This window comes from Cucurbita pepo, chromosome 2, assembly GCF_057944985.1.
Source record: "Cucurbita pepo subsp. pepo isolate OVF chromosome 2, ASM5794498v1, whole genome shotgun sequence".
Lineage (NCBI taxonomy): Eukaryota > Viridiplantae > Streptophyta > Magnoliopsida > Cucurbitales > Cucurbitaceae > Cucurbita > Cucurbita pepo.
Genome location: NC_141799.1, coordinates 9859482 through 9972749, shown reverse-complemented (window position 1 = coordinate 9972749; position 113268 = coordinate 9859482). Strand labels below are relative to the sequence as shown.

The following is a 113268-nucleotide window of genomic DNA, read 5'->3' as shown; positions in this document are numbered from 1 at the left end:
TTTAATTCAACTTTTCAACAAAATTATTTTCATCTCATTTCATTAACGGTTAGAAAGAAATAAATGCATGCATATTCGGTCCAAAGTTAAGAGCTCATCGTTCTTAACTTCCACAGAAACTCCATCTTTCGGTCCAATTCGACTAAGAGTTCCTTAAATAAAGATGTCTGAAATCCTCCTTAGAGCAACATACTTAAATTTTAGAACTTAATTTTCTCATGAATCTCCCGATCTAGAGCTCTCGTTCTTCCTTGATTCTTGACTTTTTTTTTTTTTTTTTTTTTTTTTTTTTTTTTTTTTTGTGGAGAATTCATGAGTTTAGACTTAAGAGCAAGTTTCATGAAGAGACCATGGTCGGAAGACGCCTCCTTATAGCTAGATCGAAGCACCTTCAATAAAATTTTGAAGTTTTAAAATTTCTCTTTTACTTCATCTAAGCTCCTCAATAAAAATTTTAAGTATGTAATTCTCGTTAAAGTTCGAGTCTTACAAACGATTTGAATTAAGTGAGTCATATCAATAGTGTCAAGACGATAATGCATTTGATCTTATATGTCAATCCACACGGATCAAGATTATACTAATGACCTTGAATTTTTTATACATTAAATAACGTTAAATTGCAACTAAAATAATTAAAATTAATGACATAAATTTCACCATAATGTAAAATAGTAATGACATCATAATGTGAAATGAACACAATATAATAACATATTATTCCATATTAATGGATATTTTTGTACATTACCATACTAATTTCAATCTTCGTTACATCAATATGATAACATATTATTCCGTTCTCTATAGGAACGGAATTATTTGCATCAATAATATAAGTTTTTTATTTAAGCTTCGTTGTAACAGAAAATAAAACAGCTTGTCCTTTCCCAAACAAATTTGCTTAAGGTTTGATGTTGATGTGGTCATCGTAAACCGCAAAAGCTTTAAAATGAGGTGGTTCGGGCGGATACAGTGGGCTCCAACCACGGACATGACTTGGATCATCATAGTCCCTCATCACCTCCTTGGTTGTTTGTTTTCCTAAAACGTCAATAATTAGAAACATATGTTTGATTCACTTTTTTTTTTTTTTATTTAGTTTATACAAAACTGATAACTTCAATTTTTTTTTTATATGTATTCAAAGTGCATGAACTAGATGAATCTAGGACTATTTGAATGGGTAGCGTACCTGAATGAGATATGGTTCGAGCAGAGCTGACGAGTGCAAACGAGATCAAGAGGAAGAGGCAAAGACGAGCTTTAAACTCCATGTTGTTGCTTTGTGTTACTTTGAAAATTAAGATTGATAATCGAGATCGACACATTTATATACACCGAGAATTCAAGACACGACACTTTTATTAATGAAAGATTTAGGAAAAAATAGATGAAAAGGAATAAAGATTTGAGGGGAAAAAAAAGGCCAAGCCTCGTTGTGAAAAATAGATAATTTATTGATTTATTCCCTTTTTAAAATGACTATGATTACCTTTTGCCAATTATAGGAGGTACCAAAAAAAATCTTAGATGTATGTACATATGTACGTATATATATTTAAATTTAGAGAGAGTTATAAATTAAATAATTTTAATAAAATTATATAAACATTTAATCTTAAATATTTAGTCCAATTTATATTCAAAAAATTAAATGTTGTATATGGTGGAGTAAATTATATTAAATGCGATATACTTATAAATCTTATACTATTATTCTAATGAACTTAGATTTCTTCTAACCTAAAGTCGTTACCATCTTCATAACATCATCTCTTATGCGGGAAATAAACGTTTAAAACATCATCGTAAAACAATGCCAAGGACTTACAGGTTTCAAAAAGTCTTAAAAACAACCTAACGGCATATTAAATAAAACAAAGTAAATATTCAAATTGAAAAACGTCCTATACTACCCTATGGTCTAAGAATTTAAATACAATTATCTTATGCATGTGTCATGGTTTTTACTTGTGATGTTGTCGTCAGCCGTACAATGGTGACTTACCTTTACCTGAAAATAGAAATAGCACACGACTTGAGTATTTTAAAAAATACTTAGGAAGTGACTCCACTATTGAGACTAGGGAATGCAGACACATGTAACTCATGATTAGGGTCCTATCATTTAAAACCATCATAGAGTTAGTCTCTAGTCCATACGAAATTGGATGTGTAGCACTTCCCTACACACGATCCACACGTGCGAGAGTGAGTTCACCAGGTGATTCACACCCCTGGGCCCATCAAAGTCGAGTTAGTTGTTCGTAATCGGACATTGGAAGAACAGTAAACCCTCGAATATAATGCAAGACATGATGATGATCATCATCATTATTATAGTGTACAAGTCCGTACTCATTATCATAAATGAAGAAGTTATCTGATGTAAATGAACACACAATATGCATGAGGTTCCTATAGTTTTCATCTTAAATCATTCTTATGACACAACTTTATACCTCATTCACATATTACTCTAGGTAACATGCATGTATTGGTCTTCATACATTCATCATCATTAAAGTCATTTAGGGTTGTATCTTAGAGAACACGTCATCATAATGCATCATGAAATTTAGTTCATGCATATTATCTTAATTATGGAATATCACCATATTAAGCCATATCATCATCATGCATCTTATATCATCATGTTATGATGCATCATTATCCTCATATCATCATATCTTCATCATCATTACGTCATCATATCATCATATCATTATTGATAAGTACTGCTAAATTTTTGCAAAGCTAGAGGTCCTTCTAGTATACTTGCAAACTTTTACAAAAAAAAAAAAAATAAAAAAAATAAAATAAAATAAAATAACTTAACGAATTGATTCCAACCAAGGGCGGGTTAGAAGATGAATAACTTTTAGATCGAACTTGGAATCTATGATGGCCACTCTTAGATTCCAAGACAACTTATTCCAGAATTAGATTGATCAAAACTAATCCAATAAATCGATTTAAACATCAAACCTAAAGCAAGGTTCAATAACACCAAAAAGGTTTGAAGAAAACACAAATGTTTTTTTTTTTTTTTTTCAACAATGATTTCAAACTTGAATATTTAGTGCCTTTTAAGTAGGCCAAAAAGATAATTCAAACACAATGACTATAAACTACATATAAAAGCTATTAAATACAAAAATTCAAACATAACGTGGTTCAACTGTCAACTACATACTACAAATAAAAGTTATTAAATACAAATTGAGGAAAGTAAAACATAAATAGTCTTAATTGGTAGTTCAACTACAAAAAAAAAAAACAAAAAGTATTCTAATCACTTTCCAATGTAAGTGATATTTATTGTCCTTCCATTCTTTTACTTAAATATTATTTGTATTGCTTCTTGTAATTACTCTTCCAAGTACATGCAAATTATCATTTGTTGGATTCGTATCAATCATTGTCATCACATCATGTAACATCATCATGTTATCGTCGCATCATATCATCATATCATTATCATCATCATATCATCATCTTCATTACATCATATAACATCATCATATCATCATCATTATATCATCATATAACATCATCATTATATCATTATATAATATCATCATATAACATTATCATATCGTCATCATTATATCATTATATAACATCATCATAACATCATCATATAACATCATCATATCGTCATCATCATTATATCATTATATAAGATCATCATATTATATAAGCATAAATTGTTAGGTTATGGAGCATGCTGCTTATTTATACCTTAGTCAACCCTTATACGTGATAAAGCTATATTTGATAAATTACATATGAGTAAATTGTCATAAATAGTAAATAGCTATGTATAGTAAAAAGCTATATCTGTTAAAGCTATATATATATATATATATGATAGAGTTATATATAGTAGATGATTATATTGGTAAAGCTATGTATAGTTAGCTAAACCATATATATATCCCCGCAGAGCTTTGAAGATGTACTTTCTGTATTCTCCGTATTCTCTCTTACTATACATGCCTGAAGTCATCAGTATAAACTTTTAGTCAATATTCTCCTTGCATTTTCTCTATCCTATTTTTTTGTTCATCTAGATCGGGTGTGTGCGTTGTTGTGCGATCCTAATAATTGGTATCAGAGCTAGGCGGAAGTCACCACAATTTGTGAAGATGGAAAGTTCAGAGATTGGAATTGAGAAGTTCGATGAATTTGATTTCGGTTTCTGAAAGATGTAGATTGAAGATTATTTTTACCAGAAAGATCTTTACGAACCCCCTGTTGGGGGTGAAGCCGGATACCATGACCATGGAACAGTGGAAGCTCAAGGATCGACAAGCCTTAGGGTTGATCCGGTTGACACTATCTAGAAACGTGGCGTTCAATATCATCAAGGAGAAGACAACTTCAGATCTGTTGAAGGTGTTGTCGAATATGTACGAAAAACCGTCGGCTATGAACAAGGTGTATTTGATGTGAAGATTGTTCAATCTACAAATGTTTGAAGGTGGATCTGTTGTTGATCATATAAATGAATACAATATGATCGTAATTCAACTGAGTTCGGTGGAAATTAATTTCGAGGATGAAATTAAATCATTGATTTTGATGTCATATTTACCCGAGTCGTGGGATACTGTTGTTGCTGCAATCAACAATTCTTGAGGATCTGATAAACTGAATGATAAGATAAGGAATCAACTACAAGGGGAATAAGATTCGGATTACCTTGTTGATCGAATATCTCAAGGCAAGAACACTTGATTGAGATTCGAATCACTCCACAAGCAAGATCGATCATGTCTAGCTTGAATGACTCTTGTTGATCAAATATCTCAAACACTTGTTTGAAATTCGAATCACTCCACAAGCAAGATTGATCATGTCGAGCTTCAATGATTCTACATGCAATCTAAACTACATAGAATTGCAAAGAAACTTAGCCATTGGCTAAAGAAAGCACAAATGCTTCTTTTACTATATTTTCATGTCTACCTTACAAATACAACATACATGGTTTTATATAGCCTCAAAATGAAACTATTAAAGGCATTCCAAAAGGTAACATTCATACTTAATGGCCATAATTAGCCATTATGTAAATGTAACCTAAAGTAAATAAAATGTCTTAAAATACAATAACTCTAAATTACTCTAAATTGTAACCCAACCAAAATTTATAACAATCAAACTTCATTCTTCTTCAATGTGGCATGAATTGAAACATCTTTTGATAATTTTGACAACCTTTTCTTCACATCTTCATTGAAGTATATTGTATGATTGATGTCTTTTGGTTCATATCACTGAAGTTTGATGAAATTCGGGATGTAACTCAGCGAAAGTATTCGCAAACGAGAAATTGGAAATTCATCTAGTAGCGCTCTCAATGTTGACCAACGGGGAAGAAGTAAACCAGAGAGCCTAAACAAAGGGCGATCAAAATCAAAGAACCGAGAAAAATCTTCAAATAGACCAGACGTAACGTGTTGGAATACTGGAGAAAAATGTCACGTTCGGATAGATTGTACAAGACCAAAGAGAAAGCAGAATCACAAATCTGGAGATGATGATTCTATAAATTCAGTGGAAGACATTGGGATGTTCTAATCCTTAGCGTGGAAAGTTCGATTGAATCCTGGATTTTGGATTCAGGTGCATCTTTTCATTCGTCTCCAAATAAAGAGTTGTTCTGAAATTTCAAGTCTGAAAATTTCGAGAAGGTGTATCTTGCCGACAACAAAGATTTGGAGAATAAAGAAAAATGGGATGTTTGCATAAAAACTCCAGCAGAAAATTAATGGACATTAAAGGATGTTAGATATATTTCTGGTCTCAAGAAGAACCCGATCACTATTGGTCAGTTGGACAGCACAAGTTATGCAACAGAGTTAGGGAAGAGTTCGTGGAAGATTATGAAGGGTGCTATGGTGGTAGAATGTGGCATAAAATCTGGAACTTTATTAGCTGCTACAGGGTGTATGAACATGGCTGTTGTTGCTAAGAATGCTTCAAATTCAAGACTACGGCACAATAGACTTAACATATGAGCGTGAAAGGAATGAAGATGTTGGCCGCGAAAGAAGTTTTAGAAGGTCTGAAATCTGTTGATGTGAGTCATTGTGAGAACTACGTTATGAGCAAGCATAAACGAGTTAGCTTCACAAGGACTGCCTGAGAATTGAAGAAAGTGTGGTTGGAAATGATCCATACAGACGTGGAGCAAGGTTCCAAGACCACGACGCAAGTGGGAGTTGAGCTTGAGTTGTAGAGAAATTTTCGTAGTCATGTTGTAGCAGATACTCATGAAACTCCTGAAACTACTGTTGAGGAACCAGATGTGGAGCAAGGTTCCAAGACCACGAAGCAAGTGGGAGTTGAGCTTGAGTTGTAGGGAAATTCCCCTAGTGATGTTATAGCAGATACTCATGAAACTCCTGAGACTACTGCTGAGGAACCAGATGTGGTGCAAGGTTCCAAGACCACGAAGCAAGTGGGAGTTGAGCTTGAGTTGCAGAGAAACTCACCCAGTAATGTTGTAGCAGATACTCATGAAACTCCTAAAACTACTGCTGGGGAACAAAATGTGGAGCAAAGTTCCAAGACCATGAAGCAAGTGGGAGTTGAGCTTGAGTTGCAGGGAAACTCACCTAGTGATGTAGCAAATACTCATGAAACTCCTAAGACTACTGTTGAGTTACCAGATGTGGAGCAAGGTTCCAAGACCACGAAGCAAGTGGGAGTTGAACTTGAGTTGCAGGGAAACTCACCTAGTAATGTTGTAGTAGATACTCATGAAACTCCTAAGACTACTCTGAGGAACCAGATGTCGAGCAAGGTTCCAAGACAACGAAGCAAGTGGGAGTTGAGGTTTAGTTGCGAAAAAAAATCACCTAGTGATGTTGTAGCAAATACTCAAGAAACTCCTGAGACTGTTGCAGAGGAACCAGCGGTAGAGCAAGTGACACCTGAACCGGTGTTGAGAAGATCATCCCGTACTATCAGAGTACCTGATATGTATGTACCTTCATTACACTATCTGTTGCTGATGAAAGGGAACCAGAGCCCTTTGATGAGGCCCTATAGTTGGAGGACGCAACCAAGTGGGAGTAAGCCATGGATGATGGGTGTCTAGGCTTCAAAAATGCATTGTATTGAGGCTAAGTACGTGACAATAAGTGAAGCTGAAAAGAAGACAATGTGGATGACTGACTATTTGGAAGAATTGGGTAAGAAGCAACACGAAAAGAATCTTTATAAAGATAGTCAAGGTGCCATACAGTTGGTGAAGAACCCGGTCTATCATTTAAAGACAAAACACAGAAGGCGATATCATTTCACTCGCAAGTTAGTGGAAGATGGTGATGTGTTTGGAGAAGATAGAGGGTGCAAAAAATCCAACAAACATGTTGACAAAATGTGTTGATGTTGGAATATTGAGGTTGTGCAAAGCCTCAATTGGTATAGTGCAGTGAAGATGCTCAGGATTGTTTGAGAATGTTCTTGGTTGACTGGATCAATCTAGTGGGAGAATTGTTAGGTTATGGAGCCTTATGCTTATTTATAGCTTAGTCAGTTATACATAACATATAAAGTAAATTGTAATAGTAAACAGGAATATATAGTAAAAAGCTATATCTGGTAAATGTAGATAGTTATATATAGTAGATGGTTATATCGGGTAAAGTTATATATAGTATGTTAAACCATATATATCTCTTACACAAAACTTTGAAGAGGTAGTTTCTGTATTCTCTTTTATTTGCCTAAAGTCATCAATATAAACCTTTAGCCAATATTCTCCTCCCATTTTCTCTATCCTATTCTTTTGTTCATCTAGATCGAGTGTGTTGTTGTGCGATCCTAACATAAATGCCACGTGCAAGTCGTATAATCTAGTTATATCGTTTCCTAAACTTGTCATAGCCTTATCGTCACATCTAGACATATCGTTTCCTAAACTTGTCATAGTCTTATCGTCCTTATACATCTCATAATCGTATCATTTCATAAACATACCTTAGCCATATCATTTCCAAACATATCCTAATCATATCGTTTCATGGACGTATCCTACTCATATCGATTCATGAACGTATCCTAGTCATACCGTTACAGGAACGTATCCTAGTCATACCATTACAGAAATGTATCCTAACCGTATCATTTTATCAATCTATCATAATTATATCGTTTTCTATACATATCCTAACGATATCGTTTCATGAACATATCTTAGTTATATTTTTACATTACGTTTATCGCATCCTGCTCATATCTTATTTCAAACATATTATTGAACACATCATACCGTAAGAGTTATCATACTTTTCACATATCATTACATATGCATATCATATCATAGTCATATCGATTCATAAATAATTCACACATATCAAATATACGACACGTGCAAAACCAGGGGGCACATGTCAACACACAACATCACATAGAACCATACCGATAGTAAGGTCACTTACTTGGCTGGACTTAGCTGGCGTTCTCTCTACACTTGAATGCGTTGGGATTCTGTTTCCTCGAAATTGCTCTAAGCATTGTCAGGAGTTGTTTTCTATTCGAACATCCAACTTATTTTCGTTAATAACTCGCATTTGTAGCTTAATCAACTTGAACTTTGGAATAGGACGCTATACTGACCTCAATTACCTCAATTAAGGTCAAATTCAGCGGTAAAAAAGTATAGAAAACAATATAACAATCTCTATACTGAGTCGAATAACCGAGTTTTGTGCCAAGAAGCCGCGCCGAGGTGAAGGAGTCGGCATCCGCATGTGCGACACGTGTCAGGTGGCGTTCCGGGTCGAGATGCAGACTCTGGGTCGCGTCTTCGGGTTGCAGGTTGCAGGCGTCTGTGGGTTGGGCCGTGTCCTCCGGTGGGTTTTGGATTGAACTTCTGTTGGGCCAACTCGTTGGTTGCTGCAATTTTTTATTTTATTTTTTTGAATTCTTACAATTAGAATAATTTACTAATAAAACAATAATATGTATTTAACTTTTATTTTTATTTTAATTCATTAGTAAATATACTATAAATAAACTATGTATTAAATTTTAGGTTTTTGCATTTGTTTAATCATAAATATTATTAATTTTTCTCAAATAAGTGATTTAATAAAAATATACAAAATTTAATTATAAAATAATTAGTACATGCCATCAAATTGAATAATAAGTTATATATACTATTATGAACTGTACTATTTAAATTTATGTGGGGTGATAATTATGAAAATAAAAGATTTGGAAGATAATTCTTAAATAATTTATCGTGGAAGATATCATATCATATGATTCATATCATACCTCGTATGTAATAAATAAATACAATCATTGGAGCATCGCTTAATTGATTTAAACATGTTTTTTCTGTAACGACCCTTGATTTCTACTAACTTAAAGTCGCTACCGTCATCATAACTTATGCTCTTATGTGGAATTAAACATTTGAAATTTGGTCATAAAACACTGTCATGAACTTACATATTCGAAAACATCTTTAAAACAAGATAACGAAATACGAAATAAAATAAATAAACAATAAAAGTAAAAACACAATATTCTAACCTAAAGTCTAATAAATAAAATATCACTATTATACGGATCTGTTATGGTCTTTAACTTACAATGTTGTTGTCAACCGTACAAGAATGTCTTGTCTTTACCTGAAATAGAAGTAACACATTGCATTTACCTTAATATTTAAAATATATAATATATTAAATACAAAAGGATAAAAACATATTTAATTTGAAAAGTTCAAATTAATATTGATATATTAATCGATATAAAAAAAAATTTATAATATATTTATTTAAAAATGTTTAAATTAATATTTAATATATTAAACATTCGCACCATATGGTATTTTATACATGAAATATTAACATAAGTATAAAGCATTATGATATATTATTATATTTAAACATAAATTAATAAGATATTATATCATAATAATTACATATTCAAGTTCAAAATTTATTATTTGACAAATATTTTATTAAAAGAATCGGATGTTGAGATAAATGAAGATTCACTCACCAAAGGAGGATTTACTCTATGATAGAGTAAAGAATTATTTTTTAGAACTCCTCTAAATGAAGATTCTTTAGTTTTGTATTTGTGTTGTAGCAATAAATTCTTAGATTGGTCGTAGTGAAAGAAGATTTTAAGGTGGAGCAAGTAGAATAAAGACTCCCTCAAAATCAAAATCAAAACCAAAGCCGATTTATTAAATAAAATATAAATCTTCAACAAATATTCATACATGGGTGTGGTCACAAAGAGGTGGCTTAATTTACATGGACATAAAATACGCAATTTACTCCAAGGTCCTAAAACATAATCTGAAGTAATTATCATAAAAACATGCGCATCCAAACAAATCTGATAAGCCAATCATCTTTAAGTTAACGTGTATACAAAATGTTCTACAACATTTTAAAAAAGTATGCATAACATCCATGTAATTCGGAGGTCAATACACACAACTCATATGCACACATCTTCCTGCTGAAAAACGTTTAAAATCAACAGTGAACTTCTGAAATTTTCTATAAAAATCAGTTGTCTAAAAACGCAATTCCTGTTAAAAATAGGAAGAATCAAGATAAACAGGCGTAAAAAATGACCCTTTGTCCGGTAAAACTCAGACCAAAAATAGCCACGAAACCTAGGAAAAGCACAACCACACTTAGTCCGGTAAAACAGTAAAGAAATACAAGACCTCTTAAGCCAAAAAAAAGTCCAATGTTACCCCACGTAGCTTCCATTAACTTGTTCTTTGAAATAAACACTCCGCACACTCCCTTTCCAAAGAAATGAAAAATCAATACACTACACTTTAACTTATTGGATTTGTCAGTAAAATATCAGTATCGGGATTAAAGCCAAAACTCCCGTTGGAAGGACAGTATCTTAAAAACTCAAATATTCTTGGTTGGCGTAATTTCTCATATATCCCAAAATTTAAAAAAAAAAAAAAATGTAAGGAGACATTCATAATGTATTGAAGTTGAAATTTCAATCTTAAAATCTAAAACTTCGACTACGAGAAAAAGAACTGAGTCGGTTTTCCAACCAAAAAGGGTGACATTTCTAATTAAACAGGCAAAAAGTCATAGTAATTAAAACATTTGGAGTACAATTGGTTCGGATCCATCTATTTCTCAATACCAACCACCGTTGGAGGGAGGTGCTGCACCGTCAACTGCAGGTGCTGATAGTGGGGGTGCTACTGCAGCATCCCATCCATCTGCTGCCAAAGCAGCTGCAACAAAGAAAAAAGAGTGAGATGGTGAATGTAATTGGGTGCAAGTAGGAAAAGAAGAGTATTTAAGCCGAAGCACATAATTTAGCAAACAATTAATTGCTCGGTTAAGTACTTTTAACAATCTACAAGCACTTCTGCTAGTTAGTTGCATCTAACACCTCCTGGTCAAATGATGTCTAAGATGTAAAAAAGTGTAGTACCAAAGATCAGGGTGATTGGCAGTATGAGGTAGGTACTACTAAACACCTTCGAACAGAAAACAAATAAAATGACTTGTCTAGTTTGAGAGGAAAAACTTCTTCAAAGCGAAGAAAGCTAGTTCACATGGGGATAACCACCCCAAAGAGCAGATAGATATTCAAATAAACAATTTAAAGTAAAAGCTAAGATTCAACCTGGCTCTGAAGTCCACTCGACACTGGAAGGAGGTGGAATGGCAGCAGCAGCAGCAGCAGCTGGAACAACCACATCTGCAGCACCCCACTGAGCATCAGGAATTTGTGCAGACCATTGATCTGAGGCAACAAGTGGAGCAGCACCATAGTCGGCAATGCCAAAATCTGGGGGCGGAAGAGCCTCTTCCTCTTCCTTCTCCTTAGCCTCCTCAGGCTCACGATAGAAAAACAAATCCACCTACACAAGGAAATGAGTTCCCATGGCAATAATTAATTTAAATTTCTTTAGTCAAATTGTGGTTTGTACAGTCCATTTAGAAATTTGAATTTAGAATTTACCATCACATCCCATTTATGTCCAGCACGAATTGTTCCACGCATTTGGAGAACCATCCTTGCCAAAAGCCAGAACAAACATCCTATGCTATGTTTCCCCTTGTTGTTAGCAGGGATTCCAATATCAACATAACGCATTGGGGAATCAGTGTCACAAAAGGCTATTGTAGGAATGTTCCCAAGGGCACCTTCCTTAATGGGCTGCAAGTCAAAATCAACAAGACAACATTAAAAAACAACAGCATCAAGTAAATCAAAGCACAAATAAATATAAGGGCGAAAAAGCATGAATTGAATCATAATTGACAATATATATCAATTCTTCTTGGACTTCATTTGAAACCATGGACTATTGTTGATTTCTAAGGTTAAATACCTGATGATCAGTTCTAGGGTCAGTAAGTATAAGAAGACGTGGCTCATTGAATGAGGTCTGAAGCTGGTTGGTGAATGTTCCGGGAGTGTGCCTTCCAGCAATTGCATGCGCACCAGTGTATTGAGCAAACTTCAAAACAGCCCTCTGACCATAAGGCCTAGCAGACTGAACAATGATATCTTGAGGATTCTCGATACCCACAATTACTCTAGCAGCCAGCTGAAGTTTCTCCCATGTTTTACCAAGGTTAATGATGTAGATTCCTGAAAGCAAACAAAGGGTTTTAAAAAAAAAATCACAAGCAACAATAGTATAAAAATTCATATAAACATATTCATATAGTAGAGATAATCCTCATCGAGCCTGCAATAAGATAAAATCAAATATGGCTTAAAGGCAACAGACTAAGAACTCCGATCTCTAAACCATGAATAACAGACTATGTTCTGCAGTTGAACACGCATGGCTTCAGTTCATTTCTGAAACCGTATTAATCAACATTCAGCTATAAATTTCGGAACAGCATAGAAGATGCGAGTCACACCTAACATACAAAATTAAATGGAGAATAGTTTGGAGAATATTCAATGCTAGATCCTCGGAAAACACAGTAAAATCTACAAAGATATAACAGAAAAATAGGGAGACCGAAACTTCAAATCTAAAAATAAACAAACGCAAGCTTAACCAGGGAACCACAGATAAGTGTAAGAAACTGTAATCACCATAAAGTTCGGAGAAATTATAGGGAAATAAATTTAAGAACAATACCTCGAGTAACACCGAAAAGAATGGAGAAAAAACAAAACCTCGAGTAACCTAACAAAATAAGATCTAAAGGCGAGTAGAGTGAAAAACATACCATCATTACGGCGCTTGAAAACGTAACGTTCCATTTGGAAATTGCAGTTTTTGGTTCCAAGATGAACCTCGGCGGCCAACATCATCTGAATGTCGGCCTCCTTCTGTGAGAGTTGACGCGGCGGTGCAGCTCCAGTCGCCATGGCTGAATCGTATAATCAGCGAACTGAAGGAAGAAAGGAAGGAGAGAGTTCAGGGCTCTTCGGCGCTACCAATACTTGACGAAGTGAAGAGGGATAGAGGTTTAGCAACGCCAATATTTATTCTATGGAGCAATGAAAACCCTAGATTCGTAAAGTTACAAAAATGCCCTCAATGATGAAGTTTAAAACAAAAAAGAAAAAGGCTAAAACCCTTCCTACTAATTTAATTTTATCCCAAATTTGAAATGGTGTAATAAATATTTTTGTCAATCAACAATTAGTAAAAAAAGAAAATGTTTTAAAAAATAAGGGCTCACAACTTCCTCTATGACGTACAACTTTCGAACACGCCTCTACCTTAACCAGCAACTGCGAAAACTTGAAAAAAGAAAAAGGAGAAATGGATAAGTATTAAAATATTCAGTAAGCAACCTGCTTCTACGATCTCATCGCATCCTTAACCTAGTATGTTACCACAGACTATTCTTTAGGCTCTAAGAGGTTTTGGCGTAGTTCAACAATCCCCTAGCCACACACGTTAGTGGTACTTATCACGAGCTAAACTGTTTACGTAGTCTAGAGTTGGTTTATTCTACATATAGTAGTAGCTTCTAATGTCATCTATTTGTGTAGTCCATCGTCGTCCCCTCTCAAGGCTGGTTTATTCTATGCACAAAAGTAGCTCCTCATATCATTAACTCCTCAATCAACTACTTATGTATTCCCTCGTCCCCTCTTGAGGCTGGTTTATTCTACATACAAATAGTAGTTCCTCATATCGCCTACATGTGTAGCCCCTCATCCCCTCTTAATGTTAGTTCATTCTACACAGTAATTTCTTATGTCATCTACACTCAGGGCTGGTTTATTCCACACACTGCAGTGACTCTTCAAATAGCTAATTGTGTAATCTTTTGTTCAGTTCGGTAGAAGGTGGGTCTCCAAAGCCCGATGTCGTAGGTTCTCTCCTGGACTTCTTTTACTCGGTCTGTTTTCACCTTCACCTATTCTTTATGGTCTCACAATTCCACTGTCTTCTCCTCGTAAACTCTCAGTCAAGTCAAGTTGCTTTGATTTACGAGGTTCTGAATATGGTTTCTACTTCTTAGATTAGTCTTCCCATTATCTTCTCTAACCTAGTCAAATCAAATATGATTGATTCCGAGGTTGTCGTGCTGACCGTACTAGTGTTGGGGGTGAGAATCGGTGGCAGTTCACCCTCCGAATCTTCTGACCGCGTCATTCGAGACTGAGATCGGGTATGGATAGGGCTTTGAGTTACCTCTAGTCTCTTCCGCACCTTATTCTCAAATTCAGGTTCCGTGATGTCGAATTAGGATTGAAATCGAGTTTTGACTCAACGAATCACATAGATAAGCCCCTACCTGCCAGCGCGCAGATAGATAGGGCTCCGAGTTTGAGATGGAATAAGACCCAGACGTAGAGTCCCATCGCCCGGGAAGGGATTTTTTCTATTTATTTTTTACTCCCTTCAGGGATGCTCGGTAGGTGTCCGGGCCTCCTAAAAAATCCTTCCGACAAGAATGCTGGCTGCTAGGATGGTATTTGCTACCCGATGAGTCTCCCTAATTAGGCACCTTTGGTCTAGGCTTTGACCCGGTTGAAAAGTCTACTGTTTGAAAGAGAGTAAAACGACCCAAAATCCCCACGTAACTAAGGAGAGGCCCCTCCCAATGCTGGTTTACTCTACACACAGTAGTGACTGCCTCAAATTGATATCATTTAGTAGTCTCATAACTTCTATTAAATTTTCTTGGGGTGTCGTGTAAGTTTAATAGATTCTTATGATGTTTAGGTAGTTAAGATCTTATTTCGTATTTTCAGGTCTCTCCAAGTTAGCTCATCTGGACTAAACCAATTCTTTAGGTGTACTTAGGTTTAGACCTTTAATTGCCACTCACAATCTTTGGGTGATCGGTCTACTAGAAACGTACTAACCTAGGTCAACATGAAAATTGCTCAAGCTCTAGCAGTATATTCTTAACTTGGTTCAGCTATTCCTATCGTTCACATAAAGCCCAAAATCATAATCTAAACATTCGTGCAATCTCAACAAGATGATAACATTCATCAACGCCTAGAACATAGATCACAATATCTCATCCTCCTTTCTTACACAGCAAAAAACATGAAAACAGACATACCTCATCCTAGGGGCATTTCCATAATTTTCCCGAACATACATAGCATCTCATCAAAATTGCACATTTTGAGTTCTAATCATGCCTATTCTAACCTCCTAAGGCAAGAAAGCCACACATGCTAGCACGTCGTAACGATTCCTACAAGTGTTACTTGGAGAAAGTCCGAATACCTACTTACATGGATGAAGCATGCCTTGCCAAACTTTTTTTTTTTTTTTTTTCAAAAATGAGCTCCCCACACATATCCATGCGTTTCCACATGCCTAGAGGACCAGCCACGCACGAGTACACACGCACATCTGGGAGGAGTACTCGCACCCTAGTTGTGCTTTGTGTAGCTCGCTCGTTGGTTGCTTAGATTATGAGGGTGCGTATTCAATTCTAGAGGCGCGTTGTCAGAAGTCCTTCAATTTTTCCTACACAAACATGTGACGCGCGCAGAGTCGGCGATATGGTAATCCTTGCCAGTTGAATCTAAGAACCCTCATAAATGCTCTAGATATACAACTCCTAGTTCACAAATACACCTTATTGAAGAATAAGACATTTAGGTCTAAATATATCAAAAAAAAAAAAAAAAAAAAAAAAAAAAAAAAAAAAAAAAAAAAAAAAAAACTTCAAAATGATAAAGAATCATCCCAATTTAACCAAATATGTGAAGGCCAGAACACTTTTTGAAATTCAAATCACTCCACAGACAACACAATCTACTATTTATGTTTGAAAGCCTGTAATTAATTATTAGTTTTTAATAATAATTTTGATTATTTTATTTGTAATTTAATATTAACCCGTGTATGAAAAAGTCAAGGTTACTAATATAATATTGAACGTTAACATATATGAGAATCATGTTTAAGTAAAATTTAAATGGTCTAAGGATAAGATTGGGTGTTTTATCTTGGTAATATTATTGATAAGAGTCATTTGTAATTGTTACAAATGGTTTAATTTAAATGGTTTACTTAGATACATGTAAGTGGGGTATCTTAACAATGAGTTTGTATAAGACTAAATCACGACATATTTAATCTCTCTTTATAAATATGTTAATTGAGAATATTAATATTTTAGAGTATGATCATATGCGACTTGATCTTAATTTTGGGTGAGTTATGAACTCTTTCTTTCGAAGACTTCTCCTTTGATTAGCATGGGTAAAAATGACTTTTATAGTTGATTCAATATGTCTATCATTTTGGGACCTAAGAACATAACTTTACCGTGGTCAACCTCACGGGTTTAAAACGTTGTGCGAGGGGGAGAGGTTTCCACAACCTTATAAAAAATGTTTTATTCCCCTCTCCAACGGATGTTCTCTCACAATCCACCCCTCGGGGCCCAACATTCTCATTGTTGGAATTTATGCCTTAAAGCCTCATAATTAATTATTTAGTTTTTAACAATAATTTTTATTATATTATTTGTAATTTAATTGTTATCCCGGTATGAAAATCAAAGGTTATGAATGTAATCTTGAAAAATATGTGGTTGACATACAAGAGGATCGTGTTCAAGTAATAACCTAAAGAGTCTATAGTATATGGATAAGGTTGGATGCCTTATCCGGGTAACACTATTGATACGACCCACTTTGTAATCGTTACAAATGATTTGATCCAAATCATTCATCTAGAGACATGTAAGTGGGAGTATCCTATACAATGAGTTTGTATAAGACTGGACCAAGAAATATTTAATCTCTCTCTATAAATCCGTTAATTAAGAAGATTAATATTTCACATGATGGTCATATGCGACTCGATCTTAATCCTAAGTGAGTTATGAACTCCTGCCTGTGAGGGCTTATTCTGTGATTTACATGAGTGAGAATGACTCTTTTAGCCGATTCAACATGCCTACCATTTTGGGAACTTGACCAACTAAGAAATTGAGAACGTAATATCATGAGATTGAATTCACTCATTTCCATATAAGGAAAGTAGATGAGTTGTTCTTTTAAATACTAATTTCGGGACTTGAACAATGGGGCCCCACCCTCTCATTGACCCGAGAGGGATTTGGTTTATGATTGGATCATAAACAAATTATTCATTAGAGAATCAGCGGTACTTAAGGTGAAAAATGTAATTATAGGGGTAAAAAGACTTTTGACCCAACTGTAATTATGAACAACTCGTGAATGGTCGACTTGCTTGTAATGGTTATATCAATGGCATAAGAGTGCAACTCTATGTCTATAATGGAGTGACCTATAGTTAATGAATGAAAATTGATTAATTAAAGAGTTTAATTAATTAATTTTGTATCTTAAAATTTGTAGGTCATAAAGTCTCTTGCTAGCTCATAGTAACGTTAAAAGGTTCAATTTATTTGAAAGAAAATTTAAAGGGTTTAAATTGATATTTAATATATTAGATATATTAAATATAAAGAGAAACTAAATTTAATTTGAAAGGTTAAATTAATATTAATATATTAGATATATTAAATAAATAAATAAAATATATTTAATTTAATTTAAAAAGTTCAAATTAATATTTAATATATTAGATAGGTTAAATATAAATAGTGAAAAATATATTAATTTAAGGATTTCAAATTAATATTTAATATATTAGATATATTAAAGGAAAAATATATTTATTTTATTTAATAAATTAAATATTAAATTAATTTTGATATATTAAATAAATATATATTTGAAATTTGAATGAGATTTAAATTAATTAAATAATATTAGGATATCTTATAATAACTAAATATGATTGGTATAAAATATTACATCATAATATATTAAATATGCAAATATATTATTTTGCAAATATTCTCTAAGAGTCCCTATAAATAGGACCCTCGGATTAAGCCAAAACACACGATCTCTTCCAAATTATCTGGAGAATGAACTTACATATAGAATTCTCGAAACTCTCCTTCTCCAATCCCTTTGGGATTTTCTTTCAAGAGTCTCCCACAAGCCTTGACCTTGTGTTCGAGTCACAGTAAGGAAGATTTTGTGGAATGTTGAAGAACTTTTGCATGGTTGGAATAAGGAATCTTGCAAGCTAGGGTTTCTACAAAAGTAGAGTTCTTACTCTCGAATTTATTCCTTTTCTTTTAATTCATAATAAAATCAAAACGGTTCCCAATGCTTCCGCTACGTGGATGAAGAGTTCATTCCCTTCAATTGGTATCAGAGTCTATTAATTTTTATTTTGAATTAAAAGTAGTATGGTGGATATTTGATTTCTCATATATGTGATATATGTAATATTGTTTTATAAAATTGATTGTTTTTGGCATATTGATGTGGCATTAGATTTACCGATTTGTCAGATAAATGTATACGGTTAGGTTCATTGTAAATTGAAAAGAGACAGCTGTGGCGATGACGACATTCATCCATTCGTTGTACAATTTAGGGTTTTTGAAACCCTAGTTTTACCATTTAGAATTGTTCCAAAAATAAAAAAATCTACCTTTGTAATTGTTCTAGAGAAATATGTATATTTGGATTTTAAGATGTTTCTTTATTGGAACCAATCTCAAATCTAATACAATTAGAGTTTGGAACTATTCCATATAAAATAAAATTAGAGTTTGAAATCTTTCTCGTAGGTAACTATTCCATATACAATAAAATTAGGATTATCTTTTACCTTGGACAATTCAAAATCGGTCCTATACATTTGTCTAGTAAAACGGTAAATCTAATGCCACACCGTATGCCAAAAACAATCAATTTTACAAAACAATATTACATATATCACATATATCAGAAATCAAATACGTAATACTTTTAATTCAAAATAAAAATTAATAGGCTCTGATACCAATTGAAGGGAATGAACTCTTCATCCACGTAGCGGAAGCATTGGGAACTGTTTTGATTTTATTATGAATTAAAAGAAAATGAATAAATACGAGAGTAAGAACTCTACCTTTGTAGAAACCCTAGCTTGCAAGACTCCTCGGAGTATTCCAACCATGCAAAAGTTCTTTAACATTCCACAAAATCTTCCTTATGACTCGAACACAAGGTCAAGGCTTGTTGGGAGACTCTTGAAAGAAAATCCCAAAGGGATTGGAGAAGGAGAGTTTCGAGAATTCTCTAGAGATGTAAGTTCATTCTCGAAAAAAAATGGGAGAGATCGTTTGTCTTTGGCTTAACTCGAGGGTCCTATTTATAGGGACTCTTGGAGAATATTTGTCAAATAATATATTTGCACATTTAATATATTAAGATATAATATTTTATACCAATCATATTTAGATATTATAAGATATTATAATATATATTTAATTAATTTAAATTTCATTCAAATTTCAAATATATATTTATTTAATATATTAAAATATATTAATTGATTTAATATTTAATTGTATCAAATACAACAAATATATATATTTTTAATATATATAATATATTAAATTAATTTGAACCCTCCAAATTAAATATATTTTATATATTTATTTAATATATCTAATATATTAATATTATTTTGACATTTCAAATTAAATTTATTTTTTCTTTTATATTTAATACTAATATATTAAATATCAATTTAAACTCCTCAAATTTTTCTTTAAATAAATTGAACATTTTAGTATTACTATGAGCTAGTAAAGGACCTTATAGACCTACCGATTATATACAAAATTAATTAATTAAACTCTTTAATTAATCAATTTTCATTCATTAACTATAGATTACTCCACTATAGACCTAGAGTTGCACTCTTATGCACTGTAGGATAAGTTATGTCTATTGATATAATCATTACATGCAAGTTGATTATTCACGAGTTGTTCATCATTACAGCTGGGTCAAAAGTCTGTTTTACTCCGTAATTACATCTTTCACCCTAAGTACCACTGATTCTCTAATGAACAATTTGTTTATGATTCAATCATAGACCAAGTCCCTCTCGGGTCTATGAGAGGGTGGGGCCCCATTGGTCAAGTCCAGAAATCAGTACTTAAGAGAATAACTCATCTACTTTCCTTATATGGAAATGAGTGAATTCCATCTCATTATATTATGTTCCCAACTTCCTATTTGGTCAAGTCTCCAAGATGGTAGGCATGTTGAATCGGCTAAAAGAGCCATTCTCACCCATGTAAATCAAAGGACAAGCCCACATAGGCAGGAGTTCATAACTCACTCAGGATTAAGATCGAGTTGAATATGATCATCATGTGAAATATTAATCTTCTCAATTAACGGATTTATAAAGAGTGATTAAATATTTCTTGGTCCAGTCTTATACAAAACTAATTGTATAGGATACGCTCACTTACATGTCTCCACATGAACGATTTGGATACAATCATTTGTAACGATTACAAAGTGGGTCGTATCAATTGTGTTACCTGGATAAGCTACCCAACCTTATCCATATACTATAGACTCTTTAGGTTATTACTTGAACACGATGCTCTTGTATGTCAACCACATACTGTTCAAGATTACATTAATAACCTTGTATTTTCATACCATGGATAACAATTAAATTACAAATAAAATAATAAAATTATGGTTAAAAACTAAATAATTAATTACGAGACTTTAGGGCAGAAATCTCACCGTATCAAATATAATGAAGAACAAATATTGATAGTGGATCTTGTATCAACTATTTAGATGGTGTCATTTATTCTCCATAAAAAAATTAAGTAAACCAAATTTACTTTCATTTAAATCACGGTCCTTAGGGTACCAGACTCTTTCTTTTCTTGTTCTAGTTCTTGTTATAAGTACTTAGACCCTTTAGTTCTATTCTTGACTTGTGGGTTCTTATCATGATCTATCTTGAGGACCTTGGTCCTTAGATTCTGAAACCTTGGTTTTGGTCTAAGGGCCTTAGTACTAAGGTTATTGTTCTCAGGACTTTGATCTTGATCCATGTTCTCGTCCTTGATCGTTGTCTTGTTCTTGGTTACTTTCTAGGTTCTTGCTCTATTCTTGGTTTGTTCTCCAAGACACTCCCTCTAGGATTTGCGGTATCAATCATGAACCTGACAACCTATGTCCAAGGCTTACTGTTCCAAGCGACACAGTCTTAACCTACGTTAAAGGCTTCATGTGTTTCAATCGACGTAGTCTGAACCCGCATCTTAGGGCTTGCCCTTCGATAAGGTCTGAAAACCTACATCTAAGGCTTCTTACGTTCCAAGCGATGTGTTCTAATTCTATATTCAGGGCTTGCCCTGTGATATGGTCTGAATATCTATGCCCAAGGCTTCATGCGTTCCAAGAGGCATAGTCTGAATACCTACATTCAAGGCTTTATGCATTCCAAGCAGCGTAACCTAAAATCTTTCATACAGGCCTTGCCCTGTGATACAACCTGAATACCTATGCCCAAGGCTTCATATGTTTCGAGCGACATGTCTGAGTCATAAATACCTTGTACTGTGGGAGACCATAGGAGTTTTCTTGAGTTTCTGAGTTTTAGGACCTTGGTCTCTTTCTCTCGAGTGGTACCTATCATGCTTCTTACCTTGGCAGTTGTACAGCTTGTGTACTATTGTTCTTGGTTCTCAATCTTGTAAGTTCTAAGGTTTCAATAATTCCTTGAGGTATAACTTGTAACATGCATTCATAAACATATAATTTCATCATAGTAACATGTATTAGTTATGCTAAACCGTCATTTTTTAGACAATTCTAGAAGAGTCTTTAGAAATCATAAGCGCCCTAGGGGCATTTTGGTCATTTTACCCATAATTCTTGGTTTAACTACTTAACGTGTTCCAATGGCTTTCAAACTTCACAAAATCATCAAATATCATAAAATAATATATATTATAGAGTTTCATAGCATTTGGAGGTCATCTAGGTCACGAACCGAAGGTAAATTACCTTAGGGGCATTATGATCATTTTACATCATTTCTTCCCAGAATTAAAATTTTATAGACAGTGGAGTTCATCGAGTGAGTTATTTTAACATTACTTAAATTCCAAGGTTTAAGGCCTTAACTCACGGTTCTTGGTGTTTTTCTTTCATATTTCCTTAATTCATAATGGTTTAATGTGACGCAATATCTACCCCTCAAAAGTGTGAATAGATATGAAATTATTATTACTCAACGAAAGAATACAGATTTAAGAAAGAGAAATATAATTGGGATCGAAGGTTCAATCTTCATTGATATTAAGAACGTTTAAATAGGATACAGATACAGGATACCAATTAATACCTACAAATTAAGAAAATATAAACTAACTAAATCTTGAGAATAAAATAAAATATACTACTATTCAAATTTAACTCATTACGAATATCTAATATATATTTCCTACCTAATATATTCTTCAAATATTAAATGATTACGAATATCATATATTCCATAGCTAATTCAAATTCGAAATAAGTTGCACTAAATTCTGACATAATGCTCATACAACAATCCAAGCGATTCCTACAAGTATTTCTCAAGGAAAGTCCAAGATGACTACTTACCTAGTTGTTAACGTTCGAGACCTTCGTTCTCGAGTTTCGGTATCATAATTACTTCAAATTTTCTTCCTCAAATTCCTTATTATGTCTAGTTTCTGGAACTATAATTTTTTTTTCTTTTTATGAGAACAGGTATGGAAGAGATTTAAAATTGAGAAAAATCGAGGGAAGGTTGGATTGTAGTTTGACATGACAAGTTAAACTAAACCGGCCACGTCATCGTCTTCTTCCTCTGGATAGGTAGAAGACACGTGTTTTGTATTGTGCCGCCATATGAAACTCGTCTTCTACAGCTCCATTTACAACGTTTCTTCCCTTGATTTCTTCATGAAACTTAAAGATGGTGTTATATAAGAAAGAGCTAAGGATTGATTTCATATCTTCTTGTGTATTGTAGCATAAGATATTCGCCTCCAAAATTCATTCATAATATGCTCTCGTTGGAGCTCAAAACAGGGAATTCTTTATTGGGCCACCGATTCTAGAGATTTTAAAGGCCCACTTTCTTCAAGTAACCTCTTCCTTATCCTTCCCTCAAGTTAAAGGAATTGGTTGAGAAACATCTTTGAGCGTGAGACCTTAATGTTGGCCTTTTGGCCCTTGATCTCATTTTAATTAATTTCAATCAATTAATTCGTTGATGCTTTGATGATAACAAACTACTTTTAATGATTAACTATTTTCAATATTTTGAACGGTTCACAGTATAAGGTTAGGAATAACGATTTCAACAACTTTTCATTCTCTCAAATCAGAGCTAAAACGAAAAAATTACAATCGAGACAACATACCCGACGTGATGATGTGGCAGCTCAATCAAAATGATGGACAAATCAAAATATGACACTTATAATTTTGGAAGAGTTACAAATGATGGAGTTTTTCTTATTATTATATTTCTAAATAAAATTATTTTTATAAAATATAAATTTGAATGTAACCGTTATTCACATTGATTTTTATTATTACTATATTATATTATTATATTTTAAAATTTTTTTTGTGTTACTCATCTAACTTTTTATTATTATTATATTATTATATTTATAATAAATGTTGAATTTGTCATTTGACTGTTAGTGACATTGGTTTTTATTATTGTTAAAAAAAATTAAATAAATGAATTTAGAAAATTTTCTTATTTATTCACTTTTAATCTCCACCTTCCATTATTCTTAACACGATCCAATGGTCAATATTAAATCCTACATTTGCCACTTTCTTCCCTGTATAATTATTGTACTGTGAGAAAATAGTTGTGAGTGCTTCAAATTGTAAATCTACTCTTTGAGAGTTGTGGTGTGTTACTACCAAATTCAAATACTTGTATCGATTTGACCCTGCGCCATGGAAAGGATTGATTTTGCTCTTGAACTCGTAAAGAGAGCGGTGTAGCGTTTTGGCTCTGATCCGTGGAAGGAGTTGAGAAAGTTGTTTATTCAAATTCCCAAGAGGCGCTTGGGGAGTGGAGTATGCGAGTTTGACCGAACCATATAAAACTATGGTGTCATATTTTCTAACTCTTTCCTATTTAATTTCAAAATTATTATTGTGATTTATTTTATGTTCTAATTGATTATTGTTTTGACTTGAATTATTTTGTTAGAGTAATTATCATCTTTTATTCATTTGTAAAGAGTTTCCTAATTAGAAAAATTAATCACGTCTAAATACTTTTATCGTTAAAACCCTATTCACCCCTAGGGTTGCCATATCGATCCAACACTTAATTTTGAAAAATTGTCCTCGGTCTGCAACTGGCCCAAAAAATTAAAATTTTCTTTTATTGGGTAGCCCATTCTACAACGTTTTAGCTCTCGATTCCTTCATCAAAGTTACTCGATTTGATCCTCTGACACTAAAGGAATTCTCAATTTGAATGAAAATGGACCATAGATAAGAATTCGACACTTACCCCCAAATTCTACCTAAAACGGATTTCCTTCCATTTGGCACATTCTTGAGGTTATTTATCTTCATTGTCTTCTATAGAAATGCTCCTTTGAGATGCAGAAACTGATAGGGATTGGCCTTGCTCGAAGAATTTGTGTATAAGCTCAGAGTGGATTTTAAAGCTTACTTTAAAGTTCTTCAATGGCCGATTAGATTGGGGGAATGGTTTGTTGGCACTCTTTGTAACGCCCCTAATTTTCTTAACCTAATTAGTGATGTCAACCTATGCATGCTTATGTCATATATGCGAAAATTCATAACAATACCTTTCAAATAAAGCCATGGACTTACCTATTCAATTCAAAATATGAAATTAAACATAATATAGTTTTAAATATAAATCAAACTAGCATAAAACACCTAACAACTACTAATTGAAATTCAATGTCACTATCAACTACTAATTTAAAATTCAAAGGGATCTACTATGATATCATGCTTTATTTTGACTTCCATAACCTTTCCAGCGTTCACCGTTATCCGTGCATAGGAGCTTCGGTAAGTAACCCCACTGTTGGGGTTAGATATGCAAATACACACAATACATGAGTGTGAACTATCTTTTATAAAAATAGTATAACCTTAGGCCCTTTCCAATGTTGGGCAGGATTGGATGCATGATACTTCTCCATACATGGCCCACGTACACGCACATAGGCCCACTAGGCGGGCTCGTATACGTACCCCTTGGGCCTGACTTGGTCGAGCACAACGCATTACACGTCAGCGGATGCCACAAAAAATAAAAGGCCCACATGATTTCATGGTGAACATAAATATCAAACGTACGCATCCGTAATATCATAACATAATGATAAAATATCCCTATGCACATGACATACATACATGCATGAGGTCCCGTGATTTACATTCACAACATAATATTTGTTTCATTTCCTTTCTCTTTTCATTCATGACATAATTCATGTATGCAACATGTACGCATGGCAAACATCTCATAGTCCATCACAAACTTTACATGTAAGATATTACATTTCATACGTGACATTTCAATTCGTTCGTAAAAATAGTGTAATGGATATAGATGCATGTGTGGCATACATCTCATGACAATACAAAAAACAAATAAGCATCACATAACATAAGCGTTACACATATAATATGGTTCATGCAGAAGCTACAGGGCATGCACCATCATACATCAATTGATGATCTAACTCCAACAGTAAGGCCGCTTACTTGGTTGGTCTTGGCTGAAGTCACTAATTATTTGATAGTCGCTTCAAAACTATATTCCAACATCTAATTCTCACCTATAACAATTCATATGACACATTTAGGGCCTAATAATGTCTTAACCTAGTTAAGCATAATTAATTCCAATATAAGCACTAAAGCTAATTAAACTTGGGTGAATAGGAGTCAAGGTAAAAACTGGCTTAAGAGGGTCGAAAATCTAGGAAACCGTATATTATTTGTATACCAAGCCACCTAAGTCAAGAAGCCGAGCTAAACGAAATGAGGAGCCGAGTCGAAGCAAGCTGAGCCACGGTTGAATTAGGGCACGCGTTGGTCACGTGCTGAGCAAAGAGAGCACGTGAGTTGACATTTGGGTTGGGGCGTGAGTGTTGGGTCGTTGCGTGGCCCACTGGATTCCTACGTATGTGTTGGGCTTGGGCCGCGATGAGTGGGCCATTGGAATTGGGCCACAACTAAGGCGACAACGAGAGCGACTCGAGAATGCAACCCAAAATCGAGACCCATCGGTTCGTCTTCCTCACCCGAAACGCAGACCGAAACCCTAGTTTTTTCCCTCTTCTCCTTTCGACGAAATGCCAATGACTCTGACACCGTTACCGGCATGATTCTATCGTCGTTTGTCCACCCCTCGTTCCTATAACGTAGTTACTCACTCCCCTGCCCTTAAATCACTAAATACCTCACCAAAACTCAGATCTTCGCTAACATAAACCCTCGGTTCCTTCTCCAAAAATCTCTGTTTCTCTCACAATTGAGGTTATATCTTATTGAAAGAAAATGTTTGTGTTGGTGCTCGAAGATTTTAGAATGGAGAAACTTAAAGGGGTTGGAGGACGTTTCAATTAAAATGCTTCGTCGATTTCCGGCAAGAAATGGTGGAGAATTGCTCTCGAATTTGGAAGAAATCCAAGAGTAGAGATCCAAAATCTAAATGCTTATTGCTTGTGATTGGGAGCTTGATTCAACTCGATTTTTGTTCCATAATTTTGCCCAAACTTCAGACTTTATAGAGGAAGCCTACACCGACGTTGAAACTTCCATAATCGTCGTGATTTGGAGATTGAATTTTTTGGATAATTGGTCAGAAATATCCTCACCAATCAGCGAGCTACCGACATTTAATTTTGAATTATGACAGTTGAATATGATGATCTATGGTGTCCAATTTTGGAGGAGATCCGACTAGTTTTTGGGAGCCAATATATTTTGTGTAGAAGGTCACCGTGGAAGTTTTGATTATGGACAAAGGGCATTTTCGTAATTATCCATATTTTTAGGGTATTTTGGTAATTTGTCATTTCCCGAATATTTTATTTTTTTCTTGACAAATCTAAAAAATATTCTAAAAATTCTTCATCCTTTGTGGGTCAATTTGCCCTTGGGTAATATCCTTTTTCGTCTTGCCTTTTCCTTTCCAATCCTTCCTTAAATCCTTAAATCCTTAAAATTACTTTTTTTTAAGTATAGAAATGTATTTCTCAAGACCCTTGGACTTGTTTAAATGTCTTAGTTCCTTTCTTTGGATCATTGAGGTCTTACGTGGGTGACTTATTCTTATTGGAGTTAATTTCTTTTCACTTTGGGGTGTTACATTAAACCTCATCTTCATTATCAGACATCGAAAAGAAGATTAAATGAACATTGACTCAAAAAAGTTAGCGACTTCGTCTTAGGCCAACAAGGTAAGTGAACTTATTATTGGAATGCCTTCGAGCTAGGTTGGATGAATTGAGTGTTGTATGAATGATACATACCCTGTGAACTATTTACACATTATTTTATAATGTTTGATATGTTATAACTATGTTGATGAATGCAATGTGATACATGTATTTTCAGTATGCTAGCCCATATGTGTTATGTAACCATGTTCACGATTATGATATGAGACATTGAAGTACACGTATGTATTTCAAAAAATAAAATATGACGGAAATCATAATCATGTAGTATAATTGGAAATTATGGGATCTAATGCATGCGGGATGGGGAATGTTATGAGCACGAGATACTTCCCAAAACGAGGCAAGACTGGATGACATGGATGGATAAAGGAGGACCCACTAAAAGAGAGAAAGGGAGGGGTGAGGGTGTACCATAAATCCAGTGGGGTTCGAAGCATAGGGCAACCGTAGCAGCAATATGGAGGCGCTCGATCTCTGCCGTTGCCTCTGAGTCCCCCTCATTCCCTTCTCTTCCATTTCGCCTCTCTCTCTCTCTCTCTCTCTCTCTCTCTCTCGCTCTCTCTCGCTCTCTCTCACAGGCAAGCTTGTTCTTCATTTCCTTCAATTTATCTGTTTGCTTGTTACTTTGAAGATACTTTGAGCACCAGAAAATCGAAGTGTTGTTTGTTTTAATCTACTCTTTTTTGGGGGGGTTTTTGCTGTGCTTGTTGAGTCGACGAAGTAGTCTAGGGTTTTTGAATTGTGAGCTCTTTTGTGGTGCTCTGATTCGGATTTTCTGTTTTTAATTTTTTTGTTTTTTGGGTGTTTTCGGCTTTTGGTTTTGAGTCGTCAATTTTTTGTTTTGGGTTTTAAGCATGCAATGTAGCAGAATATGCACTTTTGTTTTTGTTTTTTGTTTTCAATTACTTCAATCTCAGAGAACTGTTTTTCTTTGAACAACTGGGATTGCCGAACCTTTGGTAATACTAACTTGGGTTTCGTTTTTTTATTTTGCTGCAAGCAGTTTAGGATGACTGAACCATCAAAAGTTATTCACGTCCGAAATGTTGGCCATGAAATATCCGAGGTCCGTTCTCATTCTCTCTCTCTCGCAACTTCAAATTCAATTGATAATTTTTTAATTTTGAATCATCTCTGCAAATGTGTATTGGTAGATGAGCTATTGCCATGGCAAATGCCATGTTGGATGTCTTACGACTGTTTTTAACCAAGATGATGGCTGGTCTATGCTTCACTTGAGGCTAAGCTATCTTGAAATTATGATTACTCTTGATGTAATTTACATCCATTTTTTTTTTGTTAAAGAACCGTTCTTTCATTAAAAGAATGAAAGAATACAAGAGCATTCAAAAGACAAGTCTCTACAAAGAAAAGGGAGTCCAACCCGACCTACATAAATCGACTCCATTTCAAAAGAACAATGCCAAGATCATAATTACAAAGACAACTAGAGATTGAATCTCACAAGGATTCAGAAGTACCTTCTACATCGTTTGTATCCCATCTTCAATTCATGCCCCACAAACCTCGAATGAACTCCACCAAAGATCCCAAAGGTTGAACTGACACTCAAGGCAGTAGGTTATGAGACTTCCGAAAAACAATAAATTTGTAAAATCCATTTTTAGGCTCATGGTTTCTCGGAAAACCATAATATAAATTGAAAATCTCCATTTGCTTCTCTAATTTCTCTATTTTTCTTAAATTGACACAAAACCTGGGTTTTGATACCAAAAGTGATGCAATTAAGAATCAAAAGAAAGAAATCATCAAAAAATCTCAACCAAAACATTTACTAATGTTCAGAAGTATATAAATGTGAGAGATTAACTGAAACCAACTAAACTAACTATCATTATTAATAAATTCAGACAAAATTACCAAATAGCTCCTAATTATACTTAACGTACGCTACATCATGATAAATAGTTTGATATTTCTATTTGTATCCTTCAGCATTTTATTTCTTTCCATCAAACAATGAGAACTTATTTCTTCTTTCAAAAATAGTTGAACGTTGCTTTGTTGCTTAAAGTAGACCATAAATTGATATATGATTGTGTTAGGTTAGCATACTTGGTGCATTGGGTATTGGTTTGGCTAACATAGTATCGATGAACTTTTTCCTTAGCGAATGGTACAAAACCAATTATTCAGGAGTGAGTAAATGTTGGGAAGCTCATGGCAAACTTTTGTCTGTGTTTATCAGAAATAAATGCAATAATCCTGTTACAATCTGTGGATATCCAAGAATATATAATCATTTTCTAGCAAAGCAAATATTACCTCAAATATAAAAATATATATATAATTTTTTTTTTTGTTGATCAAAGGTAATATTTCAAAGAGATCTATTTTGAGGGTGGCTCTTTATTGTAGTGTCTGCAATTCAACTTTTATTTGTATTATTAACGAATTAATGTGTATCTTTGCACATTCTCCCATCTCTCCCGACTTTTTATATCTGTTGACTCCTTCTACATTCTCGCAGAATGATTTGCTTCAGTTATTCCAGCCATTTGGTGTCATAACTAAGCTTGTGATGCTTCGTGCTAAAAATCAGGTTTCATTTAACTCTGATACAGTGACGTCTGATGTCGTATATTTGAGCTAAAGTAGAATATTCATCGTTTTGTCATTTTATCATGAACTCAGGCTCTTATCCAGATGCAAGATGTTCCCTCAGCAGTTAGTGCTTTACAGTTCTTTGCGAATGTTCAACCGAGCATTAGGTATATACTGTTAAAATATATCCTTGAAAATTTGATTTATGTTTTTTATGGGTAGTATTATCATAAGTTGCAGTAGCATGTAATAGTATTATAATAGAGCTCCAATTGTGAAAGTAAATAGCAGGAAGGGTGGAGGGTGCATCTGTTAAATAGTTAGGACTCTGAAATATGAGAGGTCTATTTGTAATTTGCAACCGAGAGTGCTGAAGTAAGAGTGATCCTTTAGCTAGTTCTTAGGAGGGGGGGTAGGAGGTAAGTGGAGCAGTTGCTGTCAAATTTTTGCAATACCTAAAGTTAGATCATTATTTGAAAGTTCATCATAGTTTTTTTTTTTCCCACTAAATTCAGTGCTCACTCAAGTTTATTGGGTTCAGAATTAGTGTACTTTTTTCAGTTTTTCGTTATGTTATAATAAGTTGGTACTCTTTTAATAATTTTTTATTTCATCAATAAAATTCTATTTCCTTAAAAGAAAAAGAGATGGAAACAAGATTAAATGCACTTGAGGAAAAGATAGTGCGCAAGAATCTATTGGGAGCAGTTGAATTAGTTGTTTAAAGAAGGAAGAGGTGTTAGCTCATATTTGAGGAGCCTAAAGTAATAGGGTCAACGAACAAGAAGGAAATAAAAGGAAAGGCTGAATAGGAGCCCTTTTCTGTAATTGTGTTGTTTTGTTAGCTTTTTTCCCTTTGGCCTTTTTCATTTGCATTCCTTTTTTGATAAATTTCCCTTGTTTAGTCTTTGGTTCTTCTCATTATGAAGTTTTGTTCTTAAATAAAGTAGAGACATGGGAAAGGCATTCTCAAGAGCAGGGCATACTGAAATGATGGATGGAGGGGCTACTAGTAGAACTACTAAGTTCTTGCTGCCAAATGATGTATGATTGAGGAAACTCAAGGTGACTTATTCAATCGAGCTAGATGACAAATATAGGGGAACAGGAATAAAGCTATCTGAGATCATCATAGGATATTTTTTTTTTTTTTTTTTTTTTTTTTTTTCATATTTCTAAAATGGGACTCTTTCTAATGGCATCATTTGATCAACCCCTGCCATCAGCTCCATTGAACCAAAATTTCTTCCCGGAGAAACATTTCTTTTAGAACAAACCATTTGGATAGAGCAACCCACTAACAAGAAGGGCACTATGTGAATTATCTCACTCCATGGAAATGATAGTCTTAATAAATTTTTTATTCTAGTGGGTGAAGAATGAAAAGGATGGACAACTTTTCTCAACCTCATTGAAAATGGTCCCTCTTTGATCATTAAAAAACCCGATCAATTTCAGAATATATAGCAAGACAATAAATGTTTTCTCCAACCCTCACAACCCATCATTAACAAACCATCACAAAAGCCTGAAAATCTAGAGGCAAATATAGAAACGTACCATTGATCCTCAACAAAAAGGGAAAGACCGTCATTGCAAAGGTACCCCTCTCCACCATCCCTATCCTATGGGATACAGTGGTGACCATTACTCAGAAATGCTTCTACGACCAACGATTTCCGTGATCTAATTCCTTTCAGGGTGGATAAGGCAATCCTCCATTGCATGACAGAGGAGTAGGTTTCTTTACTTGTAACAAAAACGATTGGCAAAATGTGGGAAGCTTTCGGTTGAAAATAGAATCATGGTCAGATGAGGAATACTTGAACAACCTAGTGGTTCCTTCATATGGAGGTTGGATTAAAATAAAAAATCTCTCTTACAACTGTTGGATATTGAGATGCTGAAACACATAGTAGATACTTGTGAAGGTTTCAAAAAGACCTCATTGCGTGTGGACCTAATGGAAGCGACTATCTATATCAAGGAAAACTCATGGGGTTTCATACCAACGATAGTTTTTCTCCCATCATCATAAAAAACTCCTCTTTTGGTCAACATAGTCCATTGTTTCCATGGAGATTTTTTTTGTTGATTATATGACCGAATATCATGGCACCGAAGCGTCATTGAAGGGAGGCATACTTGGGATATCATTCAACCCTCTAAGGTTCATCATCTAAAGGGACTTTTCATGTTCAACATGACTGAACAACCTTCAGTTTTATACATCTTAGAGACAGAGGCCATACCCCAAAGCCCTATAAAGCCAAACACCGTCCCCTCATTCATAGGCCGCCCCCATCTTTCCAAGCGCATCCCTATTAAGAAAAAAAAAAAAAAGAAGCCAAACCCCCAAACCAAATCCAACTCCTGCACCTACCCATCGGCCTTTCTTCATGGGCCTATAGCTCTATCTTAATTGGCCTACCCATCTCTACATATAAAAGCCCACCTCCACACAATCCAAAGGCCACCAACCCCCACCCCACCTTTTGCCAACCCATCTATTTCACTTTATACCCCCGATCTACAAGTTGTGGCATCTTCACTTGAAAATCATGCGTTACCATTAAAAACCAAAAAATCTTCCTTGTCTTAGGAACAAAATTCTCTACCCTTGACTCCCACCAAGACTCTGGCGATGATTACACATCTAGCCCTCTCTCTCTCTCTCCACATCCCCCCATCCCCTATCGTGGGTGTGCCCAATCCCTCTCCCCCGCCGCTAGAAATTGTCCTTGCAAATACGAAACTTGACACCATTCTTCAAGAAAAGTAGGATGAAACAAAGGTAGAAGAAGTCTCCCCCATCTCGGCAAAATTCACACCTAGAACAACTATTTGAATCTTTACACCATGGCTATAAGAACATCACATGTGCATCATGGCCATTCCATGTGGAAAAAAAGCGCAGTACAACCAAGAAATAGAGTAAACTAACTTGGGAGATTGTTGGCCTCCTCCTGAATATCAATTATGATAATCCAACCTATCTCAATCGAGTGGCTTGAGAGACGGGCAGAAGAGAGCCCTCTATCCCACCGTGATCATTCTTGAAGAAACAAAATTGAATTTTGTTGATCGTTAGATTGTTAAATTCTTTTGGAGGGCTAGACATATTGGTTGCACATCTTTGGATGCCTCCAAAACACCGAGGGAATCTTAATGATGATGTTGAATGACCCAACTCAGATCATCTCTGAAGTCACTAAAGGTCTGTACACCCTAGTCACATATATTTCTTTGGCTGACGGTTACAATTTTTTGAAATCAGGGATCCATGGCTCTGAAAAATACCAAGAAAGACCGCTCTTCCGCTAGGAGTTAGAGGACTTCTCGTCTTAGCATAGAATATTTGCTTCTGGCTAGCAACTTCAATATCTCTCGGTGGGCACATGAAAAATCTAATAGAGAAGTTATCAGAGGCATGCGACATTTCAATACTTTCACAAGAGAAGTTGTACTCATTGATATTTTCCTTAGTCATGGTATTTATACTTGGTTGAACAACAAACCATCACCCACCATGATCATTAACAGATTTTTGGCTACCAAAGGTCTCCTAGGAAAATTTAGTAATGCTTGTGTTCTAAGACTGAGTAGACACACATCGAAACATTATCCTATTGTACTTTCCATGGGTTGCTTCAAATAAGGCACCTTGCCCTTTTTAATTTCATGCTCACAGTAGAATACTAATGGAAGAAGACATGCCTCCGTAGATGGGTGGGACACGAATTCATCAACTAACTCAAAGGGCTAAAAGAAGTCATCAAGAAATAGAACAGAGGAAGGAAATTGGACCTATCACATTGGTTCAACATACACATAAGAAGCTCATGAAAGTAGAACTCATCTTTTTGACAGCTGGAAGAGCAATATTGGAGAAAAAAGTATAAAAAACCATGGCTTGAGGAGGGTGACATCAATTCCATATTTTCCCATTACATTATGGCTTCAAAGAACTGAAAGAGTACCATCATGGAAATTCTTTCGACAAGGGGATCCATTATCCCCTTTTCTTTTCATAATAGTAATGGATTGCCTTACCCGCTTACTCACCAAGACCAAATATGAAGGCCAGATAAAGGGCTTCCATGTTGATAACAAAGGCTTAAGTATCAACCACCAGTAGTTTGCGGATGACACAGTTCTCTTCAAATATCTCCTCCACAAAATCATGTTTGATATAGTGAAAACCTTTGAAAGGTTCTAGAGATAAAACATCAACCTCCAAAAAAACAGAACCATGGGCATCAATATTTTAGGATAGAGGACATTGACAACATTGTCAACACATATGGTTGTAAGAAAGGTGAATGACCGAATATGTACATGGGATTGCCCTTAAATGGGAGACCTAAATTCTTCTCCTTTTGGAAGACCGTCATTGAAAAAATAGGAAGAAGGTAATCAACATGGTCATGTTACACACTTTTAAAGGCCGACAACTCAACCTAATACAAGCCACATTGTCTAACCTTCCTACTTACTACATGTCTTTATTCAAAATGCCTCACAAAGTGACTATGAGAATAGAAATATTATTAAGAAACTATCTTTGGAAAGAAGGTTCACATCTTGTCTGATGGGATACCATAAATCTCCCGTTAGACTAGGGAGGTATTGGCCTATATTCGATGAAGGAGAAGAATAGAGTCCTCCTTGTCAAATGGATATGAAGATATTATCAGGAAGGAACTGCCTTGTGTAGAAATCTTATAAAGGCTAAATACACTCCTACATCATGTACAAATCGGTCCTCCATCTTCTACAAAGGGGCCATGGAAGTACTTAAAAAGGCACTAAAATCTCATCACTAGCCACATTAGCCATAGAGTGGGTGATGGAGGAAATACATCTTTTTGGAATGATCCTTGGATTGACAACACTATGCTAGCTTCGTGATATTTTCTTTTGTATAGACTCTCTAATTGAATGATGGCCATGATCAAAGAAACATGAATAGATGTCAATAAGTTCTAGGACCTACAGCTTCGTAGGAACCTAAAGAATAAAGAAGAATGAGCCGAATTAAGTCTTGACCTCGCCCCAATTGTGCTGTCCCAAGAAGTAGACTCATTGAAATGGTTTCTTAGTGCAGATGGGGTCTTCTCCACTAATTTTTTTATGATGGATATGGAGGAAAAGGTAGAAGCCATAAAACCCACTAGCGAAGACAATATGGAAAGGAAAATCCCTCTAAGAAGGTGAAGTTTTTCCTTTGAGAAATGGTGCACTAAGTCATTAGTATAAGTGAAAACTTACAAAAAAAAAAAAAAAAAACCCTACATGACTCTTTATGCAAGAAAGACACGAATCACAAAACAACTGTTTATGCTTATAATATTTGGATAAAGATCTTCAATATCTGCAGATGGTACCTCATTTTTCCTAGAGAGATAAAAGAGTTATTGGATATGGTCTTAACGTACCATCCATTCAAGAATGTCAAAGCTCTGCTATGGACAAACTTCATTATGGCTTTCTTTTGAAATCTATGGAAAGAAAGAAATCAAAGAGTATTCACGGAGAAGACATGGACTTATTTTAGGCTCCTTTGAAATGTTGTTTACCACGCCATTTATTGGTGTAAATAGTCTAACACTTATGCTTTTTATAGTTATATCTCACTCATGGTATTGTGAAGGTCTTTTTTGAGCATCATGGATAACTCATCCTTTTTGTAAATTTCAAACATCAATGAAATTGTTTCTTATAAGAAAAAAGTTTTGATATGTTATGAAGATGCTTAATCTAAGATGGAACGTGGGGGCATGCCTCAACTAAGATGCGACTTGGGAACATGGTACTATCGTTCACTTTCATGGCGAGGCGGCCTTTGAGGGACTGGATAGTCACAGGCCCTGATTCTAAAAGTAAACATTAGGGAAAGGGAAGGGATGCATCTACTAAGTAGTTACTAGAATTAGGGATCTCTTCGGTAAAAGAGTAATCTCAACTAATATTTTAGGGACTGCAAGAGAGAGAAGGTACTCTTTCGGTAGTTGCTTAGGTTGTGAGTCAAGAGAACTTGGGATCTCTTCAATCATCATCCTTTGGCTATTTTTCTTTCTAGTAAATAAAGCGTGTTCTATCATTTCTTTCCTCCAAATCTAGTCTTAGATGAAGCATGTAATGTTTGAATTCTTTTCTATTCTTTCTACAGGGGGAGGAATGTTTATGTCCAGTTTTCATCGCATCAAGAGCTAACTACAGCAGATCAAAATGCTCAAGGACGAGGAGATGAGGTTTGCAACTATTTACCTTACTTTTAAGAAGGAAAGTGCTTAGTTATCTTAATGGGAACCTTGAAATGACTAAGGCAGAAATAGACCTCTATAAATATGTAAAATGAGTTCGAGCATAGTTTTTGTTTTGAACACCCAGTAGCCATAACACCATATTAAGTTTTGCAGATATGTGAAAGCATGAGCATGACCGATTTTCATTTTCAGCCTTATACCATCAGGAGAATCTCTCTTGCTTCTAATAGCATGGTATACTAAATCTATTTTAGGACAATGCTTTTCCCTTTTTTCCCTCCTTTGGATTTGTTAGATACGGAAAAGAATTATTTTGATGAATTGAGGTTTGACTTGTAGCAACAATTCTCAAATCTTGAACTGAAATATATGATATTTTAATGAACGTTCCTCCTAAGCTTGATGAAATCCTTTTTTGTACGGTTAGTCAAATAATTTATGTGCATATTTTGGAATAATTGTGATTTTTTTTTTTCAATACCCACTTTTTCCTTTGTTCAATACAATAATCTTTTTATTGTATGCTTCCTCTTTTTTTATTTGTTTTTTATTTTTTTTTGAATTCTGAATATCAATTGTTTATTATAAAATTTTTCTAACGATATAAATTGATCCTGGTTGAATCATACGGGCGTGGTTCTAATTTCACCCTCATGCACTATTATTTTTTCCTCTCCATGTCAAAAAGAATTGTTGATAACTTGACATGTTAGGCTGGTTAATGAGCCCGCACGTGAAATTAGTGGATTATAAGAATGAATTGTTTAAGTTTATTTTAATTAAACAGCAAAAGCTTTTGGTATTAGGGTTATTTGCTATTCTACTGATCAGTAACCATTACACCCAACACCTAGATCTTCGCTTAGCAAAATTGCTGGTACTCTAATTTTAGAAGAACAATTGTAATATTTTTGGAATTCTTTTCCTTCTCAATTTATTTCCTTCTCTCTCATCCTTCTCCATGTGAATACACTCTTGGTCACTCTCTGAAGCAGCCAAATCGAATACTCTTAGTCACAATCCATCACATGCTATATCCCATTACAGTGGAAGTGCTGCATCAAGTGTTTTTCCCACATGGATTTGTGGAGAAGATCGTGACATTTCAGAAGTCAGCTGGTTAGATTAAGTTCTCTCTTCTCCCCCCTTTCTCATATCATCACTTAATACATGGATTTATTGAAATTCTATTCTTTTGGTGTTGTTCTTTCTTTCCTTTCTCCCTTCTCGGGTTAATTGAGGGTGAGTTTCCCTTTTGCAATTATGATTGGGTCCTCAAATCAAAATTAAGCGGTTTCGTCTAGAACTTGTTGCCAAATATGTTGTTGCTTTCTACTGTAAGTATTTTTTTTTCTTTTTAAGTGAGTTTTCAGACTTATGCATGATTATCCTTTTTTCGTTTATGTAGGTTTTCAGGCCCTTATTCAGTATCAATCTCGCCAGTGTGCTGTTTCTGCTAGGACTGCATTACAGGTAATACTACATTTTGTTGTACCAGTCACTTCAAGCTTGATCCTTTCTTTAAGAAGTTTTCGTCCTGATTTATTTACCTAAAAGATGGACACTTCTGCTACTCCTGTAGGGGCGCAATATATATGATGGTTGCTGCCAGCTAGACATTCAGTTCTCCAAGTAGGTTCTATAACTAATCATGATATGCTTGTGATGTCTCTTTACTTGGTCAATTATAGATTATGGGTTTCTTGTGCAGTCTTGATGAGTTACAGGTGAACTACAATAACGAACGTTCAAGGTTTGTAGCATGACTAGTCCCCCTTATTTTTTTTTTTTCTTGTTTGCATCTTGGATTCTATTAGTATGGATATTTCTTCTTGATATTGTTCCAGGGATTTCACAAATCCTAATCTGCCTTCTGAACCAAAAGGCCGGTCATCGCAAGTATGTACCACCACATATTAATCTCCTACTATGTTGGCTCCATTCTTTCTGAAATCTTATTTTTCTTATCTTGATGTGCAACAGCCTGGATATGGCGATGCAGGTGGCATGTATGGAGTTCAAGCATCTGGAGCAAGACCAGGTGCCGACGTTTTCTATTATATAATGGATGCATATATATTGCTTCATATATCTTTGCTTTCATCGTCATAGATTGACTTCCTTTTCAGAAAACCTATGTACTTACATTTTTTTCTTCTTTTTTGTTTCAGTCGCACTTCCACAGGTGTGTTTTGCTCCTGTCAAACCTATGGTTGAGATCATTGAAGAATATAACCGACTATTAAGATGGTTCATTTATTATTAGGGTTTTTCTTTCCTTTTGGAATAATATATTAATCCTATGCAAGGATTGTACTTTCCACAAGATCCTTTAGCTTTGTGATCCGGAATGTTCTTGATGAATATGTTTGACTACATTGGGAAATTCTTGAATTAATTTAAGATCTAAAAACTTGTCGACATCATTGGCTATTATTGTTGATAATATGTCTTTTTTACTTGATTTTCAGATGGCCAATGCAGCTGCTGTTGCTGCTGCATTTGGAGGAGGTTTGCCACCTGGTATTAGTGGGACAAATGACAGGTGTACAGTCCTTGTGTCCAATCTGAATCCTGATGTGAGTAGTATTCTTTGTTCTTTGTTCTTTGTTCTTTGTTCTTTGTTAGACTCCTGTTCAAGTTTTTATTTTCATGGTTGACACCGCCGTTAATTTGTTACAGCAAATTGATGAAGACAAGCTTTTTAACCTTTTCTCCATCTACGGTAACATTGTAAGAATTAAGCTTCTCCGAAATAAACCTGATCATGCACTTGTTCAGATGGGAGATGGATTCCAGGCGGAATTAGCTGTGCACTTTTTGAAGGTTTGTTGTTTCTAAATTTCTTGTCTGAAAGGCCTAACTTCGTATGTTAACTTCGTATGTTCAAGGCTTTTGGTTTCTTGGGTGTCAATTGCCTCAGAATACTTTTGAATTTTTATATAGGGAGCGATGTTGTTTGGCAAGAGATTGGAGGTTAACTTCTCAAAGCATCCTAACATTACGCAAGGAGCTGACACTCATGAATATGCCAACTCAAATCTTAATCGTTTTAACCGAAATGCTGCGAAGAACTACCGTTACTGCTGCTCTCCGACAAAGATTATCCACATTTCATCTCTATCCCAGGAAGTAACTGAAGAAGAAATTGTGAATTTACTCGAGGAACACATGCCGATTGTCAACACCAAGCTCTTTGAGATGAATGGGAAAAGGCAGGCACTCATCATGTTCGACACTGAGGAGCAGGCCACCGAGGCTCTTGTTTGCAAGCACGCTACTTCGCTTGGTGGGTCAATCATTCGCATTTCATTTTCCCAGTTGCAGACTATATGAAGTTAGTAAGGGATTCGTAATGCGAATTTTAAAAATGAAGATGATGGCGCATATTGTTTTGATTCTTGTAACAATTAATTTGTGTTTGGATTTCTTGTGGGATTGTACTCTTTCTGCTTTGTTGTCTCAATTCTTCTCTTCTCATCTCATCTCATCTCTCTCTTCTCCCCTCGTGCTTGTTGAAATCATTCTTAGACGCCTTCCAACGGAGTTAGATTTTGGTTTTATGCTCAGTTTTGAAGAGAATAGGAAGAAGGAAAGCTAACCTGCCTTTTTTTTTTTGAGTTGAGGATATCTTTGTTAGGTGGTATGTACATGGCCCTTGTATTTTTTGGCAAGTCAGGCCATTGGCTGTTGTAATATCAGTTCATAGTACGCTTAAATCTCTTCTACCTAATTTATTGATGAACATGTCTTCACAAGCTTTTCTGCAACTCTTTCTTCTTAGCTCTTGACAGGTGAAGAAATAGCTGTTAAATGTATGTATTCTCCCTCTACAGGACAATGTTGACTGTTTTGACGGCATATATTTGCTGAAAGAATGTAGCCAATGGAGTAAGATGTAGGATACAAATACCTTTATGTGCAGGCGTTAGCAGCGGAAGGGCAACATGCAATGGTCCTCATGCGTTGGTTCATTCGGATGCCTTAAGTACACCAAAAAAGTTATGATATAAAATGAACCTTACTACAAGTACCTCCTAAACATACAATAACATCTTATCGTCGTTAGGGCCTTGGTGAAAATATTTGCACGTTGCTCTCCAATACACCCACACTGATTTTTTGGCTTCTCGATACACTCATAGATGAAGTCCAAACAATTATCGATGTGTGTGTTGCATTCGTGAAATATTGAATTCTTCATCAATGCAATCACAAATTTGTTGTTGATGTAGAGAGTTATGGACTTTAGCTCACTTTCGGTCACTTCACTCAACAAATTTCTCAACCACAATATTTGACATGATATCACAGTTGTTGTCATAAATTCAGTCCCATATTTCGCTGCTTCTGAGATTGTCAAGTGATCAAATTTTTGTTGAGATAAAACGTCATTCGTGCAGTGTCTGTTCTAGCATTGATCTCTCTAGCTAAACAACTATTAGTAAAATCAACTAGTTCATAAGGTCTTTGTCCTCTTTGAAACTTTAGTCCGCAGTTTGTGGTTTTCTTCGCATAGTAGAGAATGTGCTTGACGGCTTGATGATGCATCAGAGTAGGCTTTTACGTGTATCTACTCACCATTCCAACAACATATGAAAGATCTTGACAAGTATGAGTTGCGTACCTTAGACTTCCAATGACGCGCCTATATTCGGTGGGATTTCAAAGCCTTCTTTAGAGAGCTATAACCTTGCTTCCATGGGGTATTTGACTGGGTTTCACTCTGCCATCTTAAATTGCTTCTGCATTTTTCTTAGCATAGATTGATTGCTTTAGCATTATATAATATTACTTTTGATCCACCTTAACGACGAGGTAGTACATGAGTAACTCAAGGCCAGTCATCTTAAGTTCTTTCATCATTTACTACTTGAACTTTGGATGCCATCTACACTTGTATCGGTAATGATCAATTTGTCAACGTACACACCAACTATGAGTGCTTTAGCTCCATGACTTCTTGTATACACTACATGCTCTTGCGAGCACTTCATGTAATTGAGACTCTTCAAATGCTTGTCTAGGTGTATGTTCCATGCCCTTTGTGCTTGCCGTAAATTGTAGAAGATCTTTGACAAGTTATACACATTGTTCTTTTTGGTTTTGATGATGAAACCTTCCGGTTGAGTAACGTACACTTCTTCTTGGAGATCATCATTTCGGAATGCTGATTTGACATTCAAGTGATGAACCTCACACATTTGTTAAGTTGTGAGGGCAAGAACCAATCTCACAATGGCAAGTCTAGCCATCGGCCCAAAGACCTCATCAAAATCAACTCCTTGCCATGAGTCTTGCTTTGTGGTTGGTGACATTCTCTTCACTATTCTTTTTGTAACTTATACCAACTTCAAATCGATGGACTTGTGACTAGGCGGTAAATTAGTGAGTGCCCATGTCTTGTGATTGTGTAGCTTTTTTGGTGTCGATTTCAATGCCCTGGCGAGGTTTACCATGTCTCCCTCATCTTCTAGAGATGTGAACTCTGCAATTGTCTATATTTTTTTTTTTTTTTTTTTTTTTTTTTTTTTTTGCTATACTAATCTCACTTCTCTTCTTCGAATACGAAATCTCTACTAACATGAATTTTTGCATGTTGAGGATCATATAGTCTGTGGACTTTTGTCTTGTCTTACACGTCAAAGTACACTATCTTTTGGCTTTTTCCATCCAGCTTCTTGAACTTTACTCAATCCTTGGCGTAGTTGCTCGCTCCATTGTCTAAGTACCACATGCTGGCCTCCACTTAGTCTTCTTCGTTTGTGAGGAAGTTTGCTATAATATTCTCTTCATTGAGCATCAACAAGTTGGATATTTTCTCAGGCTACATCAGTGCGGACCTTCTTCATGCATAAGTGTGAGGTTTGCCTCTTCATCGTGCTTCTTATTGCAACATTGATATGAACCAAAGCATCTCAACCATACAATATGAACTTGAAGGAAGTTGGGAAGAATATTGTTCAAATTACACTAAGATAAAGTCATGTTATATTAAGTGAAGTCAAGTTTTATTAAAGTTGAAATCAAGTTGCAATTAACTTCACATTAAGAAGAATAAGCTTCATTTATGCAACAAGGGTTTCAAGATACTTCAAGTAGGGTTTCATTTATTCTTAGATAGTTACAAATTCATGATGAATGATTAACATATAGATTAAAAAAAAAAAAAAAAGAGAGTAAGAATAGAAGGCAAAGTGATATGAACCACGATCAACGAATTTCCATACCTCAAGGTCCAATTACAAGGACGAGAACCAAGAAGCTATAACAAACCTTGTACACTTACATTCAAGCTATGGTGAGCTCGTCAAAGAAAATTCTAGAAGACGTTGGAGACCTCCCTTATATGTTGTGCAAAGTTGATCTTCGAAAGAGATGCATTAAACGCACTTTAATTTGTATTTAATGAACTCAGTTGAATTTATGAAACTAGTTCAAAGATAGTTAATAAGCACATTCCATTTATTGCATTATTTATTTATAATTTAAATATTTGTTTGTCATATTTAAGCTAGTTTTTTAATACAGGAGTTAAAAGAGTATATTGTTACCCACCTAGGTTATCATATTCCTCATTAAATAACCATTTTAATATAGAGATTATGAGTATTTATCATTAACGAATATGGAAGTTATGTGTCACATAGGTTAAAGTTGTAAAAAGGTTGTAAAGGCTATATATAAAGCTTCTTCATTCATGAGCCATCACATTTTCCAATTCAAAAGAATAGAATTCCTATTTTTAGCTTTGTTGAGAGCTAAGTTTTTCTTTCCAAATTTTTGGGGTTATAACTTATGTTAGAGTCATTCAAGTGGTATTAATCAAATCTCCTGCGGAATAATTTGAATCACGAGTTTAGAAACGAGTTTTTTTTACTCTTGATCTTGTTCGTCAAGGTAATTCATTTCTAACTTTCCCTTGAGTTGATTCCATATCACAAAAGAAGTTGTGAAAGTTTGTAGAAGTAATGGGTAGCAAATTTGACAAGTAAATGACTATCGAAAACGGTGTCATAATAATCTCGACTTGTTCAAAATCAAATATTAATCAACACGTTGGAGCATGAAATGTGACAATCAGACACTAAACAAATTAGTAATAGTAAAACATTTTGAAAAGAAGTGTTAAGGATTTCTACCGAAGAATTATTAGTGTTTTTGATCTTTTTAAATAGGCATCAATGGTATCTCTTATTTTATAAAAAAAGTCAAAATCAACATGTGTTCTATGAATGTATGATATTTGGATTATTTATCTTTTACAATGAATTAATAATAATAATAATAATAATAATAATAAATTGGGAGAATATATTTTTTTTAATAAGGAAAAAAGAATTAGGGTTTAATGGAGACGTAGAGTGGTTGTCCAAGTAATTTGTATTATTTAGTATTAATAAAGGAATCGAATATTGCAATTTGTGTGTTTAAATATAAAGAATCCATTGGGAGATGCGATCAATTTGAAAATATGGATTACCAAACCCATTGAAATTATGTTTTAAAAGTATTCCAAATCCACCACCTTTTTAATATTACATTTTCTACCATCATCGTCTTATCTTAATCTCAGACATAGATCATTATAAACTACAAAAACACAAACAAGAAACGAGAAACGAGAAACGAGAAACAAGATTCAATTTTAATTAGGTTGATTTTAAATAAAAAATTTTAAAATTGAATTGAACTAACTTTTTAATTTTAAGATATACAATTTTGGTTACGATAAAATTATATATATATATATTTATTATTATTTATTCCACGACCCTTCAACTTAAAAATAATTTTTGACTATTTGGAAGATTATTTTCGAAATATATATTAAAATTGAATTGTGAATCTTCATTAAAACTTATCTATTAATATTTTACTTTTATTAAAAAAAATTGAATAAATGATCTAAACAATGTGAACTAGTCCAAACTAAAATATTTGTTCACAATACAACAAGTGTGATTTGGGTTAAACAAATTTACGATAGAACAATTAGATTGAATCTAACGAAAATATCGTGAACCGACACCAACTCTTACGCTTCCATCTACCCCTCAAAATGTCAACCAATAATGGAATATTATAAGAATTTACATATAATTCTTAAAAAAGACCAAGAAAGGAATAAACAATTCAGACCAACTTTCATGTAAAAATTTAAAATTTATAAATTAAGAAAGAAAAAAAAAAAAAAAAAAAAAACATAATGATGATGTGTGTTTGTGGTTGGATGTAAACAAATGGGAACGCAAAAGCTTGAAGTTGTCGTTTTGAGACAAACATCATGAATGAAAGGGACATAAGGTTTAGGAAATTCAAAAAAAAAAAAAAAAAAAAAAAAAAAAAAAAAAAAAATCAAAATTGTTAGATGAATCCTACTCTCCACATTAGTATGATATTGTCTACTTTGAACATAAACTCTCGTAGCTTTGCTTTGGGCTCTTCCAAAAGGCCTCGTATCTGCTAGGTTCTGTTCTATCTGCCCACCCGAGTCATCTTGTACTGGATTGGTAGTCGACGCCGTCAGATTCATGATGTCACAGTCATCGGGCGTCATCTCAGAGAGTTTACCTGAGACTCGAGACTCGGTAAATAAAAATATGCAGATGTAGATTATTAACTTGAAACCCGAATGGATTGGATATTCCTTCATTATTCTCTAAATTAACGGATGTGAGATTTTTCTCCAATAAAAATTAGGTTTGAAAAATGTGCGGAAATTAATTAGATGTCTTTTTTATTAGTGTGAAGTTGTAGGAAGAATGGTTCAAAGTATTGTTTAACATCAAATCTACATGAAAAAATGAGAACAACCTTAATTTCTCCTATTACATTGGGACGGACACCTCTAATTTTATGTTTTTTTTTTTAATGGTCAAACACAAAAATAATCAAATTATCCATCGCCCGCCGGTGGATGATACCCAAATGAAGATGCCCCGCCGCTCCCACTCCCGCCATTCATCTCATTTTCCGGTGCCCGGAACAATCTACGCTGCTGTTCAGAAAATGGGAAAGCAAAATTCGATGCACCAGAAGGTGGATTCACAAATGGCGAATTACAGAGCACCCGTTCCTGGAACTCGCCGGAGTTTTGAGGAAAATACGAATACTGCAGATAGTTCCCGAAACCAGTGGGCTGCAGCGGCGGCGCAGCCACCGGAGATGGGGCCCAATGGGCGTTGGGCTGCGAAGACGGCGGAAGGACGGTGACGAATTCAGGGAAATTGAGCTTGGCTTTGCTGCCACGGAATCGCAAGGCTGCACCGTCGTAGGCTCGGGCTGCGGCCTCGGCGGTGTCGAAAGTTCCCAGCCAGACTCTGGTAGCCTTCTGAGGGTCGCGAATTTCGGCAGCCCATTTTCCCCATGGCCTCTGCCTCACTCCTCTGTATCTTCTTCTTGGGTTTTCTTCGCCGGAAATTGCTGCCGGCGTTCTCGTCCCCGTGGCGGCGGAGATGGTGTTACTTGAATTTGAACCACCACCTGATATTATTAATGAGAATAATTAAGAACAATTACAGAAATCATATACAATTAAAAAAAAAAGAAAAAGAAAAAGAAAAGAATTGGAACTCACAAATTGAAACAGAGGGCTCCCAATAACTCTGTACAGCTCCAAAATCCACAATCCGGCCACCGCTATAGCCATTTCCGATCCCCCTTCCCCACATTATTCCACTTTCTCCTTCTTCTTCCCTCTCTCTTTTCCTACAACCACCACCTGCCGCCACCGTGGTTGCCGGTGGAGCAAAACCAGAGGAATAACCAACCCCAGATAAATCACCAGCGCCACCGTACCCGGGGGGAGCGCCACTGGAAATGACATGAGTCAAAGCCGAGACCATGGTGATTATCTCCCCGGCGGATGAGAAGATCGCCTCCGGCACATCGCCGCCGCCGCCGCCGCCCTGTTTCGCCACCTTGAAATAGCACATAAAATCAAATGGTTAAGGTCTCAATTGGAAGAAATTGGAATGAAGGGTATTTATAAGTTGCAAAATTAAAAAACGTGCGCCGCCTCCATTAAAATAGTGAGGGAGTTTAATGACATTCTTGGAGTGAAGCTTCCTTTCACACCTTTGAATATGTTTTTTTTTTTTTTTTGAAAACAAATAAGGATTGAATTCATGCATGGGGGGTTAACACATGGAAAAGGAATAAAGGGTTATTTATTTATATATATATATATATATATATATATATATATATATATATATATATATATATATATATATATATATATGTTTTAATGTGTTTTCATGTCGGTGGTCTTAGGATTGAATTGCCGACTTCAAATGCTAGAATGAGTTTATAGTAGTTTAATCAAAAACAACCCACAAAATTTTATTATAAGCTGTTTTCTAATTAAAAATTTAAACTTCATGCATGTTTTTCACCATTTGAGTTTTAAAATATAAAGTTGTTAATATCTTCCTATACAAGATTGTTACAATTTTGACTTCTAAAGAGAATGAAAATTTTTATTTTTTTTTCCTCCTTGATTTCAAATTTTAATGTAGTCATGTAATGCTCAATAAAATAAGACCAAAAAATTATGCAAAAGCTCGAAAAAGTTCTTCTTTTGTCTATTTTATCAACTAATTTAACTCATATCGAATTGAGTCATATGATATTACACAAATTTACAAAGAGCATGACCTTCGGTTGACATGTACATTCCACAATATTTCCATAATTTGTTATAAGTGGTAATGTACATATCCAAGATCTAAATTTCATAGAGACTTTGACAACTTATTTGACCATGTTGTATTCTTATTATCTTTTGTGTGTCTTGTCCGTCGTTCATTTCGATTATGAGTTTCTCGATCTTACTGGAGATTCAGCCCGTTGAGTTCTTCTCTCCGCCGTCTCCTTCTCTCTCTGTTCTCACACTTCTTCTTTTCTCTTGTAGGCACATTCTAGAGGGTTGTGGCTGAATGGGAGCGTTTGGTAGGAGTATAGTTTCGTGGTCGGTTGAAGATGAAGAAATTCCTGTTGCCACTAGTATGAGTTATCAACTTTCATGGGTGAATGTCTTAAACATATGTATATGAGTGATTTGGAAACGTAACCCTAAAGGGGTAAAATTGGAAAAATAGCCCTTTGACCGTTTTAAAAAATAGAATGTTCTTTTGAGAATTTAAGAACTAAACTCATACCAACTCTATATTTCTCATTAAATCGAATTTGAACCTTATATAATGAAAACAAATTGACAAGATCTCAAATCTCGAACCCGAAGTATATTAGAATTCTTATAAAAAGTTATCGATAATATGATTAGAGAAGGAGATGGAATTTGTACCAAATTCTTGCATCTCAATCATATCCATCTTGGATTTAGTTAGATAAACGAACCACGAAAATCACATCAAATAGATTAAAGTGAGAAAGAGAAAAGGACAAAACCAAATATTATTTCATTATACATAAAAAAGAAAACATTATATTAAAATATGAAAACCTTAACGTTTGTTAAGATTACGTAAGATATGTCTTTAATGACCATTTTTATTTGTTTATGTGATTTCCCGTTATTTGAAAATTTCATAAGTAATCCAAATCGGTAAATATTATACACTATATTGTTAGGGATAAGATGACCAAACCTAAAACCCGACCCCACCACTCCAAATCTCAATCCATTCTATTCTTTTCTATCTCATTTTCCGATTTAGGAACCCTATCTTTTGTATTTACCTGTGATACGAATTTCAAAGTTGAATTTATAAACATCCTATTTTTTATGGTTATATGTAGCTTTCCACTTTCAATATGGCACTTCAAATTATTTTTTATTTTTTTATTCTACTAATATATTTTAATAAATCTATAATAAAATATTATTTACATGGTTATTTTGAATATGGATAACTTAAAAAAAAAAATAAGAACTTTAGCATGCTAAACATAAAGTTAAGTATTATATATCTTTTTAATTATAATATGAATGAAGTTGAAAATATACCATAGTTCTCGTTAACTAAATACGCATAAATGAAACTAATAATATTAAAAAAGATTTTTTATACAGTAGTCAGAGTGTCATATAGTTGGTGGGGAACCCAATCTATCATTCAAAGACAAAACGTAGAAGACGATACCATTTCACTTCCAAGTTAGTGTAAGATGGTGATATGTTTGAAGAAGATAGAGGGTGCAAAGAATCCAGCAAAAATTTTGACAAAATGTGTTACGTTAGAACATGAGGTTGTGCAAAGCCTCAATTCATGTGGTGCATTGAAGATGCTGATAGTCATCTAAAAATGAAATTCTTGGTTGACTACATCATTTGGAAAAATTGTTGGGGGAGGTGATTATACGTGTTAAAACTATATATAGTAAAGTGACCTAAAGACCATAAATTGAAAATTAACCGTTCATGTCATTCCAAATTGGTGGAGATCCAATCGTTCATGTCATCCAAAAATTAACCTAAGTCTGTAGGAGACTGCCAAGCTCTCATATGGCGACTCAGTTGGGCAAAATCTTATTTTTCACCTTGAAATTTCAGGTAACTATGCATGCAGTTTCTGGTAACCTCTTCTCGTAACTATAAAGAGGTTAGGGAAATCATTGGGCCTTGAATTCAGGAAAAGAATACCTAAATCTGGGAGAAACAAGCAACAACCGTTTGAGTTTTTAACTCACCCTCTTTTAGAAAATTTGGGAGCTACACTCAAACAAATTTCCCTCGTACCCATTCCTACACAATCACCCAAACTTTTGTAGAAGAAATTGAGGGCTGAAATCAGCATGGAACAGATAGAAAATGCATGGAACAGAATTCCTCGATCTGAGTTCTTGAAGGTAGTTTTGGAGAAATTTTGACAAATCTAATTCGAGCACTATAGATAAAATTTTCCCTAAAGGTCGTGTCTATTGAGTTTCTAGGAGCCTAAGGAGTAAGCATGAAGAAGAGCTCGAACCTAATAAGCTCCGGAAAGGGAAATCTTTTAGCCCAAGCTCTTAGGTAAGTTTCTGAAATTTAAAAACTCCCTCTCTATACTCAATGATGGTGAATGATGCTGAGTGAGACAAATTTCTTTAGCTTCGTAGAGACCAATGGAACATTTTTCATAAAGAAATCAAGAGCTAAAGAGTCTGGATTAGCCTGATCAAGAGGTGGACTTTTCTAGTTTTAGGAACCCATAAACCAGGAAGCTTTGGCCCCAAAATTGAAGCTTCATAGTGTAATATAATTCATCCACAAGCCTTGTACCAATAGATTAGAAAACGAAGAACTTTGTCGAAAACCCCCACGAAGGGAGATAGGCTCTCCAACTCCTGATCGGAGAAGGAAAGAGGAAACTGATTCTATATTCACAATAGGGGAGTGATCCTTCTTCTCGGATTGACATCTTTCTGTACAGCTGACCGAATTGGTTGAAACCAATTCCTACACCTTTGTGTATGTGAGGGCTTCATGTAGTGGACGTATCAAATTTGTTATCGGATATGACTAAAAATCATGTGGACTTTGTACAGGTTCAAATCCTACCGCTCACGAGTACGAAATCATCAATGAAAGTTAAGCTTTGCACAAACACTTTCATTTGCACAAACATAAATTTTAATGAATTATTTAGTAGGAAGATGGTCTAACAGGAGAATTTTGTTTTAGAAAATAGAATAATAAAAATATTAAAAAATATGAATTTGGACCAAATGGCCCTGAGGACCAGAAATTTGAAAAAATATCCTTGATGTTAGAAGAGCATAAAAATTTCTGAAAACAAAAAATTTGAAAAAGTAGCCCCGTTTCCTTGAATTTTTCATTCCAAATTGGTAGATCCAATCGTCCGTGTCATCCGAAAATGAACCTAGGTCTATAGGAGACTCCCAAGCTCGACGACTGAGTTGGCAAAATTGTATTTTTCACCTCGAAGTTTCAGGTAATGATTCGTTCAATTTCTGAAGAAATCAAAGGCGGTTTTGTCACTCGACTTCAGTTATAGGAAGACTTTCTGATTCTTGATCCTTGCAACCATAGTGTTATACACAAGTATGCTTCCTTAAACTGGGACCATTCAGAATTGAACGTTTTGTAGGAACACTTCCATCAAAAGTGAGCCTCTCTCTTCCTCATATAGGTAGCACAATGTATTTGATACTCATGCTACATTGTTCCTACATTTAAAGTTTTTCTCTACGGCTTCTAGACGTGCCTCTTCTGCCACAAGCTTAACCATTCCGCCATTGAAGGAAAGTGGGTTATGTTAGGTTGAATGGCGCTGTGACCTCTATGGATAATAACCTCATATATATCTAGATGTGTACAATGAAGATTACACGGTGGGCCATGATCCACGGTAACAAACTAGGAAATCAGGAGATTCAACTGACTGAAGGTATGATCATAATCAACGTCATTCTGTTGTTTAAACCCTTAGCAACCATGCATGTTTTGTAGGAATCAATAAAGTCATGTGGCTTTTGCTTGAGTTTGAAAACCAATTTGCAATCAATAACGTTAAGACCAGCACGAGGAGGAACTAAGTGCCATGTCTTACTTTTGAGAAGTGCATGAGATTCATCATTCATTACCTGAAGCTAAAAGGGATGCTCCATAGCAGGAATATGTGAAGTAGGTTTAGAGGTAGATGCCACGACCGGATTTTCGAGGCTTCGAAACTCGGACCGTGACCCAAAAGACGAAAGCCAAAACAAACAAAAAGAAAGGAGTTTAATTATTTGAAGGTTGAAATATCAAATAAAAATCAGAAATTCTCATTCTCTTCTTTCGAGAATTCAATTTTCAAATGTCCATAATTAACCAAATCTTCCGACTATACGTTAGAATTAATCTTCGAGATCAGTCTCATTTAAAAGTTACTGTTTTGACCGTTTTAGAAAAAAAAAAAAAAAAATTCTAATTTACATAAACATTTTTTTTTTATTAGAGAATGAACTAAAGTGAATTTATTTGTGGTATCTCTATTTTGCTAGAGAGAAAAAGCCTTTCACATGGCTTTCACCTCCTTTGTGCTATTAAGAGATATCCTACTCTTTATTTTGGCCGACATTCAATTTTTACACATGAGAAGAAGGAGATGGAGTTTGTACCAAATTCTTGCCTTTCAATCATACCCATCTTGGGCGTGCTGCTTTTTCTAGGGCCTTTACGAGTTTCAATATGACTAACAAGATCTCTTAAAAAAGTTGGATAAACCAACCACAAAAATTGTATAAAATAGACTAACAAGAACTCTTAAAAAAGTTGGATAAACCAACCACAAAAATTGTATAAAATAGATTTGAATGAGAAAGAAAAAAAATGATATATTATTCCAATTGCACGTTAAAAAAAAGAAAACATTGTAATAAAATATGAAAATTTTAAAGTTTGTTAAGATGACGTGAGACCTATCTTTAATGACCACTTTTTGTTTATGTGATTTCCTATTGTTTGAAAATTTCGGAGTAATCCAAATCAATAAATATTATATGGTTTATAGTTAGGGATAAGATGACCAAACCTAAAATTCTTTGACCCTAAGAGATTCTGACTCGATTTAGAAACCCTATCTTTTGAGTAAATATTTACATGTTGAATTTATAGATATTATATTTTTTATGGACTAAATTGAAAATCAAATATTTTTATTTATGGATCTTTAAATTATTTATTATTTTTTTATTCTACTGATTTATTTTAATAAATCTATAATAAAATTTCATTTACATAGTTATGGTTATTTTGAATATGGATAATTAAAAAAAAAAAAAACTATGCTAAACGTAAAGTTAAAGTATTATATATCTTTTAAATTATAATATGAATCAAATTCAAAATATACATAAAGTTAAGTATTATATATCTTTTTAATTATAATATGAAACAAACTTTAATATGCTAAACATAAAGTTAAGTGTTATAAAATATCATTTACATAGTTATGGTTATTTTGAATGTGGTGTTGTTAGTGAATGTCTAACATCCTTGGTTGAGGCGGTACCTTAATAAAATCTAGTAGGATAGTATGTTTGCTATTAATCTGAACATCATTTGTGGAAGGTTCACTAACAAGCCCTTCCACAAGGCTAAAGAGTCACTTTAAGTCTCGAGGAGTGACCTTGTATACCAGTGAACTACTATGCCACTTGTATAGTCGATTGCCTTCTCTTAGAATAGGTTTATATCACAGAGGCCTTGTTTGGTAGACCCCTAGCCATGATGGAACCTAGTCATCTTGATGCGCTACCCTAACCGGTCTAGACCTAACTTAATGGTACTGCTCCTTTGGACCTATCGGTTGGCCGACGACGCTATTGGATATGACCTAGATCCTTAATAATGCTATTAGGTTACGATAGTGGATAGGGTGGTGGAGACTCTAATGACACTATTCATAGTGTTAGCACGCTAAAGCTACCTTAGTCATTCTTAGATGCTATGGAGGTCTATTAGTTTCTAGGTCATCTAGGCGGCTCATAATGAGAGTTCTCATCTTTAAAACTCTCTTTGCTAACTCAATGAGTTTTCTTGGTCTAGAAGCGTTAGAGTGAAGACTCCTAATCGCCGCTCATAATACCATCCTTTTTAATTCCAACTCATCTTCGGAAGGCGTCCTGACTTGGGTCATTGTTTGGTCTAACTCTTGCACCCTAGTCTCCATCTAGACATCTATGCTCTAAGTGTAAAATACACCATCAATCACTTGAAGCTATCATATAATCCACCAATCACTCAGAGTACCGATCACAATATCCCATCCTTTTTACTAGTATAACAAAAAAATATAAATAACAACATGCATCTCAAAAATCTCATATTAGAGGTATTTTTGTAGCTTCTTACCACATGCATGACAATCCTGTCTAAATATGCTCATTTGAGGCCCAACTCATGTATAGTCAAGCTACCAAAGGTTAGATATGATAGCATCCTTGATCGTCATAGTAACCTATATAAGTACGACTCGAGAGGAGTTAATGGATGGCACATGCCTTCCTAAGCTTGTTTTCTACTAGATGATTACTCCAAAATTTCTAAAATCCATCTAGTGGGACCTTATTCAAGTTTAATTAGGGTCAAAATTAATGTCTAAGATGAGAATCAATCAAAAAAGAACTCAGACGTCCCTTTACGCACGGCAAGGGCTCCACATTTGGTAATGGGGCCCGGGTCAAATTGTGTCGAAACTGGTCCCAATCTTCGAATAGATGATCAAATTCTACACAATATTTTTTTAATTTCTTTTTTTCTCGAGACAATAAATTGTTGGGATAGGGAGCTTGGCGACTTTATAATAAAAATCTGGTAGAGATATATAGCATAAGAAAAAAAAAAAAAAAAAAAAAAAAAAAAAATTGAAAAAAGTAGCACTCAAATGACAGGGGGGGAGATCCAAACAAATTCATAAAGTTCTTGGTCTCCTTGAATTTTTTATTACAAATTGGTGGAGATCCAACCGTACATGTTAATTGAAAATGAACCTCGATTGGTAGGAGATTGCCAAGCTCTCATCCCACGGATGAGTAAGACAAAATCGTATTTTACACCTCAAAGTTTTAGGTAACGATGCGTGCAGTTTCTGGTAACTATAAAGAAGTTAGGGAAATCATTTTGGGCCTTGAATTCCTACACATTCACCCACACTTTTGTATAAGGAATGGAGGGCTGAAAATGCATGGAACTGATTTTCCCAGTCGAGTTCTTGAAGGTAGTGTTTTGGAGAAATTTTGACAAATCTAATTCGACCCCGTAGATAAAGATTTCCCTAAAGGTCGTGTCAATTGAGTTTCTAGGAACCTAAGGAGTAAGCATGAAGAAGAGCTCGAGGGATAATAAGCTCTGGAAAGGGAGAGTTCTTTAGCCCAAGCTCTTGGGTAAGTTTTTGGTCAGTTTTTGAAAATTAAAAAAATCCCTCTCTATACTCAATGACGTTGTTTAGCTTTGTAGACACCAATTGAACATTTTTCATAATGGAATCAAGAGCTAACGAGGTCTGGATTAGCTTTACCAAAACGTTGACTTTTCTAGTTGTAGGAACCCATGAACCGGAAAGCTTTGCCCCAAAATTGAATCTCCATAGTGTAATTCATCCACGAGCCTTGTACCAATAGATTAGAAAATGAAGAACTTTGCCGAAAACCACGAATGAAGATAAGCTCTCCAACCCCTGATCGGAGAAGGAAAGAGGAAACCGATTCTAGGTTCACAATAGGTGAGTGATCCTTCTTCCCCGATTGACATCTTTGAGTACCGCTGACATAATTGGTCGAAACAAATTCCTACAACTTTGCGTATGTGGGGGCTCATGTAGTGGGTGTGCCGGAGTGGTTATCAGGCATGACTAGAAATCATGTGGGTTTTGCCCGTGCAAACCTGTCGCTCACGAGTTTTTATTTATAAAGCCGTGAAAAAAAGTGAAATGGGAAAATGAACCTAGGTCTGTAGGAGACTCCCAAGCTCTCATCCAGACGGCTTAGTTGGACAAAATTGTCTTTTTCATCTCGAAGTTTCAGGTAATGACGCGTGCAGTTTCTGGTAACCATAAAGAGGTGAGGGAAATTTTTTGGGCCTTGGTCGTCAATGGTTCATGAAAAATAGACATGCATACTCCACGGGGCGATGGCCTCCATCAAGTACCCGGAAAGCAGAGTTTGCGCTCAACGGGGCGATGTCATCCCTCAAGTGCCCAAAAACGCGGAGTTCACAATTTAAACATGAATTAAACATATGCATATGTACAACGGAAGCTTAATACATACAAGCAACACCTAGATAATTCACCCAATACGCTCATAACAATCAATCTACCTAATCTCATTCATGGAAAACTAATCTAAGGCAAATGTATAGCATGCATGTAATCCAAGCGAATCCTACAAATATTTCTTCCTAAATACAGGGCGGTGACTTACTTGGTTGACATGTGTCTTTTCGCCAGTGTTTATGCACAAATAGAGTGTCCAAAAATATTGATTTTCCCTCATTAGGTCATATTCGCATAAAACATCATTAGAATTGGAATCGGGACAAAACTCGGGCAAATAGAAGTCGGACGGATGAAAAACAGAAACTCACGTGCTCCCACGATTCCTCACGCGTTGCCGCACATCCTCATGTGCCTCCACGCCCTGGACGAAGTCTAGTCGTAGGTGTCATGTGCAGGTTGGATTTTGCAGTTGCGGTTTGCTAGGTCGTTCAATTTGCGGTCCAATTCAGTCAGCTTGGACCATGGGTCAACTAGACCAAAGGCTTCGGGTTGGATCGTCTATTGGGTTGTGCCGTGGGTCGGACAGAGCTGCTGCGTGTCGACGGTCGTATGGATCTGCGTCGCTCAACACTGTATGTGACGCGCTGCTCCACGCACCGAGTGACATGTGTCACTTTTTCGTCGACGCTCTGCTCCACTTGCCGGTTGACACGTGACTCACCGGAAAATGTTCTCTCCAACGTTCTTGGAAATCGACTCAAATCTTTGCCTTCGGACCAGAATTTTGACTAGTTTCCCTCGTGCGTCTTTTGGAGAATTCCCTCTTGATGAACATATCAAAATTTCAGACCTTGTTTCACAACGGAGAGTTCTAGATCTGGAAAAATGCTCAAGATCTTACCTTACGGATTCTCGGTTTTCGTGGCAGAAAAATGGAGCTCCGATCACCAAAATCCTCTTCTTCCTTCCAAGGAGTCCTTGCACCTAGATCATGGCTAGAAACTACTTAAATGGTGGTCCGATGAGATTCTCGGCGGCAGCTTTCTTGCTCTCACTCCCAAACTTTCTCTCTACGTTTTTCATTCTTTGCAGGTATGGTGCTAGGGTATCAAGGACCCATATTATGGTTGGAGGGGCAAAATGACTCATTTTCCCCTCTGTTGACTTTGATTGGATTTTTTTTCTTTTTCTTTTTCTTCGGGTGCTACAGCAGAAAACCGAACCACAAAATATGTTACTATTTTATCTGTAAACACCTTGGGTTGCTTGATATTGTGCTCCAATCAAGTACCATACGGATGAGCAGTAGGTGCAAGATCCACAGTTGAGGGGATAGCCTTTGCGAGGGGAGTTGTTGGTGCTACAGCAGTTGGTCGACCAGCGGTTGAGGACCCGACCTGGCATTGTGCACTCTGAGGCGGGCCAGGAGACTAGTCCCCAAGATCAGAGCTCAAAGAATTTGGGTGGGGCCTAGGCGATGTGGTAATATCATCTGCTGGCAGACAGTTTGAGGTCCCAATCATTAGCGTAATGACCGATATCAATTCGTGCGGCAACAACGCGGATGATTGTGACGGCAATCCCAAAATTGATGTGGGCACCAAATTATCTGCATCCGAAGTGTTAGTAGTCACATATATATGCATATGATCATTCTCCAAATTAGTACTGCTGTTACCCAAATGCAAGGTATACAAATCAGGGGCATTGTGCATCGACTGCAAGGTTGGGGAAGAATTGGGTAGGGCTTGCTTGAATGATAAATATTCTCATCAAATATGACGTCTCTAGAAATATAGACACGATCAGAATCGGTGTCAAGGCACTTATGCCTTTATATAAAGAACTATAGCCTAGAAAGACACATTTCTTGAATTGAAAAGAGAGCTTTTGTGTGTTAGAAGGGCGAAGATGAGGCCAACAAGCACACCCAAAAACTTTTAATAAGGAGTAAATTTGGTGGGGGTATGAAAAAGACGTTCTAAGGGGCATTTGTTATCGATGACACAAGTAGGAATACGATTGATGAGATATGTGGCTGTAAGAAACGCATCATCCCAAAATTTAATAGGGACATCAAAATGAGCTAGAAGGGCTAGGCTAGTTTCAACAATATGATGGTGTTTGTGTTCAGCAAACCCATTTTGTTGATGCGTGTGAGGGCACGAAACACGATGAACAATTCCAAAAGAACGAAATAATGTGTTATGAAGTTTCTGATATTCCCCACCCCAATGAAATTGAACATACTTGATTTTAGTATCCAGGAGGCGCTCAACATGAGCTTGAAACTGCAAAAGTATATGAGGAGCTTCTGTACGATCATGCATCAAATAGATCCACGAAAATTAACTAAAATCATCGATGAAGCTAATATAATAATTGACGCCCCCAACAAATGGAGGTGCAGGACCCCAAACATCCAAAAATAATCAGTTCCAAAGGTGAGGAAGAACGATGAAAAGAACTAGTGTATGGTAATTGAAGACTTTTTGCTAACAGACACTGCATTACAAACTGGCAAAGGTGACTCACTAGCAAACGAAATATTATTGAGATGCAAAATTGACTTCACTACTTGAGATGAAGGATGTCCAAGACGTGCATACCATTGGATATGAGTAGTAGATCTATTCACTAAGGCGTGCTTGAGATCATCAACATCAAATGACTTGATAGGATAGAGACCAGACTCACACCTCCTGTCTATAAGATTTTCCTCGACCGTCGATCTTTAATAGAAAAATGCCAAGGATGGTATTCAAAGAATACATCATTATCATGGAAAAATTTATGATTGGAAAGAAGATGTTTGAAAATTTTAAGCACATGCAAAATATTACGGAATGTAAGTGGATGAGCATAAGTATTAATTGAAGAATGACTAGTATGCAAAATCTGCAAACCTGCTCCTTTGCCGACTTGAACTTGTTCACCTCCATGATATTGTTTACGCACAACGAGATGACCCAAGTCACTCGTGATATGATTAGTGGCGCCTGTGTCGCTATACCAATTTGGATCAATCTTGTAGGAGGAAGTAGTCACCAGTGCCGCAGAAGAAGATTCATCTTGATAGGACTCATCCATCCTATACCAGCAGCGATTGACAGTATGCCCCACTTTGCCGCAAATCTGGCAGGAAGGACGAACAGAAGGGTCATGACGATCACAAATAGGACGAGAGGGCGCACCACCTCGAGAACGACCATGATCCTTACGCCCACAACTCTTTTGCTGACCACCATGATCATCATAATTGGCCGAAGATCCAGGATTTAACTGAAGTTCAGCCTGGTGTTGTAGTTAGCGAGCTTCAAATGCCATTAAGTGTGCAAACACATCATCAAGTGTCAGGGCTTCACTCTTGATAGTCATCGAGGTGACGAAGGTCGACACCCTGGTAGATGAGATCGTGTTGGAGATGGTGGATGTGGAGGAGGAAGAAGATATGGTAGACATTGTTAATGAATAAACCTTGGCTCTAATACCATGTTAGGTTGAATGGCGTTGTGACCTCTATGGCTCACCACCTCATATATATATATATATATATATATAAATGTGTAGAATGGGGATTACATGGTGGACCTTGATCCAGGTAAAAAAAACAAGGAAATCAAGAGATGGAGCTCCAAGAATAGAGGATTCTACTACTATGTATAGATATGACCTCTTCTACATTTAACAAGTTACACTTCTTAAAAATTATCAGATTACAGGATTTTACTATCATGCCTCCTACCTCATTGAGACTTTTTATCGGCATCGTGCTTGCCACCAATGCCTTTAGTTGCTAGTTGGTATGCACTTGAGCTTCCAGTGTGGACCTCATAAATGACTGCAATACCTCTATGGTGCGCATTGCAGACGGTAATGCCGATAGTACCTCAAGGGTCGGTGCTTGCGCCTAGAAAACCACTCTTGATATCTCTAGTGCCCTAATTTGCTCGACCTCAGGTCTCTTTGATGCGATGCCGATCAAGACCCTTTTCCTGCCTCTATAAGGTGTTGGCACTAGAGGCATGACTCTGTCGGTATCCTATGGTGACTCTCTAACATCTACTTGAGGTTTTTATTTTTCCACCTCAAGCATGTAGAAAGCAGTACCTCCCTACCTACGTTGGTCGTCAAAGTTCTCTCGGAAGCCATAATCTATCAGAAAATAGAAAGTTTAGGTTAAGATAGTTCCGGTAACGACCTAAGATTTTTTACTTAATTTAAGATTGTCACTGTATACATATGATGAACATTGAATGCGGAAATACTTCATTTAAACTTTCATAAAACGTCACCTTCATCTTAAAACACTGCCATGGACTTACGTGTTTTGAAAATAACTTTAAAAACGACACAACAAAAGACTAAATAAAATAAATAAACGTTTAAATGAAAAACATCATATTCTAGCCTAAGTCTAAGAAAATAAATACGACTACCCTATGCATGTCCCATGGTTTCCAATTGTGATGTCGTCGTTAGCATGTAGGAATGCCTTGCCTTAAGCTAAAAAATTTAGTAGCACATGGATTGAGTATTTAAAGAAATACTAAGTAAGTGACTCTACTATTGGGGATTAAATCTAAAAACATGCGAATGCAATGACGGAACTTATCATTTCAATCCATTTTCCTATGATACTATCCTATCGGTTAACTTGGATGTGTACCATATACTCTACACACACCTATACGTGCGAGTATGGACTCACCAGTCAGCTCGCACACCACTGGGCCGCTTTCCTTGTCGGGAAAGCATACTCTGGGAGCTCCTTTGGTCGGACACCCGTTAGAACTAGTAACTGTCACGGCAACATTAGGTTAAACATAATGATTGTTCTTCTGCCCGATCGTCGCAACATTATGATAAACATAATGATCGTTTATCATTCACATGTTGTATCATAATCATATCATATCGTAAATAATTCGTGGTCATATCGCTCCCTAACTTATCATAGTTTTAACATTCTTATATCTATCACAGTCATATCGTTACATGAATGTATTTTAGTCATATCATTACAGGAACGTATCCTAACGCTATCGTTCTATCAATTTATCATATTCATATCTCTTTCTACCCATAACCTAACCATATTCTATCAATCGATCGTGACCATATCGTTTTTATCAATCTCTCATATCCATAGCACTTTGATACGTAACCTAACCTTAATGTTTCATTAACATATCTTACTCCTATCATTATATTACCTTTAGTGCATCATTCTCGTATCCTATCTCAAACATATCATTGAACACCTCGTACCGAAAGTGTTATCATACAATTCACATATTATAACATATACATATCTTATCATAAGCATATCGATCCATAAACAATTCACACATATCAATATATATAACATGTGCAGAACCACGGGGCACGTGTCAACATCATAACCATGCCAATAGTAAGGCCACTTACTTGGATGGACTTAGCCGAAGTTCTATCTAACTCCAAATTAGCTTGCTTTCGTCCCTCGAATTCGTTCTTACTTATGCAAGGTGCTTCACCCTATTAATACATATCTTATCATAAGCATATCGATCCATAAACAATTCACACATATCAATATATATAATACGTGCAGAACCACAGGGCACGTGTCAACATCATAACCATGCCAATAGTAAGGCCACTTACTTGGATGGACTTAGCCGAAGTTCTATCTAACTCCAAATTAGCTTGCTTTCGTCCCTCGAATTCGTTCTTACTTATGCAAGGTGCTTCACCCTATTAAAGATGTTCACTGAATTCCTTCCGTAATTCTAATTTCTAAATTTTGTTAAGTATTTAACAAATTCTTAATCTTTACATTTAGATTTAATATTTCTTGGAATATAAATATGTCTTACAATAAAATGCCTACTCACGTAGAAACTATAATTTATATTTGAGAATTACTTATGAATGAATGAGAATGTGTATTTGTTATTATATTTACTAGTATAACAATTTAATACTTTTTAAATTTTTTTTTTTTTTTTTTTTTTTTAATCTTCCATTTTCTCTCTCTTATCCTCTATGTTTTTCATTCTATTTTCTTTGTCTGTGTTTTTATTTTATATATATATTTTTTCATCAACTACTCTCCCTTCTTTCCTTTTTATTTTATTTTATTTTTCTATTATAAATTGGACATTCTCTTTATACTTTCTTTAATATGTTTTTATTTTATTTTATTTTATTTTTTTTATTTTATTATCATCATCCTGTTCACGTATCGGATTACCTTGCTGATCAAAATTATGAGTAAAGAAAACTCGTTTCTAAACTCGTGATTTTGAACATTCCACAGGAGGTTTGATTAATACTACTTGAATGATTCTAGCATGCAAGTTCTAAATACAGGAACTTGCAAAGTAAGCTTAGCTCTCAACAAACCTAAAATAGAAACTCTATTTTTTTCGATTATGAAATGTGATGTCTACCATGAATGAAAAAAAGACTTTATAGTCTTTGAAAACCGTAACATATGTGAGTTAAATACACATAACCTCTATATTAAAATGACTAGTTAAAAAGAGATACTCATAACCTCCATATTAGAATGTCTCGTTAATGATGAAATATGGTAATCTACATCAAAAGGACTCAAATCAACAACATTAAAAGTTGCACTAACACCATAGGTAAATCAATTTTATAAACATTTTCATTGATACACTCAAGAACTTGGAAAGGTTCATCTCCTCATGGCAAAAGCTTAGATTTTCTTTGAGTAGGAAATATTTCTTTTCGAACATGTACCAACTCCAATCTCTCGATGTGAAGATGACAATCTTGCATTCTTTCTTAATTCAAGAGGAAACTTCGAAATTTTGCTTCTCAATTTGTTCTTTTATTTGCTTGTGTAGTTTATGAACAAACTCTACCTTGGTATTTGCCTCAAAATTCACAAACTCTTTTGACCACATAGGTTATAAAATCAATGGTTGAAAGGATTAAAGTCATAAACAATTTCAAAAGGTGTGTATTTAGTAGTGCTGTGAACAACCATGTTATATGCAAATTCTATAAATGACAAACAATCCCCTAACCCAAGTCTTAAGATTCTTATCAATAATAGTCCATCCCTTGGAGGATGACAAGTAGTTGAATATACTAGTTTAATTCTGAACTTACCCCAAAAAACACGCCATAAGTGGCTTAAAAATTTAACATCACTATTACTAACTATGCTTAGGAATGTCATGCAATTGTACAACTTCCCTACCGAACAAGTCAACAATATGTTTTGCATCGTTTGTGACACGGAATAAAATGAGTTATTTTACTTAATCGATCAACCACAACAAATATGCTATCACAACCTTTCCTAGTCCTATGTAACCCTACAACAAAATCCATTGATATATTAATCCAAGGACCATTAGGAACAGGTAATGGGGAATATAAATCATGTGGTTGAAGCTTAGATTTAGCTTGTTTACATGCTATGGAACGAGTGCGAACTTTATTAACATCATGTCTCATTTTCGGCATAAAAAAATAAAAATAAAAAATACAGAAAGCATATCATAAGTTTTAGAAACTCCATGGTGTGCGATTAAACCACCTCCATGAGCTTTCCTTAGAAATAACTACCCGAAATTTTCTACTTAATTAAGGTTGCTACTGTATACGTACCATAAACCTTGAATGCGGAAGACTTCGTTAAAATTTCATAAAACATAACCTTTATCTTAAAACACAGCCGTGGACTTACGTGTTTTGAAAACATCTTTAAAACGACACACAAAAGACTAAATAAAACGAATAAGAGTTTAAGTTAAAACATTATATTCTAGCCTAAGTCTAAGAAAATAAACACCACTATCCTATGCATGTGCCATGGTCTCGAGTTGCGATGTCGTTGTCAACCGTACAGGAATGCCTTGTCTTAACCTGAAAAATGTAGTAGCACATGACTTGAGTATTTAAAGAAATACTCAGTAAGTGACCTCACTATTGGGGTTAAATGCAACAATCACATGCAATGAAATGATTAGACCTATCTTTCGTTTCGTTTTGTTTTCCCTACGGTGCTGTCCTAACGGGTAATTGTGGACGTGTACCATATACTCTACACACAGCCCATACGTGTGAGTATGGGCTCACCAGCTAGTTCGCACACCGTTGGGCCACTTTCCTTATCCGGTGGGCATACTCTGGGAGCCCCTTATGCTGGGACCCATTAGAACTAGTAACCGTCACGGCAGCGCTATGCAAAGCATAACGATCGTTGTCCTGCCATTGGATGTACGTGTCCGTACCCTCATGATGGGATAGGGGTATCCCACCAGATGCATTAACATACATAATGCATGAGGTCCCCACTACTTCTACAATTTCATTATCCTTTAATACAACCCCGCTAGCATTAAGTACATATCATATCATTTTTCATATCGTTTCAGATATCGTTCATCATTCATATCATATCGTTTCTCATTCTTCCGTTCTCAAATCATACATAATTCTAACGGGGTTATATTTCATGTCATTTATCGTAATTTCATGTCATTCATATCATGTTGTATCCACACAATTTAACAGACCTAACATAACGTTCTATGCTTTTAACCTAACATTTCATCATATACACATCATACCATGACATATGCATCACAATGTATCATATCATAAACAAGTAATAACGTAAACACTTCATAGTCATATCATTCTCTAACTTATCATAACCTTAATGTTCTTATACCTATCACAGACATATCATTACGTGAACGTACCTTAGTCATATCATCACAAGAACTTAACCTAACGCTATCGTTCTATCAATCTATCACAAACCTATCCCTTTCTATCCGTAACCTAACCGTATTCTTCCATCAATCTCTCTTATCCATATCACTCCGGTATGTAACCTAACCTTAACGTTTCGTGAATGTATTTTACTCCTATCGTTACATTTCGTTTTGTGCATCCTTTTTATCTCCTATCTCAAACATATCCTTGAACACATCGTACAGTAACTATTATCATACAATTCACATATTATAACATATACATAACATATAGGAAACATATCGATCCGCAGACAATTCACACATATCAATATATATGACACGTGCAGAACCACAAGGCACGTGTCAACATCAAAATATAACCATGCCGATAATAAGGTCACTTACCTGGCTAGCTTAAGTCATTGTCATGAATATATCTTTAATTAAAGTTCGATTCCGTCCCTTGAAATCCGAGTCAACCTATATGAGCCCATGTCATTAGGGCTACTTCCCCTAGAGATGATGAGTGCGGACGCGCACCTTATGATGAGTGCTAATGCGCATAGGTGCGAATGCACACAGATGAGGGTGTTCATGAGGCGCATGACACTATGGAGTTCCGCTGACCTCTGGACGTCGCTACAGATTAGCTTGCCAGAGGGTCCAGGGGGTGTGCGAGCGCCCTGGAGATTCACACTCGCACGTGTGAGTCGTGTGTAGGGAAGTACTACACATCCAATTTGTCCGAGACTGGAGGCCACCCCTAAGATGATTAGAGATAGGTCCCTAAATCATGATTGCATGTGTTTGCATTTGCATGGCCCCTATAGTGGGGCCACTTACTGAGTATTCTTTGAAATACTCACGCCGTGTGCCACATCATTTTTCAGGTAAAGGCAAGGCGCACTTGTACGGAGGACGGCGGCATCGCGAGCAGAGATTGTGGCACATGCATGGGGTAGATTCATATTTAAATTTCTAGTTTTAAGTTAGAATAGGTTGTTTTGTATTTCATTGTTTTAAATTATTTTGTATTTGTTTTTGTTTTCCCTAGATTTTAGTAATTCATATTTAAATACGTAAGACCATGACTGTGTTTTCCAGAGAAGAAGTTGTTTTAAAAGTGTTTTTGAAGTTTACGTTATAAATTATGTTCATGTAAGAGTTTTATTTCTGCATTATAAATGAGCATGAGACATTAGTAGCGACTCTGAATATGTGGAAATTTAGAGTCGTTCAAAGTGGATGAATTAAAGGATAAATATCAAGATTAAGTTTAAAAAAAAAAATGGTGGATAAATAAAAAATTCAATTACTTGGCATGGCCAATTGTGAGGCTTCCATTAAAGGAGTTGAGTTATTTGAAGGTTGAAATATCTAAGTAAAAATCAGAAGCTGATTCTCTTCTTCCAAAATTCAATTTTCAAATGTTCATAATTAACCAAATCTTCCCACTATACTTTTGAATTAATCTTTGAGATCAGTCTCTTAGGGGCTGTTTCAGAAAAAAGAATATTCTTTGAATGTAATTAAATTTAAATTTCGCTCCCATTTTTTTTATTAGAGAATGAATTTAAAAGTAATTTTCTTTTTTCAAATCAAATTTGAGAGAGACAAAAGAGTATACATTTAGTTTACCCATCACTTTAAGCAAATTTATTTGTGCTATTTCTATTTTGCGAGAGAGAAAAAGCCTTTCACATGGCTTTCACCGACCATGTGCTATTAAGAGCGATCCCACTCTTTATTTTGGCCGACATTCAATTTTTACACACTAAAAATAAGACGATTAGTTTATTAAAAGTAATTGATAATGTGATTGGAGAAAGGAGTTTGTACCAAATTCTTGCCTCTCAATCATACCTATCTTGGATTTGCTTTTTTTTTATTTGGGGAGCTTTACGAGTTTGGATATGGCTAACAAGATCTCTTTTATTAACCAACCACAAAAATTGTATAAAATAGATTTGAGTGAAAAAGAAAAAAAAGAACAATATCAAAAATTGGATGATATATTATTCCAATTACACATTAAAAAGAAAAAAAAAACATTATACTAAAAATATGAAAATATAAAGTTTGTTAAGATGGTGAGCTATGTTTAATGTCCACTTTTTATTTGTTTATGTAATTTCCATTGTTTGAAAATTTGAAAATTTCGGAGTAATCCAAATCAATAAATAATATATAGTTTATAGTTAGGATAAGATGACAAAACCTAAAATTCTTTGACCCTACAAGTTCAAATCTCAATTCAAATAATAATAAAAAAAAGGAGTTTCCTTTTTTGGGCATTCTATTCTTTTCCATCCCATTTTCTTTTCACAAAGGCCTTGGGAGATTCTTTTGTTAGGATGACTCAATTTAGAAATCCTATCTTTTGAGTGAATATTTAAGTTTGCTATGAATTTCGGGTTCGAGTTTACAAACATATGAACTTTGTAACTTTCAACTTTCAATATGATTAAATTGAAAATTAAATATTTTTTTGGACACTTTAAATTATTTATTATTTTTTATTTTAATAAATCTATAATAAAATATCATTTAGGTGGTTATTTTGAATAGGGATAACTTTAAAAAATAAAATTAAGAACTTTAATATGCTAAATATAAAGTTAAGTATTATATATACTGTTCTTTCTAATTATAATAAAACAATGATGTTATTTGTTGTAAGCTTTTTAAATAAAATATTATAAGGTATATATATATATATATATATGTAGCTTGCTTACCTTAATAAAATCGGGTAGGATAGTTGATAGCTATTAGTCTAAACATCATTTGTGGAAGGTTAACTAATCGATAGTTCCATAAGTCTAAAGAGTCCCTTTGAGTTTGGGGAGCGACCTGTGTACCAGCCAACTATTACATCCAATAGTCCATCATAAAGAAAGGTTTATATCACATAGGCCCTATTCAATAGACCCGTGACCATTTCCACAAGTAAATGGAACCTAGTCATATTGATGCGCTACCCTAACCGGTATAGACCTAAATAAACAGTATCGCTCCTGTGGACCTATAGTTGATAGCTATTAAACCTAACTTACCCGTGTACCAACGACCTATTACATCCACCTGTATCGAGTTTTTAATTCACTGCTTTTTAGAAGAATTCTGGGCTACACACAACCGATACCTACACATTCAAAATAAAGTTACCACACTTTTGTAGAAGAAATCAAGGGCTGAAAATGCACAGAACAGATTTCCCCGATCGATTTCACGAAGGTAATTTTCGAGAAATTTTGACGATCTAATTCGAGCACTATAGATCAAATTTTCCTTAAAGCTCGCGCCCATTGAGTTTCTAGGAACCTAAGGAGTAAGGGTGAAGAAGAGCTCGAGGGCCAATAAGCTCGGGGAAGGGAGAAGTTTTTAGCTCAAGCTTTTGGGTACGTCAGTTTTTGAAAATGAAAAGATCCCTCCCTATGCTCAATGACGCTGAGTGAGACCAGTTTCTTTAGCATTGTAGAGACCAAATGAACATTTCTCATCAAGGAATCAAGAGCTGAGGAGGTCTGGGTTTGCCTGACCAAGAGGTTGACTTTTCTAGTTTTCGGACCCCATGAACCAGAAAGCTTCGGCCCCAAAATTGATGCTCCATAGTGTAATTCATCCACGAGCCTTAGACCAAAATATTCGCGGGAAGAAAATGAAGAAATTTGCCGGAGACCACAAAGGGAGATAAGCTCTCTAACCCCCCTGATCGGAGAAGGAAAGAGGAAACGGGTTCTGGGTTCACAACAGGTGAGTGATTCTTCTTCCCCGATTGATACCTTTCTGTACGGCTTACCGAATTGGTTGAAGCCAATTGCTACGCCTTTGTGTGTGTGAGGGCTCATGCGGTGGGCGTGCCGGAGTGGTTATCGGGCATGACTAGAAATCATGTGGGCTTTGCCCGCGCAGGTTCGAATCCTGCCGCTCACGATTTTATTTTTTTTATTTTCATTTTTTGTTTTACCGATGATTGGCGGAGAAGATGCTTAGAAGCGCACGAAAAGCCCTGAAAGCACACAAATTGAAAATGTTTCATTTTTGTTTTTTTTACCGAGGATTGGCGGAGAAGATGCCTTGATGTCAGAAGTGCACGAAAAGCCCTGAAAGCACACAAATTGAAAAAGTGGCACTAAAATCCAATCATTTCACGTGTATCGTCCCCTCCCTTGAATTTTTCATTCCAAATTGGTGCAGATGAAATTGTCCATGTCATCCAGAATTGAGCGTCCGTCCATAGGAGACTGTCACGCTCTCATTCGACGGCTGAGTTGGGCCAAATAGTATTTTTTTCGTCTCGAAGTTCCAGGTGAGGATGCGGGCAGTTTCTGGAGAAGTCAAATGCAGTGGAGTGGTGGGCTATGAAGAGGTTAGGGCATTCATTCTGGGCCTTTAATTCGAGAAACGAGTCCCTAAATCTCAAGAAAGAGACAATCAAGAACCATTTGAGTTTTTAATTCACTGCGTTATAGAAGAGTTCTGGGCTACCCTCAACCGATACCTACACATTCAAAGCAAAGTTACCACACTTTTGTAGAAGAAATCGAGGGCTGAAAATGCACGGAACAGATTTCCCTGATCGATTTCACGAAGGTAGTTTTCGAGAAATTTTGACGATCTAATTCGAGCACTATAGATCAAATTTTCCCTAAAGCTCGCGCCCATTGAGTTTCTAGGAACCTAAGGAGTAAGGGTGAAGAAGAGCTCGAGGGCCAATAAGCTCGGGGAAGGGAGAAGTTTTTAGCTCAAGCTTTTGGGTACGTCAGTTTTTGAAAATGAAAAGATCCCTCCCTATGCTCAATGACGCTGAGTGAGACCAGTTTCTTTAGCTTCGTAGAGACCAAATGAACATTTCTCATCAAGGAATCAAGAGCTGAGGAGGTCTGGGTTTGCCTGACCAAGAGGTTGACTTTTCTAGTTTTCGGACCCCATGAACCAGAAAGCTTCGGCCCCAAAATTGATGCTCCATAGTGTAATTCATCCACGAGCCTTAGACCAAAATATTCGCGGGAAGAAAATGAAGAAATTTGTCGAAGACCACAAAGGGAGATAAGCTCTCGAACCCCCTGATCGGAAAAGGAAAGAGGAAACGGGTTCTGGGTTCACAACAGGTAAGTGATTCTTCTTCCCCGATTGATACCTTTCTGTACGGCTTACCGAATTGGTTGAAGCCAATTGCTATGCCTTTGTGTGTGTGAGGGCTCATGCAGTGGGTGTGCCGGAGTGGTTATCGGGCATGACTAGAAATCATGTGGGCTTTGCCCGCGCAGGTTCGAATCCTGCCGCTCACGATTTTATTTTTTTTATTTTCATTTTTTGTTTTACCGATGATTGGCGGAGAAGATGCTTAGAAGCGCACGAAAAGCCCTGAAAGCACACGAATTGAAAATGTTTCATTTTTGTTTTTTTTTACCGAGGATTGGCGGAGAAGATGCCTTGATGTCAGAAGTGCACGAAAAGCCCTGAAAGCACACAAATTGAAAAAGTGGCACTAAAATCCAATCATTTCACGTGTATCGTCCCCTCCCTTGAATTTTTCATTCCAAATTGGTGCAGATGAAACTGTCCATGTCATCCAGAATTGAGCGTCCGTCCATAGGAGACTGTCACGCTCTCATTCGACGGTTGAGTTGGGCCAAATAGTATTTTTTTCGTCTCGAAGTTCCAGGTGAGGATGCGGGCAGTTTCTGGAGAAGTCAAATGTAGTGGAGTGGTGGGCTATGAAGAGGTTAGGGCATTCATTCTGGGCCTTTAATTCGAGAAACGAGTCCCTAAATCTCAAGAAAGAGACAATCAAGAACCATTTGAGTTTTTAATTCACTACGTTATAGAAGAGTTCTGGGCTACCCTCAACCGATACCTACACATTCAAAGCAAAGTTACCACACTTTTGTAGAAGAAATCGAGGGCTGAAAATGCACGGAACAGATTTCCCCGATCGATTAAACGAAGGTAGTTTTCGAGAAATTTTGACGATCTAATTCGAGCACTATAGATCAAATTTTCCCTAAAGCTCGCGCCCATTGAGTTTCTAGGAACCTAAGGAGTAAGGGTGAAGAAGAGCTCGAGGGCCAATAAGCTCGGGGAAGGGAGAAGTTTTTAGCTCAAGCTTTTGGGTACCTCAGTTTTTGAAAATGAAAAGATCCCTCCCTATGCGCAATGACGCTGAGTGAGACCAGTTTCTTTAGCTTCGTAGAGACCAAATGAACATTTCTCATCAAGGAATCAAGAGCTGAGGAGGTCTGGGTTTGCCTGACCAAGAGGTTGACTTTTCTAGTTTTCGGACCCCATGAACCAGAAAGCTTCGGCCCCAAAATTGATGCTCCATAGTGTAATTCATCCACGAGCCTTAGACCAAAATATTCGCGGGAAGAAAATGAAGAAATTTGCCGGAGACCACAAAGGGAGATAAGCTCTCTAACCCCCTGATCGGAGAAGGAAAGAGGAAACGGGTTCTGGGTTCACAACAGGTGAGTGATTCTTCTTCCCCGATTGATACCTTTCTGTACGGCTTACCGAATTGGTTGAAGCCAATTGCTACGCCTTTGTGTGTGTGAGGGCTCATGCAGTGGGTGTGCCGGAGTGGTTATCGGGCATGACTAGAAATCATGTGGGCTTTGCCCGCGCAGGTTCGAATCCTGCCGCTCACGATTTTATTTTTTTTATTTTCATTTTTTGTTTTACCGATGATTGGCGGAGAAGATGCTTAGAAGCGCACGAAAAGCCCTGAAAGCACACGAATTGAAAATGTTTCATTTTTGTTTTTTTTTACCGAGGATTGGCGGAGAAGATGCCTTGATGTCAGAAGTGCACGAAAAGCCCTGAAAGCACACAAATTGAAAAAGTGGCACTAAAATCCAATCATTTCACGTGTATCGTCCCCTCCCTTGAATTTTTCATTCCAAATTGGTGCAGATGAAACTGTCCATGTCATCCAGAATTGAGCGTCCGTCCATAGGAGACTGTCACGCTCTCATTCGACGGTTGAGTTGGGCCAAATAGTATTTTTTTCGTCTCGAAGTTCCAGGTGAGGATGCGGGCAGTTTCTGGAGAAGTCAAATGTAGTGGAGTGGTGGGCTATGAAGAGGTTAGGGCATTCATTCTGGGCCTTTAATTCGAGAAACGAGTCCCTAAATCTCAAGAAAGAGACAATCAAGAACCATTTGAGTTTTTAATTCACTACGTTATAGAAGAGTTCTGGGCTACCCTCAACCGATACCTACACATTCAAAGCAAAGTTACCACACTTTTGTAGAAGAAATCGAGGGCTGAAAATGCACGGAACAGATTTCCCCGATCGATTAAACGAAGGTAGTTTTCGAGAAATTTTGACGATCTAATTCGAGCACTATAGATCAAATTTTCCCTAAAGCTCGCGCCCATTGAGTTTCTAGGAACCTAAGGAGTAAGGGTGAAGAAGAGCTCGAGGGCCAATAAGCTCGGGGAAGGGAGAAGTTTTTAGCTCAAGCTTTTGGGTACCTCAGTTTTTGAAAATGAAAAGATCCCTCCCTATGCGCAATGACGCTGAGTGAGACCAGTTTCTTTAGCTTCGTAGAGACCAAATGAACATTTCTCATCAAGGAATCAAGAGCTGAGGAGGTCTGGGTTTGCCTGACCAAGAGGTTGACTTTTCTAGTTTTCGGACCCCATGAACCAGAAAGCTTCGGCCCCAAAATTGATGCTCCATAGTGTAATTCATCCACGAGCCTTAGACCAAAATATTCGCGGGAAGAAAATGAAGAAATTTGCCGGAGACCACAAAGGGAGATAAGCTCTCTAACCCCCTGATCGGAGAAGGAAAGAGGAAACGGGTTCTGGGTTCACAACAGGTGAGTGATTCTTCTTCCCCGATTGATACCTTTCTGTACGGCTTACCGAATTGGTTGAAGCCAATTGCTACGCCTTTGTGTGTGTGAGGGCTCATGCAGTGGGTGTGCCGGAGTGGTTATCGGGCATGACTAGAAATCATGTGGGCTTTGCCCGCGCAGGTTCAAATCCTGCCGCTCACGATTTTATTTTTTTTATTTTCATTTTTTGTTTTACCGATGATTGGCGGAGAAGATGCTTAGAAGCGCACGAAAAGCCCTGAAAGCACACGAATTGAAAATGTTTCATTTTTGTTTTTTTTTACCGAGGATTGGCGGAGAAGATGCCTTGATGTCAGAAGTGCACGAAAAGCCCTGAAAGCACACAAATTGAAAAAGTGGCACTAAAATCCAATCATTTCACGTGTATCGTCCCCTCCCTTGAATTTTTCATTCCAAATTGGTGCAGATGAAACTGTCCATGTCATCCAGAATTGAGCGTCCGTCCATAGGAGACTGTCACGCTCTCATTCGACGGTTGAGTTGGGCCAAATAGTATTTTTTTCGTCTCGAAGTTCCAGGTGAGGATGCGGGCAGTTTCTGGAGAAGTCAAATGCAGTGGAGTGGTGGGCTATGAAGAGGTTAGGGCATTCATTCTGGGCCTTTAATTCGAGAAACGAGTCCCTAAATCTCAAGAAAGAGACAATCAAGAACCATTTGAGTTTTTAATTCACTACGTTATAGAAGAGTTCTGGGCTACCCTCAACCGATACCTATACATTCAAAGCAAAGTTACCACACTTTTGTAGAAGAAATCGAGGGCTGAAAATGCACGGAACAGATTTCCCCGATCGATTTCACGAAGGTAGTTTTCGAGAAATTTTGACGATCTAATTCGAGCACTATAGATCAAATTTTCCCTAAAGCTCGCGCCCATTGAGTGTCTAGGAACCTAAGGAGTAAGGGTGAAGAAGAGCTCGAGGGCCAATAAGCTCGGGGAAGGGAGAAGATTTTAGCTCAAGTTTTTGGGTACGTCAGTTTTTGAAAATGAAAAGATCCCTCCCTATGCTCAATGACGCTGAGTGAGACCAGTTTCTTTAGCTTCGTAGAGACCAAATGAACATTTCTCATCAAGGAATCAAGAGCTGAGGAGGTCTGGGTTTGCCTGACCAAGATGTTGACTTTTCTAGTTTTCGGACCCCATGAACCAGAAAGCTTCGGCCCCAAAATTGATGCTCCATAGTGTAATTCATCCACGAGCCTTAGACCAAAATATTCGCGAGAAGAAAATGAAGAAATTTGCCGGAGACCACAAAGGGAGATAAGCTCTCTAACCCCCTGATCGGAGAAGGAAAGAGGAAACGGGTTCTGGGTTCACAACAGGTGAGTGATTCTTCTTCCCCGATTGATACCTTTCTGTACGGCTTACCGAATTGGTTGAAGCCAATTGCTACGCCTTTGTGTGTGTGAGGGCTCATGCAGTGGGTGTGCTGGAGTGGTTATCGGGCATGACTAGAAATCATGTGGGCTTTGCCCGCGCAGGTTCGAATCCTGCCGCTTACGATTTTATTTTTTTTATTTTCATTTTTTGTTTTACCGATGATTGGCGGAGAAGATGCTTAGAAGCGCACGAAAAGCCCTGAAAGCACACGAATTGAAAATGTTTCATTTTTGTTTTTTTTTACCGAGGATTGGCGGAGAAGATGCCTTGATGTCAGAAGTGCACGAAAAGCCCTGAAAGCACACAAATTGAAAAAGTGGCACTAAATTCCAATCATTTCACGTGTATCGTCCCCTCCCTTGAATTTTTCATTCCAAATTGGTGCAGATGAAACTGTCCATGTCATCCAGAATTGAGCGTCCGTCCATAGGAGACTGTCACGCTCTCATTCGACGGCTGAGTTGGGCCAAATAGTATTTTTTTCGTCTCGAAGTTCCAGGTGAGGATGCGGGCAGTTTCTGGAGAAGTCAAATGCAGTGGAGTGGTGGGCTATGAAGAGGTTAGGGCATTCATTCTGGGCCTTTAATTCGAGAAACGAGTCCCTAAATCTCTAGAAAGAGACAATCTAGAACCATTTGAGTTTTTAATTCACTGCGTTATAGAAGAGTTCTGGGCTACCCTCAACCGATACCTACACATTCAAAGCAAAGTTACCACACTTTTGTAGAAGAAATCGAGGGCCGAAAATGCACGGAACAGATTTCCCCGATCGATTTAACGAAGGTAGTTTTCGAGAAATTTTGACGATCTAATTCGAGCACTATAGATCAAATTTTCCCTAAAGCTCGCGCCCATTGAGTTTCTAGGAACCTAAGGAGTAAGGGTGAAGAAGAGCTCGAGGGCCAATAAGCTCGGGGAAGGGAGAAGTTTTTAGCTCAAGCTTTTGGGTACCTCAGTTTTTGAAAATGAAAAGATCCCTCCCTATGCTCAATGACGCTGAGTGAGACAAGTTTCTTTAGCTTCGTAGAGACCAAATGAACATTTCTCATCAAGGAATCAAGAGCTGAGGAGGTCTGGGTTTGCCTGACCAAGAGGTTGACTTTTCTAGTTTTCGGACCCCATGAACCAGAAAGCTTCGGCCCCAAAATTGATGCTCCATAGTGTAATTCATCCACGAGCCTTAGACCAAAATATTCGCGGGAAGAAAATGAAGAAATTTGCCGGAGACCACAAAGGGAGATAAGCTCTCTAACCCCCTGATCGGAGAAGGAAAGAGGAAACGGGTTCTGGGTTCACAACAGGTGAGTGATTCTTCTTCCCCGATTGATACCTTTCTGTACGGCTCACCGAATTGGTTGAAGCCAATTGTTACGCCTTTGTGTGTGTGAGGGCTAATGCAGTGGGTGTGCCGGAGTGGTTATCGAGCATGACTAGAGATCATGTGGGCTTTGCCCGCGCAGGTTCGAATCCTGCCGCTCACGATTTTATTTTTTTTATTTTCATTTTTTGTTTTACCGATGATTGGCGGAGAAGATGCTTAGAAGCGCACGAAAAGCCCTGAAAGCACACGAATTGAAAATGTTTCATTTTTGTTTTTTTTTACCGAGGATTGGCGGAGAAGATGCCTTGATGTCAGAAGTGCACGAAAAGCCCTGAAAGCACACAAATTGAAAAAGTGGCACTAAAATCCAATCATTTCACGTGTATCGTCCCCTCCCTTGAATTTTTCATTCCAAATTGGTGCAGATGAAACTGTCCATGTCATCCAGAATTGAGCGTCCGTCCATAGGAGACTGTCACGCTCTCATTCGACGGCTGAGTTGGGCCAAATAGTATTTTTTTCGTCTCGAAGTTCCAGGTGAGGATGCGGGCAGTTTCTGGAGAAGTCAAATGCAGTGGAGTGGTGGGCTATGAAGAGGTTAGGGCATTCATTCTGGGCCTTTAATTCGAGAAACGAGTCCCTAAATCTCAAGAAAGAGACAATCAAGAACCATTTGAGTTTTTAATTCACTGCGTTTTAAAAGAGTTCTAGGCTACCCTCAACCGATACCTACACATTCAAAATAAAGTTACCACACTTTTGTAGAAGAAATCAAGCGCTGAAAATGCACGGAACAGATTTCCCCGATCGATTTCACGAAGGTAATTTTCGAGAAATTTTGACGATCTAATTCGAGCACTATAGATCAAATTTTCCCTAAAGCTCGCGCCCATTGAGTTTCTAGGAACCTAATGAGTAAGGGTGAAGAAGAGCTCGAGGGCCAATAAGCTCGGGGAAGGGAGAAGTTTTTAGCTCAAGCTTTTGGGTACCTCAGTTTTTGAAAATGAAAAGATCCCTCCCTATGCTCAATGACGCTGAGTGAGACAAGTTTCTTTAGCTTCGTAGAGACCAAATGAACATTTCTCATCAAGGAATCAAGAGCTGAGGAGGTCTGGGTTTGCCTGACCAAGAGGTTGACTTTTCTAGTTTTCGGACCCCATGAACCAGAAAGCTTCGGCCCCAAAATTGATGCTCCATAGTGTAATTCATCCACGAGCCTTAGACCAAAATATTCGCGGGAAGAAAATGAAGAAATTTTTCGGAGACCACAAAGGGAGATAAGCTCTCTAACCCCCTGATCGTTGAAGGAAAGAGGAAACGGGTTCTGGGTTCACAACAGGTGAGTGATTCTTCTTCCCCGATTGATACCTTTCTGTACGGCTCACCGAATTGGTTGAAGCCAATTGCTACGCCTTTGTGTGTGTGAGGGCTCATGCAGTGGGTGTGCCAGAGTGGTTATCGGGCATGACTAGAAATCATGTGGGCTTTGCCCGCGCAGGTTCGAATCCTGCCGCTCACGATTTTATTTTTTTTATTTTCATTTTTTGTTTTACCGATGATTGGCGGAGAAGATGCTTAGAAGCGCACGAAAAGCCCTGAAAGCACACGAATTGAAAATGTTTCATTTTTGTTTTTTTTTACCGAGGATTGGCGGAGAAGATGCCTTGATGTCAGAAGTGCACGAAAAGCCCTGAAAGCACACAAATTGAAAAAGTGGCACTAAAATCCAATCATTTCACGTGTATCGTCCCCTCCCTTGAATTTTTCATTCCAAATTGGTGCAGATGAAACTGTCCATGTCATCCAGAATTGAGCGTCCGTCCATAGGAGACTGTCACGCTCTCATTCGACGGCTGAGTTGGGCCAAATAGTATTTTTTTCGTCTCGAAGTTCCAGGTGAGGATGCGGGCAGTTTCTGGAGGAGTCAAATGCAGTGGAGTGGTGGGCTATGAAGACGTTAGGGCATTCATTCTCGGCCTTTAATTCGAGAAACGAGTCCCTAAATCTCAAGAAAGAGACAATCAAGAACCATTTGAGTTTTTAATTCACTGCGTTTTAGAAGAGTTCTAGGCTACCCTCAACCGCTACCTACACATTCAAAGCAAAGTTACCACACTTTTGTAGAAGAAATCGAGGGCTGAAAATGCACGGAACAGATTTCCTCGATCGATTTCACGAAGGTAGTTTTCGAGAAATTTTGACGATCTAATTCGAGCACTATAGATCAAATTTTCCCTAAAGCTCGCGCCCAATTAGTTTCTAGGAACCTAAGGAGTAAGGGTGAAGAAGAGCTCGAGGGCCAATAAGCTCGGGGAAGGGAGAAGTTTTTAGCTCAAGCTTTTGGGTACGTCAGTTTTTGAAAATGAAAAGATCCCTCCCCATGCTCAATGACGCTGAGTGAGACCAGTTTCTTTAGCTTCGTAGAGACCAAATGAACATTTCTCATCAAGGAATCAAGAGCTGATGAGGTCTGGGTTTGCCTAACCAAGAGGTTGAGTTTTCTAGTTTTCGGACCCCATGAACCAGAAAGCTTCGGCCCCAAAATTGATGCTCCATAGTGTAATTCATCCACGAGCCTTAGACCAAAATATTCGCGGGAAGAAAATGAAGAAATTTGCCGGAGACCACAAAGGGAGATAAGCTCTCTAACCCCCTGATCGGAGAAGGAAAGAGGAAACGGGTTCTGGGTTCACAACAGGTGAGTGATTCTTCTTCCCCGATTGATACCTTTCTGTACGGCTTACCGAATTGGTTGAAGCCAATTGCTACGCCTTTGTGTGTGTGAGGGCTCATGCGGTGGGCGTGCCGGAGTGGTTATCGGGCATGACTAGAAATCATGTGGGCTTTGCCCGCGCAGGTTCGAATCCTGCCGCTCACGATTTTATTTTTTTTATTTTCATTTTTTGTTTTACCGATGATTGGCGGAGAAGATGCTTAGAAGCGCACGAAAAGCCCTGAAAGCACACGAATTGAAAATGTTTCATTTTTGTTTTTTTTTACCGAGGATTGGCGGAGAAGATGCCTTGATGTCAGAAGTGCACGAAAAGCCCTGAAAGCACACAAATTGAAAAAGTGGCACTAAAATCCAATCATTTCATGTGTATCGTCCCCTCCCTTGAATTTTTCATTCCAAATTGGTGCAGATGAAACTGTCCATGTCATCCAGAATTGAGCGTCCGTCCATAGGAGACTGTCACGCTCTCATTCGACGGCTGAGTTGGGCCAAATAGTATTTTTTTCGCCTCGAAGTTCCAGGTGAGGATGCGGGAAGTTTCTGGAGAAGTCAAATGCAGTGGAGTGGTGGGCTATGAAGAGGTTAGGGCATTCATTCTGGGCCTTTAATTCGAGAAACGAGTCCCTAAATCTCAAGAAAGAGACAATCAAGAACCATTTGAGTTTTGAATTCACTGCATTTTAGAAGAGTTCTGGGCTACCCTCAACCGATACCTACACATTCAAAGCAAAGTTACCACACTTTTGTAGAAGAAATCGAGGGCTGAAAATGCACGGAACAGATTTCCCCGATCGATTTCACGAAGGTAGTTTTCGAGAAATTTTGACGATCTAATTCGAGCACTATAGATCAAATTTTCCCTAAAGCTTGCGCCCATTGAGTTTCTAGGAACCTAAGGAGTAAGGGTGAAGAAGAGCTCGAGGGCCAATAAACTCGGGGAAGGGAGAAGTTTTTAGCTCAAGCTTTTGGGTACGTCAGTTTTTGAAAATGAAAAGATCCCTCCCCATGCTCAATGACGCTGAGTGAGACCAGTTTCTTTAGCTTCGTAGAGACCAAATGAACATTTCTCATCAAGGAATCAAGAGCTGATCAGGTCTGGGTTTGCCTGACCAAGAGGTTGACTTTTCTAGTTTTCGGACCCCATGAACCAGAAAGCTTCGGCCCCAAAATTGATGCTCCATAGTGTAATTCATCCACGAGCCTTAGACCAAAATATTCGCGGGAAGAAAATGAAGAAATTTGCCGGAGACCACAAAGGGAGATAAGCTCTCTAACCCCCTGATCGGAGAAGGAAAGAGGAAACGGGTTCTGGGTTCACAACAGGTGAGTGATTCTTCTTGCCCGATTGATACCTTTCTGTACGGCTTACCGAATTGGTTGAAGCCAATTGCTACGCCTTTGTGTGTGTGAGGGCTCATGCGGTGGGCGTGCCGGAGTGGTTATCGGGCATGACTAGAAATCATGTGGGCTTTGCCCGCGCAGGTTCGAATCCTGCCGCTCACGATTTTATTTTTTTGATTTTCATTTTTTGTTTTACCGATGATTGGCGGAGAAGATGCTTAGAAGCGCACGAAAAGCCGTGAAAGCACACGAATTGAAAATGTTTTATTTTTGTTTTTTTTTACCGAGGATTGGCGGAGAAGATGCCTTGATGTCAGAAGTGCACGAAAAGCCCTGAAAGCACACAAATTGAAAAAGTGGCACTAAAATCCAATCATTTCACGTGTATCGTCCCCTCCCTTGAATTTTTCATTCCAAATTGGTGCAGATGAAACTGTCCATGTCATCCAGAATTGAGCGTCCGTCCATAGGAGACTGTCACGCTCTCATTCGACTGCTGAGTTGGGCCAAATAGTATTTTTTTCGTCTCGAAGTTCCAGGTGAGGATGCGGGCAGTTTCTGGAGAAGTCAAATGCAGTGGAGTGGTGGGCTATGAAGAGGTTAGGGCATTCATTCTGGGCCTTTAATTCGAGAAACGAGTCCCTAAATCTCAAGAAAGAGACAATCAAGAACCATTTGAGTTTTTAATTCACTGCGTTATAGAAGAGTTCTAGGCTACCCTCAACCGATACCTACACATTCAAAGCAAAGTTACCACACTTTTGTAGAAGAAATCGAGGGCTAAAAATGCACGGAACAGATTTCCCCGATCGATTTCACGAAGGTAGTTTTCGAGAAATTTTGACGATCTAATTCGAGCACTATAGATCAAATTTTCCCTAAAGCTCGCGCCCATTGAGTTTCTAGGAACCTAAGGAGTAAGGGTGAAGAAGAGCTCGAGGGCCAATAAGCTCGGGGAAGGGAGAAGTTTTTAGCTCAAGCTTTTGGGTACGTCAGTTTTTGAAAATGAAAAGATCCCTCCCTATGCTCAATGACGCTGAGTGAGACCAGTTTCTTTAGCTTCGTAGAGACCAAATGAACATTTCTCATCAAGGAATCAAGAGGTGAGGAGGTCTGGGTTTGCCTCACCAAGAGGTTGACTTTTCTTGTTTTCGGACCCCATGAACCAGAAAGCTTTGGCCCCAAAATTGATGCTCCATAGTGTAATTCATCCACGAGCCTTAGACCAAAATATTCGCGGGAAGAAAATGAAGAAATTTTCCGGAGACCACAAAGGGAGATAAGCTCTCTAACCCCCTGATCGAAGAAGGAAAGAGGAAACGGTTCTGGGTTCACAACAGGTGAGTGATTCTTCTTCCCCGATTGATACCTTTCTGTACGGCTTACCGAATTGGTTGAAGCCAATTGCTACGCCTTTGTGTGTGTGAGGGCTCATGCGGTGGGCGTGCCGGAGTGGTTATCGGGCATGACTAGAAATCATGTGGGCTTTGCCCGCGCAGGTTCGAATCCTGCCGCTCACGATTTTATTTTTTTTATTTTCATTTTTTGTTTTACCGATGATTGGCGGAGAAGATGCTTAGAAGCGCACGAAAAGCCGTGAAAGCACACGAATTGAAAATGTTTCATTTTTGTTTTTTTTACCGAGGATTGGCGGAGAAGATGCCTTGATGTCAGAAGTGCACGAAAAGCCCTGAAAGCACACAAATTGAAAAAGTGGCACTAAAATCCAATCATTTCACGTGTATCGTCCCCTCCCTTGAATTTTTCATTCCAAATTGGTGCAGATGAAACTGTCCATGTCATCCAGAATTGAGCGTCCGTCCATAGGAGACTGTCACGCTCTCATTCGACGGCTGAGTTGGGCCAAATAGTATTTTTTTCGTCTCGAAGTTCCAGGTGAGGATGCGGGCAGTTTCTGGAGAAGTCAAATGCAGTGGAGTGGTGGGCTATGAAGAGGTTAGGGCATTCATTCTGGGCCTTTAATTCGAGAAACGAGTCCCTAAATCTCAAGAAAGAGACAATCAAGAACCATTTGAGTTTTTTATTCGTTGCGTTTTAGAAGAGTTCTGGGCTACCCTCAACCGATACCTACACATTCAAAGCAAAGTTACCACACTTTTGTAGAAGAAATCGAGGGCTAAAAATGCACGGAACAGATTTCCCCGATCGATTTCACGAAGGTAGTTTTCGAGAAATTTTGACGATCTAATTCGAGCACTATAGATCAAATTTTCCCTAAAGCTCGCGCCCATTGAGTTTCTAGGAACCTAAGGAGTAAGGGTGAAGAAGAGCTCGAGGGCCAATAAGCTCGGGGAAGGGAGAAGTTTTTAGCTCAAGCTTTTGGGTACGTCAGTTTTTGAAAATGAAAAGATCCCTCCCTATGCTCAATGACGCTGAGTGAGACCAGTTTCTTTAGCTTCGTAGAGACCAAATGAACATTTCTCATCAAGGAATCAAGAGGTGAGGAGGTCTGGGTTTGCCTCACCAAGAGGTTGACTTTTCTAGTTTTCGGACCCCATGAACCAGAAAGCTTTGGCCCCAAAATTGATGCTCCATAGTGTAATTCATCCACGAGCCTTAGACCAAAATATTCGCGGGAAGAAAATGAAGAAATTTTCCGGAGACCACAAAGGGAGATAAGCTCTCTAACCCCCTGATCGAAGAAGGAAAGAGGAAACGGTTCTGGGTTCACAACAGGTGAGTGATTCTTCTTCCCCGATTGATACCTTTCTGTACGGCTTACCGAATTGGTTGAAGCCAATTGCTACGCCTTTGTGTGTGTGAGGGCTCATGCGGTGGGCGTGCCGGAGTGGTTATCGGGCATGACTAGAAATCATGTGGGCTTTGCCCGCGCAGGTTCGAATCCTGCCGCTCACGATTTTATTTTTTTTATTTTCATTTTTTGTTTTACCGATGATTGGCGGAGAAGATGCTTAGAAGCGCACGAAAAGCCGTGAAAGCACACGAATTGAAAATGTTTCATTTTTGTTTTTTTTACCGAGGATTGGCGGAGAAGATGCCTTGATGTCAGAAGTGCACGAAAAGCCCTGAAAGCACACAAATTGAAAAAGTGGCACTAAAATCCAATCATTTCACGTGTATCGTCCCCTCCCTTGAATTTTTCATTCCAAATTGGTGCAGATGAAACTGTCCATGTCATCCAGAATTGAGCGTCCGTCCATAGGAGACTGTCACGCTCTCATTCGACGGCTGAGTTGGGCCAAATAGTATTTTTTTCGTCTCGAAGTTCCAGGTGAGGATGCGGGCAGTTTCTGGAGAAGTCAAATGCAGTGGAGTGGTGGGCTATGAAGAGGTTAGGGCATTCATTCTGGGCCTTTAATTCGAGAAACGAGTCCCTAAATCTCAAGAAAGAGACAATCAAGAACCATTTGAGTTTTTTATTCGTTGCGTTTTAGAAGAGTTCTGGGCTACCCTCAACCGATACCTACACATTCAAAGCAAAGTTACCACACTTTTGTAGAAGAAATCGAGGGCTAAAAATGCACGGAACAGATTTCCCCGATCGATTTCACGAAGGTAGTTTTCGAGAAATTTTGACGATCTAATTCGAGCACTATAGATCAAATTTTCCCTAAAGCTCGCGCCCATTGAGTTTCTAGGAACCTAAGGAGTAAGGGTGAAGAAGAGCTCGAGGGCCAATAAGCTCGGGTAGGGAGAAGTTTTTAGCTCAAGCTTTTGGGTACGTCAGTTTTTGAAAATGAAAAGATCCCTCCCTATGCTCAATGACGCTGAGTGAGACCAGTTTCTTTAGCTTCGTAGAGACCAAATGAACATTTCTCATCAAGGAATCAAGAGGTGAGGAGGTCTGGGTTTGCCTCACCAAGAGGTTGACTTTTCTTGTTTTCGGACCCCATGAACCAGAAAGCTTTGGCCCCAAAATTGATGCTCCATAGTGTAATTCATCCACGAGCCTTAGACCAAAATATTCGCGGGAAGAAAATGAAGAAATTTTCCGGAGACCACAAAGGGAGATAAGCTCTCTAACCCCCTGATCGAAGAAGGAAAGAGGAAACGGTTCTGGGTTCACAACAGGTGAGTGATTCTTCTTCCCCGATTGATACCTTTCTGTACGGCTTACCGAATTGGTTGAAGCCAATTGCTACGCCTTTGTGTGTGTGAGGGCTCATGCGGTGGGCGTGCCGGAGTGGTTATCGGGCATGACTAGAAATCATGTGGGCTTTGCCCGCGCAGGTTCGAATCCTGCCGCTCACGATTTTATTTTTTTTATTTTCATTTTTTGTTTTACCGATGATTGGCGGAGAAGATGCTTAGAAGCGCACGAAAAGCCGTGAAAGCACACGAATTGAAAATGTTTCATTTTTGTTTTTTTTACCGAGGATTGGCGGAGAAGATGCCTTGATGTCAGAAGTGCACGAAAAGCCCTGAAAGCACACAAATTGAAAAAGTGGCACTAAAATCCAATCATTTCACGTGTATCGTCCCCTCCCTTGAATTTTTCATTCCAAATTGGTGCAGATGAAACATTCCATGTCATCCAGAATTGAGCGTCCGTCCATAGGAGACTGTCACGCTCTCATTCGACGGCTGAGTTGGGCCAAATAGTATTTTTTTCGTCTCGAAGTTCCAGGTGAGGATGCGGGCAGTTTCTGGAGAAGTCAAATGCAGTGGAGTGGTGGGCTATGAAGAGGTTAGGGCATTCATTCTGGGCCTTTAATTCGAGAAACGAGTCCCTAAATCTCAAGAAAGAGACAATCAAGAACCATTTGAGTTTTTTATTCGTTGCGTTTTAGAAGAGTTCTGGGCTACCCTCAACCGATACCTACACATTCAAAGCAAAGTTACCACACTTTTGTAGAAGAAATCGAGGGCTGAAAATGCACGGAACAGATTTCCCCGTTCGATTTTACGAAGGTAGTTTTCGAGAAATTTTGACGATCTAATTCGAGCACTATAGATCAAATTTTCCCTAAAGCTCGCGCCCATTGAGTTTCTAGGAACCTAAGGAGTAAGGGTGAAGAAGAGCTCGAGGGCCAATAAGCTCGGGGAAGGGAGAAGTTTTTAGCTCAAGCTTTTGGGTACGTCAGTTTTTGAAAATGAAAAGATCCCTCCCTATGCTCAATGACGCTGAGTGAGACCAGTTTCTTTAGCTTCGTAGAGACCAAATGAACATTTCTCATCAAGGAATCAAGAGCTGAGGAGGTCTGGGTTTGCCTGACCAAGAGGTTGACTTTTCTAGTTTTCGGACCCCATGAACCAGAAAGCTTCGGCCCCAAAATTGATGCTCCATAGTGTAATTCATCCACGAGCCTTAGACCAAAATATTCGCGGGAAGAAAATGAAGAAATTTGCCGGAGACCACAAAGGGAGATAAGCTCTCTAACCCCCTGATCGGAGAAGGAAAGAGGAAACGGGTTCTGGGTTCACAACAGGTGAGTGATTCTTCTTCCCCGATTGATACCTTTCTGTACGGCTTACCGAATTGGTTGAAGCCAATTGCTACGCCTTTGTGTGTGTGAGGGCTCATGCGGTGGGCGTGCCGGAGTGGTTATCGGGCATGACTAGAAATCATGTTGGCTTTGCCCGCGCAGGTTCGAATCGTGCCGCTCACGATTTTATTTTTTTTATTTTCATTTTTTGTTTTACCGATGATTGGCGGAGAAGATGCTTAGAAGCGCACGAAAAGCCCTGAAAGCGCACGAAAAGCCCTGAAAGCACACGAATTGAAAATGTTTCATTTTTGTTTTTTTTACCGAGGATTGGCGGAGAAGATGCCTTGATGTCAGAAGTGCACGAAAAGCCCTGAAAGCACACAAATTGAAAAAGTTGCACTAAAATCCAATCATTTCACGTGTATCGTCCCCTCCCTTGAATTTTTCATTCCAAATTGGTGCAGATGAAACTGTCCATGTCATCCAGAATTGAGCGTCCGTCCATAGGAGACTGTCACGCTCTCATTCGACGGCTGAGTTGGGCCAAATAGTATTTTTTTCGTCTCGAAGTTCCAGGTGAGGATGCGGGCAGTTTCTGGAGAAGTCAAATGCAGTGGAGTGGTGGGCTATGAAGAGGTTAGGGCATTCATTCTGGGCCTTTAATTCGAGAAACGAGTCCCTAAATCTCAAGAAAGAGACAATCAAGAACCATTTGAGTTTTTAATTCACTGCATTTTAGAAGAGTTCTGGGCTACCCTCAACCGATACCTACACATTCAAAGCAAAGTTACCACACTTTTGTAGAAGAAATCGAGGGCTGAAAATGCACGGAACAGATTTCCCCGATCGATTTCACGAAGGTAGTTTTCGAGAAATTTTGACGATCTAATTCGAGCACTATAGATCAAATTTTCCCTAAAGCTCGCGCCCATTGAGTTTCTAGGAACCTAAGGAGTAAGGGTGAAGAAGAGCTCGAGGGCCAATAAGCTCGGGGAAGGGAGAAGTTTTTAGCTCAAGCTTTTGGGTACGTCAGTTTTTGAAAATGAAAAGATCCCTCCCCATGCTCAATGACGCTGAGTGAGACCGGTTTCTTTAGCTTCGTAGAGACCAAATGAACATTTCTCATCAAGGAATCAAGAGCTGAGGAGGTCTGGGTTTGCCTGACCAAGAGGTTGACTTTTCTAGTTTTCGGACCGCATGAACCAGAAAGCTTCGGCCCCAAAATTGATGCTCCATAGTGTAATTCATCCACGAGCCTTAGACCAAAATATTCGCGGGAAGAAAATGAAGAAATTGATGCTCGGTTCTTAACCCTTAGTGAGCATGCACTTATCTTTATTATAGATTTTAACGTCTACCTCATTTTATGACGTTGAAAATAACCTATAACATGCTTTATATAACAATTTATATAATCATCCATTCCATGCAATAATATAACAATTTATATCTATCACTCATGGAACCCTAAGACATGCATACTATACATTATAACACTTATAACATACTTGGAATGCATGAAACATGCTTAGCCTATGGTGGGATTTTAAATCTATATGACATACTTTATGCATATACATTTTCTATTTAATTAAAACATACATTCATAATGCATAATTAATTTAACACACTAAAGTGGGTTGGTTTTGGCATTTTAAAGCAAGCAATTAACTAAATTATTATATTAATAATTAAAAATAACTTGAGCCGCTCCCGAGGATCACGAACTGGACAAACCAACCCTTAAAAACGTTCAATCGGTCCCCAACGACAGAAAAAACACCCGAACCGCCTCTTCCATCTTCTTCGGTTCAGCTTGCTTATCTCTTCCATTTTCGATCAATTACAACCTAAAATGGACTCTAATGACTCCATAAAAATTACAGACATTTCTTCATTCATTAAAGCCCATACACCTTGGGCTTATTACAATAATTGTATCAAATGGAAGCATAAAAAAATGCCAAAACCAAAACCATCCACTTTAGCAACCACAAATTTCATGCATGAAATGGTACCCACCATGATCAAATTAATGTAAATAAAGTGCCTAAAACTTGCTCTGATACCAATTGATGGTGTTAATATAACACATGCAGAAGCAATTTGGATCTTAGGCACTTTTAGAACATCAATTATTGTAAATAACTAGCATGTTCATAAGTATTAAAACTTAATGAGTTTAAATACTAACCTTTTGTAGTTCAAACTCCTTTTGCCTCACGAACCGGTTTCGAACCACCACTAGTGTCTTCTCCACTATCCTCCGGCCTTAGAACGGGATTGTGGAATCCAGTGAGTGACTAAACTTGGGAGGGATTTTGTATATGTGAAAGAGAGTGTTTGTGAGAGGTTTTCCTCAAGGTTTTTCATCAAGATGAAGAATCCCTTCCAAGTATCATGATCACTCTATTTAAAGAGTCAAGTTTGCATGTTCATGCAAACTTGAGATCACCAAATTTTGACACTTAAAATTCCACTCAAATGTTTGGGATTATGTGGCAAGCATGCATGTTTGAGTTAACAAAATTTTGACACTCAAAATTCCACTCTCACTTGTGGGGTTTATTTGGCAAACATGCAAGTTTGGTTAAACCAAATTTTGACACCTCAAAATTCCACTAACATGGATTTTTCCATTAGATGAAAGTCAACATTTTGACTTTCTTCATTTTAATTCAACAATTAATTTGAATAATGAATTTCAAATTAAAGTAACATTAAATGATTAATTAAACTATTTAATTAATATTTAATATTAATTCAAATGTCAATCCCAATCAATTCCGACACATAATTGATTAAGATATTTAAATCTTATTTAAATATCTCAGATTCTCTCTTTTCGTTTAATTCGTAAATAAAACAAAATTGCGGTTAAATATATCGTATATATGTAACGCATATTCCCTAATTTGAATTCGAACACTTCGAACTCACTCGTCAAACTGTTCTATGGTTTAGTCCGATATGAGCTAGCAGAGGGACCTAATGGACCTATAGATCATGGGCTCCAACGATCCAAGATTAACCGATTAAACTCATTAACCTGGTTAACCAACATTCGTTAACTACTAGGACACTCCACTATAGCCTAGTAGTTGCACTCCCCTCACTATAGATATATTTCTGTCCATCTGATATAACCATGATTAGTAAGTCGATCCTTCACAGGTTGTTCGTAACTAGAGATTGGTCAATTTACCGTTTTACCCCTGAAGTTACTTCTTGTTCCTTATGTCTCACTGATCCTCTAATGAACAATTGGTTTGTGGTCCAACCAGTAAACCGAATCCCTCTCAGGCCAATGAGAGGGTGGGGACCCTTGTTCAAGACCTGGAGTCAGTGCTTAAGGGAACTACCTTTCTTCTATCCCTAAAAGTGGGTAGCAGTGAATTCCGTCTTGCACCCCACGTCCCCAGCCATTCACCCAGTCTTACCCCTGAAATGGGAGGCCTGTTGAGTTGGCGAACTAGAGCCACTCTCACCCATGCAAATCTAAGGATAATTCCGAATAAACAGGAGTTCATGGTTAGCTCAGGATTAAAACCGAGTTACCTAGGTTATCGAATGAAAAGAAAATCAGTCTCAACAGTAAACGACTTTATAAAGTGAGAGTGGTTTTCTTCATGGTCCGATCTTATGCAATACTCATTGCATAGGACGCCCCCACTCACATGTCTCCACATGCACAATTTAGTGATCACATTGTTTATATCATATACAAAAGTGGGCCGCATCCATAGTGTCCCCAGAATAAGGTACTCAGCCTTATCCTTATACTATAGATCATTTTGACTATATACTTGAACTTGATCCACTCTTATGTCTCTATATATAGTTCAAGTAATCATACTATAGCCAGAGTGTTCTTAGTTTATTGGATTTAGATTAATGATCGTAAAGTTCACTTTATTCAATAACAAATTTTACTGAATAAACATCAATAATAACTTTATTGAAAATAGAATATATCTTTGTTTACAAACTATGAGTTTTAGGACATAAAACCCAACAAACTCCCACTTGGACTAAAACTCTAGTGGGGTTTTATAACGTTGAGGAGAGAGAAATACAATAAACTTGGGCATCACATACTCATGCCTTTTCTCCCACTTGCCCTAGATTACATAACTCGTAGTCCTAGACTCACTAAGTGCCCTTCAAACACTTTAGCCGTGAGGGGCTTTGTAAATGGATCAGCAATGTTGTGTTCTGAAGCTATCTGTGTGACAATCACATCTCCTTGTTGCACAATCTCCCTTATGAGATGATATTTGCGCTCAATATGTTTTCCTCGCTTATGGCTTCTTGGTTCTTTTGAATTTGCAACTGCTCCACTGTTATCACAATAAAGAGTGACGGGAAGATGCATATTTGGAACGACTTCCAAATCAGTTAAGAACTTCCTAAGCCATACAGATTCTTTCGCTGCTTCACAAGCAGCAACATACTCAACCTCCATGGTGGAATCAGCAATGCAACCTTGCTTTATGCTTCTCCATATTATTGCTCCTCCGTTCAGAGTGAAGACAGATCCTGATGTCGATTTCCTCGAATCTACATCGGTCTGAAAATCTGAGTCAGTGTACCCTGTAAGGATCAGATCCTTAGCACCGTACATTAGCATATAGTCCCTTGTTCTCCTAAGATACTTGAGGATATTCTTAACGGCAGTCCAATGAGCACGTCCCGGATTGGACTGATATCTGCTGACAATTCCCACAGCATAGCATATTTCGGGTCGGGTACATAGCATGGCATACATCAGACTACCGACCGCTAATGCATAGGGAATGTGTTTCATATCCTCAACTTCTTTAGGTGTCTTAGGACTTTGTTCCTTCGACAAATGAACTCCATGCCTGAAAGGTAATAATCCTTTGTTGGAGTCCTGCATCTTATATCGAATCAACATTTTGTCGATGTACGATGCTTGAGACAATGCTAGTGTTTTGTTCTTGCGATTCCGAACAATTTGGATTCCAAGAACAAACTGAGCCTCTCCCAAATCTTTCATTTGGAATTGTGTTGCCAGCCAATGCTTAATGTCAGTCAGAATTCCCACATCATTTCCAATGAGTAGGATATCGTCAACGTACAACACCAGGAAAGCTACTGTAGAGTTGACTATCCTTTTATAAACACAAGGTTCGTCAACATTCTGTTTAAAGCCATAAGATTTGATCGTAGTATCAAACTTTATGTTCCAGGATCGAGATGCTTGCTTCAACCCATAAATGGATCTTTTAAGCTTGCAAACCCTTTGCTCGTGATCCTGTTCAATGAACCCCTCTGGTTGAGCCATATAGATACTCTCTTCAAGATCGCCGTTTAGAAAAGCTGTCTTAACATCCATTTGCCAAATTTCATAATCATAAAATGTGGCAATAGACAAGAGTATTCTAATTGATTTAAGCATAGCAACAGGTGAGAAGGTTTCTTCATAGTCCACCCCCTCTCTTTGGGTATAACCCTTTGCTACTAGTCGTGCTTTAAAGGTCTGTACCTTACCGGTTTGGTCTCGTTTCCTCTTATAGATCCATTTGCAACCAATAGGTTTTACCCCATCTGGTTGATCTACAAGTTCCCAGACTGAATTGAAGTACATTGACTCCATTTCAAGATTCATGGCTTTAATCCACTGATCTTTATCTACATCATTCATTGCCTGTTTATAGGACAATGGATCCTCAACGCCATCATTAGGTATGATGGCTTGAGTTTCTATCAAACCCAAGTAACGATCGGGTTGAGTTATAACCCTCCCACTACGTCGAGGCATTCTCAACTTTTGAGAAGGATGTGATTGACCAGAAGTGTCAGCTCCATCAACAGCTCTGGTTGAAGGACCAGCTTGATCAACAACTCTTGTTGTTTTATCAGTAGCTTCTTTAGAAATCTCACTTAATACTAGTTTGCTACGAGGTTGATGATTTCTTACGTGGTCTTCCTCTAATAATGTAGCGTTCGTTGATACAAACACTCTATTTTCTTGAGGATCATAAAACAAACCACCTTTCGTCTCTTTGGGGTATCTTACGAATAGACATAATTTTGAACGACGTTCTAATTTCTTGGGATTTTGCAACAACACATGTGCTGGACATCCCCAAATTCTGAAGTGACGTAAACTACCTTTACGCCCTTTCCATAACTCATAAGGTGTTTCTGAAACACTCTTAGTAGGAACCATGTTCAAAATGTATGTAGCAGTCTCCACTACATATCCCCAAAACGGATCGGGTAATTGAGGGAAACTCTTCATAGACCGAACCATGTCTAATAGAGTTCTATTTCTCCTTTCTGATACACCATTTTGTTGAGGCATACCAGGGGCTGAGAGTTGAGACCTTATTCCATGTTCTATCATATAGTCCTGAAATCTTAAATCCATGTACTCTCCTCCTCGATCTGATCGAAGTGTTTTAATAGTTTTACCTAATAGATTCTCAACCTCAGTCTTATACTCTCTGATTTTTTCAAGAGCTTCGGACTTGTGATGCATTAGGTAAAGATAGCCATACCTTGAATAATCATCAATAAAACTGATGAAATATTCATACCCTCCTCGTGCTTTGACATTCATTGGACCACAGAGATCTGTATGCACGAGTTCTAAGGTTTCTTTGGCTCTATAACCTTTTTCGCAAAATGATCGTTTAGTCATTTTACCCTCAAGACAAGACTCACATGGAGGTAAAGAATTGTCTTCTAACTTATTTAGAAGTCCTCTTTTAATCAATCTCTCAATCCTATTGAGATTAATGTGGCCTAGTCTTAAGTGCCAAAGATAGGTATTAGAAAATCTTTTGTCGTTTATTTTGAGTTTCAGCTGTTTTAAACATCTCAGTATTTAAAATAGCTTTTGTTTTGCTCGGTTTTAGCATATATAAGTTATTTTCTAGTTTTGCATAACAAATATGAATACCTCTTTTGCAAATGAACACTTCATTGATTTCAAAAGATACTTTATACAACTGTTCTAATAAACAAGAGATGGATATTAGATTTCTTTTCATTCCAGGAACAAAAAGTACATTATTTAATATAATGAATCTATCTCCAAAAAACAACTTTAAATTTCCTACTGATCTTGCTGAGACAACCTCTCCTGTTCCAACCCTGAGTGTTATCTCGCCGTCCGCAAGCATTCTCCAGGAGCTAGTTTCCTGGTAAAAAGAACAAATATGATTAGTCGCCCCTGAATCTAGTATCCAAGTTGAGTTGTCATACTCTACTAAACACATTTCTACAACGAGTAAATCATATTTACCTTGTTGTGTCTTTTCAGCTTTCTTCTCTGCAAGGTATTTTGGGCAGTTTCTCTTTCAGTGCCCGTTTTCGTTGCAATGGAAACATTTTCCTTTATCTGCTTTTTGAACCTTGTTCTTGCGGTTAGTAGGAATCTTATTTTTCCCTTTTCCCTTCTTCTTCATCAAAACACTTTTAGAAGTTGAAGGTCCAGACTTATTTTTGGAGAACGATCCTCGTAGTAATTTCTTGGAGATAGCAACATTTGCTTCTCCTGTTTCTCCCTTGTTTGTTAAGAGGGACTGATAAGTATGTAGCTCATTGAGAAGAGCAGTCAAGTTATATTCTATTTTGTTCATAACCACATTGGTGTGGAACTGGAAGAAGCTCTTCGGAAGAGACATCATGATAAAACTGACTTGACTCTTCTCATCAATGACAGCTTCATTTTCTTCTGCCACATTGAAATGGACCATCATGTCCTGGACATGTTCTCTAACTGAGGTCCCTTCTTTCATACGGCAGTTGTAAATGTATTTTATGGCTTCATGTCTAAGGGAGAAGGACGGTTGTCCAAACATCCCTTTTAGAGATTCCATAATCTCTTTAGCAGTACCCATAACATCGTGTTTCTTAGCCAAAACATCAGATATGCTGGCTAGAATGTACACTCGGGCTTTGTCATTTGCCTTTATCCATCTGTCATATGCATCCCGAGCTGTTCGGTTTGCATTTGAGTTTGGGTTTGGAGGACACTCCTCAGTTAAAACAAACTTTAAATCATCAATGACCAGTATTGTGTTTAGGTTTGATTTCCAAGTGGTGTAGTTGTCGCCGTTTAATTTCTCAGAAGCGAGTAATTGTACTATTGAGTTTGTCATGCTGTGATATAAAGAAAATTCTATTAGTGATTTGACTTAATCCTGTTTAATCCAATCAGTTTTAGCAAATGTAATAATGTACCCAAATCATTATTAATTTGCAACGATACTTTAGTGAGTTAGAGCAACTGCTACCGAGGGGCAATCAATCACTCATTCACTAAACCAAGACATTCTTGACTTAAACACTAATTCCAAAATAACTTTTGTTCCTATAGTGTTTTAGTTATCGCTATTTTGGTCAAGAATATACTAACACTTAGTAATTCTTCGCAAGTGTGACCCACCAATTTCAGACCTCAGAAATCGATCCCAACAACGCTATCGAATGAAAAAGCCAAAGTTGGGAATGGACCTAAGAAATCCTATCCATTTCTGGAGTTTGCGTTGTTCCGACTCCCATGTTACGACCCTCCGAATGGGTAGTTGCTCTAGGGCAACATGTAGGCGGAACATGGGAATCTCACGGTGCAACCTAGTGGTGGAGACCATAGGACGTGTTGACTTCCTTCTCCCACTTACTATAAATACTTTCTCAATTCACCTTGTTATTGACTCATGCAAATACCTTCCGAATGGAGGATGCTCCCAGGGCGACACGAGGCCGAGCATGAATCTCATTGTGTGAATTTTTACAGAGAGCGTGAAGAGAAAACGATGTATCTTATACATCTTTTTCCTCCCACTAAGTATTTTAGATGGTTGGGTATACTCATTACTTAAGTATATTCCGGCTAATTAAATATAACTTAAGTCTAGGTGATTTTTCTAAATCTTACATCACTTAAGCATGCTCATAAAACTTGGCTAACTAAGCTCAAGTACTGGTCCGATCTCCAGGTAGTAGGTGTTCCGTAAACCGTCAACTTAAGTACCTCAGCTTTAGACAAGATCGTGCTAGGTGAGCTTTCTCGTAACCGCAATTTTATAAGACATCGATCCTTTTTAACTGTTAAAATTGATCATGCTCGGTTCTTAACCCTTAGTGAGCATGCACTTATCTTTATTATAGATTTTAACGTCTACCTCATTTTATGACGTTGAAAATAACCTATAACATGCTTTATATAACAATTTATATAATCATCCATTCCATGCAATAATATAACAATTTATATCTATCACTCATGGAACCCTAAGACATGCATACTATACATTATAACACTTATAACATACTTGGAATGCATGAAACATGCTTAGCCTATGGTGGGATTTTAAATCTATATGACATACTTTATGCATATACATTTTCTATTTAATTAAAACATACATTCATAATGCATAATTAATTTAACACACTAAAGTGGGTTGGTTTTGGCATTTTAAAGCAAGCAATTAACTAAATTATTATATTAATAATTAAAAATAACTTGAGCCGCTCCCGAGGATCACGAACTGGACAAACCAACCCTTAAAAACGTTCAATCGGTCCCCAACGACAGAAAAAACACCCGAACCGCCTCTTCCATCTTCTTCGGTTCAGCTTGCTTATCTCTTCCATTTTCGATCAATTACAACCTAAAATGGACTCTAATGACTCCATAAAAATTACAGACATTTCTTCATTCATTAAAGCCCATACACCTTGGGCTTATTACAATAATTGTATCAAATGGAAGCATAAAAAAATGCCAAAACCAAAACCATCCACTTTAGCAACCACAAATTTCATGCATGAAATGGTACCCACCATGATCAAATTAATGTAAATAAAGTGCCTAAAACTTGCTCTGATACCAATTGATGGTGTTAATATAACACATGCAGAAGCAATTTGGATCTTAGGCACTTTTAGAACATCAATTATTGTAAATAACTAGCATGTTCATAAGTATTAAAACTTAATGAGTTTAAATACTAACCTTTTGTAGTTCAAACTCCTTTTGCCTCACGAACCGGTTTCGAACCACCACTAGTGTCTTCTCCACTATCCTCCGGCCTTAGAACGGGATTGTGGAATCCAGTGAGTGACTAAACTTGGGAGGGATTTTGTATATGTGAAAGAGAGTGTTTGTGAGAGGTTTTCCTCAAGGTTTTTCATCAAGATGAAGAATCCCTTCCAAGTATCATGATCACTCTATTTAAAGAGTCAAGTTTGCATGTTCATGCAAACTTGAGATCACCAAATTTTGACACTTAAAATTCCACTCAAATGTTTGGGATTATGTGGCAAGCATGCATGTTTGAGTTAACAAAATTTTGACACTCAAAATTCCACTCTCACTTGTGGGGTTTATTTGGCAAACATGCAAGTTTGGTTAAACCAAATTTTGACACCTCAAAATTCCACTAACATGGATTTTTCCATTAGATGAAAGTCAACATTTTGACTTTCTTCATTTTAATTCAACAATTAATTTGAATAATGAATTTCAAATTAAAGTAACATTAAATGATTAATTAAACTATTTAATTAATATTTAATATTAATTCAAATGTCAATCCCAATCAATTCCGACACATAATTGATTAAGATATTTAAATCTTATTTAAATATCTCAGATTCTCTCTTTTCGTTTAATTCGTAAATAAAACAAAATTGCGGTTAAATATATCGTATATATGTAACGCATATTCCCTAATTTGAATTCGAACACTTCGAACTCACTCGTCAAACTGTTCTATGGTTTAGTCCGATATGAGCTAGCAGAGGGACCTAATGGACCTATAGATCATGGGCTCCAACGATCCAAGATTAACCGATTAAACTCATTAACCTGGTTAACCAACATTCGTTAACTACTAGGACACTCCACTATAGCCTAGTAGTTGCACTCCCCTCACTATAGATATATTTCTGTCCATCTGATATAACCATGATTAGTAAGTCGATCCTTCACAGGTTGTTCGTAACTAGAGATTGGTCAATTTACCGTTTTACCCCTGAAGTTACTTCTTGTTCCTTATGTCTCACTGATCCTCTAATGAACAATTGGTTTGTGGTCCAACCAGTAAACCGAATCCCTCTCAGGCCAATGAGAGGGTGGGGACCCTTGTTCAAGACCTGGAGTCAGTGCTTAAGGGAACTACCTTTCTTCTATCCCTAAAAGTGGGTAGCAGTGAATTCCGTCTTGCACCCCACGTCCCCAGCCATTCACCCAGTCTTACCCCTGAAATGGGAGGCCTGTTGAGTTGGCGAACTAAAGCCACTCTCACCCATGCAAATCTAAGGATAATTCCGAATAAACAGGAGTTCATGGTTAGCTCTGGATTAAAACCGAGTTACCTAGGTTATCGAATGAAAAGAAAATCAGTCTCAACAGTAAACGACTTTATAAAGTGAGAGTGGTTTTCTTCATGGTCCGATCTTATGCAATACTCATTGCATAGGACGCCCCCACACACATGTCTCCACATGCACAATTTAGTGATCACATTGTTTATATCATATACAAAAGTGGGCCGCATCCATAGTGTCCCCAGAATAAGGTACTCAGCCTTATCCTTATACTATAGATCATTTTGACTATATACTTGAACTTGATCCACTCTTATGTCTCTATATATAGTTCAAGTAATCATACTATAGCCAGAGTGTTCTTAGTTTATTGGATTTAGATTAATGATCGTAAAGTTCACTTTATTCAATAACAATTTTTACTGAATAAATATCAATAATAACTTTATTGAAAATAGAATATATCTTTGTTTACAAACTATGAGTTTTAGGACATAAAACCCAACAAACTCCCACTTGGACTAAAACTCTAGTGGGGTTTTATAACGTTGAGTAGAGAGAAATACAATAAACTTGGGCATCACATACTCATGCCTTTTCTCCCACTTGCCCTAGATTACATAACTCGTAGTCCTAGACTCACTAGGTGCCCTTCAAACACTTTAGCCGTGAGGGGCTTTGTAAATGGATCGGCAATGTTGTGTTCTGAAGCTATCTGTGTGACGATCACATCTCCTCGTTGCACAATCTCCCTTATGAGATGATATTTGCGCTCAATATGTTTTCCTCGCTTATGGCTTCTTGGTTCTTTTGAATTTGCAACTGCTCCACTGTTATCACAATAAAGAGTGACGGGAAGATGCATATTTGGAACGACTTCCAAATCAGTTAAGAACTTCCTCAGTCATACAGATTCTTCGCTGCTTCACAAGCAGCAACATACTCAGCCTCCATGGTGGAATCAACAATGCAACCTTGCTTTATGCTTCTCCATATTATTGCTCCTCCATTCAGAGTGAAGACAGATCCTGACGATCTAATTCGAGCACTATAGATCAAATTTTCCCTAAAGCTCGCGCCCATTGAGTTTCTAGGAACCTAAGGAGTAAGGGTGAAGAAGAGCTCGAGGGCTAATAAGCTCGGGAAAGGGAGAAATTTTTAGCTCAAGCTTTTGGGTACGTCAGTTTTTGAAAATGAAAAGATCCCTCCCTATACTCAATGACGCTGAGTGAGACCAGTTTCTTTAGCTTCGTAGAGACCAAATGAACATTTCTCATCAAGGAATCAAGAGCTGAGGAGGTCTGGGTTTGCCTGACCAAGAGGTTGACTTTTCTAGTTTTCGGACCCCATGAACCAGAAAGCTTCGGCCCCAAAATTGATGCTCCATAGTGTAATTCATCCACGAGCCTTAGACAAAAATATTTGCGGGAAGAAAATGAAGAAATTTGCCGAAGACCACAAAGGGAGATACGCTCTCTAACCCCCTGATCGGAGAAGGAAAGAGGAAACGGGTTCTGGGTTCACAACAGGTGAGTGATTCTTCTTCCCCGATTGATATCTTTCTGTACGGCTTACCGAATTGGTTGAAGCCAATTGCTACGCCTTTGTGTGTGTGAGGGCTCATGCGGTGGGCGTGCCGGAGTGGTTATCGGGCATGACTAGAAATCATGTGGGCTTTGCCCGCGCAGGTTCGAATCCTGTCGCTCACGATTTTATTTTTTTTATTTTCATTTTTTGTTTTATCGATGATTGGCGGAGAAGATGCTTAGAAGCGCACGAAAATCCCTGAAAGCACACGAATTGAAAATGTTTCATTTTTGTTTTTTTACCGAGGATTGGCGGAGAAGATGCCTGATGTCAGAAGTGCACGAAAAGCCCTGAAAGCACACAAATTGAAAAAGTGGCACTAAAATCCAATCATTTCACGTGTATCGTCCCCTCCCTTGAATTTTTCATTCCAAATTTGTGCAGATGAAACTGTCCATGTCATCCAGAATTGAGCGTACGTCCATAGGAGACTGTCACGCTCTCATTCGACGGTTGAGTTGGGCCAAATAGTATTTTTTTCGTCTCGAAGTTCCAGGTGAGGATGCGGGCAGTTTCTGGAGAAGTCAAATGCAGTGGAGTGGTGGGCTATGAAGAGGTTAGGGCATTCATTCTGGGCCTTTAATTCGAGAAACGAATCCCTAAATCTCAAGAAAGAAACAATCAAGAACCATTTGAGTTTTTAATTCACTGCGTTTTAGAAGAGTTCTAGGCTACGCTCAACCGATACCTACACATTCAAAGGAAAGTTACCACACTTTTGTAGAAGAAATCGAGGGCTGAAAATGCACGGAACAGATTTCCCCGATCGATTTCACGAAGGTAGTTTTCGAGAAATTTTGACGATCTAATTCGAGCACTATAGATCAAATTTTCCCTAAAGCTCGCGCCCATTGAGTTTTTAGGAACCTAAGGAGTAAGGGTGAAGAAGAGCTCGAGGGCTAATAAGCTCGGGAAAGGGAGAAATTTTTAGCTCTAGCTTTTGGGTACGTTTTTTGTCAGTTTTTGAAAATGAAAAGATCCCTCCCTATACTTAATGACGCTGAGTGAGACCAGTTCTTTAGCTTTGTAGAGACCAAATGAACATTTCTCATCAACGAATCAAGAGCTGAGGAGGTTTGGATTTGCCTGACCAAGAGGTTGACTTTTCTAGTTTTTGGAACTCATGAACCAGAAAGCTTCGGCCCCAAAATTGATGCTCCATAGTTAAATTCATCCACGAACCTTATTGAGTGATTCTTCTGTACGGCTTACCGAATTGGTCGAAACCAATTACTATGCATTTGTGTATGTTAGGGCTCATGTTATAGGGTGCCGGAGTAGTTATGGGATATGATACATAAATAAATTTAATCAATTATTTACTAGGAAAATGTTTCTAAAAATAGGACGACTTTATTTTAGAAGAAAGAATAATAAAATATAAAAAAAATAGGAATGTGGACTAAGTGACCTTAAAGAACAAAAATTGAAAAAAAAAAATCCTTGATGCTAGAAGTACACGAAAAGTCGTGCACAACAATTGAAAAAATGACACTAAAATCCAATGATTTCATGTTTAGGGTCCCTTTAATATTTCATTTCAAATTGGTGGAGATGCAACCATCCATGTCATCCACAATTGAACCTACGTTTATGGAAGACTTCCACGCTGTCTTCCGTCTGAGGTTAACCAAGGTAACAATTAGATTATTTGTTTCATGTTTTTGGTGATCAATAGAGCTATCTTCATAACAAACATGCATTTACCTAGGTTAGTATGTTTATAGCAAACCCTGCACTCTAAGATTGTGAGCGGCAATAAGAGGTTTAGACCTGTGTGCACCCGGAGAAAAGGTTAGCTCGAGGAGTTAGGCCTAAGTGTCCTGGCAACAGGATACAAGATGTAAACTGCCTTGAAGCCCGTAAGAACCTAATAGATCTCACAACAAAGACGAACAAGAAAGCTTAGTATTCCTAGTAGTAGTATCATGGTGTTACCAGAATCTCCATCTCCTATCTCCTCCAGTACGCCCTTAGTTCTAGTAGTATCCTACCAAGCATAGTATTATAAGTATCGTCAAGCTAGGCCTAGGTTGGAAAGTGTAGTGCATCGAGGCGACTAGGTGCAACTATCATGTGTGGAAATACCTAGGGATCCCCTGCACAAGCTCGCTATATTGTAAACTCACCTTGAGAGAAGTGAGGGACCACATTAGTAGACTGAGTAGTTGGCAGGCAGAGGGGTCGCTCTCCCAAATATTGATTATATGATTTTTCATATGGAAGGCCAGCAGTTAACATTGCATAAATGTATTCAGATGAGATGTCATACTGTCCTATGAGATGTAATGAGGTTGCGCCTCAAATAAGGAAACCAGATGCTGACTTCTTGGGCTATGTAACTATACTAAGCATGAAAACAAAAAGTTGGTTCACCCTGAACTTAGATTCGCATCTAGGAGATTTGTGGTACTTAAAATCTAGTGAACTACTTCCGGACCTCAATAGGGTCTATGACATGGAAGAGAATCGCTCAGAACCTCAAGACCTTCTCAGAAGCTTAAATAGTTGAGGAATTCGGTCCGAACTTCTTAGAGACTTAACGAAAAGCCTGTAATAACTTATTAGATTAACATTGCGATGAGGCCCTACAAGTACATAGCTTCCTCAATATTTTTATACTCACCTCTATTCCCCTACTTTTTCAAGTGTCCGTATGGTGTCGATCAACGTGGATGAGCTTTCATGAGTTGTGCATAGAGGGGTCATTTTGAAGCATCAATCCATCTTGTATTTGAGTTTTTTATATCAAGGTGTAAGGGAAACATTTGGTGAATGAATTGTGGCCTTAAAGTGTCTCAATCATTCTAACCAATAGGAAGTGGTTCTGGATTTTCTCGAATGAGTTTTTGAGAAGAGGAGAACGAAAAACTTTTCAAAGTTTATATATATATATATATATATACTTGTATATATATAATAGATTATGAAAAAAAAAATATAGTTCTAGAAATATTTTTATTACGTGTTAAACTGGAAACACAACGAAATTCTCAAGTATGTAAGGGCAATACTCAAGTATGTAAGGGAAATACTCAAGTATATTAGGGAGCATCATAAAAGGCATTGTACTTTGAAATCTATGTCAATCTACCGCGTAAGTCCACTCATACCTTATTAAATTGAAGTTAAATTGATTCAAATATCCCTAACTTTCTATTTTTGTTTCAAAATTATATCAAGAATACCCTCAAACTTACCAATTTTATTTAATACTCTTTAATTTTTTTTAAGAAATTAACAAATATAAATCATTCTTAAAAAGTTAAAAGTATTCCTACCATTAATGCTATGTTTTTTAAAATACCGATAAACTTTCAAAAGATTACCATTGTTTTAAAGAGGAGGAATGAACAAAATGTTGAAGTGACACTAGTAGATACATTTCTAAAGATATAAAAGGTAGTAATTTGTTTGAAGTACCCATTATCAACCTCTCGCCCTTCAATATCCTTGTACAACTTCAAACCCAATTCTGATGGAGTTCCAAATGTGCACTCATCCAATTTAAATCTTTCAAGTAATTGTTGAGCATATTTCTTCTGACAGATAAAGTTACCTGTGTGAGTTTGAGTAACTTCTACTCCAAGAAAATATCTCATCAAACCAAGATCTGTCATTTCAAATTCCTTTGTCATGTTCTTCTTAAAAAATTCAAACATTTCTTCATTATTGCTAGTAAATATTAAATCATCAACATATAAGCAAAAACTGAGAATGTTACCTCCCTTTTCAGTTTTCACATACAACGTACGTTCATACGGGCATTTAGTGAATCCCATCTTTTCAAAATGAGAATCAATGCGACTGTACCATGCCCTTGGAGCTTGCTTCAAACCGTACAAAGCTTTCTTCAACTTGTATACTTTTTCCTCTTTACCTTTTTGAACAAAACCTTCTGGTTGCTCCACATATACCTCTTCTTGAAGCTCTCCATGTAGGAAGGCCGATTTCACATCAAGTTGATAAATAGGCCAAGATTTTTGTGCTGCAATAGAAATTATAAGCCTGATAGTATCTTGACGTGCCACTGGTGCAAATACCTCTTTATAATCAACTCCATACTTCTGCTTGTATCCTTTTGCAATGATCGCGCCTTGTACTTATCCACCTCACCGTTTTCATTCAACTTGGTTTTGAAAACCCATTTTACTCTGATTGTTTTCTACCCTCTAGGAAGATCAGTGAGCTCCCAAGTTTTGTTTTTCTCTATGGATTTGATTTCATTGTCCATAGCTTCCTTCCATTTCTTCTCCTTTACCGCTTCTTCATAGACAATTGGATCACTATCCATAAAGAATGAAAAATAAGTACTCACTTGATTCATAGTCCATCTCATAATCAACCATCCAATTTGGTCTCTTTCTTGTTCTTGGATTTCTTTAATTATGATCATGATCTTCTTCTACTGGTTCTTCTTATTGAGCTTGTGATGAGCTCTCTCTATGCTCATAGTGAGGCTGAATAGGGGCTTCAGTTTGTTCTTCTTCAAGATCTACAGGAATCTGCTGATTCACAGTGATCTTTTCTTCCCATGTCCAAGTCTTCTTTTCATCAAAGATTACATCACGACTTATCACCACCTTCTTTGTCAAAGGATCATAGAGCTTGTATGCCTTAGAAGTCTCGCTTACTCCAAGGAACACACACTTCAAACTCTTGTCCTCAAGTTTCTTCCTTTTCTCATCAGGAATGTGTGCATATGCTATGCACCCAAAGATTCTAAAGTGGTCTACTGCAGGTTTTCTTCCGCTCCATGCTTCTTGTTGAGTCGTATCTCTAACAGAAAAAGTAGGGCTCCGGTTGAGAATGTGAACAAACCACACGACAGCTTCTGCCAGAATTCCTTCGGGACTTCTCCTTTATTTAGTAAACTTCGAACCATGTTGAGAATGGTCCTATTTTTCCTTTCGGCCCTACCATTTTTTTATGGTGTATATGCTGTTGTTAACTGCCTCCTTATGCCCTTCTCTTCACAAAATTTAATAAACTCGTTCGAGCAGAACTCTCCACCTCTGTCAGTTCTTAAAGCCTTTGATTGCTTCAAAAAATTCTGTGCTACTATGAAGACGAAAACCGGAAGAAGAGTCAATACACCAATTTGTCCACTATTCGTAACTAACATCATTTCTTTCACTTCTGAAGCCCAAATAATTCGATTCGGAGTCAGGACACTAAAGATTTAAGGTCATTTCTTCACTTTGCTCTCCATTTCTAAGTTCGTAGCCTTCGCAGTACCTTCATCGATGTTACCTACCAAATAAAAGGCTTGTTCTGCTAGCCCAATGTATTTTTTTGGAGAACCCGTAAATACTTATGCTACAAAAAAAGGAGCAATTGTCACGGTCCTACATTTTTTACCGTGCGGCGTCGTGATCTTGACATGCTCATAACTAGCCTTGAAGGGAATTAAGCCCCATATATATTTTTCGCCTCGGCTTTGTGGCTTCGTCAGACCTTAGGCGAGGTTTGTCTTTGCCAATCGAACATCGCTTGTGCAGAATCCAAGCTTGTTGAACCACACACGCCGCCTGTGCGTGCATGTTCAATCGTCTGCGACACATCCGACTTGTCCCTACACTAGGCCAACTCATTCAACTCGACCTTGCCTATGCTCGGGTTAAGGTCTCTCAATACAGCATCGCATCTCATCTTGTCATCTTGATCCCCATCGACAGAGTCCATATGTCTTGACGCCATCCTGAGTCTCGGGACATCATCGGCCATCATAACTCATTCAGTCATGCCATCGAGAATGGGCCCGCGTGTCGTTCATCTCATCGGGACTTCTCGAACATCCATCCATTCGGGTTCTATCGAGACATAGGCCCTCCCGTGCCCATGCCGAGTCATTTACGGATACCGTACCGAAAAAGGGTGTATGTAGCAACCTCCAACACGTGGACTAGGGCGCAATATCGGCACACCCGTGCTGTCCGGTACTGTCCTTCAAAAACCCATTTCAAAGGAAGTCGCCCGAGACACTCGTCTCGGCACGCTCGCCCACACTGTGACACACGTATGTGCCACAGGGTAGCTCACCTAGGCCACAGGGCCCAGGGGTGGTGGAGAGCTGACACCATGGTACCCCTATAGTACATTTTGAGCCATTTTCATTCTACAAGGTGTAGACATGATTTTGATAATTTTGGTGAGGTGTCATACAGTGTCGTGCATTGTCCGTCCGATGTCCGATTAACACCAAACTTGGCGAGCATTCATATTTCATATGGACGGACTTAACTCCCGAACCGCATGCCCAAATTCCTTCCGAAACCTTGACTTTTGAGGTTAAGGCCCGGGGCCCTACCCGGCCCTTCAACAAGCCTATCTTGTCCTTCATGTCTATTCTGATGTCTCTGTCTTGCTTATGTCTCAACATGTCTTCAATGCCCACTTTGCGTGGTGGTGTGTTGGATGATGCATCGTCCTCCTCGATCGCATCATAGCACTCTTCTATATTGGCCCACATATGGCCGGATGGGCGTCTCTTGAGGGACGCCACTTTGCTTGTCATCGCGTGAGGGTCACAACCTACTCTCTTCATAGTATGGTTGTGACATTCTCCCCCACTTAACTTAGTCATCGTCCTCGATGACTTACTCGGGTCACAATCGTATTGTCGATTGTGACATTCTCCCCCACTTAATTTAGTCATCGTCCTCGATGACTTTCTCAAGGCGCATTCGTCCCATTGATTGTGAAATTCTCCTCCACTCAATCTCGACATCGTCCCGATGACGATCCAAACTCCCTGACTGTTGGCGACTCGACTCACTGGATTTGGTTGTGTTCCAAACTCCCTGACTGTACTGGACTCGACTCGCTGGATTTCATTTCTTGTGTGATTTGTGTAAAGAAGGCATTATTGAACTCAACTTTTGCCGAAGTGATGAACAAATCGCAGACCTATTCACAAAACCCTTGAAACAACCATTGTTCAAGAAACTTAGAAGAAAGATGGGGATGTGCAGAATCCAAGATTTATATCAAGAAGATGAAGTGAAGTCCTAAACTGATTTCTGCATAGTTCAATTTAAGGGGGGTGTTGAAGGGACACTAGTAGATACATTTCTAAAGATAGAAAAAGTAGTAATTTGTTTAACAAATTTAGTTACTACGGAGAAGGAGGAGGTGAAAGCAATTTCATCCACAGAAATCTCAACCAACTCTGGGAAGCAATGAAATCTCGTCCTATAAAATGACCTCCATTTCCAATCATTCAAATCACACTCCTCTCAATTTCACTTCAATTTTTGTTGTCACTAGAAAAACAAGTTGAGAGCTACGTTCAGCCCGCCATCCCGAGGTTTGATGGTCACTATGATCATTGGGCGATGTTGATGGAAAATTTTCTCAGATCCAAGGAGTTTTTTGATATGGTGGAGACGGGTTATGAAGAGCCAAATGAAGGCGAGGTACTCTCAGCTGGTCAACAGCAACTATTGGCAACATCAAAGTTGAAGGACCTGAAGGTCAAGAACTATTTATTTCAGTTCATTGATAAGACTATCTTGGAAACAATGCTTCAGAAGAAGACATCCAAGGAAATTTGGGATTCTATGAGGAGGAAGTATCAAGGCTCAACGAGAGTAAAGCGTGCTCAACTTCAAGCAGTTAGAAGAGACTTTGAAATTCTCCAAATGCAAAATGGAGAAACGGTGAATGATTATATTGGCAAAGTTATGAGTCTTGCAAGTAAAATGAGGATGCATGGTGATTCAATCACGGATGTTGCAGTCGTAGAAAATATTTTGCGAGCACTAACTCCAAAGTTCGATTACATTGTATGTTCTATCGAAGAAGCAAACAATGTCGAAGAGATGCAAATAGATGAACTTTAAAGCTCCCTGTTAGTACATGAACAAAGACTCAATCGTACAAGTGCAATAGAGGAGATGACAACCTTAAAGATATCCACACCAAGTGAAACTTCAAGCCCTAGAGGTAGAGGGCAAAGAAGAGGCAGAGGTCATGGGATAGGCAGTCAAGAAAGAAGTGGAGATGTTGGCAGGTCAGTAGATCTAGTCAGAAACGATTATGACAACAAAGGCAAGACGAGATGCGACGTTGTATTGAGAGACTTTGGCCCGAGCAGAGGCAAAGTCGAGTCGAATGAGTTGGCCTAGTGTAGAGGCAAGTCGGATGTGTTGCAGACAATTGAACATGCACGCACAGGCGGCGTGTGGTTGAACAAGCTTGAATTCCGCACAAGCGATGTTCGATTGGTGAAGACAAACCTCGCCTAAGGTCCGACGAAGCCACAAAGTCGGGGGTGAAAAATATATATAGGGCTTGATTCCCCTTAAGGCTAGTCATGAGCGTGTCAAGATCACGACGCCGCACGGTAAAAAATGTTGGACCATGACAATTGGTATCAGAGCCATACCCTAAACTTAACCATGTCAATAGAATCCTCAAATATCGAACAAAGAATTGTGAGCCTCGAAGGTGTAGTCAAAAGTGACTAAAGTGTCAAACAAAGGGTGTATCTTGTTCGAGGGCTCCAGAGAAAGGAGTCGAGCCTCGATTAAGGGGAGGCTATTCGAGAGCTCCATAAGCCTAAGGGGAGGCTTATAGTGTACTTTTTTCGAGGGGAGGATTGTTGAGGATTATTCGGAGTGAGTCACACATTGGTTAATTTAGTGGGAGATCATGAGTTTATAAGTGAGGAATGCTATCTCCATGGGTATGAGGCCTTTTGGGGAAGCCCAAAGCAAAGCCATGAAAGCTTATATTCAAAGTGGACAATATCATACCATTGTAGAGAGTCGTGATTCCTAACACAAAATTGATTAAAAATCTAGGGAAGAAAGCAGAGAAAAAAAAATATATATATATTAAATATGAGAAATTATTGATTTATAAATTGAAGCAAAGGAGAAAAAACCAGAGCTGTTCTATAAATATATAATTAAAAGAGATTTTAAATTTTTTATAAATATTAGTTAAACTTCTAAAGGTGAAGAGCATATTTAAAACTCTTAAAAACTAATTCTTTAAACAAAATATTAACTTTAACTTTTAAAGTATTTTTAGCTTTCTTTTAAAAAAAAAAAAAAAAAAAAAAAAAAAAAAAAAAAAAAAAAAATTAAGAATATTAGTAAAATTTTGAAAGTTTTCAACACAAGGTATAAAATTCATGTGGTTAGACTTAAATTAATACAAGCTCTTTTTAATCTAAGAGGTTAAAAGTAAAAATAATAATAATAAATAATAATAATAATAATAATAATAATAATAATAATAATAATAATAATAATAATAATAATGTCCATCCGCACAAAAACGAACCTATTAAAAAAGAAAGAAAAAATTACAGCCCGACTACTGAGTTAAGTAGAAAGGTGATGAGACCCAGAAGAATTGAATAGAGAGTGCTCGAATAGAATGGAATAGAATGTTGTAAAAATAGCACAGTTAAAAAAGATGAAAGAAAAAGAAAGTATGACACTGCCCAAATCACTACAACTACTACTACTCATTCCAAACAATTACAACCAATATCAATTCTACCTTTCCCACAGACATTACTACATCCAGATCTTCAACCATAAACAAAACAGAACAGAAAGGTAAAAAAACACATAAGAACAAGACAGAGAGAGAGAGAGAGAGTTATATAATTTTGTACCTAAATGGGATGGATCATCATTTTGTTTCCCCGCCACATTATGTTTTTCAATCCTGCACCTTTGCCATATCCTCCTTGGACGCCACAAAAACAATGGTCATTCCTTCCCGCTCAATCAAACATCCATCCATTCAATGCTTCCAAATCTCCTCACTGAAATGCTTCCTTCGACGCTACGTAACTTCGGCTTTCTGTCACATTCGAGTTTGCAAACACCTCCGTTGCAATTTCCCAGCTACCGCTTCTTCTTCCCCAACTTGAATGCCGATTATCTGACCGAATTGTTGCTGCTTGATGATGATCAGACTCTATAACAGGCTCCGTCTCTGGAACATTAAGGGGTGGCACATTACTCCCTCTGCTGCGTATGTCCTCTGAGATTTCATCGATGTTACGGCGTTGGGAGATCTTCAATAAGTCTTCACCTATGTCGAGATCGTCTTCAACCTTCGAACGTGGATGTGAAGCCAAATCATCTGCTGCAAGACGGGGCAACTGAGGAAGAACTTGAGGCCTTGGCGCCTCCTCTTGAACAAAAGCCCGAAAATTGTTCCTTGATGGCTTTACTTTTGAGCAAAATACTTCAAGAAAATTATTCACACAACCCCGGTTGAAAATATTGACCCTATTGTCACCTCTATACCGAAAATTTTCGTAGGTTGTCTGTAAAACATACAGCAAACCGACACAACTACTTAGGAGCATATCAACAATCATCTCATTACTAAATTGGAAAGACCTGTGCTATCATTTATTTTATTCAAACCCTTTGTATTGAAATCCATAAACTATAAGGCAAAAAAAGGAAAGAACTTCTCCCATAGCTCCTTATTGTCAGGAGATGAAATAAATTTTATTAGATTCTATCCTCCATCACCCATAATAAAACCACAATATTTGCTAGCAGTGCAGAGCATTCAACTTTAACCTTCAAGATGTAACAACCCTACAGCCGTAGTTTACTGAATACATTCTGTTCCTTCTAAGGGGGGAAATGATGCACAAGGCCCAAAGTAAAAAAGAACCAATAGAAAAAAAAAAATAAACGATCTGTTGTTTTTTTCTTTGTCTCTTTTTATAATCTAAAGCTTTTTACTGCTTAACTCCAGGTCCCAATCACGTCCATCCCATCCATGAAAGGAAATAATACATCTATTTAAGTTTTACCTTTGGTTCTTTCACAAAAATCACCTTAGGGGGGGATAAAACTTTTTCAGAGTTTACTTTTTGTCGCTGCTTCTCGGTGTTAGCTGCATAGGCCTTCAAGTAACTGAAGCTTTCTCTCTCTTTGTGCCAGTAGAAAGAATTGGAGGGGAAAAAAAAAGATTTTAACCCAAAACTTCCCTTATTTTATAATTTTAAACAAACCTTTCAGTTTCATCAAATTACATCTTAAACTTGAGTAAAGGGTGCAAATAATACTCTCAATTACTTAAACACTTATTTCAAGATTTGTGTCTAGCACTCTTGTAGCTAGACCATGACTATTTTTGTAGAAATTTTGTAGCTTCTTTAATACAGGTGAAGCCTTTCCTCTCCTCCTTTCATATCATTTTTTGTCAATCAAACAGATTCTCATCCAAATAAATAAAAATCATTCAACCCTAAATTACCGCCGGATGTAATTAATCATATAGGAGCACTTTACACACAACTCTACCACGTCCTTCTAATTTGATTCTCAGAGAAATATCAAACTATAATCAGGCAACAACATAGCAAATTCTATTACAGCTTTGATTTTCTTTATAAAAAAAAAAAAGTAGAACGGAGAAGGAAATAAATGATAGAAGAACTAACCTGATTTGTGGCAATAAGATACAAATGGAAGCCAGTTAGCCCACCAACAAACCAAAGAGAGACAAAGCAGTAGGCCATTAATACCACTGACGCAGGTGATTCTTTCATTGCCTTCCAAACCGTGCTCTCATATTGATCCATCAGAACCTTGATATATAATGCTGACATTGCAAACACGTACATGCAAAGAAGTGTTGATGAAGATACAAACATAAAGAAGTAACGATAGTTCCGCTGCATGAATGCGAAGATAGAGTAATAATGTCAGGTATCGAACGGAAAAGCCCAATATATGCTTCTCTTTGTCGTTTGATTTGAATTTCACATTTTTCGGTTTAACCATAACATATCAACCTACACAAAGTCCTACATCAAGATGGAAAGAAACCAAAATAGAGTCGAGGATCCACAAATGGTACCAAAATCCAACAAACATGAAGTAAAAAAGGCAAATTGAAATTCCTCACCAGTCCAATACATTGCCCCACCCAAGGGCAGTGATGATCGAAGTGTTCCACACAATTGTTGCAAATAGAGCAATGGGAGCAACGTGGAGGACGATATAGCATACACGTGTCACAATACTTTACTCTTACTGGGAACCCATTTACAATAACTTCTTTTGTCTTAGGAAACTGGTAGCTTGGAGTTTGCCTTCCCCCAACGTCAGCTGATACTGAAGACTCAAAACGGATTTCATCCTCTGGAGGATGCGAGTTGCGAGGAATAATTCCTGGGTCCCGGGCTGAAGTAAGGAAAAGAAGAACCAGCACCTACAATCATCAATAACTAAATTACATATCATCAAAACCTTCAAGTCAACCAAAAAAAATTCCATGAAAAAAATTCTTAGTTTGTTGGACAAATAGGTGGTAACAAAAAAGAAAAAGAAAAATAAAAGAAAAGTGAGAGGGCTACGAAAAGATGGGTACAGCAGGACATTAGGAAACGAAAACAGTAATTGTTCCTGTTTTCATAGAAAGAAGATTACAGGATTGTTCAGATTTCGGACAAAGTTCTTGTTCAATAAGTCACTTTCAAATGCCATGATAACAACATCAAGGATTGCAAAAGTAAAGGTGTAAACATTATTTTATATAACCACTACCACATTACTACAAGATGGTTTCATTAAAGATCTCTCGAGTAATTAGCAACCATGATATTGTGTTCTCTTGACATCTGTGAAAGATTAATCACATCGAACATAGTGAAACTTAATCACATTCACAACGCATTCAAATAAAGGAAAAAAAAACAGTGAACATAGAAGGATCAGATGTTCTATCTATTTTAGAACAATCATTCATATCCAATTCGCACTAGCTAAGGAATGGAACAACTTTTAGGAACTCTTTCTCTACCTTTGATCAATTCATGGATTTAATTTTTTTTTCCATGCTTTGTATTGGTGTACATATAAACATCGTTTTCTCTAATTAATGTAAAAGCTATTCATTTAGGTGTTTGGAGTTCTCACTCCATTATTTCATGCATCAATGAAATTTGTTTTTTTCCTCAAAAAAAAAAAAAAATTAATCAAATGCTAGAAAAGGGTCAAGAGGTCTAACATATATAGAAAAAACAACTGCGACCACCAAAATGGCATATCCTGCATTATATGATGAAAACTTGTGTCGAAGATGTCTTGCAACAAATGCACAAAAGATGATAACTGGAACTGTAATCAGCAATATTGTCACAAGCAGCGACCTAGCATCAGGCCCAAATATTAGTCTTCCACCAAGGATAAACTTCTGCAAAATCACAATTAAAAAAATAAAAAAATAAAAAGTGAAAAGTAAACCAACAGTGAAGTACATAAAAAGTAATGGTGGAAGGTGTGTATGTGAGTATTTTAAAATTTAAAATGATAAAACAGGCATCAGGACAGTGAGACTCCTGCAAGTTATTATAAGCTACACAAAAGAAAAGAAAAAGTTGAGGTGGAGTAACAGGGTGAGGGAAGTAGCGTGCATGGGCTGTTAACCCCCTCAAAGTAGTAAAACATGGCAACAACGCATAAAACGTATATAAAAAGCAATAAATTATAAAGCAACAGTATGCATGGTTTTTAACCACATTAAGCTAGGAACAAATGTTATAAAATTTCTTTTCTCGTCACGAGGTATTCATGATTGTTATGGACAGCCTACTACAAGTATGAGAAGGCCAAGTAAATAACCTTCATATAATTGAAAGAAGTTTCTAATCATGGCCAACACTCTGGACACCCAACCAAGACAGAATACACGTGGGCCACTTGGATGCTAGTGACTAATTTAAGTAGTACTCCATTATTGTTCAAATATTCTTTTTGCATGATGTTTTAGAGAAATGGAGAAGTATATTTTGTACGTAGTTCCCACAAAAAGTTCTTACGTTTTGAACAAAAGCACGTCTTACACATACAAGATGTGCGTATTACAAAGAAGCAATAGAGAAAATCACCATCCCAAGAGGTCCTTGCAATTAGAAGCAACGGAGTTACAGCAAGACTCAAACAGTAAAAGGTCCCATTGTGAATAGTATGAGACAAGACTGTTAAATCACTCATCCTCAAACATGCTTGACAATAAAAAATGCATTGCACATTTTCATTTACATTATTACTAAATTAAAGTAAAATTAGTGCTACACTAAGCACAATCACAAACAGAGGCACAAACCGATAAAGATAAGAGTGTCTCGATAATTTCTAAAAATCTAGTTTAGGACATGGGCACGGCACAGACATGTTTATTATAATTTACATTCTTTAAATGTACTGATTATACATTTTAATGATTCTCATGCTGAAAACATGTTATGTTTTATAATGCTTATACATTTATGACATAAATACATCAAGATGTTCAAGATACATCAAAATGTACTTTATTAATTTTCTAAATGAATTAACATCTTAACAAAAAGGAAATTTAAAGTTAACAATGCTTATTCTCTTATGTGTATTTCATTCTTAGAGTGTGAACCAAGTGTTCGACACATGGTTATTGTACTTAACAAGTGTTCAACATATCCTCAACAAGTGCAAGGACTCGTACTCTATGGATTCATCATTCAGCTAGTGTCTAAACATGTGCTTATTACACTTAACAATAGTCCAGCACGTTTTGATGTGCAGGACACACTCATTGCCCAAATCAAAATGCCTGTGCTTTATAGGTGCAGGACGTATCACCATCAAAGACAATAAGAATTCTCTAGAAGTTAGCAACTACACAGAACACATGCCTCAAAAGTAAGCTGCACGTACTTGACTACTATGCATAATTCTCCAAACTTTCTTAGATACCAAAAACAAAAATTCAGCCTCCAAGACAGAAAAGGCTCAAGCATATGGTTAAAGGGAGAAATGGTCTAAGATTCTTACTTCTAATAAACTATTCTACACTACTTATGATTTAAAGCGACCAATGGTCTAAGATTCTTACTTTCACTGAACTATTCGAAGCTATAAAGCATATAATTGACCTGACCAAATACAGAATGAATGGCTAGTACACTAGAAAGAGAGAGAGAAGTGTGCAACATCAAACCATACAAGCAAGCACAAGTATACTCAGTTTGATAGCACGAAAAACATGGGAAAATGAAAAGAACGCAAAAGAAACAACACGGAATAAAGGTTAATTTGTAAGTTGTACACTGCGCACACCATACAAAAGTGAGTGTTGTAAGCATGAAAGGGAAGGAGGTAGCATAATGGCACAACTGAAAATACCTAATTTGATGTTTAGAGAGAAATAAGAAAGAAAAGAGCAATAAAGCATGAAGAAATGAGGAAAATGGAAGAAAATGGAGGAAGAAGAAACTGACATTACTTCCTTTCCAGAGTTGGTAGACGCGATTCGCCATGAGAGGGAGGAGGGAGGAGGGAGGAGGGAGGAGGGAGGGGGGAAGCAAAATGGGAAGATGGGAGTTAGAACGCAGGGAAAAGGAAAGTAGGATTTGAAAGTGGAGAGGCGGTCATCTGATGGGGCATTGAAAACCCCACAAATGGGTTGCAGACAGACTTGAAGAGAGAGAGTTTGGGGAGTGATGGGGTTTAGAAGTGTAATGAAATGAAGTGAAATGAAGTGAAATGAAGTGAAATGAAGTGAAATCATCTGTGATTGCCGGTTTTGCGTTCCCTTTCCCTTTTCCTTTTCCTTTTCCTTTTCCTTTTCCTTTTTCGCTTTTCCCTTTCTCAGACCCAAATTCTACACACCAAACCCAACGCCAAATTCCTTTTCCCATCAAAACTAAACCCTTACTTAAATCTAACATTTTCGAGAGAGAGAGAGCGTATATATGGGTACACGTGGATTGGATTGAATTGGACAAAACCAAAATTTCAGGTTCGAGTAGAGCTCAAAACCCAACTCAAACCACACGGCTCCACGACTCGATTTTGAGGCTTGTCTGAAGGATGGATAGTAACTGGAGTTCAAATTTTATACGAAGTATTTAAAATATGACATCAAAGTAGAGTTCATACATAAGTAATTCAAACACGAAATAAAGAACGTACACAAAATACTTAAAACAAAACACGATTGGAAACAACAAGTGGGGCTTGTATATGGCATGCTCCAAAGTCCGCTTCTATCCTTGACCAATTCTTTATTCTTGAAAAGTTATTGGTAGGCTACTTAATTGTGTTTTCAGGATATGTTAGGGTACCGTACCTTTGTTGTCATGATCTTATTCTTGTCATTAATTCTTGTTTCTTACCTGTACTTAATAAACTTGGCCTACATAGTGCTACTTTAGGGCATGATTATGTCATGAACATACTTGACTTGAATCATGTTCTTACTTGC

The 113268-nt window shown here is 37.3% G+C and overlaps 4 protein-coding genes and 14 non-coding genes across 20 annotated transcripts; 15 read left to right on the top strand and 3 right to left on the bottom strand.

Annotated features, from left to right (window-relative positions):
* Positions 1-10987: 10987 nt before the first annotated feature.
* On the bottom strand, positions 10988-13481 carry LOC111789011 (small ribosomal subunit protein uS2). The gene is made up of 5 exons (XM_023669624.2): positions 13242-13481; positions 12380-12642; positions 12007-12204; positions 11668-11905; positions 10988-11269 (listed from the first exon to the last, which is right to left on the bottom strand). Exons 1-5 carry the CDS (start codon positions 13381-13383, stop codon positions 11169-11171), a joined length of 942 nt encoding a protein of 313 aa, XP_023525392.2. The 5' UTR covers positions 13384-13481; the 3' UTR covers positions 10988-11168.
* Positions 13482-28267: 14786 nt separating this feature from the next.
* Positions 28268-40098, top strand: LOC111789046 (polypyrimidine tract-binding protein homolog 3). Of its 2 annotated transcripts, none has more exons than XM_087121547.1 (15): positions 28268-28411; positions 28837-28899; positions 30325-30396; positions 30489-30565; positions 36571-36652; positions 37663-37786; positions 38076-38140; positions 38250-38299; positions 38379-38420; positions 38515-38566; positions 38651-38708; positions 38839-38852; positions 39139-39246; positions 39350-39493; positions 39614-40098. In XM_087121547.1, the coding sequence occupies exons 2-15, from the start codon at positions 28843-28845 to the stop codon at positions 40001-40003; spliced, it is 1335 nt and encodes a 444-aa protein (XP_086977673.1). In that variant the 5' UTR covers positions 28268-28411; positions 28837-28842; the 3' UTR covers positions 40004-40098. The 2 variants fall into 2 exon arrangements, with proteins under 2 accessions (XP_086977673.1, XP_086977674.1); XM_087121548.1 differs by having other exon boundaries at positions 28274-28411; positions 37660-37786.
* A 5364-nt stretch (positions 40099-45462) lies between these two features.
* On the bottom strand, positions 45463-46629 carry LOC111787817 (ethylene-responsive transcription factor ABR1-like). Its single transcript, XM_023667873.2, has 2 exons — positions 46248-46629; positions 45463-46153 (listed from the first exon to the last, which is right to left on the bottom strand). The coding sequence occupies exons 1-2, from the start codon at positions 46603-46605 to the stop codon at positions 45567-45569; spliced, it is 945 nt and encodes a 314-aa protein (XP_023523641.2). The 5' UTR covers positions 46606-46629; the 3' UTR covers positions 45463-45566.
* A 21295-nt stretch (positions 46630-67924) lies between these two features.
* On the top strand, positions 67925-68006 carry TRNAS-AGA (transfer RNA serine (anticodon AGA)). Its single transcript has one exon. It is a non-coding gene; the product is annotated as a tRNA-Ser (tRNA).
* A 1276-nt stretch (positions 68007-69282) lies between these two features.
* Positions 69283-69364, top strand: TRNAS-AGA (transfer RNA serine (anticodon AGA)). Its single transcript has one exon. It is a non-coding gene; the product is annotated as a tRNA-Ser (tRNA).
* A 1277-nt stretch (positions 69365-70641) lies between these two features.
* Positions 70642-70723, top strand: TRNAS-AGA (transfer RNA serine (anticodon AGA)). Its single transcript has one exon. It is a non-coding gene; the product is annotated as a tRNA-Ser (tRNA).
* Positions 70724-72000: 1277 nt separating this feature from the next.
* TRNAS-AGA (transfer RNA serine (anticodon AGA)) lies at positions 72001-72082 on the top strand. The gene has a single exon. It is a non-coding gene; the product is annotated as a tRNA-Ser (tRNA).
* A 1277-nt stretch (positions 72083-73359) lies between these two features.
* On the top strand, positions 73360-73441 carry TRNAS-AGA (transfer RNA serine (anticodon AGA)). Its single transcript has one exon. It is a non-coding gene; the product is annotated as a tRNA-Ser (tRNA).
* Positions 73442-74718: 1277 nt separating this feature from the next.
* TRNAS-AGA (transfer RNA serine (anticodon AGA)) lies at positions 74719-74800 on the top strand. Its single transcript has one exon. It is a non-coding gene; the product is annotated as a tRNA-Ser (tRNA).
* Positions 74801-76077: 1277 nt separating this feature from the next.
* TRNAS-AGA (transfer RNA serine (anticodon AGA)) lies at positions 76078-76159 on the top strand. Its single transcript has one exon. It is a non-coding gene; the product is annotated as a tRNA-Ser (tRNA).
* Positions 76160-77436: 1277 nt separating this feature from the next.
* On the top strand, positions 77437-77518 carry TRNAS-AGA (transfer RNA serine (anticodon AGA)). The gene has a single exon. It is a non-coding gene; the product is annotated as a tRNA-Ser (tRNA).
* A 1277-nt stretch (positions 77519-78795) lies between these two features.
* On the top strand, positions 78796-78877 carry TRNAS-AGA (transfer RNA serine (anticodon AGA)). The gene has a single exon. It is a non-coding gene; the product is annotated as a tRNA-Ser (tRNA).
* Positions 78878-80153: 1276 nt separating this feature from the next.
* Positions 80154-80235, top strand: TRNAS-AGA (transfer RNA serine (anticodon AGA)). Its single transcript has one exon. It is a non-coding gene; the product is annotated as a tRNA-Ser (tRNA).
* A 1275-nt stretch (positions 80236-81510) lies between these two features.
* TRNAS-AGA (transfer RNA serine (anticodon AGA)) lies at positions 81511-81592 on the top strand. Its single transcript has one exon. It is a non-coding gene; the product is annotated as a tRNA-Ser (tRNA).
* Positions 81593-82866: 1274 nt separating this feature from the next.
* TRNAS-AGA (transfer RNA serine (anticodon AGA)) lies at positions 82867-82948 on the top strand. Its single transcript has one exon. It is a non-coding gene; the product is annotated as a tRNA-Ser (tRNA).
* A 1276-nt stretch (positions 82949-84224) lies between these two features.
* TRNAS-AGA (transfer RNA serine (anticodon AGA)) lies at positions 84225-84306 on the top strand. The gene has a single exon. It is a non-coding gene; the product is annotated as a tRNA-Ser (tRNA).
* A 12760-nt stretch (positions 84307-97066) lies between these two features.
* TRNAS-AGA (transfer RNA serine (anticodon AGA)) lies at positions 97067-97148 on the top strand. The gene has a single exon. It is a non-coding gene; the product is annotated as a tRNA-Ser (tRNA).
* A 9241-nt stretch (positions 97149-106389) lies between these two features.
* LOC111788845 (protein S-acyltransferase 8) lies at positions 106390-112524 on the bottom strand. Of its 2 annotated transcripts, none has more exons than XM_023669396.2 (5): positions 112283-112524; positions 110032-110173; positions 108928-109233; positions 108461-108694; positions 106390-107323 (listed from the first exon to the last, which is right to left on the bottom strand). In XM_023669396.2, coding segments are annotated over exons 1-5 (1197 nt in total). In that variant the 5' UTR covers positions 112285-112524; the 3' UTR covers positions 106390-106810. The 2 variants fall into 2 exon arrangements, with proteins under 2 accessions (XP_023525164.1, XP_023525163.1); XM_023669395.2 differs by having other exon boundaries at positions 110032-110217; positions 112283-112457.
* Between the last annotated feature and the right edge of the window lie 744 nt (positions 112525-113268).

What these genes read in the sequence shown, in the direction of transcription:
- LOC111787817 (XM_023667873.2), bottom strand. Translation starts at nt 46,605, where the DNA reads ATGTGCTATTTCAAGGTGGCGAAACAGGGCGGCGGCGGCGGCGGCGAT. An exon ending in GGAGCCCTCTGTTTCAATTT is followed by an intron (nt 46,154 to 46,247) that starts GTGAGTTCCAAT and finishes TAATAATATCAG; the next exon opens with GTGGTGGTTCAAATTCAAGT.
- LOC111789011 (XM_023669624.2), bottom strand. Translation starts at nt 13,383, where the DNA reads ATGGCGACTGGAGCTGCACCGCCGCGTCAACTCTCACAGAAGGAGGCC. An exon ending in TTTCAAGCGCCGTAATGATG is followed by an intron (nt 12,643 to 13,241) that starts GTATGTTTTTCA and finishes GTTTGCTTTCAG; the next exon opens with GAATCTACATCATTAACCTT. An exon ending in GACATAAATGGGATGTGATG is followed by an intron (nt 11,906 to 12,006) that starts GTAAATTCTAAA and finishes TTCCTTGTGTAG; the next exon opens with GTGGATTTGTTTTTCTATCG.
- LOC111788845 (XM_023669395.2), bottom strand. Translation starts at nt 112,321, where the DNA reads ATGGCGAATCGCGTCTACCAACTCTGGAAAGGAAGTAAT. An exon ending in AACTCTGGAAAGGAAGTAAT is followed by an intron (nt 110,218 to 112,282) that starts GTCAGTTTCTTC and finishes GTGATTTTGCAG; the next exon opens with AAGTTTATCCTTGGTGGAAG. An exon ending in CAGTTGTTTTTTCTATATAT is followed by an intron (nt 109,234 to 110,031) that starts GTTAGACCTCTT and finishes TGATGATTGTAG; the next exon opens with GTGCTGGTTCTTCTTTTCCT.
- LOC111789046 (XM_087121548.1), top strand. Translation starts at nt 28,843, where the DNA reads ATGACTGAACCATCAAAAGTTATTCACGTCCGAAATGTTGGCCATGAA. An exon ending in TTGGCCATGAAATATCCGAG is followed by an intron (nt 28,900 to 30,324) that starts GTCCGTTCTCAT and finishes ACATTCTCGCAG; the next exon opens with AATGATTTGCTTCAGTTATT. An exon ending in TACAATAACGAACGTTCAAG is followed by an intron (nt 38,421 to 38,514) that starts GTTTGTAGCATG and finishes ATATTGTTCCAG; the next exon opens with GGATTTCACAAATCCTAATC.